Source organism: Bufo bufo, chromosome 2 (genome assembly GCF_905171765.1).
Source record: "Bufo bufo chromosome 2, aBufBuf1.1, whole genome shotgun sequence".
NCBI classification, from domain to species: Eukaryota; Metazoa; Chordata; class Amphibia; order Anura; family Bufonidae; genus Bufo; species Bufo bufo.
The window spans coordinates 441499556-441643734 of NC_053390.1; the positions used below are offsets into that span (position 1 = coordinate 441499556).

The 144179-nt window shown below is 43.9% G+C and overlaps 1 protein-coding gene across 1 annotated transcript; it reads left to right on the forward strand.

Moving 5' to 3' along the window:
- The first annotated feature begins 41309 nt into the window (after positions 1-41309).
- MAP1S (microtubule associated protein 1S) lies at positions 41310-99333 on the forward strand. The gene is made up of 7 exons (XM_040417488.1): positions 41310-41501; positions 60236-60337; positions 69423-69505; positions 70554-70697; positions 70790-73868; positions 95589-95824; positions 97046-99333. The coding sequence occupies exons 1-7, from the start codon at positions 41387-41389 to the stop codon at positions 97199-97201; spliced, it is 3915 nt and encodes a 1304-aa protein (XP_040273422.1). The 5' UTR covers positions 41310-41386; the 3' UTR covers positions 97202-99333.
- The last annotated feature ends 44846 nt before the right edge of the window (positions 99334-144179 follow it).

Here is a 144179-nt window from a genome sequence, read left to right on the forward strand (position 1 = left end):
CACAAACAGCAGTTGAGCCCATAGTTCCATTGACTTTATTCCAAACTAACTAGCATCTCGATCTTCTGTCTGAACAATGGAATGTCAAAATCCACACGACCAGTAAATGAAGATTCTTTGGGCTGAAAACCATAATTACAGAAGAATGAAGTAAAATTTGTGGATGTATGACACAAATTATTGTAAGAAAACTTTTCCCATAGCAGAAACTAAGAACAATCATCATGTATTAAAACATAGTAGAAGGAGTAAATGAGAAGATTGAGCAGCTCTCACCTGCTGCACCTGTAGTGAGCACGGTACCAGCCTGGACACGGCCGTAACAGCAAATCAACAAAAAGAGAAAATCCAGCTCTTGAACAACAGGAGACACTTTATTTAGTGGTAAAACTTCCAGTCCTCATAGGCAGGGTATAGTCAACATGTTTCGGACCTTCGTATATCAGTCCTTAATCATGATTAAGGACTGATATACGAAGGTCCGAAACATGTTGACTATACAGTGCCTATGAAAATTGGAAGTTTTACCGCTAAATAAAGTGTCTCCTGTTGTTCAAGAGCTGGATTTTCTTTTCTTGTTGATGTATTAAAACATAACACCAGAAATATTGCTCTAACGTCTGGTTCACTCTCTGAGCCTGAACATTATTCTGTGGAAGATAGGCAATGATAAAACTCAAAACAATTCCTAATTTAACACAGAAAACGTTCCAAAACCGTAAATTGTTGTTATTTTGGATATAATTGTTTGAAGTCTATTCTGGCTCTTTAACCACTTGGATATCGTATTTTTTTTTTTTGTTTTGGCGTTTTAATTTTTCTTCCCTGTCTTTCCCGAGTCATAATTTTATTTTATTTATTTATTTTTCAGTTCATACAGCCGTATGAGTGCTTATTTATTGCGGGACAAGTTGTACTTTCTAATGCCATAATTTATTATTGCATAGTATGTAATGGGAAGCGGGAAAGAAAAATTTAAATGGGGTGGAATTGGGTAAAAAAATGCAATTCCACAGCAGTTTTACCGTTTTTTTTTATGGCGTTCACTATATGGTAAAACTGACTTATGGTCTTCATTCTCCAGGTCAGTATGAATCCGGCGATACCACATATGTATAGTTTTTCTTATGTTTTTAATACTGAAAAAAAATAAAAACTTTGAAAATATATATATATATATATTTTTTTTATATTGCCATATTCGAACCCACCATAGCATATTTATAATTATGTCTACTGAGCTGTGTGGTTCATTTTTTGCGGGACGATCTGTAGTTTTTATTGATATAATTTTGGAGTGTGTGTGACTTTTTGATCACAGTTTGTTTAATTTTTGTGTAAGTGACGAAAAAATGGTTAACTGGGCATTTTGATAATTTTTTTGTTACGCCGCATGGGATAAATATTTTTATATTTTAATAGTATGGGAATTTTGGGATGCAACGATAACCATAATGTTTATATTCTTTATTGTTCATGTATTTTTTGGGGAGAAAGGTAGGTGATTTAATGTATTTTTATTTTTTATTCTTTATATTTTTTCCCCTTTCCCCCCCCCCTTTTTTTTGCAGTCCCTCTAGGAGGCTACAATGCGCAATACTCAGATTTCTTACAGCTTATACTGTATTTCCATAGAAGTAAAGTATAAGCTCCAATTGCTGTTATCCTATGTTGGCCTACTGGCCAACATAGGAACTGCAGCTCAAATACACTGGGTCTCTTTAGAGTGACTCAGCGTATTAATATTAAAAACAGGCTTCCCCAATTGCTGCACAGGGTAGCCGGACTTTGGGTACTTTCACACTTGAGTTAGAGGATTCTGGCAGGCAGTTCCGTTGCCGAAACTGCCTGCCGGATCCGGAAATCCGTATGCAAACGTATAGCATTTGTTTCTGTATCCGGATCCGGCTGACAAATGCATTGAAATACCGGATCTGTCTCTCCGGTGTCATCTGGAAAAACAGATTCTGTAATTTATTTTTTTTGCATTTTTAAAGGTATGCTCATGCGCAGACCGGGAAACCGGATCCGTTTTTCCGAAACACTTGGTATCGGATCCGGCATTAATAACTTTCAATGGAAATTAATGCGGGATCCGGCATGCCGGCAGGTGTTCCAGAATTTTGGCCGGAGAGAATACCACAGCATGCTGCAGTATTTTCTCCGGCCAAATACCGTAAGAAAATAGTGGCCAAAGGATAGAGAAAGGCGCTCATAGGGCGAGTATGTTTATTGTTGGTCTTTTTGTGTGTTGCTCTTTTCTCTGCCATTTGTGTTTAGGCCTGAGGGAGACTCCTGTTCGTCCTACCGCTTGGAACTTTGATTAGGGTTTCTCTAGGAGGTGACCTGCTCCTTTCCCTAGTTTCCAGGCCTTTTCCGCTCACCCCTTTCCCTCCTACGTTCGTGTGGGGGGCAGCGTGTTTCTCACGTTATAATACAGTACAGTCTCTAGCAAAATACTAGTAGGAGACACTAGATACATTGTACCTATATTAATACTGGCAGCGCGCAGCCAGAAAGGCAACAATGTATTTTCCTAGATAGGAGATACTAATAGGAAATATCAGCCATTAATCACGAATTCAGAGACGAACTGGCAATTTTAAAAGTATCCTCAAGTTATCTATTAGAATATTTATTGATTAAAGGTTAAATTTTAGGATTAAGGAGGTGCAGGATTAAAAGGTGTAAATTGGTCCAAGGGACATTAGTAGATTATATTTATATAGTTAAAACACTGCATCCTGACACCATAAGGGAAAATTTAGACGGATACTGAGTGGAACGATCCGGCTCTCCGTAGTCAGTTCTGTCAGAGATTATCAGAGAGGCTGAATGACGCTTTGGCCTTTCATGTGTCTGGTAATGGCCACACCCCTTGCCTTTATAGCTCCAGTCTTGTTGTGGATTGCTGGTGTTTGGATCTCGGCAGAGTTCCTGTGCTTCCATAACCATTTGAATTTAAGTGTCTCCTTCCCCTGTTTATTGTTGGGGTTTTCTCGTGTTGCTCTTTTCCCTGCCATTTGTGTTTAGGCCTGAGGGAGACTCCTGTTCGTCCTACCATTTGGAGGAACAGGTTGTCTCTTTTCCTGACATTAGTACCAGGGTAATACAGGTTGAGTTGGGACTTTAGGTTCCTGTGTATGAACTCACCTACCTCTGGGGTCAGTTCATACTTGCAGTCAGTCAGGACTTTGATTAGGGTTTCTCTAGGAAGTGACCTGCTCCTTTCCCTAGTTTCCAGGCCTTTCCCCCTCACCTCTTTCCCTCCTACGTTCGGTGTGGGTTTCCCTCCCACACTGAAGCGTGACACATATGTATGGATCATTTTGCAGGAAATCCATCCTGTTTATGAGGTACATGGATGTCAAATATTGGGAAGTGGTTAAAAACACCAGAGAGAATATGTAGGAAAGAGAACAAGTCAGTTGGCACATGGGCCGCTCACCATTAGGGATGAGCGAATCAACTTCGGATGAAACATCCGAAGTCGATTCACATAAAACTTCGTTCTAATACTGTATGGAGCAGGAGCTCTGTAAAGTATTAGAATGTATTGGCTCCGATGAGCCGAAGTTATTGCTTCGCGAAGTCTCGCGAGACTTCACGCAATAACTTCATAAATTAATTTGTACTGTAAAAAACCATTTCCCGAACTCGAGTTCGGTTCCAAGGTACATAACTTCGGCTCATCGGCAATAACTTCGGCTCATCTGAAGTCGATTGGCTCATCCCTACTCAACATCTTCAGCCAAGATTCAGACAAGGACACACATGGATATATGCACATACAGTAAAACCCTGGGACAAGACTGGTGGAAAATTCCCAGTGGGCCAATGCCCAGGGGGCCACCTGATTCCCTCCTCATAGCCGATGGCCGGGTACATATTGACCTGACACTCCCCACCTGCAGGTTCTCTCCTAAATTCAACTGTATCATCATGCTCAGGACAACTAAATATTGCTGTGTTCACAATCAGGCTACTAGTCATCATAAAGCCTTTGAGGCAGTGTAAGAACTGTGCAGTTGGTCACTAAGTGATGATATAATTGTGACTGCCTGCCCTAGAAAGCTGATGGCACAATGACAACATTGCCAGAAGAGGCCTGTAGCTTGCACTGCAGATGGTGGCATGGTGAGAGTTTTTTTTTTTTACTTGGCCACATGGGGAGCATTACTGGGAGCACTATTAGGAGCATTACTGAGGGCATTTACTGGTGATACTACTGGGGGCATTTTTAATACTAAGAGCAGTAAAAAAAGGGATTTTTGAGAGCACTTGCTGGTGGTACTACTGGGGGCATTTTTTATATTGGGAGCACTATAGGGGGCATTACTGAGAGCACTTACTAAGGTCACTACTGGGCACATTTTTATTACTAAAGCATTATGGGGAAATTACTGAGGACACTTACTGGGTGCAGTTCTGGAGACATTTTTAATACGGGGGAACTATGTGAACATTATTGGGTGCACTACAAGGGGCATTTCTATGAATACTAATGGGGGTATTTACATTTTTTATACTGGAGCACTGTGGGGCACTTACTGAGGGTATTTTACTGGGGCTCCTACAGGCGATTTTTAATACTGGGAGAACTATTGAGCTATTAATGCACACGGGCTCATGCACACGGCCATGCAGATTCCGCAGACGGATCCAGACACATTCAACTTGAACATGTTCTATTTTTTGCAGTGCGGAGGCACGGAGAGAAACCCCACAGAAGCACTCCATAGTGCTTCCGTGGGGTTCCATGCCTCTATTTTGCACTGTACCTTCCGGATTGCGGACCCATTCAAGTGATGCGGTGCAAAAACGGCTGGGTCCCATATATTGCAGACCCGCTGTTTGCGGGCCGCAATACGGGCACGGCAGGCCAACAGCTGTGTGCATGAGTCCTAATACTGTGGCATTAATTGTGTGACTATACAGGGCATTTTTAATACTGGTGGCACTGTAGGGGCAATATGGTGGACATTATTATTACTGGGGGGGCACAATCGGAGGGCAATATTATTGTTGGAGGCACTATGGGGCATTATTAATACTGTGAACACTATAGAGGCATTTCTGGGGTCAGTGTAGGGGGGCATTATTATCACTGGCACTATAGAGAGCTTTTTCTTTTTTTTTCTTTTTACTCCTGGGGGCACTACAGGGGGGCTTTATTTCTAATAGAGCCATTCTTGAGAAGCATATTACTACTGAGGTCACTATAGGGAGGTAGTATTACTCCTGGGGCACTATAACTGTTAAAGGGGTATTCCCATCTAGGACATTGATAGCATATTGCTAGGATATGCGATCAATGTCAGGTAGGAGCTGGTCCAGCTTCTGACTCCCGAAACGAAGGATGAGCAGTCATGCGCATATGGCCCCCCTCCATTCATTGTTATTTGAGTTCCAAAAACAGTGGAATGCCGGCTTGGCTATTTCCAGCAGTCCCATAGCAGGTGGCTGCTCTTGCGTGGCTTGCTCTCCATTCACCGCTATGGGACTTCCGAAAATAGCTGAATGTACTCAGCTATTCTTGGAAATCCCATTGCAGTAAATGGAGAACAAGCCATGCATGTGCAGTATAGTATTTGTGGGTATTCGGGAGTACAGTGGGCACTGAATTGGGGATGGCATCAGGATGGGGAGTTTGTGTTGAGAAGGTGGGGAGGATGAGGAAAAGTAAGGAATCTAAGATGCTTGTGTTACAAACTCTGTAGAGAAAGATACAGTATGTCTGAAAGAAGTTGTCTGGTCGTAATGGAGAAGATGAGGAAAGAGAAAGTCTACAGTCATAGATTTTGTTGAGAAATCTACAGTAAGTAGATTTAAACATGCCTGGATCCTAATATAAATAAAAAATAATATAAGGGCAGATGGCACACTAGTAGCAGTCCTATTCGAATGACCAGGGAAGTCAGAGAAGTCAGCAAACAGGGTCAAAACCAGGAGAGTCCAACACGGTCCATGTAGTAAGCAAGGGATTTATCCAGAGACAAGCTAAGGTCAGTTTATCACGAGAATCAGTATAAGCAGGAACAGCAGACAAAGCAGAAATCAAGCCAGCAGTCAGTTCTCAGGAGGATCAATATAAGCAGGAACAAACGACACAGGGTAAATCAAGAAACAAGCCAGTAGTCAGTTTACCAGGAGAGTCAATATATAGGAATAGGATATCGCACAGTATAGAACCAAGATACAATAAAATCATAGGCAAGTCAATTAGGAATCATCATGCCTAACTCTGGAATTGGACACAGGGCCAAGAACTTGATTGGCTCAACTTCCAGTCACACTGACAGGTTAACCAGCCAGGACTTGGCTAGTTGACATGGCAACCCTCCCAATACAGTCCTGCACAGTGATTTGGCTGGGTGAACATCTGACAGGCAGCTTCTGGGGCAGTATTTTGTACTGCACCGTGGTATTTGGCTCTGCTGGGGCGTTATTTTGTGCTGCACTATGGTATTATTGGTTATTGTTATAGAACGGGTTAGTTAAAGGTGGGGCCATTTCAACACACGTGTGAAAAGATTGCACCCTGACAAGAGAGGGTATATGATAATAGCAGTGCAAACTGTCCTGCGCAGATCCTGAATGAAGAGCAGTGGAGCCAACCCTCACAGGACACGTCCCCTCAAGCATACCAGTCAATCCTTACCACACTGGTTCAGGCTTAGTTCCCTATAGGAGTGATGCGGCTGTTCTGTCATGATGACACATGCAGCAGATGCTCTCCTGCTCCAAGTTGGCAGCTGTCTTTGTGTTCACAGGACACAAAGACAGTTGACAACTGCACATTTGTTTTTGACTATTATAATGATTTAAAAACAAATTTTCCATCTACTGCGCACTGTGGGGGGTTAGCTCTTCTCCGGGGGCGATTCACACAAATATCGTCGCCAGACACCAAGTTTCTGGTCCAAACATCACTTTATTTGGCTCCTCAGCAATCCAAACATAAATGGTACAAAATAAACACCTGCCCGGCTGGGCTCTAACTAAACATATGATATCCTGACTCACCTAAAGTCACAGTTCACACCCTGTGAACACATGCGGCTTTGTCAGCCAATGTCCCACAGCCTCCTGGCTGTACAGAGCACAGTACGCCCACTGTCTCCAGTTCAGTATTTCTTGTGGGGGATTGGGGCTCAGTAGTCTGCCTGACTATGGCCCTGCGACCCTCCCAGGCGTCGCTGCGTCCCCCAACTCCAGGCTATCTCCCAGCCTTGTGGTCCCTCAGCCTTGCCCAGCTGAGACCACACAGACAGAGCCTCCAGGCCTCTGGCCACAGGTAACACACTACCCCCTTTCTGACACTCTGGGAGGTGCCTTATGCTAGGCTGATTACCTCCAGCTTGTCTCACCTGAGGTGGAACAGGGGTGTGGACCACACTATCCACCCCTTCCATGCCTCTAACCTGAGTGAGACCTGTCACTGTCTCACAGCACATACATTGGAAATTATTCAAATGGATATTGCTGTGCGAAAACCATACATAAGACAGGAATATTGCTGTTGAATAATGTCATAGAGCCTGCAACTGGTGTGTGTCTCTATGGCTGGATAGACAGTAGAAAAGAGGAAAACGATCCAGCACTTTATAAAATTTTCATGCGCTTCCTTACAAAAAATCATGATCGTAATACATGTTATGCCCCAGTCGATGCCGATTGGCGCCCTCTGCTCCAGCGCTCGCAGACCCTCATCTATCCCAGATTATGGCAACCTTCATATGTGTTTATAAGGTATATTACCCCATGGTAAGGTGCCTGAGCAACATTTTACCTAGTTTGCTTGTTCCCTGAAAAGGTGTGCGAGGGGCTTCACACCTGGATGAACTGTCCATCTCTGCATATGCTCAGCTTCCTAAAGATACAGCACCTGCTCCTCCACCACTGTCTGCTCCACCCTATTCTGGCATCGGAATGCATCTTCCTCTGCCACTATACTATGATGGTGACCTTAGGACCTCATTTTGAACTGCAGACCCACCAGTACACCACCAACCAGAGGATAGGTCATCAGTTTAAACAAACTGCAGAACCCCTTTAAGGATGAATTTGCAGGTGGGAACCTGCCTGCTACCCTGGACAATTTACTGATTCTGGTTATACTCACTGACCTGCGGTTTAGAGAACGTCTAAGGCCTCATGCACATGGCTGTTGTTTGGGTCCGCATCCGAGCCGCCGTTTTGGGGCCGCAAAAGATGCGGACAGCACTCTGTGTGCTGTCCGCATCCGTTGCTCCGTTCCGTGGCCCTCTAAAAAAATATAACATGTCCTATTCTTGTCCGCGCTTTGCGGACAAGAATAGGGATTTATATTGAAGGCTGTCCGTGCCGTTTCGTAAATTGGGGACCGCAAAACACACCACGGTCGTGTGCATGAAGCCTAAGGGAAAGCAAAGTCTGACACTATCCTTCAAGAGGCCTAAGCACCCCTCATCATCTGTTACTAAAGCAGAACCAATGCAGCTGGATACTGTCAAGCTGTCCATGGAGGAATGCCGGTACAGACACAGCAATATATTTTTTTAAATCAATGGCCCATCTGTGTCCCTGCACCGCTACTTCTATTAGGAATATTATTCATTGATCTACTACTACTCCCATTTTTACCATAAACACCACTCTCCACATTTTTCTGTGTGCAGTTGCACATTTGCTTCTAATTGTTAATCAGCGTCTTCTATAAATCCTGGTCTGTCTTCTCATTCCTTGCCTGAGCATAGGTCCCTAGTTTACTACAGTAGTTTAACAAGTGAAGGTGTGCTATTCTGATTATCTGTGTACTGAACTTCTTCCTCTTAACCGACTGATACTCTGGTGCCTGCCCTTAGCCTGTCTACCATACTGACCCCTTGCTGTCTGCCCTCCCCTCGGATTAGTTTCACGGAATTGCACGAACTCTGCCTGCCCTCTGCCTGTTTACTGGCTATGAGTATTGCTTTGCACCATTATCTCTGACCACTTTGGGCCAGCTGCCAACTACACTGGGACTATTCCAAGAGGTAGCAACCTGGTGGATCACATGCAGCGAAGGTCAGATCCCTTTACAGGGGTTAAAGGGTGAAAACCAAGGGATCGCTAGGGTAACGCCTTTAGGCCTAACCCAAAGTCAAGTCAGTTAGTACAGAGGATCCACACCCACTGCCTGTTACAACTTTATGTCTGTACTGGGGAGCAAGGACGACTGAAAAGCTGTCCTCTCCAACCGGGAAACTCCAGTGCTTAGGGTCATTAGGAGAGGTGACTGTCGGTGACAATATCTACTCGCCAAATAAAATGATTCCAATTACCCTGTCCTGTGATTCCATCTGGTTAACAGAACAGGCCTTTCTGGACTCAGCTGGCAACTTCACATATCAAATCTTAGTGACCCAGTACCACATACCCACATTGTCCCTGGACAAGTCCACGGTGGTGATCACTTTCAGAGTCTATCCAGTATACTATGTCCTCATGTACCTCCAGGAAGGGGCCTTGCATATGGAGACCATTTGATGTCACTTTGGATGCATGTATGCATGACAATAAAATGTCTGCATGAGAATAGGCTCTGTGCCAAGTTTGAGAAATGCATCTGGGAAAATATCTCTCCCTTTTCTAGGCTATGCTGTTTCTGACTGTGGTCTTCAGAAGGACCCTGAGAAGTTGCCTGCAGTACTTTGCGGTATTTTGCCTTGTCCTTAAGGCCTGAGAGCCAACCAGAGATTTCACAAATTACTACAGGCAATTTACACTTCATTCTTCTCTGTTCAATGTGCCTATCTCTGCTGTCAACAAAAAGGGGATCAATGTGAAGAAATTGACTCCTTAGGACAAAGTCTCATTCCAGTCACTTAAGTAAGCTTTCTCCACTCCATCTTGCATCGCCTAGTTAGTTACCAAACAGTTCTTCTGAGATGTGGATGCTCCTTCTTTGGAGAGCAGAGAAGTATTAAATCAGAATCATTCATGGCCACCAAGACACTCTCCAGTGTCCTGTGCCCCCCTTCCCCTTCTGTGCCTTCCTGGTGATCCAGCCTCCACCCAGGTCCCTTCTGGGCCTTTACTTTCTACCTACAGACCCTCCCCTACGATACATGCACTTCTCGTGGCCTTCTAAAGGACACACATGTGCATGTCCCCAGTCTTTTGCAGCCTTTCTATGGGTATTAGACACCTTCCACATGAGAAAATGCCTGAGCAATAGGTTGTCTAGCTTGCTAGCATCCTGCAAAGGTGCGCCATAGCTGCATTTGTTTGCCAGTGAACCAATCCTTGCCTCTTTTATGGATTTGACCCTTTATCAGATTGCTTGAGTGTTTATCAGATTGCTTGAATGCTGCCATTTCCGTCAATGCTCTGCACCATAGTCTCTTGATCCCCATGGCTCAGCAGTCACTGATCAGAGAATACTCCAGGAGGTAGCGCCCTGGTGTTTTCCATGTTGACCAGATCCCTGTATAGGGGTGAAAAGGTGAAGATCAGGGAACCACTAGGATAATGCTCATAGGAGTAAAGACCTCCCAAGTGTCCCTCTTTTGGAGGGACAGTCCCTATTTCTAACCCAAGTCCCTCTGTCCCTCTTTCACCTTATATGTCCCTCTTTTTCATCTGAGGTATAGATTTCCATTATTACTTTTACAATATTGATCCAGAAAGTGTTTGTCTGGTTCCTCTCTGTATATTAAAGCCTGCCTTGTATTGTATTTCATTATTTAATGCAATTTGGATTTTAGAGATTTCTATATTCAGATAATTTTTGTGCTACTATGTGCTAAGAAAACGATTAAGGCTACTTTCACACTAGTATTTTAGTTTTCTGGTATTGAGATCCGTTATAGGGGCTCAATACTGGAAAAAAAACGCCTCAGTTTCATCCCCATTCATTGTCAATGTGGACAAAACTGAACTGAACAGAACGGAATGCTCCAAAATGCATTCTGTTCTGTTTAGTTGCATTCCCATACCGCATGGCAAACCGCAACATGTTGTAGTTTGCTTTCCGTCCTGGGATGCGGAGCAAGATGGATCCAGCAAGAGCCCCAATGCAAGTCAATGGGAACGGATCCGTTTTCTCTGCCAAAATCTGCCACAATAGAAAACGGATCCGTCCTCCATTGACTTTCAATGGAGTTCTTGACGTATCCGTCTTGGGTATGTTAAAGATAATACAACCCGATCCGTTCATAATGGATGCAGATGGTTGTATTATCAGTAATGGAAGCGTTTTTGCTGAGCACTGCCGGATCCAGCAAAAAATGCAAGTGTGAAAGTAGCCTAAAGTGTATAAATATACATGGAAAATGGATCTTTCACACAATGAAACAAAAGTGTCCCTCTTTGACCGTCCAAAAAGTTGGGAGGTATGGGAGTAGCTTAAAGTGAAATCTGTTCAGTGACAAAATGGATCCACGTCTGCTCTCATTACAACACATTCATTTTATTTTGGCACTTTTCCTCAAACATACCTAATTTATTTGACTTTTTAAGACATTCACTCTAGTATGTACATGTTATAAACAACAGAGAATTCCTTGCTGCTTCATCCTCGCTTGTGTTCCTAACATTGTTTGAGGCAGTTGCTAGTCAACCGTCTTAGGCTACGTCTACACAACGACATTTGTCGCGCGACATTTTGTTGCACTAATGTCGCGCGACAATTTTTATAATGGCAGTCTATGGTGTCGAGATGGATTTTTCTGCGACTGTTGCGTCGCAGTCGCAGCATGTAGTATGTTGCAGTGCGACACCATAGACTGCCATTATAAAAATTGTCGCGCGACATTAGTGCAACAAAATGTTGCGCTACAAATGTTGCAGTGTAGTTGTGCCCTATCTGTCAATCTGACAATAAGTCGCGCGACAAATGTCGTCGTGTAGACGTAGCCTTACACTGGTTCATTTTATGACCTTAATTAGATTGGTTAATTTACGGAAGAGTTTTTGATTGATTAGTCTTGTTTTAAATCTGCAGAGTCTATGTGCTTCTTTGCCAGGCACAGCAAAAGCTCTGTGCATTTGTTTGCAGATTCTTTTATCATAGTCTAGTTTATTGGTATTGTATCCGTGTATCCTGGGACCTGTGGTTCTACTGTCTTTCATTGCTGCCAGCAGGGGCGTTGCTAGGGTCTCAAAAGATCCGGTGCCCAAGTCCCAATGCATGTGGCCCAATTCTCCAATTCTCTAAGTCGACCAACCGCCCCCCCCCCCGCTAAGTTGCCCTAAAGCCCCCCAATATTTATTTTCCTCCGTTTACTGTGCTCAGAAATTATAATTCCTCTGCCCCTCCACCATACTGTCCCATGAAAATAACATTATTTCCCTCCTCCGCCATAGAGTCCCATGTAAATACCATCAAACCATCTCTCCAGCCCCCTCCAAAATACAGTCCCATGTAAATAACTTCGCCCCCTCAACATTCAGTCCCATGTAAATAACATCACTCCCTCCCCCAGTCGCCTTCAACATACAGTCCCATGTAAATAACATCACCCTGCCCCAGCCCCCTCCAACATTCAGTTCCATGTAAATAACATCACTACCTCCCACAGCCGCCATCAACATACAGTCCCATGCAAATAACATCACTTCCTCCCACAGCCGCCTTCAACATATAGTCCCAACTTCCTTGTAAATAACATCACCCACTCAACTTTCCGTCCCATGTAAATAACATCACTCCCTTCAGCCCTAACATACAGTCCCAGTTAAATAAATATAACTCTCAACATTGCTCTGCCTCTCACACTGAGTAATCTACCCCTTCACTTACCTCTCCTCATGTAGCAGACCTCACCACAGCTTCTTCCCAGGACTTCTCTTCACTGCTGTGCCTTCCTCTCCTACACTGGTCACATGATGGTAACATCATCTCAGGTCCTTTTCAGCTACTGCATTTAGAACTGATCACATGGACTGTGATGTCATCACAGGTCCTTCAGCTCTCGCAGGGCATTAGATTCAATTGCATTGCCATCCTGAGGACAGTTCAGCTTTGTCTTTATTTCTACTCACTCCTCCATTCCTCTCTACCTGAATCTAGAGTGGCCACTGGCTTCACCCAAGAAAGCCGGACCTCACCGGTCACGCCCCCAAACTGATACACCACGCCCACCTCAGTAAAGTCATGCCCCCGTCTTGTGAAGCCACGACCCCACTGCCGACCGGGGGGAAAAAACAGGGGAGGAGCAGGAAGAAGTTTCTGAATGGAAGGTGAGCTGGGGGCAGCCCAGGGTGCTTCTCTCCCCCTCAGTCAGCCATAGGGAGTCATGTCTGCAGCTCTAGTGACTGACTGGAGTTGAGAGACGCCTCAGTCAGTTGCTGCAGCTCACACTCAGACAGCGCAATGCTGCTGTCTGAGAGTGAGCTACTGAAAAGGAAGACATCCCTGTGTCCGTCCAGGCCCTGCGCCGGACGGAGGACAGGGAGCCAGAAATCCGGACTGTCCGGCCTAAAACTGGACGTCTGGCCACCCTACCTGAATCCCATTACTCCCATACTGCTCAATTGGAGGACTTCCACCTGATTCATCCATTGCTATACTAAATCGGTTCCTGACATCTATTTGTTGCCTGACAGTGTTGATACATGATTATACGTATATATATATATATATATACAGTACAGACCAAAAGTTTGGACACACCTTCTCATTCAAAGAGTTTTCTTTATTTTCATGACTATGAAGGCATCAAAACTAGGAATTAACACATGTGGAATTATATACATAACAAACAAGTGTGAAACAACTGAAAATATGTTATATTCTAGGTTTATTTAAAGTAGCCACCTTTTGCTTTGATTACTGCTTTGCACACTCTTGGCATTCTCTTGATGAGCTTCAAGAGGTAGTCCCCTGAAATGGTCTTCCAACAGTCCTGAAGGAGTTCCCAGAGATGCTTAGCACTTGTTGGCCCTTTTGCCTTCACTCTGCGGTCCAGCTCACCCCAAACCAGCTCGATTGGGTTCAGGTCCAGTGACTGTGGAGGCCAGGTCATCTGGCGCAGCACCCCATCACTCTCCTTCATGGTCAAATAGCCCTTACTTTCAAAGTTTTCCCAATTTTTCGGCTGACTGACTGACCTTCATTTCTTAAAGTAATGATGGCCACTCGTTTTTCTTTACTTAGCTGCTTTTTTCTTGCCATAATACAAATTCTAACAGTCTATTCAGTAGGACTTTCAGCTGTGTATCCACCTGACTTCTCCTCAACGCAACTAATGGTCCCAACCCCATTTATAAGGCAAGAAATCCCACTTATTAAACCTGACAGGGCACACCTGTGAAGTGAAAACCATTTCAGGGGACTACCTCTTGAAGCTCATCAAGAGAATGCCAAGAGTGTGCAAAGCAGTAATCAAAGCAAAAGGTGGCTACTTTGAAGAACCTAGAATATGACATATTTTCAGTTGTTTCACACTTGTTTGTTATGTATATAATTCCACATGTGTTAATTCATAGTTTTGATGCCTTCAGTGTGAATCTACAATTTTCATAGTCATGAAAATAAAGAAAACTCTTCGAATGAGAAGGTGTGTCCAAACTTTTGGTCTGTACTGTATATATTATAATCAGCTGTTCAGTTGTTATGCAGTTCTACCTTAGTGTAAGTTTTGGGGGTACCTTAGTACCAGGAGACATTGTTAATACTTTGGAAAAGTGACTGCTAAAGGTAATGTCCAGTTCTGCAGTCTTGTGAACAGATGTCGTTGTATGTTGTAAGCACTTCTGTGGACAAGCACCAATGTTGGCACATTCACTCTGTACAACGCTGTGGAATATGTTAGTATTACATAAGGAGTGTGTCATGTATAATTGCAACTACCGTAATTAGTAGTAAGGTACCGTACTATGGTAGTTACACTAAAATGCGATATTATAAACTGCCATTTATCAAAAAAACATTATTTAAAATGTACACATAATTTATTTTCTAGGTCTCAAATTCTGTGTTGATTAAACTCTTATAAAACGGTTAAATATCCAAATTCAAATCACCTGCTTTATTATACAGCCGCACAGTCGGGAGAAGTCTGTCAGCAATTTTAAGAATCTTTCTGGAGCACATCACTACAGGCAGCCAACAGAACTTCAGCAATAGGGTCACTTGTGAAACTTCACTTTCTCAGTCATGTTGCTAATAAAACCATTCACCTTGACATTTTTTAAACAGGTTATTTGGTCTCCTCCTAACTAGTGCTGTCAACAGTTTTGCCGAGTCAAAACTGCTGACAGACTCATGCATTACAATACAACCTTTCTATTTTACCATATATAAAATGTGAGTGCATGGTCATAAATATGTCCCTTCACTTTCAGTTGGGAGAGATTTACCAAACACTCTGGAGGAGATGTATCAAAACTGGTGTAAATAGAACTGGCTTAGTTGCCCATAGCAACCATTCAGATTTTACCTTTCATTTTCTAAAGGAGCTCTGAAAAACTAAAGGTGGAATCTGATTGGTTGCTATGGGTAACTAAGCCAGTTTTACTTTACACCAGTTTTAATAAATCTCCCCCTATGTCTTTTAGAGGTGAAAATTTAGCAGCACCAACTAAGGCCTCATGCACACGACCGTTGTGTGCATCCGTGTCCGTTCCGTCATTTTTCACAGTTTAGCGGAGGTCCCATTCATTTCTATGGAGCTGTGAAAAAAAACTGATAGTCCTCCATTTTTTCTCCGCGTCCGTGATCCGTGATTCCAGTCCGTCAAAAAAATATAACCTGTCCTATTCTTGTCAGTGGAAAACGGAGGACGGACCCATTCAAGTCAATGGGTCCGTAAAAAAAAAAACGATGCACAACTGGTATGTCATCCGTGTCCGCGTCCGCGTCCGTTTTTTTTCTACAAGACCTTGAATTTTATGATATTTTGTGAGTAGAATAAAACCTGCTGATTGCGGAACTACCTGGTGGAACTTCACTATTTGTACTATAACTTCCCTCTAGGGTGCAGGTGTACGTGAGTGCACCAGCCTCTGGTAACCGATTGTTTGGCTACAAGGTGGATTAACCTGAACATTGGAAAGAATGGTCTGAGATTGGAACTCTAGACTCATAAGGCAGCGCGATCAACATTTTCTGGAACTTTGACTGTGAAGCGAACTTTACCCACGACGCTTGGTGGATCTGCAGCGCCGATAAGTAACCACAAAGACTAGAGACTGCTTGTTTTTTATATTTAATCGGCCCAGATGGGAAGTGATTAAGGTAGAAATTGCAAAAAATAATGAAGTTATAGTCTAATATACAGGTAGAAACCATACAGATAGTTTAATGAGGAGAAATTTAATACATTTATTAATTCTCATTAAAAGAGGGACAATTAAGGATCAAAGAGGGACAGAAGGACTTGGGTCAAAAAGAGGGACTGTCCCTTCAAAAGAGGGACACTTAGGAGGCATGGTCATAGGCAGGGGGTGGATTGGCAATTCACCTCTCCGGGAAGATTTCCGGTGGGCCGATTGCCTTCACTATGCAGTGGGCCGCCAGCACCCTCTCTCCCTTCACACGTGTGGCTTCTGCATTATAATGATAATGACAGCGCAGCCTTCTGCAATACACATCGCAGGCCGCTATCACACATATTATAATGAGCGCACAGCAGGGCTGCCTAGGATGTGTATTGCGCTGTAATTATCATGATAATGCCGGAGTCGTCTCCACATGTTCAACGACCGGACCGCAGGGCAAGGGGGAGCACTGGGGCATGAAATGCACCGATGCTAACATCAGGGGGGCTGCCTGGGTGAAATTATGGGTATGTCTGGGTTCAGCTCTGAACCCGGACAACCCCTTTAACAGCAAGAAAGGAGTGAACAGACTTACAATAAATCAATAGTGAGACCCGGAGTTCATGTGTGAAGGGAGGATAGCTTCCTCATGCCTATGCTGGGGGCTGTAGCAATACAAAAGTAAAACATGAGTGCTGGTGTAACATCCCAGAGTTATGTTACGAAACTCTTTTACCCCGCTACAATCTGTTGGTAACATCTGCATTGTCATTTTGTGTAATTTCACATAATGTTCCTCACAATTGTGCATTCTAAGCCTTGTAAATGTATATTGTTGTCATTTTCCATGTTCACCAGCAGATGGCAGCAATGTGTTCAGCAAGGACTAAGCCAGTTTAGTGTTTCTGAACTGGAATAGTATATTCCAGTTCAGCTCGCCCCCTCTGTGAGCAGAGTGGATTATTCCATATCCTGCCTCATGGGTGGGGAAGGAAGTTAGAGTTAGTGTGTAACCCACCCCTGCTAGGGGTAGGGTGTGCGAGTAGGAGCTCCCAGATATAGGGATCCAAGCCAGGATCTTGTCTCGGCTGAGACAATTGATCATCATCCCCAGCCTGAGCCTTGCAGCCTCAGCTGGTAGAAGAAAGCAGCCACCTCCAGTATTCCAGGAAGAAGCATACCCTGTGAAGTTAACTGTGAGTACAGTCCAGAGACCCCAGAAGAAGCCAAATTCCTCCTCAGCAAGTCAGTTCCCAAGACAGCAGAAGATACATAGTGCAGAAGATAAATTCCTGCCACATTACAGAGCTACTAAGCAGACGTACCTTTCCTGCAAAAGCTCCAGGCACATGATAGAGCAGAAGATAGATTCCTGCCACACATTGCCAATACTTGCTGGGACTTCAGACTAATGCTATTTCTCACTTGGATGTAAGCTGCATCTAGTAAAGACAAGTTTCAACTTTACCAAAGGTCTGGATCTCAATTACTGCTACCAAATTCCTCAATTACTCCTACTAGCACAACACTCATTTTATTGCAAGTGAGCCAGGATCCAGGAGTCCAGCCGTACCCAGGTAGGAGACACCGTTGACACAATTACTACCACCATACAGAGACATTACACCACTCTGGCATTCCTAACCTGTTACTTGAGTTACAACACCTTAAAGGGCCCTGTGTTAGTACCCTGCGCACGCTGCAATTGGCGTCACGAACAAAACTATAAACTATCATTTACACCTGACCCTGCCATTGCATATTATTGGCGTCAGAGTGCATAACCCCAATCCGGCTCTACTGCATTTTTGGCGTCACGAACAGGATACGAACCGCATTGTGTGCCAACAGAACCGGATCCAATTGTGTGCCTTAACTGGATCAAATTGCATGTTTTACAGTACTGCAAGATCTGAGAATTGTGCAAAAACCCTGAAAATCTACTTTGTTGCTGTGCCAGAAAGCGCTAAAACGTGCGCTCCAGCACTCAAAGGGTTAATTCGCCATATTCGCAAAATGGCGCTGCTTCTTCATGCCCAGAAGAGGGAAAAGACAAGAACGCCCTCTCAAGAGCACGGAGATGCCGAATATGCCCCCCTAGAAGCGGGAAATCTAAAGCCTGCCCACCAAGAACTCTGCAATGCGAGCCAAGGGAGTGCAGACTCCTCCCTCTGGGCTCCACCCTCATGCTCTGCGCTGAGTGAGAAGGGAGACGCAAGCATTATGGCGCTCCCTCCACCTAAATGGGATCAGATGGCGATCCAGGGAGAACTCGTCTACGAACCCACTGTACCTGAGATCTGCGTTTCCCAGCTCGTCAAGAGAGCTGGCCCCTGTGCATTCGGAGTGTCCCCAGAGCCTGCGCATGCCGCAACCAGGGAAGAGACAGTCGCCGCTGACCCAGCTGAGAAGACTGCTGTTTCCGAACTAGGGTTGGGGCGATATCAAAAATATTCAGACGATAAAGATATTAAAAAATTTATCGCGATAAATACCCGTTTTAAAGAAAAAAACACAAGGAGACGTTATACCGTATGGGGGGACCACAAGGAGACGTTATACTGTATGGGGGCAGCCACAAAGAGACGTTATACTGTATGGGGGCAGCCACAAGGAGACGTTATACTGTATGGGCGCCACAAGGAGACGTTATACTGTATGGGGGGCCACAAGGAGTTATTATACCGTATGGGGGGCCACAAGGAGACGCTACACTGTATGGGAACCACAAGGATATGTTACACTGTAGGGGGCGGGGGCCACAAGGAGATGTTATAATAAAGTCTTGTGGCCACAGGCCACCATACATACAATAATACTTTACGATATACTTTTCCCGCGGCTGCCTCGCTTGTGTGCTCCGATTCTGACATCAGATGTCGGTCGGCGGAGATTTGAATATGGGAGCAATATATCGAGATAAATACCCGTTTAAAAGAAAAAAACACAAGGAGACGTTATACTGTATGGGGGGACCACAAAGAGACGTTATACTGTATGGGGGCAGCCCCAAGGAAACGTTATACTGTATGGGGGCCACAAGGAGACGTTATACTGTATGGGGGCAGCCACAAGGAGACGTTATACTGTATGGGGGCAGCCACAAGGAGACGTTATACTGTATGGGGGCAGCCACAAGGAGACGTTATACTGTATGGGGGCAGCCACAAGGAGACGTTATACTGTATGGGGGCAGCCACAAGGAGACGTTATACTGTATGGGGGCAGCCACAAGGAGACGTTATACTGTATGGGGGCAGCCACAAGGAGACGTTATACTGTATGGGGGCAGCCACAAGGAGACATTATACTGTATGGAGGGCCACAAGGAGACATTACACTGTATGGGGGCCACAAGGAGACGTTACACGGTATGGGGCCACAAGGAGATGTTACAATTGTATGGGGGCCACAAGGAGATGTTATACTGTAGGGGGGCACCAAGGAAACATTATACTGTATGGGGGGCCACAAGGAGACATTATACTGTATGGGGGGCCACAAGGAGACGTTATACTGTATGGGGGCCACAAGGAGATATACTGTATGGGGGCCACAAGGAGAGGTTATACTGTATGGGGGGCCACAAGGAAATATACTGTATGGGGGCCACAAGGAGATATACTGTATGGGGGCCCACAAGGAGAGGTTATACCGTATGGGGGCCACAAGGAGACGTTACACTGTATGGGGGCCACAAGGAGATGTTACACTGAAGGGGGCGGGGGCCACAAGGAGATGTTATAATAAAGTCTTGTGGCCACAGGCCACCATACATACAATAATACTTTACGATATACTTTTCCAGCGGCTGCCTCGCTTTTGTGCTCTAATTCTGACATCAGATTTCGGTGGGCGGAGATTTGAATATGGGAGCAAGGAGGAGGGAGAGCCGGAGGCTGCGGGAAGTAATAAGTTTGTAATTTTGTCATCAGAGCACACTAGCGAGGCAGCTGCAGGAAAAGTCTCTCCAGAGACACCCAGTACTCACACAGAGTTCGCCACATATACAATAGAACCGGCACGGGTGGGTGACGGACGTTGATGTCAGATGGTGGGTGGAGTCTGGAGACTTGACTAAGGGAGGTGGAGCAAGAAGAAGCCAGGAGCGAGTGGAAGTAATGTTTGTACTCAGGACTATGCAAGGTGCAGAGGGGCGGGCGGACGCAGATTTGGAAGCGGTCAGCGCACATGACCGCTTTGATGACGTCACTAAATACTGCGGTAATTGGGAAACAGCGATATCGCCATATCGCTGTTTTTTTAATTCCGCGGTATATCGTGATACCGGTATATCGCCCAACCCTATTCCGAACCCGCTCCCGCGGAAAAGGACATCGCGACTACAGTCCGGTCCTCGGAGGCAGTGGATCCCTCCGCCACTGTCGACTCAGCAAACCAGACTGCTGCCAGTGCCGATGATCAGACATCCCCAAGATGGCCGCTGATGCTAAGCCTGCTCCCGCGGAAGATGCCGCTGACACAGTCGCCCGGGCCTTGGACCAGCCTGCACCGCAGATGGCAACTGAACCCTGCGATGATCACCAGGAGGCACCGGAACCGGCCGCCCGGCCGCGACATCAGATAGGAGCAGACGCGCTCCCTGAGGCCCAGGCCCGGTCCGTAGCTGCCCCTGCACCACTCCCTGTGGGTCCCGATACCCCAAATAGGCCCAAATCAGCTCCGCTAAGGACACCTACTGGTGCGGGGGAGGCGACCGGAACTTCCACTCTGCCGCCCAGCGCTACTACTGCCCGAGCGGGATGCCTTAACCCCGAAGTCCCATGTGAGATCACTACTCATACCCAGACGGCCTGGGAATACAAATCAGCCGTTGAAGAGTGGGTGAAACAAGTGATAGATGACCCCCAACCAGGAGACCCTAAATTGACCAGATGCACTGGGACTGTGCTCTGGTTCTCTGTTGAAAGAGGAGTGGGATTCCTCCAGGACAGCCCTTCTGGGTCAGAAATATTTGTGGGCCGCCGCTCTGTAAAGCGTCACTACTTGCCCCAGGCCCGTCACAACCTGTATGCAGGGGATCAGGTGGAATACACCCCCATACGCTCCATACAAGGTCCATTGGCTGCCGGAGTGACCCTGCTGGCCAAACCTTTAACCCCTGCAGTTACCCCAGAGGCCTGGCAGGAAGACCCAGGCTCTGCAGGGAAAGTGAGATGCCTTCAAGAGACTCAGGATGGCAGATTGCGTTTTAAGGAACAGCCCCAGCCAGAACCTGAGCCCCTCATCCCTGACCTGGCCGCACCACCAACACTGCGGGTGGGCCAGATAAACAACTCTGTTCTAACTTTTAACCCCCAGGGTGCAGCCATATGTGCTACCATGGAAGCAGCCCCAGGCACCCTCTGTTTGCCTACCAGAACCCCTTCAGCCGGAGGTTTCAACCGCCTCTGCACCGGCTAGGGATCCCGGTTTGCAGCATGTCACAGCTGCATTCTCCAGGCTGTCTGCACAGTCACCACCAAAGGACACCACTAGAGGGCAGTGGCGCACCACTACTGCTGCAACCCTGGGCTACCAGAGGCAAGAGCGCCCCCCTGATGCGCTTTAGTAACTCTAGCAGCGAGGAGGACATGGACGTCCTTCTCTAAAGTCATCCTCTTCAAAAGATAAGGAACTATTTGGGAGCCACGTCGTGGACTATTCCTGACGGGTGAAGACCCGTTGGCATTGTGTTTTAATGTTTCTTTTTCAGGTTGCCCTATTTTGTCCTCACCCTGATGGTCATGCACTGTAAGGACTCCGCCCATCATCATTTAACCCCTTACATCCAAGTTCTCACTGTTTTACCCCCTTTCTCAGGTTACTTGATAGCCTTGTGGAACTACAGTTCTAAAATATGCTGCTATTTTAAGTGCTTTTACATAACATTTTATACCTTCCATTGGATTACAATTAACTCTATCATTCCTGTGGATTACAATTGACTTTTTACAGTTTCCAGAGGATTCAACATTAAGCACTTCAAGTCAAAGGACTCAAGCTATATTTGAGCACATTATTGCATTAATAAAATTGCACTATTTTGCAAAAAATTGTTTACTGCAACGTAAAAAGCTTGCACCCAAAGAAAAGACTCAAACGATTACCTGAGTTCTTTGTGATTCCTATTTAATACTATTGCACTCATTTTTCCAGTTTACAAGTTATGTAACGTTCAAGTATAACATGCCCATTGTGTGTATTCTCTTTTAGGTGCCGCAATGTGACCTTCCTGCACTATTTGTGACAATTGCACTTAACATTGCACTTAACCAAAAATGTAGCAACTAACTTCAGTATGCCTTATTTGACAGCTCATGTTCTCTCCTCTCTATATATGGACTGCCTTTATGCGGACGCTTAATACTAATGGCCTACATCTGGAGTCATATATTCCGGGTACCCAGGTAGGACCATCTGGTAAGTCCTGGCAGGTCCAGTAACTACACGGGTAACCCCGCTGCTTCGGGAATGGTTAAAGGGGTTTTTGACCCCTCCTTCCAATTTGTTATATGTTCAGGATTGCTCCCATCCTGAGGTGTTTCTTCCAGGAGTTCCATGGGATTATAATACCCTCCTCCTGTGACATTGCCAGAAGTGCATGGAGACGCTAAATACCTCCCCTTCTGAGCCTTTGCCTAAGGTATGGCGCCTCAAACCTTAGAGCCACAATTTAGCTATCCTTAGTCACCATAGTGATCGTGCTATAAGCCATATTTTTCAGACTTTGGTGCAGGGAAGGGAATACAGGATGCGGGCATTCCATTACATAATGGTGGGATTACGGAGTAAAGACACCCCCATGCTTTCTTTGGTGTCTAGAGGCCAGGACACTACAAAGTCAGTCAGTAATGTTTGCTTAGTGCAGTACTTCGTTCACTGGTTATACTGAGAGAGGGAAACTGTCAATTAGGACACCCTACTCATGCGGGCAGGAACCTTGGGATAGCCGTTACATGTTTGTCTATGTATGTCTTTATATGTAATACATGCAGCACTTTGTACTTAATTGGGTACCCCAGAGCTGGTTCCTCTCCCTCCTAAGCATAAGCCGAGGGCGGCTTAACTCGAAGTAAGGGGGAATGTAACATCCCAGAGTTAGTTTACGAAACTCTTTTACCCCGCTGCAATCTGTTGGTAACATCTGCATTGTAATTTTGTGTAATTTCACATACTGTTCCTCACAATTGTGCATTCTAAGCCTTGTAAATGTATATTGTTGTCATTTTCCATGTTCACCAGCAGGTGGCAGCAATGTGTTCAGCAAGGACTAAGCCAGTTTAGTGTTTCTGAATTGGAATAGTATATTCCAGCTCAGCTCCCCCCTCTGGGAGCAGAGTGGATTATGCCATATCCTGCCTCATGGGTGGGGAAGGAAGTTAGAGTTAGTGTGTAACCCACCCCTGCTAGGGGTAGGGTGTGTGAGTAAGAGCTCCCAGATATAGGGATCCAAACCAGGATCTTGTCTCGGCTGAGACAATTGATCATCATTCCCAGTCTGAGCCTTGCAGCCTCAGCTGGTAGAAGCAAGCAGCCACCTCCAGTATTCCAGGAAGAAGCATACCCTGTGAAGTTAACTGTGGGTACCGTCCAGAGACCCCAGGAGAAGCCAAATTCCTCCTCAACAAGTCAGTTCCCAAGACAGCAGAAGATACATAGTGCAGAAGATAAATTCCTGACACATTACAGAGCTACTAAGCAGACGTCCCTTTCCTGCAAAAGCTCCAGGCACAAGATAGATTCCTGCCACACATTGCCAATACCTGCTGGGACTTCAGACTAATGCTGTATCTCACTTGGATGAAAGCTGCATCTAGTAAAGACAAGTTTGAACTTTACCAAAGGTCTGGATCTCAATTACTGCTACCAAATTCCTCAATTACTCCTACTAGCACAACACTCATTTTATTGCAAGTGAGCCAGGATCCAGGAGTCCAGCCGTACCCAGGTAGGAGACACTGTTGACACAATTACTACCACCATACAGAGACATTACACGACTCTGGCATTCCTAACCTGGTACTTGAGTAACAACACCTTAAAGGGCCCTGTGTTAGTACCCTGCGCATGCTGCAATTGGCGTCACGAACAAAACTATAAACTATCATTTACACCTGGCTGACCCTGCCATTGCATATTATTGGCGTCAGAGTGCATAACCCCAATCCGGCTCTACTGCACTGGTGCTGTGTATAAGCAGTTCTACTACACAGTGCTGCTGGTTGTGATCCATGCTAAATTCTTAGGCCCCTTTCAGACAAGCGAGTTTTCAGCGTGGGTTGGGTGCGATGCGTGATGCGAACGCATTGCACCCGCACTGGATCCGGACCCATTCATTTCAATGGGTCTGTGTCCATGAGCGTTGTTCAATATTCTGCATTTTTCACGCAACGCTGGCTCCATAGAAGTGAATGGGGCTTCATGAAAAACGCATCGCATCCGCAAGCAAGTGCGGATGCGATGCGTTTTTCACTGATGGTTGCTAAGAGATGCTGTTCAGATTGGGGGGGGGGAGGACCGCTCCATCCTGTCTTTGGACGCCGCTAAGGCGTTCGATCGGGTGGAGTGGTCCTTCCTCTGGCGGGTTATGCATAGGATGAACTTGGGCCAAAAATTTGTCGGCTGGGTTAAACTGTTATATAACGAACCAACGGCCAGAATTAATATTAACGGGGTTATTACCCCTGCTATCTCCCTACAGCGTGGGACACGACAGGGATGCCCACTCTCTCCACTCCTCTTTTCAATCTTTATGGAACCTCTCGCTTGTAGGATACGGGCAGAGCCTAGCATTGTGGGATTCGGTGGGAGGGGGAGGGACGACAAGATTTGTTTGTACGCGGACGATGTATTGCTCTATCTAAATGATGGGTGGAGAAGCGTCCCACGCGTTATGCAAATAATAGAGGAGTTCGGCAGTGTCGCCGGATATGAGATAAATTGGGCAAAGTCTGTCCTTTTCCCCCTCAATCGGGCACCTCCCCAAAATGATCTAAAAGTCAGAATTATTGCCCCAACGGATCATATAGAATACCTAGGGATAAAAATTGGTAGCACCATTAGGGATTACAATATGCTAAATATCACCCCCCTAGTTGATAAAATAAGGGAGAAGATTAGGGTTTGGCAGAAACTTCCGCTTTCTCAGGTTAATAGAATCGCACTGATCAAAATGATTCTGTTGCCCTGGATATTGTACACGGTTAGCTCTTGCCCTGCCTGGATCGAAGACAGCGTTTTCAATCTGATTGATCGACTGATTAACGATTTGATATGGGGCAGGAAAAGGGTCCGCATTAAGTTGCAATATTTGCGACTGGCTGGAAGTAATGGTGGCCTCGGCCTCCCCCATTTTCAAAGCTATTATTTATGTTCACAGCTACAGTGGTGTATCAACACGGGGGATGGGTTATTAATATCCCACATCTTAGGACAACACCAACAGTCTACACACAATATATTTAGCATATTGGAATCCGGACTCCTGGAGCGTGTGGACTACTCTTGTCCCATTGGCTCATCGCTACAGAAGGTTTGGAATAAAACTAAGGAACTCATCCAGGCTCCTCATGCTCTGGAGTTCACCCCGCTATGGGACAACCCCTCGCTAACGGAGTTCCTGGCCCTTAACGAAAATGACTACTGGACTCGGAGAGGCATTACGTTATTCTCACACATATGCACGAAAGGGAAAATTAAACCAATAGGGGAAATGCTTCAGCAGACCCCAATCACCGCAGTAGAACACTATAGATATCTGCAAGTACAACATGCATTAGCATACACGCTTAAAAAAGCACCTTTGACAATAGGCACTCAGCGATTTCTATTATTTTGTTATAATTCATTAGGAAATAAAGTTAGGGTTGCACTAATCTATAGGAGATTAATAGAGGAACTTAGCACGGTCACTAAATTCAAAAGTGTAGACAAATGGAAAGCGGATATAGGGGAATGTAACCCTCTACAATGGCAGGAAATATATCAAAATATCAAGAAGGCCTCCCTTTCAAGACAGCACCGTTTGACTCAATCTAAAATAATACACCGGTTATATGTTACCCCGAGTCTTCTAGCTAAAATGTATGGTAACAAGGGAAAATAATTCCGTTGCTTGAAATGCTCTTTTGTAGCTGCAGGGTATGTTCATATGCTATGGGGCTGCCCAGTCATTAAGACCTTTTGGGATAGTATATTTCAGGAACTGGCGGGATTAACTGGGAACAACCCCCCCCCTAACTATTCAAGTAGCTGTGCTTGGACTCCTCCCCCCCGAGTATAAAAACAAAATAACCAAAAGCGAGCAGGTCCGTTGGCTGAAGGGACTCCTATTGGCCAAGGTAATAATCCTTAGACATTGGGTGAAGGATAGATCACCCACAATACACGAATGGCAAAGTTTAATGGCAAGAGTAACAGACTTTGAGTGCATGAAACGTCGTGGCGAGAAATAAACAATAGAAATAGGTGTACAGCTGCGGAGAAATGACTAAAACAGATGTATCACCGGGCTGGAACTGATGACCGACCATTTTCCGAATATAACCTCTATATAAATAACTTCCAATAACCTTTAAATAAATAAAACAAACCACTACCGCTAGTCCAAACTAAACAGTAATCTGCCCTAAGATGGTCTGGGAGACACCCAGAAGGAGGGCGCGAGCCGCCTGCCGCCCCTCGTGGCGGCCGTACCAGGCCAGGTACAGTGGGGGGGGGATGGGGGGGGTGGTTGGGGGGGGGGGGGGTGGCCCTGTTTTGACATGAGTGACAGAGAATTGGCACTAATTTGAGGTGTTTTTGGTCTCGATGTTTGTGTGTCTATATATGCGTGGCTCGACACCATGGGAAATATTGTATAAATGTACCTGTCGTGTCCATTCTCTGTGATCAGATACCTTTTATATTGTTTTGCCCTAAGAAAAAAAAAAATTAAAAATTAAAAAAAAAAAAAAAAGAGATGCTGTTTGTAAACCTTCAGTTTTTTCATCACGCGTGTGAAAAATGCCTCAATGCGCATTTCACCCGCTCAAAAAAAAGCGGAACAACTGAACGCATTCAAGACGAAACTTATTTTGAGAGCAAAATGCCGCATTTTTAACTGAACGCATCCGGAACGACTCTGTCACGCTCGTATGAAAGGGGCCTTACAGTGAGCTGCTGCTCTTTGCAATATGTGTGACCTAATATACAGGGTGGGCCATTTATATGGATACACCTTAATAAAATGGGAATGGTTGGTGATATTAACTTCCTGTTTGTGGCACATTAGTATATGTGAGGGGGGAAACTTTTCAAAATGGGTGGTGACCATGGCGGCCATTTTGAAGTCGGACATTTTGAATCCATCTTTTGTTTTTTCAATAGGAAGAGGGTCATGTGACACATCAAACGTATTGGGAATTTCACACGAAAAACAATGATGTGCTTGGTTTTAATGTAACTTTATTCTTTCATGAGTTATTTACAAGTTTCTCTTTGTTTACAGCCATTGACATGTCGCAGAGGTTAACACGTGAGAAGTGGATAGAAATTGTGTTGATGTCTGGTGAATGCAGTAACCGGGTCATTGCAGCAGATTTCAATGCAAGACACCCTACGAGACCACCCATCTCCCATGCTACAGTTAGCAAACTGCTTGCTAAGTTTTGTGAAACTGGTTCAGTGTTGGATTTGCCAAAATGTGGACGCATGAAATCTGTCTCTAATGAAGAAACATCAGTGGCTGTCCTAGCTTCATTCAGCAAGAGCCCACAGCGTAGCACTCGCCGCATGTCACTGGAGAGTGGCATTAGTCGAACATCCCTTCGGCGGATATTAGCTACTCACAAATGGCACCCTTACAAACTCCAGCTACTGCAGCATCTCAACGAGGATGACCCAGATCGGCGCACTGAATTTGCAGAATGGGCAAAACAAAAATTGGAACAGGACCCTCAGTTTACGCAGAAGATTTTGTTCAGTGATGAGGCAAACTTTTATGTGAATGGTGAAGTTAACAAACAAAACCACCGCTATTGGTCTGACACTAACCCACATTGGATAGATCCCTCCAAGACTGTTGGAACAAAAAAATTGATGGTATGGTGTGGTATATGGGGTACAAAGATAGTGGGGCCATTCTTCATCAATGGAAACCTCAAGGCCACTGGATATTCGAAATTGCTACATGATGATGTGTTTCCCTCTTTATGCACTGAAGCTGGCACGTTCTCTGAGTTTTTCCAGCAAGATGGTGCACCACCACATTATGGGTGTCAGGTCCGAGCATTCCTAGATGAACAGTTTCCTGGAAAGTGGATTGGTCGTCGTGGGCCAGTTGAATGGCCCCCAAGGTCTCCCGATCTGACCCCCTTAGACTTTTATCTTTGGGGTCATCTGAAGGCAATTGTCTATGCTGTGAAGATACGAGATGTGCAGCACCTGAAACTATGGATACTGGAGGCCTGTGCTAGCATTTCTCCTGCGGTGTTGCTATCAGTGTGTGAAGAGTGGGAGAAGAGGGTTGCATTGACAATCCAACACAATGGGCAGCACATTGAACACATTTTATAAGTGTTCAGAAACTTGTAAATAACTCATGAAAGAATAAAGTTACGTTAAAACCAAGCACACCATTGTTTTTTTTTGTGAAATTCCCAATAAGTTTGATGTGTCACATGACCTTCTTCCTATTGAAAAAACAAAAGTTGGATTCAAAATGGCCGACTTCAAAATGGCCGCCATGGTCACCACCCATCTTGAAAAGTTTCCCCCCTCACATATACTAATGTGCCACAAACAGGAAGTTAATATCACCAACCATTCCCATTTTATTAAGGTGTATCCATATAAATGGCCCACCCTGTATATCCATCATCCAGAGCAACCCCAAATGTAACAGAGGATATCACTGTGAGGTCATAGTGTAGCCTGTTTCTCCACCAGATCATCAGCATTGTGGCTTCAGTTCAGACTTTAATCCTTTCTACCCCAGGCCAGTTTTCACCTTCCTGCCCAGGCCATTTTTTGCAAATCTGACATGTGTCACTTTATGTGGTAATAACTTTGGAACGCTTTTACTTATCCAAGCCATTCAGAGATTGTTTTCTCGTGACACATTGTACTTCATGATAGTCATAAATTTGAATCAATAAAGTTCACCATTATTTATGAAAAAATCCCAAATTTACCAAAAATTTGGAAAAATTAGCAATTTTCTAAATTTCTATTTCTCTGCTTTTAAAACAGAAAGTGATATCTCTTAAAATATTTATTACTTAACATTCCCCATATGTCTACTTTATGTTGGCATCATTTTGTCATCATAATGTCGTTGGCATCATTATTATGTTGGCATCATTTTGCATCATAATGTCATTTTATTTTTTGGGGACGTTAGAAGGCTTAGAATTTTAGAAGCAATTCTAAGAATTTTTACAAAAATTTCCAAAACCCACTTTTTAAAGACCAGTTCAGGTCTGAAGTCACTTTGTGGGGCTTACATAATAGAAACCCCCCATATATGACCCCATTGTAGAAACTACACCCCTCAAGTTACTCAAAACTGATTTTACTAACTTTATTAACCCTTTAGGTGTTCCACAAGAATTAAAGGAAAATGGAGATGACATTTCTAAATTTCACTTTTTTGCAGATTTTCCATTTTAATCCATTTTTTTCTTTAACACGTCGAGGGTTAACAGCCAGACAAAACTCAACATTTATTACCCTGATTCTGAGGTTCACAAAAACACCCCACATGTAGTCGTAAACTGGTGTAAGGGCACACGGCAGAGCGCAGAAGGAAAGGACTGCTGCATGGTTTTTGAAAGGCAGATTTAGCTGGACTGGTTTTTAGACACCATGTCCCATTTGAAGCCACCCTGATGTACCCCTACAGTAGAAACTTCCAAAAGTGACCCCATTTTGGATAAGATGACAGTTTTATTGGTACTACGGTATTTTGGGATACATATGATTTTTAATCGCTCTATATTAAGTTTTTTGTGAGGCAAGGTAACAAAAAATTGCTGTTTTGGCACTGTTTTTATTTTTTACAACGTTCATCTGACAGGTTAGATCATGTGCTATTTTTATAGAGCAGGTTGTTACGGATGCGGTGATATCAAATTTGTCTACTTTGTTTGTTTGCTTCAGTTTTACATAATAAAGCATTTTTGAAAAAAAAATATGTCTCCATTTTCTGAACGCCATATTGTTTTTAATTTTTCTGCCAATCGTCTTGTACAGGAGCTCATTTTTTGCAGTAAGAGTTGACATTTTTATTGGTACCATTTTTGGGTACATATGATTTTTTGATCATTCATTATTACACTTTATGAGGCAAGGTGACCAAAAAAATTGGTTGTTTTGGCACAGTTTTTATTTATTTATTTTTACAGCGTTCACCTGAGGGGTTAGGTCATGTGATATTTTTATAGAGCAGGTCGTTACAGGTGTGGAAATGCCTAATATGCATGCTTTATCTTATTTAAGTTTTACACAATAATAACATTTTCGAAACAAAAAAAAATTATGTTTTAGTGTCTCCATAGTCTGAGAGCCATAGCTTTTTTATTTTTTGACCGATTGTCTTAGGTAGGGGCTCATTTTTTGCGGGATGAGATGACGGTTTAATTGGTTCTATTTTGGGGGGCATACGCCTTTTTGATCGCTTGGTGTTTAACTTTAAATCATGTTAGGTGACAAAAAATAGCTTTTTTGGCACTGTTTTTATTTTATTATTTTACGGTGTTCACCTGAGAAGTTAGGTCATCTGATACTTTTATAGAGCAGGTTGTTACGGACACGGCGATATCTAACAGATCTACTTTTTTTTATTTATTTCACTTTAACACAATAATAGCATTTTGAAGCAAAAAAAATTATATTTTAGTGTCTCCATTGTCTGAGAGGCGATTGTTTTAGGTAGGATATCATTTTTTGCGGGATAAGGTGACGGTTTGATTGGTACTATTTTGGGGGCATACACTTTTTTGATCGCTTGGTGTTGCAATTTATTGTGATATAAGGTGACAAAAAATTGCCTTTTTGGCATTGTTTTTATATTTTTTTTTACTGTGTTCACCTGAGGGGTTAATTTGTGTGATATTTTTATATAGATGGTTGTTATGGACGCGACGATATCTAATATGTATACTTTTATTTATTTATTTTACTTTAACACAATAATTGCATTTTTGAAACCAAAAAAATGATGTTTTACTGTCTGCATGTTCTGAGAGCTATAGCTTTTTTAATTTTTTGGGCGATTGTCTTAGGTAGGGGCTATATTTTTGCGGGATGAGGTGACGGTTTGATTGGTACGATTTTGGGGCGCATACACCTTTTTGATCGCTTGGTGTTGCACTTTTTTTGATGTAAGGTGACAAAAATGGCTTTTTTTAAAGTTTTTTTTTTTACAGTGTTTATCAGACGAGGTGGATCATGTGATATATTTATAAAGCGGCGATACCTAATATGTGTGTGTGTTTTCTTTTTTTTATATAAAATCAGGGGAAAGGGGCGTTTTTTTTTCTTTTTTTACTTGAAACGTAATTTTTTTTAATTAAAAACCCTTTTTTGACATTTTTTCTTTTTTAAACTTTATTTCTGTCCCACTCTGGGACTTCACTTTGGGGGTCTGATCCCCTCTGCAATGCATTACAATACATCTATATTGTAATGCATTGCCTGTTAGTGTATGACACAGAGTAATACACTAACAGGTTGCCTAGGAGATGAGCCTGAGGCTGGATCTCTTGGGCACCTGTAGAAAGCAGGCCCCGATGCCGTGCAGGGCATTGGGCAGCCTCTGCACGGCATCGGGCTGCCTTCTCACCCATCGGGTCCCCGTCACAGCAGCGCGGGGACTTGATGGGCTCCCTTACCCGCCTCAAATCCCTTCTATGTCGTGGTCAGCACTGATCGCGGCATAGAAGGGGTTAATCTGCCAGCATCGGCTTGTACAGCGATGCCGGCGGATACAGCAGGGGCCCGTCTACCAGGGACTGCTGGACCCCTGCAGTGATCGGTCGCGCACCTCTCCGGTGCCCGCCCAATCACCATGATGTAATAGTACGAAAAAAGGCAGGAACGCACCTGCCGCCATGAGGTACAATTACGTCATATGTCGGGAAGGGGTTAACCATCAAATTATAAAATATTTACTCAGTACGGTGAACACTATAATAGAAAAAAATCTAAATGGTTGATTTGACATTTTTTGTTGATTCACCTGATCAAAAAGTCACACATGCTCCAAAATGATATTCATAAAAACTACACATCACTCCACAAAAAAATAGCCCTCACATATCTCTGTAAAAGTTATGGGGGTCAGAATATGTCGGTGCAAAGAAAAAAAAAATTTACAAAGTTTTTTGGTCACAATTAGCTGCATTTACATTACATAATTTACATTAATATTACTGGGGACACTATAGGCAGCATTATTACTGGGGCACTGTAAAGAGCATTATTATTACTGGGGACACTATAGAGGGCATTATAATTACTCAAGGCAAAAAAAATAATCTTTATTATAGTATTTGGAGGCTTTGGAGAGTACAGTATAGGAGTGGCAGCAGTATAAAGAGCTTGTGTTGTGAAGGCGGGGAGAATTGAGGAATCTAAATGTCTGTGTGGCAAACTCTGCAGAGATGAGAGTGAAAGATGTTGTCATAGTTGTCTTTCCCAAATGGAGAAGATGAGGAAAGAGATCATCTATATCAGAGGATCCCTGGATGTAAAAGATATGTGGTGCTGTATTCTCCTCTATGACCAGGCAGCATGCTGAAGTTAGGGCTGGCGTGCTGCTTTGGCCTGCGTCAAATCTCCTTAGACCCTAACTCCAGATCTTAGAGGAGGAGGACAGAACGTGGCAACTGGCACTGGCCACCACAGAGGGGCAACTTCTGGGGATATATTTTGTGCTGCTAGAGCAGTATATTGTGCTGCACTTTGGTATATGGTTCTGTAGCGTCCCAAATACTAATGAGCAGCGCAATATACTGCCTCAGCAGCACCAAATATCACAGCACAAAACCATAATGCAGAAGAAATTACTACTCCAGCAGAAATAAATACCACAGTGCAGCAAACTCTCTGCTGAGACAGTATAGAATGCTGCACTGTGATATTTGGAGTGCTGGGGCAGTATATTGTGCTGCACTGTGGTATTTGGTTCTGCTGGGGCAGTATATTGTGCTGCACTGTGATATTTGGTTCTGCTGAGACAGTATATTGTGCTGCACTATGGTACTTGCTTCTGCTGGAACAGTATATTATGCTGCACTGTGGTATCTGGTTCTGCTGGGGCAGTATATTGTGCTGCACTGTGGTATTTGGTTCTGCTAGGGCAGTATATTGTGCCACACTGTGGTATTTGGTTCTGATGGGGCAGTATATTGTGCTGCACCGTGGTATTTGGTTCTGCTGGGGCAGTATATTGTGCTGTACTGTGGTATTTGGTTCTGCTGGGGCAGTATATTGTGCTGCTCTGTGGTATGGTTCTGCTGGGGCAGTATATTGTACTGCACCGTGGTATTTGGTTCTGCTGGGGCAGTATATTGTGCAGCACTGTGGTATTTGGTTCTGCTGGGGCACTATATTGTGCTGCACTGTGGTATCTGGTTCTGCTGGGGCAGTATATTGTGCTGCACTGTGATATCTGGTTCTGCTGAGGCAGTATATTGTGCTGCACTGTGGTATTTGGCTCTGCTGGGGCAGTATATTGTGCTGCACCGTGGTATCTGGTTCTGCTGGGGCAGTATATTGTGCTGCACTGTGGTATTTGGTTCTGCTGGGGCAGTATATTGTGCCACACTGTGGAATTTGGTTCTGATGGGACAGTATATTGTGCTGCACCGTGGTATTTGGTTCTGCTGGGGCAGTATATTGTGCTGCACTGTGGTATTTGGTTCTGCTGGGGCAGTATATTGTGCTGCTCTGTGGTATGGTTCTGCTGGGGCAGTATATTGTGCTGCACTGTGGTATCTGATTCTGCTGGGGCAGTATATTGTGCTGCACTGTGGTATTTGGTTCTGCTGGGGCACTATATTGTGCTGCACTGTGGTATCTGGTTCTGTGCTGGGGCACTATATTGTGCTGCACTGTGATATCTGGTTCTGCTGAGGCAGTATTTTGTGCTGCACTGTGGTATTTGGCTCTGCTGGGGCAGTATATTGTGCTGCACCGTGGTATCTGGTTCTGCTGGGGCAGTATATTGTGCTGCACTGTGGTATTTGGTTCTGCTGGGGCAGTATATTGTGCTGCACTGTGGTATTTGGTTCTGCTGGGGCAGTATATTGTGCTGCACTGTGGTATTTGGCTCTGCTGGGGCAGTATATTGTGCTGCACTGTGGTATTTGGTTCTGCTGGGGCAGTATATTGTGCTGCACTGTGGTATTTGGTTATGCTGGGGCAGTATATTGTGCTGCACTATGGTATTTGGTTCTGCTGGGGCAGTATATTGTGCTGCACTGTGGTATTTGGTGCTGCTGGGGCAGTATATTGTGCTGCACTGTGGTATTTGGTTCTGCTGGGGCAGTATATTGTGCTGCACTGTGGTATTTGGTGCTGCTGGGGCAGTATATTGTGCTGCACTGTGGTATTTGGTTCTGCTGGGGCAGTATATTGTGCTGCACTGTGGTATTTGGTGCTGCTGGGGCAGTATATTGTGCTGCACTGTGGTATTTGGTGCTGCTGGGGCAGTATATTGTGCTGCACTGTGGTATTTAGTTCTGCTGGGGCAGTATATTGTGCTGCACTCTGGTATTTGGTTCTGCTGGGGCATTATATTGTGCTGCACTGTGGTATTTGGTGCTGCTGGGGCAGTATATTGTGCTGCACTGTGGTATTTGGTTCTGCTGGGGCAGTATATTGTGCTGCACTGTGGTATTTGGCTCTGCTGGGGCAGTATATTGTGCTGCACTGTGGTATTTGGTTCTGCTGGGGCAGTATATTGTGCTGCTCTGTGGTATGGTTCTGCTGAGGCAGTATATTGTGCTGCACCGTGGTATCTGATTCTGCTGGGGCAGTATATTGTGCTGCACTGTGGTATTTGGTTCTGCTGGGGCACTATATTGTGCTGCACTGTGGTATCTGGTTCTGCTGGGGCAGTATATTGTGCTGCACTGTGATATCTGGTTCTGCTGAGGCAGTATATTGTGCTGCACTGTGGTATTTGGCTCTGCTGGGGCAGTATATTGTGCTGCACCGTGGTATCTGGTTCTGCTGGGGCAGTATATTGTGCTGCACTGTGGTATTTGGTTCTGCTGGGCAGTATATTGTGCTGCACTGTGGTATTTGGTTCTGCTGGGGCAGTATATTGTGCTGCACTGTGGTATTTGGCTCTGCTGGGGCAGTATATTGTGCTGCACTGTGGTATTTGGTTCTGCTGGGGCAGTATATTGTGCTGCACTGTGGTATTTGGTTCTGCTGGGGCAGTATATTGTGCTGCACTGTGGTATTTGGTTCTGCTGGGGCAGTATATTGTGCTGCACTATGGTATTTGGTTCTGCTGGGGCAGTATATTGTGCTGCACTGTGGTATTTGGTGCTGCTGGGGCAGTATATTGTGCTGCACTGTGGTATTTGGTTCTGCTGGGGCAGTATATTGTGCTGCACTGTGGTATTTGGTGCTGCTGGGGCAGTATATTGTGCTGCACTGTGGTATTTGGTGCTGCTGGGGCAGTATATTGTGCTGCACTGTGGTATTTGGTTCTGTTTGGGCAGTATATTGTGCTGCACTGTGGTATCTGGTTCTGCTGGGGCAGTATATTGTGCTGCACTGTGGTATTTGGCTCTGCTGGGGCAGTATATTGTGCTGCACTGTGGTATTTGGCTCTGCTGGGGCAGTATATTGTGCTGCACTGTGGTATTTGGTTCTGCTGGGGCAGTATATTGTGCTGCACTGTGGTATTTGGTTCTGCTGGGGCAGTATATTGTGCTGCACGGTGGTATTTGGCTCTGTTGGGGCAGTATATTGTGCAGCACTGTGGTATTTGGTTCTGCTGGGGCAGTATATTGTGCTGCACTATGGTATTTGGTTCTGCTGGGGCAGTATATTGTGCTGCACTGTGGTATTTGGTGCTGCTGGGGCAGTATATTGTGCTGCACTGTGGTATTTGGTGCTGCTGGGGCAGTATATTGTGCTGCACTGTGGTATTTGGCTCTGGTGGGGCAGTATATTGTGCTGCACTGTGGTATTTGGTTCTGCTGGGGCAGTATATTGTGCTGCACTATGGTATTTGGTTCTGCTGGGGCAGTATATTGTGCTGCACTGTGGTATTTGGTGCTGCTGGGGCAGTATATTGTGCTGCACTGTGGTATCTGGTTCTGCTGGGGCAGTATATTGTGCTGCACTGTGGTATTTGGTGCTGCTGGGGCAGTATATTGTGCTGCACTGTGGTATTTGGTGCTGCTGGGGCAGTATATTGTGCTGCACTGTGGTATTTGGTTCTGTTTGGGGAGTATATTGTGCTGCACTGTGGTATCTGGTTCTGCTGGGGCAGTATATTGTGCTGCACTGTGGTATTTGGCTCTGCTGGGGAAGTATATTGTGCTGCACTGTGGTATTTGGTTCTGCTGGGGCAGTATATTGTGCTGCACGGTGGTATTTGGCTCTGCTGGGGCAGTATATTGTGCAACACTGTGGTATTTGGTTCTGCTGGGGCAGTATATTGTGCTGCACTATGGTATTTGGTTCTGCTGGGGCAGTATATTGTGCTGCACTGTGGTATTTGGTGCTGCTGGGGCAGTATATTGTGCTGCACTGTGGTATTTGGTTCTGCTGGGGCAGTATATTGTGCTGCACTGTGGTATTTGGTGCTGCTGGGGCAGTATATTGTGCTGCACTGTGGTATTTGGTGCTGTTGGGGCAGTATATTGTGCTGCACTGTGGTATTTGGTTCTGTTTGGGCAGTATATTGTGCTGCCCTGTGGTATCTGGTTCTGCTGGGGCAGTATATTGTGCTGCACTGTGGTATTTGGTGCTGCTGGGGCAGTATATTGTGCTGCACTGTGGTATTTGGCTCTGCTGGGGCAGTATATTGTGCTGCACTGTGGTATTTGGCTCTGCTGGGGCAGTATATTGTGCTGCACTGTGGTATTTGGTTCTGCTGGGGCAGTATATTGTGCTGCACTGTGGTATTTGGTTCTGCTGGGGCAGTATATTGTGCTGCACGGTGGTATTTGGCTCTGTTGGGGCAGTATATTGTGCAGCACTGTGGTATTTGGTTCTGCTGGGGCAGTATATTGTGCTGCACTATGGTATTTGGTTCTGCTGGGGCAGTATATTGTGCTGCACTGTGGTATTTGGTGCTGCTGGGGCAGTATATTGTGCTGCACTGTGGTATTTGGTGCTGCTGGGGCAGTATATTGTGCTGCACTGTGGTATTTGGCTCTGGTGGGGCAGTATATTGTGCTGCACTGTGGTATTTGGTTCTGCTGGGGCAGTATATTGTGCTGCACTATGGTATTTGGTTCTGCTGGGGCAGTATATTGTGCTGCACTGTGGTATTTGGTGCTGCTGGGGCAGTATATTGTGCTGCACTGTGGTATCTGGTTCTGCTGGGGCAGTATATTGTGCTGCACTGTGGTATTTGGTGCTGCTGGGGCAGTATATTGTGCTGCACTGTGGTATTTGGTGCTGCTGGGGCAGTATATTGTGCTGCACTGTGGTATTTGGTTCTGTTTGGGGAGTATATTGTGCTGCACTGTGGTATCTGGTTCTGCTGGGGCAGTATATTGTGCTGCACTGTGGTATTTGGCTCTGCTGGGGAAGTATATTGTGCTGCACTGTGGTATTTGGTTCTGCTGGGGCAGTATATTGTGCTGCACGGTGGTATTTGGCTCTGCTGGGGCAGTATATTGTGCAACACTGTGGTATTTGGTTCTGCTGGGGCAGTATATTGTGCTGCACTATGGTATTTGGTTCTGCTGGGGCAGTATATTGTGCTGCACTGTGGTATTTGGTGCTGCTGGGGCAGTATATTGTGCTGCACTGTGGTATTTGGTTCTGCTGGGGCAGTATATTGTGCTGCACTGTGGTATTTGGTGCTGCTGGGGCAGTATATTGTGCTGCACTGTGGTATTTGGTGCTGTTGGGGCAGTATATTGTGCTGCACTGTGGTATTTGGTTCTGTTTGGGCAGTATATTGTGCTGCACTGTGGTATCTGGTTCTGCTGGGGCAGTATATTGTGCTGCACTGTGGTATTTGGCTCTGCTGGGGCAGTATATTGTGCTGCACTGTGGTATTTGGCTCTGCTGGGGCAGTATATTGTGCTGCACTGTGGTATTTGGTTCTGCTGGGGCAGTATATTGTGCTGCACTGTGGTATTTGGTTCTGCTGGGGCAGTATATTGTGCTGCACGGTGGTATTTGGCTCTGTTGGGGCAGTATATTGTGCAGCACTGTGGTATTTGGTTCTGCTGGGGCAGTATATTGTGCTGCACTATGGTATTTGGTTCTGCTGGGGCAGTATATTGTGCTGCACTGTGGTATTTGGTGCTGCTGGGGCAGTATATTGTGCTGCACTGTGGTATTTGGTTCTGCTGGGGCAGTATATTGTGCTGCACTGTGGTATTTGGTGCTGCTGGGGCAGTATATTGTGCTGCACTGTGGTATTTGGTGCTGCTGGGGCAGTATATTGTGCTGCACTGTGGTATTTGGTTCTGTTTGGGCAGTATATTGTGCTGCACTGTGGTATCTGGTTCTGCTGGGGCAGTATATTGTGCTGCACTGTGGTATTTGGCTCTGCTGGGGAAGTATATTGTGCTGCACTGTGGTATTTGGTTCTGCTGGGGCAGTATATTGTGCTGCACTGTGGTATTTGGTTCTGCTGGGGCAGTATATTGTGCTGCACTGTGGTATTTGGCTCTGCTGGGGCAGTATATTGTGCTGCACTGTGGTATCTGGCTCTGCTGGGGCAGTATATTGTGCTGCACTGTGGTATCTGGCTCTGCTGAGGCAGTATATTGTGCTGCACTGTGGTATATGGTTCTGCTGGGGCAGTATATTGTGCTGCACTGTGGTATTTGGCTCTGCTGGGGCAGTATATTGTGCCACACTGTGGTATTTGGTTCTGATGGGGCAGTATATTGTGCTGCACTGTGGTATCTGGTTCTGCTGGGGCAGTATATTGTGATGCACTGTGGTATCTGGTTCTGCTGGGGCAGTATATTGTGCTGCACTGTGGTATCTGGTTCTGCTGAGGCAGTATATTGTGCTGCACTGTGGTATTTGGTTCTGCTGGGGCAGTATATTGTGCTGCACTGTGATATTTGGTTCTGCTGAGGCAGTATATTGTGCTGCACTGTGGTATTTGGTTCTGCTGGGGCAGTATATTGTGCTGCACTGTGGTATTTGGCTCTGCTGGGGCAGTATATTGTGCTGCACTGTGGTATCTGGCTCTGCTGGGGCAGTATATTGTGCTGCACTGTGGTATTTGGCTCTGCTTGGGCAGTATATTGTGCTGCACTGAGGTATCTGGCTCTGCTGGGGCAGTATATTGTGCTGCACTGTGGTATTTGGTTCTGCTGGGGCAGTATATTGTGCTGCACTGTGGTATCTGGCTCTGCTGGGGCAGTATATTGTGCTGCACTGTGGTATCTGGTTCTGCTGGGGCAGTATATTGTGCTGCACTGTGGTATCTGGTTCTGCTGGGGCAGTATATTGTGCTGCACTGTGGTATCTGGTTCTGCTGGGGTAGTATATTGTGCTGCACGGTGGTATTTGGCTCTGCTAGGTCAGTATATTGTGCTGCACTGTGGTATTTGGTTCTGCTGGGGCAGTATATTGTGCTGCATGGTGGTATCTGGTTCTGCTGGGGCAGTATATTGTGCTGCACTGTGGTATCTGGTTCTGCTGGGGCAGTATATTGTGCTGCACTGTGGTATCTGGTTCTGCTGGGGCAGTATATTGTGCTGCACTGTGGTATCTGGTTCTGCTGGGGCAGTATATTGTGCTGCACGGTGGTATTTGGCTCTGCTGGGGCAGTATATTGTGCTGCACTGTGGTATTTGGTTCTGCTGGGGCGGTATATTGTGCTGCATGGTGGTATCTGGTTCTGCTGGGGCGGTTTCTTGTGCTGCACTGTGGTATTTGGTTCTGCTGGGGCAGTATATTGTGCTGCACTGCGGTATCTGGTTCTGCTGGGGCAGTATATTGTGCTGCACTGAGGTATCTGGTTCTGCTGGGGCAGTATATTGTGCTGCACTGTGGTATCTGGTTCTGCTGGGGCAGTATATTGTGCTGCACGGTGGTATTTGGCTCTGCTGGGGCAGTATATTGTGCTGCACTGTGGTATTTGGCTCTGCTGGGGCAGTATATTGTGCTGCACTGTGGTATCTGGTTCTGCTGGGGCAGTATATTGTGCTGCACGGTGGTATTTGGCTCTGCTGGGGCAGTATATTGTGCTGCACTGTGGTATTTGGCTCTGCTGGGGCAGTATATTGTGCTGCACTGTGGTATCTGGTTCTGCTGGGGCGGTATCTTGTGCTGCACTGTGATATCTGGTTCTGCTGGGGCAGTATATTGTGCTGCACTGTGGTATCTGGTTCTGCTGGGGAAGTATATTGTGCTGCACTGTGGTATCTTGTTCTGCTGGGGCAGTATATTGTGCTGCACTGTGGTATCTGGTTCTGCTATGTATTTTGACCCCGACTACTCATGTTGACCCCACCTTCTATCAGTTTAGCCTGTACAACATGGGGCCACTTTTATCTTTTTTTCCAGGGCCCCTTTAAATTCCCAGTCCGCCCCTGGTCATAGGCAACTCTATGGAATACATATAGTATGTAGGATAGCAGTAGTCATCTGATATACACCACACCAAGCAATGGGAATCTGGTTTTCATTTTCAAGGACCGCGTTTGAAAATAAAACAAATGATATGATTGGTTACTACAAACACTTTGCATACAAAGCGCGTATGAAAAAAGTTCCCCGCTAACTCCAGTCACAAGCTCCTGCTGGCTCATCCAGTCACGTGCTGAAGGCAGCCTCAGTGTAGGACTCCTGGCAAACCGTTACCGTGTGACTGCCAGCGGATTGAGGGCTTGTGTGTCAGTGTGCAGGGGGCGTAACCGGGACCTCAGTGGGCGTGTCCCGCTCCCCGGCAGCCGCTGACTTCATTCTCCGTGCAGCTTTGCGTGTTGATGTCACATGCAAGATGGCGGCTACTCGGGCGGGTCCCGGGCATTCGTGCTGCTCCTGTCTGGTACTTTGCGGGGAGATGTGCCGGGGACCCGGCCTGGTAAAGCGGGCAGTGGGCGAGCTGAAGAGAGGTGAGATCCCGGGGGACTGGCGGTGATGTCTGGAGCGCACCCTCGCCCTGGTGCGGGAGCCGGGATGCTGTGTGGCCCCTGCCCCATGCTCCTGTGGTTGTACCCTGCGGCTTCCGTCTTCCTCCTGTCAGTCCTGGAGTGCAGAGGGCAGGCTGTGCCAGGGCTTCAGGCGTCAACCAGCCCTCCACTCCATGGTGGCAGTGCCACTCAAACCCTTTGGGCACAGCGCAGAGACTTCTGCCATAGATATTTGCTGAGTTTTGTTTAAAGGGGTCATCCAGCAAAAAGCGTGATCAAATCAGCCATAGAGCACGGTCCTAAGCCCCTTCTGATGGAGTTTTGGTGATTTCTGCAATTTCGATGTGTACAAATAAGGATACTTTCACACTGGCGTTCAGGCTTTCTGTTTGTGAGACTCGTTCAGGGCTCTCACAAGCGCTCCAAAACGGATCAGTTTTGCCCTAATGCATTCTGAATGGATAAGGATCCACTCAGAATCATCAGCTTGCCTCCGTTCCGCTTTGGAGGCGGTCACCATAATGCTGCTTGCAGAGTTTTGATGTCCGTTTGACGAAACTGAGCCAAACGGATCCGTCCTGACACACAATGTAAGTCAATGGGGACGGATCCGTTTTCCATGACGCAATCTGGCACAATAGAAAACGGATCCGTCCTCCAGTGACTTTCAATAGTGTTCAAGACGGATCCGTCTTGGCTATTTTACAGATAATACAAACGGATCCGTCCATGACGTATCCGCACAGAACGCGAGTGTGAAAGTAGCCTAATAAAAACAAGCATACTAGAGATGAGTGAAGCGAATTCGGATGCTACATCGCTAAAAAATGAGTTATAATACTGTACGGAGAGTTGTCTCCAAAGAAAAATTGGGGGTCAGTCAGCACATCCAGTGCGCGTTGCCATGGCTGAAAGCACAAAGGCAAAAAAATATAGACTGCAACAGCACTCTGCAAACCAAATCCAGTGCAATAATGCCCAAATAATAGAAAGTATTCTGTGCAAATGCTACGCTAATAAATCTGAGATGCTTGGCAAATCATTTTGTACAAAATTATTTGGGCCCATCCGCCAAACGTCAAGGCGATCTCAGAGTTGTCGCCGTACCGTATTAGAATGTATGGGCTCCAATGAGCAGCAGTAAGTTATTCACGAAGTCGCGCGAGACTTTGTTGAATAACTTCGGTAATTGATTATTACAGTGAAAAACCTTGGAACCGAACTCTGCTTCAGCTCTAAGCTACCACTCGGAGACGAAGCAGAGTTCGGTTCCAAGTTTTGAAGTGGTTTTTAACTGTAATTAATTACCAAAGTTATTCAGTGAAGTCTTGCGCGGCTTTGTGAATGACTAATTTCGGTTCATCAAAGCCCATACATTCTAATACAGTACGGAGATGGATTTCCGTACAGCATTATAGTGACATTTTTAGCGAATCGGCTTTGGATGTAGCATCTGAAGCTCGCTTCGCTCACCTCTAGATCATACTAACCCACAATACTCATATTTTCTGAAAGTAGACACCCGGCACATTGTCAAAATGTCTTTTTTTATTTTTATTATTTTTATATATACAGTACAGACCAAAAGTTTGGACACACCTTCTCATTCAGAGTTTTCTTTATTTCCATGACTATGAAGGCATCAAAACTATGAATTAACACATATGGAATTATATACATAACAAACAAGTGTGAAACAACTGAAAATATGTCATAGTCTAGGTTCTTCAAAGTAGCCACCTTTTGCTTTGATTACTGTTATGCACACTCTTGGCATTCTCTTGATGAGCTTCAAGAGGTAGTCCCCTGAAATGGTCTTCCAACAGTCTTGAAGGAGTTCCCAGAGATGCTTAGCACTTGTTGGCCCTTTTGTCTTCACTCTGCGGTCCAGCTCACCCCAAACCATCTCGATTGGGTTCAGGTCCGGTGACTGTGGAGGCCAGGTCATCTGGCACAGCACCCCATCACTCTCCTTCATGGTCAAATAGCCCTTACTTTCAAAGTTTTCCCAATTTCTCGGCTGACTGACTGACTGACCTTCATTTCTTAAAGTAATGATGGCCACTCGTATTTCTTTACTTAGCTGCTTTTTTCTTGCCATAATACAAATTCTAACAGTCTATTCAGTAGGACTATCAGCTGTGTATCCACCTGACTTCTCCTCAACGCCACTGATGGTCCCAACCCCATTTACAAGGCAAGAAATCCCACTTATTAAACCTGACAGGGCACACCTGTGAAGTGAAAACCATTTCAGGGGACTACCTCTTGAAGCTCATCAAGAGAATGCCAAGAGTGTGCAAAGCAGTAATCAAAGCAAAAGGTGGCTACTTTGAAGAACCTAGAATATGACATATTTTCAGTTGTTTCACACTTGTTTGTTATGAATATAATTCCACATGTGTTAATTCATAGTTTTGATGCCTTCATAGTCATGAAAATAAAGAAGTGTGAGGTGTGTCCAAACTTTTGGTCTGTACTGTGTGTGTGTATATATATATATATATATATATCTATCATGTATATGTGTGTGTGTTAGTGAGAAAAAGTGTGACCAAGCAGAAAGCTATATACAGCACACCTCCTAAAAATAAAAGTTCACTCATACCTCTCAGGCCTAAATTTACATGTAGATATCGTCATAAAATCACCAGAACTGGAAAGACCAAAAATCTGGTTTTAAGCGGGGAGTTTTCTAAAAGTAACCACCTAAAAAGTAAGCGCACCCCCAAAACCAAAGTATATGATTTCAGTTGCCTTGATGAACTGCTGACAGCCATGTCCACCTTCATGTAACTTTGTGACGAACAGGAATTAAAAAAAATAAATAAATAATAATGCATCTAAAACTAACATCCGAGCAGAAGTTTTCACCTAATGTAAAAATAATATATTGAAATGTGCAAAAAACATATATTCCAGAAGTGTACTCACCCACAAAACATTGGACAGAGGCCACGTAATATATGACCATCATCCACGTGGCAGACCACTTCTAGATCACCAAAATCTATCATTTCTGAGAGCGCATAGCATGCCGTGTATAAAAATATAACCCAATAATACACACAACCACCTTCATGCAACAGTGGTTATTAGCACATACTGGACACAAATGTAACTAAAATACATACTATAGGCGACAAAAAACTGTAAGATGCGAGGCGTTGATACATCCCACACGTCTACACTTAAAGGGGTTGTCCGGGTTGAGAGCTGAACCCGGTCATCCCTCCATTTTCCCCCCGGCAGCCCCCCTGACATGAGCATCAGAGCAGTTCATTCTCCGATGCTCTCCTTTGCCCTGCGCTACATCGGTGACGTACAGGGCTCTCCATGGGGCTGCCAGGAAGCCCGGTGACGTCACCGGCACTGATGGGGCGGGATTTAGCGCTGCCCTAGCCAGTTAAATGGCTAGCGCAGCGCTAAAGCCCGCCCATTAGAGCCAGTGACGTCACCGAACGCACTACCGGGCGGAAGTTTCCGCCCGGCAGTGTGTTATTGAAAACAAAAGAGCCTGTGCGATTTAGCGCAGGGCAAGGGAGCGCATCGGAGCATGAGATGCTCCGATGCTAGCCCCAGGGGGGCTGTCTGGGTGAAAATAAGGGTATGTCCGGGTTCAGCTCTGAACCCGGACAACCCCTTTAATGCTGTACGTGTTTAAAAAAATAAATAAAATAAAAGCATTTTCATGAAATATTGGGAATTATGTATTATAGAATTCCCATCCCCCTATACAAACTGTAATCCTAATAATTAACAATGATAAATACCTAAACCTAATGTAATGCACTAAGAACTGATGCACACGACCCTATACGTTCTGCGGTCTGCAAATCGCGGATCCTGGCCGTGTGCATGCTGACAGTTTCTTTTTCACGTCAATAGAAATGTTCTATCCTTGTCCACAAAATAGACAAGAATGGGACGTGTCTTTTTTGTGGGGCAGGACATATGGATGTGGACAGCACACGGAGGGGGGGAATTTATCATGAGAAGAATATTTGAAGTCTGTTTTGCTTCCGTCTGCGTCGGAGTACTTTGTGCCACATTTATCAAATGTCTCATGTTACTTGATAAATTTTGTCTTGTCTATAAACCTAATACCTTTGTCTAGAGAAGCTCCTCCACTTTTCCTTCTCCACCCTCCTACTTGAGTGAGACTGCGACTATTTCGCGACTTTTAAAAAAAAGTCTCAATGATAAATCTGGAGTGAAACTCATTAATGTAGCTAACCACACCCACTTTTCCACCCATATTACAAAACTGGAGTGAGTGGTGTACACATGCAAAATTTTGCACAAGTGAGTGCGCAAAAATGTGCAACTTTTTACAATCGCATAAATTTTGTGCAAGGGAGTGCAAAAAAGTAGCAAAAGCCCTATTTTGTGACTTTTTGATGCCAGAATTCTGGAGAGAAGGTATGATAAATCAGGGCCACAGTCTTTTGCAGCCCCGTTGAAATGAATAGGTCCAAAAATGGGGATCGGATGTGGACCAAACATGTGGTCGTGTGCAGAACTGTGAGAGGTCTATGTTATACCGCCATAATATGGGCACAAGAAAAGCCCCTTTGTTTCACCTGTCTGAAAGGTCTGAATACTGTTTTTGGTTATTGAAAACAGTCAGTAAGGCCTCTTTCACACTTGCGTTGTTGGGATCCGGCATGCACTTCCGTTGCCGGAGGTGCCTGCCGGATCCGTAACAACGCAAGTGTACTGAAAGCATTTGAAGACGGAACCGTCTTCCAAATGCTTTCAGTGTTACTATGGCACCCAGGACGCTATTAAAGTCCTGGTTGCCATAGTAGGAGCGGGGAGCAGGGGAGCGGTATACTTACAGTCCGTGCGGCTCCCCGGGCGCTCCAGAATGACGTCAGAGCGCCCCATGCGCATGGATGACGTGATCCATGTGATCACGTGATCCATGCGCTTGGGGCGCCCTGACGTCACTCTGGAGCGCCCGGGGAGCCGCACGGACGGTAAGTACACTGCTCCTCCGCTCCCCGCTACACTTACCATGGCTGTCAGGACTTTAGCGTCCCGGCAGCCATGGTAACTATTCAGAAAAAGCTAAACGTCGGGTCCGGCAATGCGCCGAAACGACGTTTAGCTTAAGGCCGGATCCGGATCAATGCCTTTCAATGGGCATTGATCCCGGATCCGGCCTTGCGGCAAGTCTTCAGGATTTTTGGCCGGAGCAAAAAGCGCAGCATGCTGCGGTATTTTCTCCGGCCAAAAAACGTTCCGTACCGGAACTGAAGACATCCTGATGCATCCTGAACGGATTACTCTCCATTCAGAATGCATTAGGATAATCCTGATCAGTATTCTTCCGGCATAGAGTCCCGACGACGGAACTCTATGCCGGAAGACAAGAACGCAGGTGTGAAAGAGCCCTAATAGAAATGTCTTTCCTGAAAATCTATTACCGCAGCATGTTATGGGTATCGCTAGAGAATCAGTCTGTGTATTTTATTCTACAGATCGGGTGATAGGACAGGGGCAGTTTAAAATGTAAACTTTATTGGTGTGTTTTGTGCTAAGTATTTGGCATGGTGATTCAGAAGCTGGTAAACGTAATGGTCATGACACCAATGAACGGGGTGATTAGAAAGCAAAGACCCCCATTATGTGAGAATCAGATGCAAGTATGCTCTCTGATGAGGGGGATTGATAACATGAACAGAAATACATGTTACCCTCCTTCTAGGGTCATTTACTGTTTGAGAAGGAGAGAGAAGGATCTAGTACTGGCTTCCTCCCCCTGCAGCCTGTACAGCGATTACAGTTGTCTTGGGTATGATGCCACAAAGTTGCATCATGGATTTGAGATTTTCGGCCATTCTTCTTTGCAGATCCTCTGTCAGGTTGGATAGGGACCATCAGTGGTCAGCCATTTTCGGGTCTCTCCAGAGATTTTCAATTGGGTTCAGCGCTCTGGCTGGTCCACTCAAGGACATTTACAGACTTGTCCCTAAGCCACTCCTGTCTTGTTTGTGTGCTTAGGGTCATCGTCTTGTTGGAAGGTAAACTTTTGGCCCAGTCTGAGGACCAGAGCACTCTGAATCAGGTTTTCATTAAGAATATCTCAGTACTTTTGCTCATTGAGTTTTCCTTCAACCCTGACCAGTTTCTCTGTCCCAGCCACTGAAACATGCCACCACCATGCTTCATTGTAGGAATGGTATGGCAGTGCTTGGTTTCATCCAGACATGATGCTTAGCGTTGAGGGCAAAAGGTTCAATCTTGGTTTCATCAAACCAGATCTTGTTTTTTTACAGTCTGAAAGTCTTTTAGATGCTTCCATGTGTCTTTTACTGAGGAAAGGCTTCTCTCTGGCTACTCAGCCATAAAGCTCTGATTGGTGGAGTACTCCAGCGATAGTTAACCTTCTGGAAGTTTCTCCAATCTGCACACAGGATCATTGGAGTTGAGCTAGAGTGACCATTGGGTTCTTAGTCACTCCTATAACCAAGGTCCTTTTCCCTGCCGCATGTGAAGGCACCCATAGTTTTTTTCTTTTTTTCATAAATTTGTAAACATTTCGAAAATTCTGTTTTCACTTTCTCATTATGGGGTATTGAGTGCAAATTGATGGAGAAATTGATGGAAATCTTTTTTCAGCACAAGGCCTCAACATAAAATATGAAAAAAGTGAAAGGGTCTGAAGACTTTCTGAGTGCACTGCAGGTGCTGAACCTGACGTAGGGCTTATGCACACAGCTGTAAGTGTTTTGAGGTCCGCAAAACACGGATTCCATCTGAGAGCATGCCACCATTTATCTTTGGCTCCTGAAGAAATGTCCTATCCTTGTCTGCGAAACGGACAATAATAGGACATGTTCTATTTTTTTTGTGGAACGGCCATGTGGACATACGTACATGGAAAGCACACTTCATTTCCGTTTTTTTTCACGGCCCTATTGAAATAAATGGTTCCGCATACGGGGTGGATAAAAACGGAATGGACACAGACAAAAAATACTTTTGTATGCATGATCCCATAAAGGGGTTGTCCCGGATTCAAAAAGCACGGCTGCTTTTTTCCGAAAATAGCGCTACACCTATCTGTGTGTGGTGTGTGGTATTGCAATTTAGCTGCATTTACCTTAAGCGGGTTATCCAGGTATACATTTTTTCCTTTCCTTGTGCTTCCCCTGCCACACCCTGCAACTTACCAATGTGCTTGCGCTACCTTTTCTGTCTCACTCTGGAGAACGGGAGAGTGGTCACGTGACTGCACCCTCTGTGGAGACTGTTTCCTCTGACATCACAACCAGGCCTCCCATGATCACCTCAGAATCCCTGCCCAAATGATAGTGATGTTCCACACAAGCCCCTTAAAGGGGTTGTCTCATCACAGACAATGGAGGCATATCGCTAGGAACGGAGTCCCGCAAGGTGGTGGCTGGGGGACTCTGGTTCAGCCACCCCATAGAAGAGAATAGAACGCAACGCGCATGACCGGACACTGCCGGCTATTTTCGATGGCCCCATAGAAAATAAATGGAGGGCTGCTGCGCATGCGCAGTGCGCCCTCCATGACTTTCGGTGCTCCGTTCTCAATATAGGTGCAGGTCCCAGCGGTGAGACCCACACCTATTAGACAATGGGGGCATATCATAGCTATATGCCCCCATTGTCTGTGATGAGACAACCCCTTTAATGCAGCTGAACTGCAATACTAGACACAAACTATGGACAGGTGTGTTGCTGTTTTCGGAAGAAAGCAACCATGTTTTTCTGACCTTGGGCAATCCTTTTCAGAGCTATGATGAATTTAAAAAGTCTGAAACTAGGACTGCTTATAAGTGGGTCTGAACTAAGGTTTAATCTTCATTCCTTTGTTAATTTTCAATTTATTTTTAACGCTAGATTACCACTATCTATTAAAAAATTTTTTTTTTTTCCATGTGAAAGGTATCCAAAGCCTTTAACCACTTCAGCCCCCAGTGCTTAAACACCCTGAAAGACCAGGCCACTTTTTACACTTCTGACCTACACTACTTTCACGGTTTATTGCTCGGTCATACAACTTACCACCCAAATGAATTTTACCTCCTTTTCTTCTCACTAATAGAGCTTTCATTTGGTGGTATTTCATTGCTGCTGACATTTTTACTTTTTTTGTTAATCGAAATTTAACGATTTTTTTGCAAAAAAATGACATTTTTCACTTTCAGTTGTAAAATTTTGCAAAAAAAACGACATCCATATAGAAATTTTGCTCTAAATTTATAGTTCTACATGTCTTTGATAAAAAAAAAATGGTTTGGGTAAAAGTTATAGCGTTTACAAACTATGGTACAAAAATGTGAATTTCCGCTTTTTGAAGCAGCTCTGACTTTCTGAGCACCTGTCATGTTTCCTGAGGTTCTACAATGCCCAGACAGTACAAACACCCCACAAATGACCCCATTTCTGAAAGTACACACCCTAAGGTATTCGCTGATGGGCATAGTGAGTTCATAGAACTTTTTATTTTTTGTCACAAGTTAGCGGAAAATTATGTTTTTTTTTTTTTTTTTTTTCTTACAAAGTCTCATATTCCACTAACTTGTGACAAAAAATAAAAAGTTCTATGAACTCACTATGCCCATCAGCGAATACCTTGGGGTCTCTTCTTTCCAAAATGGGGTCACTTGTGGGGTAGTTATACTGCCCTGGCATTCTAGGGGCCCAAATGTGTGGTAAGGAGTTTGAAATCAAATTCTGTAAAAAATGACCTGTGAAATCCGAAAGGTGCTCTTTGGAATATGGGCCCCTTTGCCCACCTAGGCTGCAAAAAAGTGTCACACATCTGGTATCTCCGTACTCAGGAGAAGGTGGGGAATGTGTTTTGGGGTGTCATTTTATATATACCCATGCTGGGTGAGAGAAATATCTTGGCAAAAGACAACTTTTCCCATTTTTTTATACAAAGTTGTCATTTGACCAATATATTTATCTCACCCAGCATGGGTATATGTAAAAAGACACCCCAAAACACATTCCTCAACTTCTCCTGAGTACGGGGATACCAGATGTGTGACACTTTTTTGCAGCCTAGGTGGGCAAAGGGGCCCATATTCCAAAGAGCACCTTTCGGATTTCACTCCTCATTTTTTCCTGAATTTGATTTCAAACTCCTTACCACACATTTGGGCCCCTAGAATACCAGGGCAGTATAACTACCCCACAAGTGACCCCATTTTGGAAAGAAGACACCCCAAGGTATTCCGTGAGGGGCATGGGGAGTTCCTAGAATTTTTTATTTTTTGTCACAAGTTAGTGGAAAATGATGATTTTTTTTTTTATTTTTTTTTTTCATACAAAGTCTCATATTCCACAAACTTGTGACGAAAAATAAAAACTTCCATGAACTCACTATGCCCATCAGCGAATACCTTGGGGTCTCTTCTTTCCAAAATGGGGTCACTTGTGGGGTAGTTATACTGCCCTGGCATTCTAGGGGCCCAAATGTGTGGTAAGTAGGTAAATGACCTGTGAAATCCGAAAGGTGCTCTTTGGAATGTGGGCCCCTTTGCCCACCTAGGCTGCAAAAAAGTGTCACACATCTGGTATCTCTGTATTCAGGAGAAGTTGAGGAATGTGTTTTGGGGTGTCTTTTTACATATACCCATGCTGGGTGAGATAAATATCTTGGTCAAATGCCAACTTTTTATAAAAAAATGGGAAAAGTTGTCTTTTGCCAAGATATTTCTCTCACCCAGCATGGGTATATGTAAAATGACACCCCAAAACACATTCCCCAACTTCTCCCGATTACGGAGATACCAGATGTGTGACACTTTTTTGCAGCCTAGGTGGGCAAAGGGGCCCATATTCAAAAGAGCACCTTTCGGATTTCACAGGTCATTTTTTACAGAATTTGATTTCAAACTCCTTACCACACATTTGGGCCCCTAGAATGCCAGGGCAGTATAACTACCCCACAAGTGACCCCATTTTGGAAAGAAGAGACCCCAAGGTATTCGCTGATGGGCATAGTGAGTTCATGGAACTTTTTATTTTTTGTCACAAGTTAGTGGAATATGAGACTTTGTATGAAAAAAAAAAAAAAAAAAAAAAAATAAGCATTTTCCACTAACTTGTGACAAAAAATAAAAAATTCTAGGAACTCGCCATGCCCCTCACGGAATACCTTGGGGTGTCTTCTTTCCAAAATGGGGTCACTTGTGGGGTAGTTATACTGCCCTGGCATTTTCCAGGGGCCCTAATGTGTGGTAAGTAGGTAAATGACCTGTGAAATCCTAAAGGTGCTCTTTGGAATATGGGCCCCTTTGCCCACCTAGGCTGCAAAAAAGTGTCACACATGTGGTATCGCCGTATTCAGGAGAAGTTGGGGAATGTGTTTTGGGGTGTCATTTTACATATACCCATGCTGGGTGAGAGAAATATCTTGGCAAAAGACAACTTTTCCCATTTTTTTATACAAAGTTGGCATTTGACCAAGATATTTCTCTCACCCAGCATGGGTATATGTAAAATGACACCCCAAAACACATTCCCCAACTTCTCCTGAGTACGGCGATACCAGATGTGTGACACTTTTTTGCAGCCTAGATGCGCAAAGGTGCCCAAATTCCTTTTAGGAGGGCATTTTTAGACATTTGGATACCAGACTTCTTCTCACGCTTTGGGGCCCCTAGAATGCCAGGGCAGTATAAATACCCCACATGTGACCCCATTTTGGAAAGAAGACACCCCAAGGTATTCAATGAGGGGCATGGCGAGTTCATAGAAATTTTTTTTTTTTGGCACAAGTTAGCGGAAATTGATATTTTTAATTTTTTTCTCACAAAGTCTCCCGTTCCGCTAACTTGGGACAAAAATTTCAATCTTTCATGGACTCAATATGCCCCTCACGGAATACCTGGGGGTGTCTTCTTTCCGAAATGGGGTCACATGTGGGGTATTTATACTGCCCTGGCATTCTAGGGGCCCTAAAGCGTGAGAAGAAGTCTGGAATATAAATGTCTAAAAAATTTTACGCATTTGGATTCCGTGAGGGGTATGGTGAGTTCATGTGAGATTTTATTTTTTGACACAAGTTAGTGGAATATGAGACTTTGTAAGAAAAAAAAAAAAAAATTCTGCTAACTTGGGCCAAAAAAATATCTGAATGGAGCCTTACGGGGGGTTGATCAATGACAGGGGGGTTGATCAATGACAGGGGGGTTGATCAATGACAGGGGGGTTGATCAATGACAGGGGGGTTGATCAGGGAGTCTATATGGGGTGATAACCACAGTCATTGATCACGCCCCTGTAAGGCTTTATTCAGACGTCCGGATGCGTTTTGCGGATCCGATCCATCTATCAGTGGATCCGTAAAAATCATGCGGACGTCTGAATGGAGCTTTACAGGGGGGTAATCAATGACAGGGGGGTAATCAATGACAGGGGGGTTGATCAATGACAGGGGGGTTGATCAATGACAGGGGGGTTGATCAATGACAGGGGGGTTGATCAATGACAGGGGGGTTGATCAATGACAGGGGGGTTGATCAATGACAGGGGGGTTGATCAGGGAGTCTATATGGGGTGATCACCACAGTCATTGATCATGCCCCTGTAAGGCTTCATTCAGACGTCCGGATGCGTTTTGCGGATCGGATCCATCTATCAGTGCATCCGTAAAAATCATGCGGACATCTGAATGGAGCTTTACAGGGGGGTGATCAGGGAGTCTATATGGGGTGATCACCACAGTCATTGATCATGCCCCTGTAAGGCTTCATTCAGACGTCCGGATGCGTTTTGCGGATCCGATCCATCTATCAGTGCATCCGTAAAAATCATGCGGACATCTGAATGGAGCTTTACAGGGGGGTGATCAGGGAGTCTATATGGGGTGATCACCACAGTCATTGATCATGCCCCTGTAAGGCTTCATTCAGACGTCCGGATGCGTTTTGCGGATCGGATCCATCTATCAGTGCATCCGTAAAAATCATGCGGACATCTGAATGGAGCTTTACAGGGGGCTGATCAATGACAGGGGGGTGATCAGGGAGTCTATATGGGGTGATCACCACAGTCATTGATCATGCCCCTGTAAGGCTTCATTCAGACGTCCGGATGCGTTTTGCGGATCGGATCCATCTATCAGTGCATCCGTAAAAATCATGCGGACATCTGAATGGAGCTTTACAGGGGGGTGATCAATGACAGGGGGGTGATCAGGGAGTCTATATGGGGTGATCACCACAGTCATTGATCATGCCCCTGTAAGGCTTCATTCAGACGTCCGGATGCGTTTTGCGGATCCGATCTATCTATCAGTGGATCCGTAAAAATCATGCGGACGTCTGAATGGAGCTTTACAGGGGGTTGATCAATGACAGGGGTGTAATCAATGACAGGGGGGGTGATCAGGGAGTCTATATGGGGTGATAACCACAGTCATTGATCACACCCCTGTAAGGCTTCATTCAGACGTCCGGATGCGTTTTGCGGATCCGATCCATCTATCAGTGGATCCGTAAAAATCATGCGGACATCTGAATGGAGCTTTACAGGGGGGTAATCAATGACAGGGGGGTGATCAGGGAGTCTATATGGGGTGATCAGGGGCTAATAAGGGGTTAATAAGTGACGGGGGGGGGGGGGGGGTGTAGTGTAGTGTAGTGGTGCTTGGTGGGACTTTACTGAGCTACCTGTGTCCTCTGGTGGTCGATCCAAACAAATGGGACCACCAGAGGACCAGGTAGCAGGTATATTAGACGCTGTTATCAAAACAGCGTCTAATATACCTGTTAGGGGTTAAAAAAAATCACATCTCCAGCCTGCCAGCGAACGATCGCCGCTGGCAGGCTGGAGATCAACTCTCTTACCTTCCGTTCCTGTGAGCGCGCGCGCCTGTGTGCGCGCGTTCACAGGAAATCTCGGCCATCGCGAGATGACGCATATATGCGTGACTCTGCGCAGGGCTGCCGCCTCCGGAACGCGATCCTGCGTTAGGCGGTCCGGAGGTGGTTAAGCACAATGGGGGTTATATATCAAACTAGTGTAAAGTAGAACTGGCTTAGTTGCCCATAGCAACCAGATTCCACCTTTCGTTTTCCGAAGGAGCTGTCCAAAATGAAAGGTGGAATCTATTTGCTATGGGCAACTAAGCCAGTTCTAGTTTACACCAGTTTGATAAATGACCCCAATGTTTTCTTGTATCTGACCCTTCATTTTCATGTTGTGGTGTCAGAGTATGCAGTTTTGGTCAGGTCAGGAGAATGATCATATGTTACCTTTTACTCTTCTGTGGTGCCCATTCAGACTCTCCCTTTGAGTCTATACATAAACTGCATTACATGTGAATGGAATTTCCAAAACCCAGATCAGATATGGCAGATTTTGGCACCAAGGGTACTTTCACACTTGCGTTGTTCTTTTCCGGCATCGAGCTCCGTCCTAGAGGCTCTATACCGGAAAAGAACTGATCAGTTTTATCCTAATGCATTCTGAATGGAGAGCAATCCGTTCAGGATGTCTTCAGTTCAGTGGTTTTGACTGATCAGGCAAAAGATAAAACCGCAGCATGCTACGGTTTTATCTCCAGCGAAAAAAGACTGAAGACTTACTGAATTTCCGTCCTTCCTGAAAAAAAAGGTGAAGAAAATAAATGCCGGATGACACCGGAAAGATGGATCCGGCATTTCAATGCATTTTTCTGACTGATCAGGCATTTTTAAGACTGATCGGTCTTACAAATGCCATCAGTTGGCATACGTCTTGCTGGATCACTCTGCCGCAAGTCTGAAAGTAGCCTAAATGAGATGACGAAACCAAGGTTTAGGAGCACAGATCTCATTCTCCTTCCTTTTTTTTTAATTCTTTTTTTATTTTATAGCCGTACGTTTTAACTTGTGAACTGGTGTTATAAGCATGCACTGAGAAATGAAACCTTATGGCCGTACATAAGTAATTGATTACTAAGAGTTTCCACCATCTGTCTCACTGCATGCCTGCTCTGCCCAGTGAGATTTTTCTATCTGGCATGTTGCCTTGGTAAAATTACTTGCGTTCATGGATGGCCTTTGTTTTGGTTGCTAGTGACTGTTATTTTATAATGCTTTGTGCAGAGCACAATCAAAGATGAAATAACCGCAGAACTCCAACGATTCAATATCCTCTGGAATTTATTTACACTGAATGCAGCAACGTTTCGATCACGCTGGTCTTTATCAAGCTCACACATATTGTACTATAGTTGTGCAGAGCACATCATAGGTGTTATTTGTGTCTCGGTGTTGGCACGCTCAATATTGTTGAGACCAGTATGATGGTAAGACGGGCTCTTCATCAGGGATGCTGGTAAATTTTGGAATTCTTCCCGACATCCTATAGTTGGACTATGGATGCTAGCAGGCTGGCACTGCAGGTTAAGTAGTAGTGAGTAATGATCGGTGGTTGACTTGTTTAGGCAGTCAGCTATGCAGTCTACAATGGAAGATACAGTTCACACCTGTATTGGAGCTTCCTTTAGTGGCCTTTATCACTGAGTTCATTAAAAATAGCAGGCAAAATAATGTTTTGTCTGGTAAAATAATGGACACTATGGCGAAACCCAATAGACCCCATTTTATAGTCACTGGATCCATTAGGAACATTTAGTGTCAGTAAATAGTCAGTATGAACAGTGTGATTCTGGTGGCATGGTGCATTGGAAGCTAGGATGTATTTCTTCACCAGGGAAGGGGTTAAGAAATGACGCTAAGCGCAGAGCACATTCTAAGATTAAAAAAAAATAAAGACATTGCTTAAAGGCTTTGTACAACTTCGGTGGCAATTTTTGTTTGCATTTTACTCATTGTTGGCTAAAAATATTATTTTCAATTGCCCTTTATTAAAAATATTGAGGCGTTCTGTCACAAAGGGTTAACTGTTCTAGCTGTGTGACTGGTACTTTCACTTTGTCCTGGTCATCTAATAACCTCATCTCTAAACTACTAAAAAGCCATAAACACGTACTTCAGCCACATTATTATTAGTAAGGCTACTTTCACACAGACGGATCCGCACCGATAATACAACCGCATGCATCCGTTCAGAACGGATCCGCTTGTGTTATCGTTAACATTGCCAAAACTGACCCGTCTTGAACACCATTGAAAGTCAATGGGGGACGGATCCGTTTTCTATTGTCAGAGAAAACGGATCCGTCCCCATTGACTTACATTGTGTGTCAGAACAGATCCGTTTGGCTCAGTTTCGTCAGATGGACACCCAAACGCTGCAATCAGCGTTTTGGTGTTCGCCTCCAAAGCGGAACGGAGGCAAACTGATGCATTCTGAGCAGATCCTTATCCATTCAGAATGTATTAGGACAAAACTGATCCGTTTTGGAGCGCTTGTGAGAGCCCTGAAACGGATCTCGCAAACGGAAAGCCAAAGTGCAAGTGTGAAAGTAGCCTAAGGCTACTTTCACACTAGCGTTTTTTGCGGATCCATCATGGATCTGCAAAAACGCTTCCATTACAATAATACAACCGCATGCATCCGTCATGAACTGATCCAGTTGTATTATGTCTTATATAGCATGACATTGAAAAAATGTCGGGCGATGTAATGAAGAGGACGTAACACTCACATGGAGTGCCGCCTCCTCATCAAACAGTTGATCAGTGCTGGTGTTGGATCTCCACCAATCGGATATTGATGACCTATCCTGAGGTTAGGTCATCAATATACAACCCCTTTAAGTATTATCTGCAGCTCGAACACTGCTATTCTGATTGGTCCTGGCAGCTTTCTGCATTTTTCTGCAGTGGTGTACATCCGAATGACCTTTGCAGCCCAAATCCCTTGCCCAGGTGGTCCCATGCCATATATGACACTGAGGCTAGTGATTGGCTGCCGTGGTCATGTGGAGGTATTGCAGTGTAATAATATAAACAAAAAAGCCTTTGCCCTGTGCGATACAGTGCAGGACAAGGGAGATAATCTGAGCATGAAATGCCCCGAAGCACATGTTAGGGGGGCCGGAGGGGTGAAGATGGGGATATGCTGAACCCGGGCAACCTCTTTAAATGCTGGGAATTATTAAATGGGTATCCCTGGATAAGGATATTGATGGGCTATCCTCAGGTTAGGCCATCAGTCCCAGATAGGTGGGATTTTCAGCACCTCTGAACGGGCTGTGGCCTCCTCATTATTTATATAGCGCAGTCTACTTGCACATGACAAAGCTGCCATAACACTCAGCACTGTCATTAGTAGACGGTGTGATATAAACAATCAAGAGGTCACGGCATTTGCAAAAGAGCTGCGGCCTCCTCAAACAGCTGATTGTCAGGGGTGCTGAGAATCACCCACCGCTGATCTGATATTGATGATCAGACCATCAGTATTCTGAAAAGGGTTCATTCACACATCTGTGTGTTTTGCGGATCCGCAAAACACGGACAGCGGCAATGTGCGTTCCGCATTTTGCGGACCGCACATTGCCGGCACTAAGGGAATATGCCTATTCTTGTCGGCTATTGCGGACAAGAATAGGACATGTTCTATTTTTTTCAGGATCGGAATTGCGGACCCGGAAGTGCGGGTCTGCAATTCCGTATCGGGGCCGCACAACGTGCGGCCCCATAGAAATGTATGGGTTCGCAATTCCGTTCCGCAAAATGCAGAATGGAATTGCGGATGTGTGAATGGAGCCTAAAGAGAATATCCTGTTTAGTTGTATCCAGACACTAATCATTTGTCTTGTGAGGACTCATGCCACATTATGTTGGAGAGTTGCCTTGTTAATCCTATCATAAGATGTCTGGTCACGGCAAATAACAATTTTAGTTTTTAGGCATTTTGATACTTTTCCAGAGTGGAAAATAGCTTTCTGTCTGTAACTTTCAGTCATAAGCTTATTTCTTGTAATTTAACTGCTGAAAGCTGGTTACCTAGTATATGAAGTGCACACCTATCTACATCAAATAGCTATAAAGAACCATATAGGACCCAACCATCAGTAAATACACCTACAAAAAGACTATATGGCAAACAAAAATATACGGTAATCAAAATATATACTTATATACAATAGTGACTGCGGCATCTGAGAGGTTAGACTGAGGGAGGGCGCACCCTCTGATTGGAGCCCCCCGCACAAAATCGCAGACTCCCAGGCCTGTCGTGGCAAACTGTCTGCAAATTCGTGCCCAAGGCACGGCGTGACAAGCAGCCTGTAAAAATCCCATAAACCACAATACTGTTCTATTGCAGTCTGTTATAACCAATCAGGTCACATATTCAAGTTCCCTAAGGGCACTAAAAATGACAGTGATGAATTTTTTTTTTTTATTTATTGTTTTAAGAAAAAAAAAACATAAAAATTTAAATCGCTCCATTCCCCAGTTTTTTGTTTTTTTCAATGTAAAAATAAACAATAGGTATTGGTGCCCCTAAAAATAAACTATTCAAATATAAAAATATTTTCCTGAGCGACGAAATATACATTCTCCCCCAACACACGCACACATTCTTCTCCATAATGACTATGTAGGGGATAGTTTTATTTATGTGACTTGGGATTGTGATCTAATAAACAATGTATTTTATATATTTTGTGTGTTGTACGGTCTTTTGTAGGTGTACTTGGTGTGTATATATAAGTAAAACCAATATATTATATTTGTCTGTCCCTAGGGAGCCTGTGTGATAGCCATTGTGCTATGACCACTCTATCTAGGCTTGTTGCCAGTTTTCCAGAGTGTGAAATGGCAAACCTGCCAAGATATGCATTGATACATTTCTGATTTTAGTATTACTACACAACTAGCATATTCATGTTCATTATTTTGAGTAATAGGCAATTTTGACTAAAAATCTCTGTGATCCTGGCCAAAAATTGCCACTCCTAGAAACTTGAGAAAACGAAGGCTTATTTATTATGAAGGATGTCTAAGGCTAGTTTCACACCTTCGGTGTGAGTTCCGGTAGAGAACAGCCTGCCGGATGCAGATGGAATGTCCGCCTGCCCCTTTAAAGGGATTGTCTCATCATGGACAATAGGGGCATATTGCTAGGATATGCCCCCATTAACTTATAGGTGCAGGTCCCACCGCTGGGACCCGCACCTATATCGAGAACGGAGCCCCGCTAGTGAAGGAGGGCACGCTGTGCATGCGCAACCGTCCTTCATTCATTTTGTATGGAGCCGGCAAAAATAACCGAGCGCTGGCTCAGCTATTTCCGTCGGCCACCATAAAAATGAATGGGAGCGGTACGCTCCCATTCACTTCTATGGGGAGCCGGCTTAGTGGTGGCCGGACCGGAGTCCTCCAGCCACCACCTTGCGGGGCTCCTTTCCCGATATAGGTGCGGGCCCCAGCGGTGAGACCCGCACCTATAAGACAATGGGCGCATATCCTAACGATATGCCCACATTGTCTATGATGAGACAACCCCTTTAAGTATAATGGGGTCCTGCGGAGATCTGGCTGCATTCAAGCAGAGAAAGCTAGATGCTGCGGTTTGTGTCAGGCCGATTCCCGGCATGGTCTGCTGGACCAGGCCGACGGATTTCACACTGGAGGTGTGCAACTAGCCTAAAGAAAGAAGTCCGTCATCAGCAACTTTTCCCTTTCTCAAGTTTTGAGAACTTTCCAATGTGCGGTACTACTAATGTGAATTTCAAAGAATGTATAATTGTTTCAGTGCAGGGTGAACTTTGACCTGTAATGAACCAGATTTGGCTTTTTTTTTTTTTTTTTTTTTAGGTTTCTGTTCCTGGGATATAGATCCATCAATCTGTAACTTGGACGATCAGCTGAAATTATTTGTCTCTCGTCATTCGGCCACTTTCTCCCCAAAGCTTAAAGGTATGGTTGTGTCTATACCGTTCTTTTGTTTGTCACACTATGAGTGAGTGTACTCCAGTTTTCTGGCGTACAAAGTTGCAGATTTTGCCGTTTTGCGCCTGCTCTAGCGCTTTTTCAAAATGACAAGGACGGTGGGTGCATGGAGGGGCGTGCACTCCTGCTGACCACCAGATTTGCCAAAACGTCTGCCAGAAATTGACATGGATTGCACAGGCATAGGTTTGCTCTTCTGGCACACAGACACAGAATTCTGTCCTCAGGATAGGCCATCAGTGTCTGACACCCTGCACCCCGTCGATAAGCTGATGCTGGAGTACACCGCTCTGTCTATTGTGTAGTGGACGCAACTGGTTACTGCAGCACTGCTCCCTTTAATATGATGGACCCCTTAAAAAAAAAAAACACTAAACATGTAACCGTTCGTGCTGACAAGACAGCAGAAAATGCAATATCAATAATCCACGTCTGGCGTGGTAACATTGCTTATAATTATGTGGGTGTTATAATTACAGGCTTGCTTGCATACATTAGTGTTGTGTGCAGAGACCGTAGTTCGCGGTGTTTGTATGGTAGACCGTACTTGGCGGTAGTGTTTTATGGTAGGAGTTCACATTATGCATTTGTTTTATTGAGGCGGTGCATTTCTGATCCGTGACTGGGAACTGCTGCTACTTACAGCTGTTCTATCGTTGGGTGTGTTCTTTTCCACTGGAATTTATGCCCTCAACGTTTAGATATTTTATTTTCTCTTAATTTTACAGTGGTGAAAGAAACATTTGTTAGAATCAAAATAAAAGCAGCTGCAAATATTAGAAAAAAATAAATAAAAATCTCCAGTAGTCGTCCTGATCATTTCTTACAAGCTTGCCAGCATGTGACAGCTGAAGCCAGTCAGTGGCCACAGCAATCAGGTGCTGCATTACTGGCATCATAGCTGCCATGGTTGAGTGGTGTCACCAGTAATACAGTATGTGATTGGTACAGTGGTCACATGCTGGCCGCTAGTAAGCAGAGACTGGGAGAAGAGGCAAGTAGTGCTTAATTTCTTTTTTTTGTCTTCTAAAATTTTCAGCTGTTTTTATTTTTTATTTTCCTCACAATCTGGATACAGGGCTCCAGATGGCGACCAAAATGGTCGCCAATGCGACTTAGAATTTACAAATGGCGACAAGACTTTTAAGGCTACTTTCACACTAGCGTTTGGGTGTCCGCTTGTGAGCTCCGTTTGAAGGCTTTCACAAGCGGCCCCAAACGGATCCGTCCAGTCCTAATGCATTCTGAGTGGAGGCGGATCCGCTCAGAATGCATCAGTCTGGCAGCGTTTGTCCTCCGGAGCGCTCAGCAGACGGACACCTGAACGCTGCTTGCAGCGTTCGGGTGTCCGCCTGGTCGTGCGGAGGCAAACGGATCCGTCCAGACTTACAATGTAAGTCAATGGGGACGGATCCGTTTGAATTTGACACAGTATGGCTCAATTTTCAAACGGATCCGTCCCCCATTGACTTTCAATGTAAAGTCAAAACGGATCCGTTTGCATTATCATTAACAAAAAAAAAAAAATTTTTTTTTTTTTTTTGTTCATGGTAATGCAAACGGATCCGTTCTGAACGGATCTAAGCGTTTGCATTATATGAGCGGATCCGTCTGTGCAGATACCAGACGGATCCGCTCTGAACGCAAGTGTGAAAGTAGCCTTAGTCTTGTCGCCATTTGCGACTAGACCCGCCGCCGCAGCTCTGCTCAATACAGCGGCAGGGCACAGGAGCTGATGTTCTCAGCAGCGCAGGAGGAGTCTCTCCCTCCCCCCTGTGCTGCTGCTGCCGCCGCCTCTGCCAATAAGAAGAGGCAGGAGGAGGAGGGGCTGTGGCCACTGCGCCACCAATGAAGAAAACTGACCTGTAATACAAATACAGGAGGCGGGTGCTGGAATCAAATAGCCGACACCCGACCTCTATGACAGGGAGCTGCGATAAGCTGCAGTTGAGTTAACCCTTCAGGTGCGGTACCTGAGGGGTTAATTGTAGCTGATCGCAGCCCCCTGTCACAAAGGTCGGGTGCCGGCTATTTGATTCCGGCACCCGCCTCCTGTATTTGTATAAGAAACATTGGTGGCACAGTGCGGCCCCCCCAGTATAATAAACATTGGTGGCTCAGTGGGAAGTGCCAATGAGGGTTAAAAATAATAAAAGAAAATTAACTCACCTCCTCCAGTTGATCGCATAGCTGCCGGTCTCCTGTACTTCTTTCTTTAGGACCTGTGGTGACGTCACTGAGCTCATCACCATGGTAATGGATCATGTGATGAGCACAGTGACGTCACCACAGGTCCTGAAGAAAGAAGTAAGTACAGGAGACCGGCAGCTATGCGATCAACTGGAGGAGGTGAGTTAATTTTCTTTTATTATTTTTAACCCTCATTGGCACTTCCCACTGAGGCACCAATGTTTATTATACTTGGGGGGGGGGGGGGGGGGGGGGCGCGCACTGTGCCACCAACGTTTCTTATACAAATACAGGAGGCGGGTTAGGGTTGAGTAAATTATTTTTTTATTTTTTAACCCTCATTGGCACTGCCCACTGCGCCACCAATGTTTATTATATTGGGGGGGGGGGCACACTGCGCCACCAATGTTTATTATTTTGAGGGGGGGCACACTGCGCCACCAATGTTTATTATTTTGAGGGGGGGCACACTGCGCCACCAATGTTTATTATATTGGGGTGATGGGGGGGCGCACTGCGCCACCAATGTTTATTATACTGGGGTGTTGGGGGGCGCACTGTGCCACCAACGTTTCTTATACAAATACAGGAGGCGGGTTAGGGTTGAGTAAATTTTTTTTTTATTTTTTAACCCTCATTGGCACTGCCCACTGCGCCACCAATGTTTATTATATTGGGGGGGGGGGCACACTGCGCCACCAATGTTTATTATACTGGGGTGATGGGGAGCGCACTGCGCCACCAATGTTTATTATACTGGGGTGATGGGGGGCGCACTGCGCCACCAATGTTTATTGTATTGGGGTGATGGGGGGGCGCACTGTGCCACTAATGTTTATTATACTGGGGTGATGAGGGGCGCACTGCGCCACCAATGTTTATTATACTGGGGTGATGAGGGGCGCACTGCGCCACCAATGTTTATTATATTGGGGTGATGGGGGGGCGCACTGCGCCACCAATGTTTATTGTATTGACCTTCTACTATGCATTCTGTATTCAGAATGCTATTATTTTCCCTTATAACCATGTTATAAAGGGAAAATAATACAGTGAATAGACTTTCATCCTAGGAACCATGCGTAAAAATCGCGCCGCATCCGCACTTGCTTGCGATTTTCACGCAGCCCCATTAACTTCTATGGGGCCTGCGTTGCGTGAAAAACGCACAACAGAGCATGCTGCAATTTTCACGCAACGCACAAGTGATGTGTGAAAATCACCGCTCGTGTGCACAGCCCCATAGAAGTGAATGGGTCCGGATTTAGTGCGGGTGCATTCCGGTATTTTGAATGCCGGATCTGGCACTAATACATTCCTATGGGGAAAAATGCTGGATCCGGCATTCAGGCAAATCTTCATTTTTTTTTCGCCGGAGATAAAACGGTAGCATGCTGCGGTTTTCTCTTTTGCCTGATCAGTCAAAATGACTGAACTGAAGACATCCTGATGCATCCTGAACGGATTGCTCTCCATTCAGAATGCATGGGGATAAAACTGATCAGTTCTTTTCCGGTATAGAGCCCCTAGGACGGAACTCTATGCCGGAAAAGAATAACGCTAGTGTGAAAGTACCCTAAAATATTAAGTTTAAATCCCCCCTTTCCCAATTTTACATATAAAATATATAAACAATAAATAAATAAACATATTACATAGCGCTGTCCAAACTATTAAATTATTCAAAAATATCTCCTATGCGGTGAGCATTCGCCATTTTTTAGTCAACTTGTCACCCCAAAAAATAGGATAGGACGGTTCTATTATGGGCCGATTGTTTCATAAAATGCGAAATGCACGCGGCTTTTTTTTTTTTTTTGCGCGGTATTGAGTATCGCAATACTTTTTTATGGTGACGAAAGCGAATCAAAATTTTGGTTTCAAAACAACCCTACGCCGATCTGATCGGCATAGCGTTGTCACTATACCAAAATTTTGATTCAGTTTCGATTTGGCGACTAAAAATTTGATTTGGCTCCTAAATTTTTCAGTTCAGGAGCCAATGGCTACTAGGTATTTTTTTTAGGCTGGAGCACTGGGATATCCTCTTTAAATGTTCAATTTGGCCTCTGGTTTGTATTCTAGGGCCTAGTTCCTTAGGAAGCTGCTTTGACTGCAACCTCCCAGAGCAAAAACTTGTCCAGCTATATTCAGACCTCGTTATTTCTGTACGTTCAGTGTACTTGGAAAACTGCCAACGCATACTCTGAACATATCAATAGGGCCCCATGGATACAATGTATGCCAAAAGAGTGGCCCGCTTTGTTTTAGCGAGTGATTGCAGTGGAAAAAAAATCAAACAAACCTATACCACGTAGTACAGTATGTCCATACAGTAAAGAGGTATATTGTATATACCGGTGTCTCCAACAAAAGGTGAAAAGCAGGTGAGTCTTAAAGGGGTTGTCCCATCTCAACATTTATGGCATATCGATAAGACCTAAATGTCTGACCGGTGCGGGTCCCACCGAGAGAGCGGCAGACACAGTGGGGGAGATTTATCAAACTGGTGTAAAAGAAAACTGGCTTAGTTGCCAGTAGCAACCAATCAGATTCCACCTTTCATTTCCAGAGGAGCTGTGAAAAATAAAAGTTGGAATCTGACTGGTTGCTATTGACAACTAAGCCAGTTTTCTTTACACCAGTTTGATAAATCTACCCCAGCATCTTGCCACCATAGCAGTAAATGGAAAGAATGCTTTGCATGTGCTACCACCCCTACATTTGAAACTTTGGGACTTTTGAAGATGGCTCAGCAAGAGCATAGCTATTTTGGGAAGTCCCATAGCGGTGACTGCATGCACCACTTGCTCTCCATATACTTCTGGACCCCATTCTTGAGATAGGAGGTGGGACCCGCATCATCCTATCCCTATGCCAGAAATGTCCAGATGGGTATACCCCCTTTAAGGTGGCCATACACATTAGATAAATAAGGGTTGACTGGTGTACGATTGTTTTGCAGACACAGCCATGTTCATTTTAGTCCATATTGGCCATTTCAGTCCTTCAAGCTGGCCATACATGTTCAATGAAACCAGGCAATCAAACCGTTTTTCTGCAAGCGTTCTTTAAAAGAACAATCTCTTGTCCATGGACGATCTTCACTTGAACAGCTCTTTTTTTGCAACTGTTAAATGAAAATTTCAAACCTGGCCCAATTGTCTTTTGGTAAATTTCACCTGATGATAAACTGTCTATTTTTATCAACTTTAATCTAACGTCTTTTGGTATCTTTGGACTGGAATGCAGGAGAAGTCTGCTGTTATCAACAAAATATGTCTGCATCTGATATCACTTGCTAATATTTTCCAGTTATTGTGAAATTGTCCATCTTGGCCTTTAGGCTAGGTTCACACCTGAGCGTTTTACAGCGCGTTCTTACGCGCTGTAAAACGCTCAACAGGCAAAAACCAATGTTTCCCTATGGGCATGGCTCTCACCTGAGCGTTTTACAGCGCGTACGAACGCGCTGTAAAACTCCCTACGCCCCAAGAAGTACAGGAGCTTATTTGGGGCGTATTGTCGCGCGTAACACCTCTGTTTTTCATTGTACGCCTCTGTGGTCAATAGCCAGAACACGCGTACGACGCGCGTTTCCAAAATACAAAAACGCCTCAAACGCCCAATAAAAACGCCTGTAAACAGCGCTTATCGAATACGCTCAGGTGTGAACCCAGCCTCAGGGTATCTATCGCCAGTTTTATGGTGTCCTAACTAAGGGCAACATAAACTAGTGACAGATCCCTTTAGCAAAATGCTGGGTCACTTTCTAAAACAGTGTATTAAACAGCTCGAGCGCATGTCGAACGAGTCCCCATATTCATGACCCCATGGCTCTCCCCGCCCACCTGCTGCTGATTCATACGGAAAAGAACTGTCAATCAGAGACAGGTGGGCTGGGAGAGCCGTGAGCTCATGAATATGGGGACTCATTGGCATGTGCTGGAGCTGTTAGAACCTAGAAGCATAAAACTGCTGACAGATTCCCCTTAAAATAGTTAGTATGGGAGTTGGAATATTGTGTTAACCACTACAGGACCGCCGTACGCAGGATTGCGTCTTTGCGGCGGCCCTGTTATTCCTCCTGGACGCGCCAGCGTGTCCTCTCGCGAGACGCGAGATTTCCTGTGAACGCGCGCACACAGGCGCGCGCGTTCATAGGAACCGGAGGTAAACTAGCTGATCTACAGCCTGCTAGCGGCGATCGTTCGCTGGCAGGCTGTAGATGCGTTTTTTTTTTTTTTTGTTTTTTTTTTTAACCCCTAAAAGGTATATTAGACGCTGTTTTGATAACAGCGTCTAATATACCTGCTTCCTGGTCCTCTGGTGGTCCCTTTTGCTTGGATCGACCACCAGAGGACACAGGCAGCTCTGTAATAAGTAGCACCAAAAACCACTACACTCCCCCCCCCCCCCCCTGTCACTTATTAACCCCTGATCACCCCATATTAGACTCCCTGATCAGCCCCCTGTCATTGATCACCCCCCTGTAAGGCTCCATTTAGACGTCCGTATGTGTTTTGCGGATCCGATCCGCGGATCCGCAAAACACATACGGACCTCTGAATGGAGCCTTACAGGGGGGTGATCAATGACAGGGTGGTGATCACCCCATATAGACTCCCTGATCACCCCCCTGTCATTGATCACCCCACTGTAAGGCTCCATTCAGACATTTGTTTTTGGCACAAGTTAGCGGAAATTGATATTTTTTTTATTTATTTTTTCTTACAAAGTGTCATATTCCACTAACTTGTGACAAAAAATAAAATCTCACATGAACTCACCATACCCCTCACAGAATCCAAATGCGTAAAAATTTTTAGACATTTATATTCCAGACTTCTTCTCACGCTTTAGGGCCCCTAAAATGCCAGGGCAGTATAAATACCCCACATGTGACCCCATTTTGGAAAGAAGACACCTCAAGGTATTTTGTGAGAGGCATGGCGAGTTCATGTAAAATTTTATTTTTTGTCACAAGTTAGCAGAAAGGGAGACTTTGTGAGAAAAAACAAAAAAAGAAATCAATTTCCGCTAACTTGTGCCAAAAAAAAAAAAAATTCTATGAACTCGCCATGCCCCTCACGGAATTCCTTGGGGTGTCTTCTTTTCAAAATGGGGTCACATGTGGGGTATTTATACTGCCCTGGCATTTTAGGGGCCCTAAAGCGTGAGAAGAAGTCTGGAATCCAAATGCCCTCCTAAAAGATACTCATTGGAATTTGGGCCCCTTTTGCGCACCTAGGCTGCAAAGAAGTGTCACACATGTGGTATCGCTGTACTCAGGAGAAGTTGGGCAATGTGTTTTGGGGTGTCTTTTTACATATACCCATGCTGGGTGAGAGAAATATCTCTCTATAATGACAACTTTGTATAAAAAAATGGGAAAAGTTTGTCTTTTACAGAGATATTTCTCTCACCCATGCTGGTATATGCGGGTATATGTAAAAATACACCCCAAAACACATTGCCCTACTTCTCCTGAGTACGGCGATACCAGATGTGTGACAATTTTTTGCAGCCTAGGTGGGCAAAGGGGCCCAAATTCCAATGAGTACTTTTAGGATTTTACAGGACATTTTTTATCCATTTGGATTCCAGACTTCTTCTCACGAATTAGGGCCCCTAGAATGCCAGGGCTGTATAACTACCCCACAAGTGACCCCATTTTGGAAAGAAGACACCCCAAGGTATTTCGTGATTGGCATAGTGAGTTCATGGAAGTTTTTATTTTTTGTCACAAGTTAGTGGAATATGAGACTTTGTAAGAAAAAAAAAAAAGAATCCGCTAACTTGTGACAAAAAATAAAAAGTTCTATGAACTCACTATGCCAATCAGTGAATACCTTAGGGTGTCTACTTTCCGAAATGGGGTCATTTGTGGGGTGTTTGTACTGTCTGGCCATTGTAGAACCTCAGGAAACATGACAGGTGCTCAGAAAGTCAGAGTTGCTTCAAAATGCGGAAATTAAAATTTTTGTACCATACTTTGTAAACGCTATAACTTTTACCCAAACCATTTTTTTTTTTTAATCAAAGACATGTAGAACGATAAATTTAGAGAAAAATTTATAGAAATATAGTTTATTTCTTGAAAAATTTTACAACTGAACCACAGAAAAAAAATAAGTGAACTGTCCATTCTTTACGTGTAATCCGCGCCCCGAATTCCAGTTGTCTATGGGCAGGATGAAAAACTGCATAAAAAAAAGTGGCATAAACCACATAATTGGGGACGGGGGCGACACTTGGAGTCCAGAAGCAGATTCAGCTTCTTTTTTTATTTATTTATTTTTTTCAGCCTACAAAACACTCATAATGAAAATACCCTCACAATATGCACAGAAGAAAGGCATCCACTTATGTGAAGGGATTGTCTGTCCAGGTAGTAGACAACTTCACTGATTAAAAAAAACCAAAAACTCTTAGGTCTGCGGTCCTGCAGTTCCCACTCTGGTGCCCCTTTCCCGACCACTCCCAGTTCGTAGACCGGAAATGGCTTGGTCCTCTGACCACTTCAGCCAATAGCTAGCCTCACCATCATGTGCTGAAACTCTTGGAAACAGAAAATCCATTGGATTTGTTGGCTTCTAGGCCAGACAGCCCCTTTAATGGGCTTGTGCACCTTGGGGAGGGGGGGGCTGAGGCCATGAAGCAATGTTGCTGCAGCCTGTGTCCGAGAAGCGGGTAAATATGCTGTCCCAACCCCTTTGAATGTTTTTGAAAAGTGATGGGCAAAATGGGTGCTACCATAGCATGTTAGAAGGAGGCAGCTGCTTATTGAGTTTTACCTTAAGATGAAGATCTATTGCTGCAAGTATTGATTATGAATGATAATTTTTGGTTTTGATTGCAGGCCAAAGAAGTCTCCATCATGCTGGTGACACATTAGAGACTTTGGTTCTGATTAACCCTTCAAAGATATCAGTATGCGATGAGGTATGTTGAAGTTTTGTAACTGCTGTAGCCAATCTGTACCCCCAGAAGACCACAGAAATCAATATCTGCTGCTTCATTTTGTTTCCTTAGCCCCGTGTCTATCTGCTTTAATGCCTGCAGTATAAATTTCATCTGCTTGGATGTTTTGAGCTCATTTACAAATCCCACATATCAACAAAAGGCCAGGGAGCATGCCTGATGCATTGATATTATACACAGGAGACTGTGGGGATTATTTTATGAAATAGAACACAGGCCCATTCATTTCTATGGGTCCGCAAAAAAAAGACGGCACACTGTATCTACGTGTACGTTACACAAATTATAGAACATGTCCCATTCATGTCTGTATTGATATTTGTTTCTAGTGATGGGAGTGATTAAAAATGTGAAATATATTGAAGGCCTCTCTATTTTCAGGATCCACAGACATGGTCATGTGTATGAGGCCTTAGAATGTGTTTTCATAAAGTGAAACTTTGTTGTGGAGATTCAGGCATCTTAAAGGAATTCTGGCTTTAAGATGTGATCTGATCTGCAGTACACCTGCACAGTCATTACACTTAATCCACTGTTTTGTTTACGGCCCTGGTGGCTGCCTGAAACCGCTGATCGGTGGGGGTCGCTGAGTTCCAGTCCTCCACCATTCTGATATTGATGGACTATCCAGAGGACACTTCATCAATAGCAAAAGGCTGGAATATCCCTTTAAGGCGTTGGTATTGAAAAAAATAAAGAGTAAGTCAATTTTTGCTGAGATTGAGTTTGACACTTACGACTGTTTTTTGCAGATCGGAATGTCTGGCCTCTAATAGAACAGTCCTGTCCGTGTCTGTTATTGCGGACAATAATAGGACATGTTCTACTTTTTTGAGGAACGGATACAGAATACACACGTCATTTCTGTTTTTTGAGACCCCATTTAAGTGAATGGTTCTGCATACGGGCCGCAAAAATAACCAGAATGGACCAAAAATACATTTGCATGCATGAGCCTTTATTGAGCAAATAATCATATGTAAATTCTTGCTTTTTTTTTGTCCCTTAGATCCGCAAATTGATCTGCCACTCCTCGCAACATAAACTATTAATATTTTCCGGCCCCTTCCTTGAAGACACGTGGGAAATGCTCTTGCAAGGTGGAGAAAGTTTCTCAATTGATGACTTTATTCATATTTTTACAGACAAAGAGGTAATTCCTCTTATTAATGCTAAAATGTAAGCATAGATATGGTAACAAATGTCAGTTGTTAAAAACTTACAAAAGTCTCTTTCTCTTCTTAGATTGGTGAAACTTTAGGCTCGTCTGACCCAACAGCTCGTGTATGTTTAACAGTTTCTTGCCCTCCTAATTGGGATTTATCACAGATTGATAAATGCAGCCTACAAGATTTTATTGAATTGCAGTTCAACAAGGACCAACATTTTCCAGAAACTGAGGGCTTGCTAGAGTTGTCGGAGTACCTCTCTGAGTCCTTAGAGCCACCATCTCCATTTGAACTGCTGGAATCCCCCACCACTGTTGGTTTCTTGAAATTATCTAAACCATGCTGTTACGTTTTCCCTGGTGGTAGGGGAGACTCTGCTTTCTTTGCTGTAAATGGGTTTAACATGTTAGTGAATGGTGGCTCTGATGCTCGATCTCCGTTTTGGAAATTAATACGCCATTTGGATAGGGTGGACTCAATTCTTCTTACTCACATGGGTCTAGACAATTTGCCTGGCATCAATAGCTTGCTGCAAAGAAAGATAGCAGAGGTAGAAGAGGATGTTTCTCAAGCTAACAACGAATGGTTAAAGAATTTAGTCTCACCAGAGCTTGGAGTTGTATTTTTGAACACTGCAGAAAAGCTGATTTCTGAAGAAAATTCCAGTGTGGTTAGGGTTAGAGAAGAAGCCTTGCTCACAGTGCAGTGTTTAGCAAAACTCAATATTCATCCAGAACCACTGTACAGAAGTGCAAATACTGTGGAGCCAACTATACTGTTTCAAAAGATGGGTGTCGGCAGGTTAGACATGTACATCCTGAACCCTGTAAAGGGCAGCAAAGATCTTGAAGCCTTCAAAAAGTGGCTTGGAAATGAGGAAAGTAGTACGACTGAATGGCCTGTAACCTCTCTGACTTCTGCCTGTGCTTTACTTGTTTGGCATCCTTCTTCACCCTCTGAGAGAATTGTTAGGGTTCTTTTCCCAGGCTGCACTCCTCAAAACAAAATTTTTGAAGGTCTTGAAAAATTAAAACACTTGGACTTCTTGAAAGACCCAGTTATAACTCGGAAAGATCTGGACATGATAGGATGTAGTCGCTTGGAAAGGATTGGTGCAAAGCCAAGCCGTACTGAGAGCAAAGAGTCTCTGGGTTCTGGATCAGGGCGACTTAGTGTTGAACCAAAGCTTGGGTCAGGAAAAGAAAAGCCTATGAGATTGCAAAAGAAGGAGATTCGTCCAGATGGAAAAGACAGAACTAAAACTTTTGCAGAAATCAGCAAGGAATCGGGAACAGAGGGTGAAAAACAGAAAGACGGCAGGAGTAAAATAGAAACTGCATCTGAAAAACTAAAGTCGTCTGATTCAAGACTAAAAGCCACGAAAGAAAAGATGTTGGTAAAGAAAGAACAGACAAAGGATGAAAGGAAATCTTTTAAAAAGGATGAAATTCAAGCAGATAAAAAAAGGGATGTAGCAAAACCAGAAGCTAAGAGAGATTTTCGCCCTTCTCTTAATGATGCCAAAACAGACTCTCGAATAGGGGTGAAAGATGTAAAGAAAATATCAGTTACACCTGCTGATTCCAGGAGACCCATTTCCAAAATAGGATCACTGAAAAAGGAGCTGGGAGGAGTAAAAAAGGATGTGGTAGCAAGTGCCAAGAACGCAGTAAAGGGTAAACTCCCCAAAAAAGAGCTGGTTAAAGAAACAAAAAGTCAGCCAACTCAAAAGGATGTAGCCACAGGTAGTAGCAATCCAGTTTCTTGTGAAGTAATTATTAGTTCTCAAGAGTCTTGTAAAAGTATGGAGTCTGCTTGTGCTGAGGTTGGCAACAATATTGGCCATGAAAATGGACTTGGTGTAAGTACAGAGAACGGCTTGTGTGCAGTTGAGCCAGAGAGCCCAAATGGATTCCGTTACTTGGAGACAAGTCCTCTTAAGTGTCTAGCACCCGTTTCTCCTTTAGTTAAAACACCCAAAAGTGAAATTAGTGTGAATTTTGACATTACTCCTACAAATCTAACAATCCAAGAAAAAAACAAAACTGGTCATCATGGGCAAGACTGGCTGGATGATCCTTGTGGAAGCTCTGAAGAAAAGACTTTGGAAATTACCTCACCTGTTAGTTCAGAGCATCATTCGCCAGCAGTGGCACAGCAGAGTAATGGGCAGGTTCTTTCTTCTGGAGATGCAAAAAATCTTAACTCTTTTAAGGTTCCGCCAAAATCTTCTCAAGAGAACTCAAATTCCTCACAAGGAAAGCAAACAAGTTGCTTGTCTTTGAGTCCATTTCGGGAGGACCTACCTGATGTATCTCCTACAATCACCACACCTTCTTTGCCTGCTGAGGTAGGCTCTCCCCATTCCACAGAAGTGGATGAATCTCTATCAATTTCTTCCTTTGAGCAAACACTCCCTCCAGTTAGTGAGTCTCCTAGAGATGTCTCACCAGAGATCCATGCTGCAAGTAGGGCAGGTCTGTGCTTACCTGTGCGCCCTTCACATTCTAGTGAACCTGAAGGCCAATCTGAAAGGTCAGCTTCTCCCCATGATGTTGATCTGTGCTTGGTTTCACCATGTGAGTTTGAGCATCCTAAATCAGATGCTGTAGCAAGTCCACGAGACAGTGACAGTGATCCTTCTCAAGAACTACCTAGGCCTCCATGTGACCCTGGAAAAAAAATTCCAAATGGGCCTGAAACGCCACCTACTTCAGTAAGTGAGTCTTTGCCAACAATCTCTGATTCCGGGCCTGAGGAAGGTTCTTCGATTGCCATTGACGGAGCATCTGATTCTGAGGGGGAAAATACACCAAGACTTTTGGATCCTATTCCTCCAGTCTTGAAAGATCCACATCCCACACCACCTCAACCTGGAACCTGCATGGTTGATCCTGAGGCCCTGTCTATAGACCTTGGTGACAAAAAAAGTCAAACCCACTTATCATCTTCCAACTTTCGTAGTAGCAGCAAAATATCGGGCGCATCTGGAAAAGTTAGGGCAATTGGAGAAAGAACAAGCAAAACTACTCCAGTGAGGGCTGATATTTCTGAGAGGACCCGATCAGGGGTGGAATCCAAACAGCTTGTTTCAAAACGCAGTGTTGTGAATACAATCAGGGCAACTCCTTCAGGAAACCGTTTATCTTCAGCAGGTAGGTGTTACCAATAAAATAACAGTTCAAATAACGTTTTATACTGCTAATCTATATGTCTGTTTACTGACCAGGCATAAAAGGCCCTTTGGCTGCTTTTGCATAAACTCTTTATAGTGATAGGTTGTGGTGGCTCACTAGCAAGTAGTTGAGGTATGGTGCTGCAAGCTCATATAGAGGGAATCACCCCACCCTCTCTTAAAGGCAAATGTAGTAATAGAGTAATGAGCGAGCACTCATACACTTGGCATCCAAATTGACATGTGCAGAAAATATTTATTATATCCCCATAAAATACAAGTAATAAAATTTATAAGAACAATGTAGCAATAATATACAACATTACAATCACATATATTGTGGTAGATATGATCAGCACTATATTCATATGACTCAATAGTGTCGATAAATTCAATGATATATATCACACCAAGAAACTTCAAGTATATGCTGTTATTTGGGAAAGAGGGGGTATTATCTTCTAGCGCTCTATCCCAATTTGGGAAACTGAATGTCACTGAAAATGTTGTAGGTGTATTCACTGGGAGCGCAACATGTTCATAAAGTGTCCACAGGAATCCTGATAATATGAAAAGTCTCTTATAGCATATCCTTTTATGGTCGATATGAGCTTTGGATTGAAGAAAACTTTAAATCGATATTTGGCTTACCGTCTAGCGTCTGCTGTCTCCCTATTGCTTCAATGGAGCTTTAAATATTTGCCGGCTTATTCAGTCGCTCCATACAGCAAGCTGGTTTAAATTTCGCGGGAGTTCCAAAGATCGCAGGAGTTGCCACTCTGTTCCGCAATTTCCTTTGGTGCAGCTTTCGACGATAAGAATAGTTAATCCTTTACTGTAGAGATTTTCTTCTGTATGGCCATACAGTATTATCGGAGGCTTTTCTTTAGCTTTTCATTCTTCTGCTCCGTTTTAGGAGCAGAAGAGCGAAAATAACAGAAGTGCCGCATTCGGTACTTAACAGAAGTGAACAGAGCCTACAGACCCCATTGACTAGAAAGGGATTCGTTAGGTTTCCGTTCAGCAGAAGGTTTTTGTAGCAGAGACAAGTGCTGATGTGAAAGAAGCCTTAAAGAGGACCTTTCATGTTTTTTTTTTTATTAATTGAGATAAATGCCTTTTACTTGAGGGGTACCCCCCCCCCCCCCTGATGATGCAGATGTATTTTTTTTTAAATATCACTCCTGTTCCCCCACCCCGGAAGTATGCTAATACTGAGCATCGGTACAGGGTGGAGGAGACCCCAGGGTTTCTCAATGGGAGTCCCTTTCTCCCTGGCTGTGCTGCGATCCAATCACAGCGGAGAGCGTCACAGCCAGGGAGAAGGTGAATTTTTATTTTTATTTTTTTTCTCTCCCCTGCTACTGGACCGCGCTACAGCCAGGGAGAATAAGATGCCCATTGAGAAATAGGGCAGTCTCCTCCTCCCTGTACCGATGCTCAGTATTGGCATACTGAGTGCGAAAACTGTGGGGGGAACACAGCGGGGCGCAGGAGCGATATTTAAAAAAAAAAATCAGCCATGGTGGCAGCATCAGCCCCCACAAGTACCCCCACAAGTAAAGGTATTTATCTCAGTTATTACAAAACCATGAAATGATTGGCAACTTTTCAAAAAAAAATATTTCATTGACCTGGCTATATGAGACTTTTGTTTATGATGGAAGAATTGTATTATTTTTGGCGCTGCTTGGTGCTAATTTATATAATTTTATTTTTGCTGTGCAAATGTAGGGGGGGGGGGGGGAAACTATCATCATTGTTTTTTTTTTGTTTTGTTTTTTTTTTTTGTTTCGTTTTATACCATTCACGCTTAATGGCCTGTTTTGCAGCCATGAAAAATGCCACTCAGTATTAGGCCTCATGCACATGAATGTAGTTTTGGTCCACATACAATCCGCATTTTTTTGCGGCTCGTATTTGGACCCATTAATTTCTGTGCATCTGGAAAAAATGCGGACTGCAAGCGGATGTCATCCGTGTGGCCGTTCTGCAAATTATAAAACATGTTCTATTTTTGTTAGTTTTGTAGACAAGAATAGGCATTTCTCTCTGTATTTTGCGGTTGTCCATTAATGTGACCCTGCCTCAAAATATACCCTGCAGCAGAACCCAAAATAAAGAGTGCACCAACTTGGTTGTGTGATTATTGAACGAGCACCACTAGCAGTTTATTCACTCTTTGATAAAAAAAAAAAAAACAAGAAGAAGGAATTGAATGAAACTTTGAGTGAATGTAACGACGATATACAGTATGTAAGTGATTACTATATTAGAGAGTGAAAGGGTAAGTTTTTCGGGGAACATTGTACAATTGAAAGGAGGCTCTATAACCCTGTTGGGCTGTCTCTAGCATGGATACAAGGTGATATACGGTTGGGCATGGAGGCATACAGGTTCCTTATGGTATCCTGCTGCACATTTGGCCTCAGATGGGCCTGTAGATCCTGCACATTTGCTGAAGACAATATGGTTCCAGTCTGTAGCAGTCCAGTTTTCTCCTTCACGACACCATTGCAAACAAAGGAGATAATGGTTGGCTGCGAGTGGCATGCAACGTAATGGGCCTAGTGATGCCACATATTTGCTACGCTCCTGTAAATAGTCCCAGCAGAGACATGAGTGTGTAATGATGGTGGATTATAAAACCATGGGAATTGCTTGTGCTTGTTGTCCAGATCAATCATCAGACCATCCTCTCTATTGGCAGTCTGTCTGTGCTGTCCGCAACCTGTGTGCCCTCACATAGCTATTACGATATGTTGGGCGTAATGGTTGAGTCAGATCGTTCTTGATAGCTGACAGTTAATCAAAACGACCATCCTGCTTATCTCAGTCCCACGTTGTGCCCCCCTCTAAAAGTCTGTCAACTGGAAAAATGTCTGAGTGTGTGGTAGAGACATGTCTAGCAGTCGGTGATCTCTCACCAAGAGATACACTACCCAAGAGTAGCCTCTGAGAGCCTTTTTGTAGGGCATCGGGGGAAGCACTTTTAAAGGGGTATTCTCATCTTGCAATTTCATCCTCACCTGCTGCCAGCTAGCTGTTCACTTCCTGGTTTTCTGCTGCTAAGGCTGGGCGGGCTTAGGCAGCTAGAGTGAAGGTCGGCCACACCTCCTTATGACATCACACTGAGAGCGGAGTCCTGCATGCTAGTTCATGTGAAGAGTATGACTCATCAGTCTGGCAGCCTGCAGTGTCTGTGAGTCACCTCCCCCCTGCTGTGGAATCCTGACTCAGAGAGCTGTGATAAGTGAGCTCAGTGTACAACACGTGGCTGTTCTGCACAGTTTTTGGGTCCATTCACACGTCCGTGGTGTGTTGCGTATCCGCAACACACCAGGCCGGCACCCCCTATAGAAATGCCTATTCTTATCCGCAGCTGCGGACAAGAATAGGACATGTTCTATCTTTTGCAGTGCTGCGGACTGGAAGATCGGGGCCGCGCTCCGCAAATGCGGATGCGGATAGCACACTGTGTGCTGTTCGCATCCATTCCGTACTCATAGAGAATGAATGGGTCCGCACCCGTTCCGCAAAATTGCAGAACGGATGCGGACCCATTTGCGGACGTGTGAATGGACCCTTACACACACAATCTCTGTCTGATCTCTTACAAACCCATTTTGTTTATCAAAAAATATAGTTCCATATTACATTAGCTCAAAAGCTTGTCAGCTAGTAAACGTATAATCTGTTCTTTTGTCTACCATAAAACATGACCATCCCCCACCCCCCCAGCACTGATGCAGATATTTTTCCATTACAGCTGTACTCCAGTTGTGTATAAACCTTACACTATGTATCTGTATAGATGCATATACAGCTCAGCTACATGTGTCTGTTAATCTCTTCAACCAGCACTGTGGCTGAACAGTCTCATATACAGCTCTGCTACATCTGTTTTTCTCTTCCATCATCATTGATGCTGACCCACCACATATACAGCTCTGCTACTTCTGTTTATTCCCTTCCCCATTAGTACTGTGGCTGAACAGCAGCTTATTCAGCCCTGCTACATCAGTTTCTCTCTTCCACCAGCATTGATACTGACCCGCCACATATACAGCTCTGCTACATCTGTCTATTCCCTTCCCCACTAGAACTATGGCTGAACAGCAGCATATTCAGCTCTGCTACATCCATCAGCCAGCCCCCATAGTGCCTCAAACAGCCCCCATAGTGCCTCAAACAAGGGTGCGATCCCTACGCCACTTTCACTTAGCCTGGTCAGGCTCCTGCCTTTTAGCTGACAGCAGCGCAGCGCCCGATGGTGGGTTCCGCTCGGCCATCCTGAAATCGAAAGAAGGGGGGGGGGGGGGGGGACAGTTATACACAGCAGCGCAGCCCCGATCTCCTCACCATTCACTGAGAAGAACCGGGCTGCGCTGCTGAACTCTCAAAGACCGGACAGCTCCCCTCCTCCTCCGCTGATCTATAATTATTTGTGCCGCGTTTTGAATGGAATAGAATGTTTGTTTCAGTCGCGGCACAAAGGAATATAGATCTGTGCATGCGCGGCCACCCGGAGCCGTGCTCGTTCTCGCTGGATGCCGGAGTTCTTCTGCGCAAGCGGGGCCTATGGATGCGGCCGGCGAGCAGTGGCCGTATCCATGGGCAGCGCAGATCAACAATGAATTTTAATAAGAAGAATTTAAAGAAAACATTTTTTATTTATTTTTTTTTAATTTTTATGAAATATATTTAAAAAGCTCACTGGGGGGTATATAATTTTATTAAAATAGGATCAATAAGATGAGAATACTCCTTTAAGCTGTCTTGTGACAAAAACATAGGAATGTATTAGTGTCGGATCCGGCATTCAAAATGCCGGATCTGTCCTTCCGGTAAAAATTTGAAAAAAGATACAAGACGGATCCGTCTGTCCGCATGACAAGCAGAGAGACGGATCCGTTCTTGCAATGCATTTGTGAGACGAATCCGCATCAGGATGCGTCTCACAAATGCTTTCAGTCACATCCAGATCGGCGAATCCGGCAGGCAGTTCCGACGACGGAACTGCGTGCCGGATCACACTGCCGCAAGTGTGAAAGTAGCCTAATGCCACCATTAATTGTGGCATACAATGTAGTAGGAAGCAGGAAAAAGAATTCAAAATGGGGTGAAAATGAAAAATAAATAAAATAACACACAATTCCTCCACCGTTTTGCGGGTTTTGTTCCCACGGCGTTCCCTTTGCAGCAAAACTGACCTGTGCCCTTCATTCTCTGGGTCAGTATGATTACAATAATACCACATATGTATATGTGTCCAATATACATGTAAAAATGTATATTATTATTATTATTTTTTTTAACACCATATTCTGACCCCCATAACTTTTTTATAGTTATATCTACTGAGCTGTGTGGGGGTTAATTTTTTGCAGGACGATCTTTAGTTTTTTTTATTAATACTATTTTGTGTGGGAGAGACTTTTTGATCAAATTTTACTAAATTTTTTTGGGGGTAAGAGAAGCGATGGGGAAAAAAAATTGCAATTTGGCCGTTTTGACCTTTTTTTTCCGTTAGGCCAATCGCTGTATTGGAAAAATATTTTTATATTTTAATAGTATGGGTGTTTTTGGCATGCAGTGATGCCTATGATGTTTGTTTTTTATTCATGTATTTATTTTATTTTTTTATTCTACGGAAAGGATATAGATATATATATTTTACACTTTTTTACTTTATTCATGATACTAGAATTGCTTATTTCTTATGTTGGCCTGCCACCTGCTCGCCAAAATAAGACTTGCAGCTCCAATACCCTGGGTCTTTTCAGATAGACCCAGCGTATTGAAACCAATTACCGGCATCCTCATTGGCCGCAGAGAATTTTGTTAAGAAGCCTTCATTTTTTTTTTTTTTATATTCTGTGATCACACATGTAAGTGTGTATATAGAGATAGCTGTCAGTCACTGATAGTTGTACACGGGGAGGCATTGTCAGTGATGGCATTCTCTGTGTAAGGCCCCTTTCACACGGGCGAGTATTCCGTGCAGATGCGATGCGTGAGTTAAACGCATTGCACCCGCACTGAATACCGACCCATTCATTTCTATGGGGCTGTTCACATGAGCGGTGATTTTCAGGCATCACTTGTGCGTTGCGTGAAAATCGCAGCATGCTCTATATTGTGGGTTTTTCACGCAACGCAGGCCCCATAGAAGTGAATGGGGTTGTGTGAAAATCGCAAGCATCCGCAAGCAAGTGGAGACCCGATCATTATTATTTTCCCTTATAACATGGTTATAAGGGAAAATAATAGCATTCTGAATACAGAATGCATAGTAAAATAGCGCTGGAGGGGTAAAATAAAAACATTTAACTCTCCTTAGTCCACTTGATCGCAATGCCGGCATCTCCTTCTGTCTCCTTTGCTGAACAGGACCTGTGGTGAGCATTCATTACAGGTAAAGGACCTGTGGTGACGTCACTCCGGTCATCACATGATCCATCACATGATCTTTTACCATGGTGATGGATCATGTGATGACCGGAGTGACGTCACCACAGGTCCTTTACCTGTAATGAACGCAGAATATAGAACATGCTGCGATTTTCACGCAGTGCAGAAGTTATGCATGAAAAACCCTTGTACACAGACCCATTGAAATGAATGGGTCAGGATTCAGTGTGGGTGCAATGCGTTCATGTCACGTATTGCACCCGCACGGAAAACTCACTTGTGTGAAAGCCTTACTGATAGTTGTACAAGGGGAGACACCTCGGCTTTAAAAACTTGCGGTACACAGAAAAACAAGTTTTCTGTGTACCGCAAGTTTTTAAAGCCGCTGGAATAAAGTTTATACCTTGAACATTTGAGCTGCACTTGGCAAGTTTTTTTTCTAAGGTGTTACCTATAGTGCAAACCAGCTATGTCCGTGCTCGTGGCAAGAAGACACAGGTGAGAGCTGCCTTTTCCTGTTTTGTACAAGGGGAGGTATTAGTGTAAATGTATACACATAGATAGCTGTCAGTCACTGCTGTACACGGGGGATGTGTTATCAGTGATTTGATAGCATTCTCTGTGTATACATAGATAGCTGTCAGTCACTGATAGTTGTACACAGGGGAGGTGTTATCAGTGATTGATAGCATTCTCTGTGTACGGCCTCTTGCACACAAACGTTTTTATTTTTTTTTTCCGTTTAAGTTCCGTTTTTTTGCGTCCTGTATACAGACCCATTCATTTCAATGAATCCGCAAAAAAAATTTGAAGGTACCCCGTATGCCTTCCATTTCCGTTGTTCCGTTCAAAGATAGAACATGTCCTATTAGGGTTCATTTAGACGTCCGTAGTGCATTGCGAATCCGCAATACACCCGGTTGGCACCCCAATAGAACTGCCTATTCTTGTCCACAATTGCGGACAAGAATAGGACATGTTCTATTTTTTTACGGAGCAGCGGGACCGGAAGATCGGGGGCGCGCTCCGGAAATGCGGAGAGCACATATTGTGCTCTCCATATCCATTCCGTCCCCATAGAGAATGAATGGGTCTGCACCCCTTCCACAATTTGCGGAACGAATGTGGACCTATTATACGGACGTGTGAATGGAGCCTAATTGTCCGCATAACGGACAAGGATAGTACTGTTCTATCAGGGGCCAGCTGTTCCGTTCCACAATGCACACGGACGTCATCTGTATTTTTTTGTGGATCTGTTTTTTGCAGACCGCAAAATAATGAAAAAGCCATACGGTCGTGTGCAAGAGGCCGAAGTGTGTATACGTTTAGTTCCTATAGCTACATGTTCAGCCATGGCAGATAAGTTGAGGAAGTTTCTCAACAATGTACAGTACATATAGATGGTTTTCAAAACCTCAGTTATGCAGAGTTAAAATGATCAGCTTGGCTAATGTTGTTTTTTCATTTCCACATTGCTGAAGACATAACTACTTTTTGACAATAAAAATATTTTTCAAAGTTTTTGTGTCACTGTATTCCCAATACTTATCTTTCTATCCACAGCTATGTAAGTTTCTTTTTTTGTAAGACAAGCTGTCATTTTCAAAGGTTTCTTCATAAATCGGTGCTGATTTTGAGAGGCGGATTTTCAAAATCCAGATTCGGTCCTTTAAGCCACATATATTGGGTCTGCAGGAGACTCATCTCACCCCGGAAACGGGTAATAGGCTAAAAAAGCCCTCGGCCCAACATCTATTTAATGCCTATGGCAGCTCCCATTCCAGAGGAGTTGCCCTGCTGTTTCATAGAAGCCTTAGGTGCGAGGTTCATCTTTCAGTCGTGGACCCAGAGGGACAGTACATCTTTATTTATGCTCATATTGATTGTGTCCCCTATGCGATAATCAATTTGTATAATCCACCCCCTGCATCTCTCTCCCTGCTGCAGGCAGTTGTGGGCTTCATGGCCAATTATCCTACTGCCCGCTTCTTATGTATGGGGGACTTCAATCAAGTGGTGAGCGAGGACCTAGACAGGTTTAGCTGCAGGGATGACAGAGGGGGGTCAGGAGGGGAGAACACTGTTCTTGCTAGGATTTCCCAAGAGATGGGATGGATAGATATGTGGAGAGCCAGGAATCCACACACTAGGGAATACTCCTGTTTTACCCCCTCCAGAGGAGCTCTGTCTAGAATAGACTATCTATTCGGTAACTCCTTAGCATATACTGACCTGATGGATATTCACCTTGGACCTCAGGCACCATCTCATCATGCCCCAGTGTTGGCGGAATTGGCTATCCCTGATTCTATTAGCACGGGCAGTAAAATGCGCATACACCCTTTTTGGCTCACCCTGTTCGGGCGAGCATGTTTTTTTGAGGTCCAGAGTGATTCTACTGATGCCCTATTGTTGTGGGAGACACTAAAGGCGTACCTCAGAGGGTGTCTTAAGTCTTCCATATCGTATGTTAAGAGGGACGCGCAGCGCAAGGAGAATGATTTATATGCCAGCTGCAGGGAGGCTGAGAAGGCTTTCACAGAGTCTCCCACTGAGGAGCGCAGATTGGAGTGGATGTCTAGGGGTAGGCAGTACATGTTATGCTTGGAAGAAAAGAGGAAACTTTTTTTTTCTTAAGCAACAGGTGTTTAAAACAGGCAATCAGACAGGGAAGCTGCTTGCGCATATCGCACGTACCGACACTATGGCTCCACCAGTACTCCGCATACGAGAGGTTGATGGACGTATAGTGGCGACGGTGCTGGATATATTGAAATGCTTCCACAACTTTTATAAGGACTTATACAAGTCGGCGGTTAACTACTCAGGGCAGGAGCTAGAAACGTACCTCAGTGAAGTCTCCTATCCTTGGCTGAGCGACTTAGAGGTATTATGGAGGAGGATATCACTCTGGAAGTGGTGGAGAGAGCTATCAAGGACTTGCCGTCAGGGAAGGCCCCTGGCCCGGATGGCATCCCGGTGGAGGTGTATTCTAGATATGGGGGGAGTTTAGGCCCACAACTGTTGAAAGTGTACAGAGCAGCACACTCCGGCGGCTCACTGCCGGATTCCATGTATGATGCATCCATTGTAGTGATTTTGAAGTCCGGCAAGGACGCGTTGGATTGTGAATCTTATCGTCCAATTTCTCTTTTGAACTTTGACTATAAAATCCTGACTAGGATTCTTGCCAATAGATTGAACAAGGTGATCACGTCTGTGATTCACTCTGACCAATCTGGCTTTATGCCTGGGAGATCCACTTCAGACAACATTAGGAGAGCTCAAGTGATTGCACAGGTGGGGGTTGCCGAAAAAACGAGGTGGGCATTAGCCTCCCTAGATACGGCCAAAGCTTTCGATTCTCTGGAATGGCCCTTCTTAACAGCTGTTCTGAGGAGCTTTGGCTTTGGTCCTAATTTCGTTAAATGGATTGACATTCTATATAGTACTCCCTCTGCACGTGTTCAGCTTAATGGCTCGTACTCTGACGGGCTCTCTCTACTTAGGGGCACAAGACAGGGATGCCCGCTCTCGCCCCTGTTTGCAATAGCAATAGAACACTTGGCCATCAGACTTAGACAGGATCCAATCTACGCAGGGGTGTGTGTGGGAGGCAGAGAGGATAGAATAGGATTATATGCGGATGACCTGATCCTGTTTATGTCTGATCCGGAAGTGTCTCTTCTGAGAGCGATTGAACTCTTAGAGCGCTTTGGGCAATACTCTGGGTTACACATAAATTGGGGCAAGTCTGCCATAATGCCCCTATGGACACATGACTGGCCGGATTGTCACCACAACTTGCCTGTAGTTGATAGGTTCAAGTATCTAGGGGTGATGATCACCAAGGAATCACAGCTCTCCTACGTATTGAATATTGAACCCCTTGAATCCATGTTTCATGATAAGTTAAAAACATGGGAGTCCCTTCCACTGTCAGTTATGGGAAGATTAAACCTGGTGAAGATGGTGCTGCTGCCCAAAGGTCTATACCTGCTGTCCCACGCGTGCACCCCGGTTCCCCGAGACTTTTTTAAGCGCATTCACGCTCTGATTGCGGCCTTTGTTTGGGGCAAGTCCAGAAGAAAGCTTTCACTCCCGGTTCTTCAGAGATCGAAGCTGCAGGGGGTTGCTGCCCTTCCAGACTTTTTCCTTTACTTTATAGCAAGCCAGCTGAGATTTCTGAGGTACTGGGTCACTGAGGCTCCACGGCCTAACGCAGAATCCTACTTACATGACTATCTGCAGGTATCTATGTTGTGGCCTGTCCTGGAGGGCTCTCGCCATTTACAACTGGGTACTCTTCCAATACACAAGCTAGCCCACCAGGTATGGCAGGCGTCCATGCTGAATACCTACAAGGACTTACCCAGTGAAATCCCCATATGGGATAATTGTATGTTCCCTCACCTGGTACGGTTGGAAGGGGTTTCTGAGTGGAAGAGGCACGGGATACTAATGTTGGGGGATTTATAGGAGGGTGGGCAGTTGATTTCATTCTCCCAGATACAGGATCGTTTTCTGGTGCCGCGTACTCTTTTCTACAGGTACCTTCAGCTGCGACATGCGCTTCAAGCCCAGTTCCGAAGTGGGAATAGGAGCATATCAAGTCACCCATCATTGGAGTTCTAAAATCTCAGGGCCCTAGAGGGATAGTGTCAGCCTTATACACACACTTGCTTGACTGTCGTATGCTGGTGACCCCGTTGGCTGTCGAGGGCAGGTGGAAGTTGCTTATACCTTCTTTATCTTCTGATGATTGGGAGGAGGCCTTAATTGCCCCTACCAGAGTTTCACCCTCTATAAATAACAGGATGATTCAGCTTTTTTATCCTTCACTGCAGCTATCTTACTCCTACTAGACTTCAAAAGATGGATAGGATTGATCACTCCAGGTGTCATAGGTGCGGTGCGGAGGGTGCCAACTTCTGGCACATGATATGGGCCTGCCCAATCATTCATCTGTATTGGGTCTCGGTACTGGAGGTTCTTAAGACCATGGTCCCTCCGACACTGCAACTTTTTCCCCCAAGATGTGTATCCTGGGTATTGTAGACGAGGAATCGTGGACACACTATCACAGAATCTTTTTAGAAGAAACCTTGTTCTTAGCCAGGAAGGCGATTGCCCTACGATGGATGGGAGATTCCCCCCCTCAAAGGGACAATGGCTCTCTCTTGTGAACAATGCAGTCTACATGGAGAACATAGTCTATAAACACAGAGGGTGCCCTCAAAAATTTGATAAGGTATGGGGAGCTTGGTGTGCATGTCCACTCACTTTGCATACTTCGCACCTGCACTCGACAGCTGATGGCCTTTAGGGATCCTTCATCCCATGAGATGATCTTTTGTGGGATGGTGATATATCCCCTAATGCTTAGCTCTCTGTGTATGCCCTATGCCTGTACTGTTTAGAATGTGTGTGACTTTCCAGTCACTGCCATGTATCTCTTATATATGCGACTCCGGCTAATTGTCAGTATAACTGTGAAGGTGCTGTACCTGCATTTCTAATTGGCCCCTGCGCTGGTCGTCATGATGTCATGTGTATGCCATGCTTGTCTTATTCTTCTTTAATAAAACGAGTTTAAAAAAAAAAAAAAGTATAAAGCGGGTTAAATAAATAATTTAGTCAGTTAGCTTATGAGTTTAAAATGGAATGCAGGCGAGGAGGAACATTTCAGGATATTGACCATGTGTCATATTCCTGCCATCCCCACCATGAAAGAGGAGCAGAAACCGGAGAGCCTTCAGGACTCACATACTCCCTTAGGAGTGCAGTGCTCTCCGTATGTTGTCCTCCACAAATATGTTCCTTGCTTGGGCGGAATATCACTTATGTTTTTTGTTATGTACAGTCGAGGCCAAAAGTTTTGAGAATTACATAAATATTGGAAAAGTTGCTGCTTAAGTTTTTATAATAGCAATTTGCATATACTCCAGAATGTTATGAAGAGTGATCAGATGAATTGCATAGTCCTTCTTTGCCATGAAAATTAACTTAATCCCAAAAAAACCTTTCCACTGCATTTCATTGCTGTCATTAAAGGACCTGCTGACATTTCAGTAATCATCTTGTTAACTCAGGTGAGAATGTTGACGAGCACAAGGCTGGAGATTATTATGTCAGGCTGATTGGGTTAAAATGGCAGACTTGACATATTAAAAGGAGGGTGATGCTTGAAATCATTGTTCTTCCATTGATAACCATGGTGACCTGCAAAGAAACGCGTGCAGCCATCATTGCGTTGCATAAAAATGGCTTCACAGGCAAGGATATTGTGGCTACTAAGATTGCACCTCAATCAACAATTTATAGGATCATCAAGAACTTCAAGGAAAGAGGTTGAATTCTTGTTAAGAAGGCTTCAGGGCGTCCAAGAAAGTCCAGCAAGCGCCAGGATCGTCTCCTAAAGAGGATTCAGATGCGGGATCGGAGTGCCACCAGTGCAGAGCTTGCTCAGGAATGGCAGCAGGCAGGTGTGAGCGCATCTGCACGCACAGTGAGTCGAAGACTTTTGGAAGATGGCCTGGTGTCAAGAAGGGCAGCAAAGAAGCCACTTCTCTCCAAAAAAAAACATCGGGGACAGATTGATCTTCTGCAGAAAGTATGGTGAATGGACTGCTGAGGACTGGGGCAAAGTCATATTCTCCGATGAAGCCTCTTTCCGATTGTTTGGGGCATCTGGAAAAAGGCTTGTCCGGAGAAGAAAAGGTGAGCGCTACCATCAGTTCTGTGTCATGCCAACAGTAAAGCATCCTGAGACCATTCATGTGTGGGTTTGCTTCTCATTGAAGGGACTGGGCTCACTCACAATTTTGCATCAGTCAGGAATTGGCCCAGAAGTTGATTGAGAGCATGCCCAGTCGAATTGCAGAGGTCCTGAAAAAGAAGGGCCAACACTGCAAATACTGCATAAATGTCATGTATTAGTCGATAAAAGCCTTTGAAACGTATGAAGTGCGTGTAATTTTATATTTCACTACATCACAGAAACAACTAAAACAAAGATTAAAAGCAGCTTAGCAGCAAACTTTGTGAAAAACTAATATTTGTGTCATTCTCAAAACTTTTGGCCATGACTGTATGGTTATACTTATTGTATATGTCTTGTCTTTGTTTGTTTGGAGGCAGGGAATGGAGGCGAGAGTTCTATTATGTCACACACATGTGCGGATCTTAATTATGGCTAATATTAAGGTATCATCACTAAATGTGAGGGGTATGAACACTCCACAAAAGAGGTCTCAGGTGCTGAGTTTGTGCAGGAAGAGCAAGGTGGGGATTTGTTTTTTTCCAAGAGACTCACTTTAAAACGGGCAGAATACCAAAATGACTGCATTCCACTTTAGTAGTTGGTACCATAGCACTCATAGTGCATCTAGAGGCGTCCGCATTGCCATTGCAAAATCTGTCCCATTTACACACTTGGACTCATATGTTGAGCCAGAAGGTCGCTACCTCTTTGTTAAAGAGACAATAGGCTCAGTGAAGGTATCGCTAGCAAACGTATACGCACCAAACAAAAAGCAAATCCCATGGCTGATTAACGTTTTTCAAGCATATGCAGACAGGGATACGGGTTTTTAGTGGAGACATTAATGTGTCTATGGACCCCGAATTAGACTCCTCCGCTGGCAAATCTGTACATACACAGGGGGCACTGAGTCGCCTTCATAGGGCTTTTTAAGACCCGAGACTGGTTGACACTTGGAGGCTACTGAATCCATCTTCCAAAGATTACACTTACTTTTCAGCAGTACATAACACTTTTCACTGCATTGATTTATATATTTATCTCTGACCACCATGTAGACATGGTGCAGGGGACAGACATAGGTCCAACTACAATATCAGACTACTCTTCTCTAGTTTACCAGAGAAGCAGTGAGCATGGAGATTGAATGAGACTTTGCTAGATAAAGAGGCAGACTTTTTAGCTATCCAAAATAAACTTTCTCTCTCTTTCAAAGAAAATTGATACGGCTGAGATATCTCCTACCATATTGTGGGAATCCCATAAAGCAGTAATTAGGGGAGAGTTCATTGCTTTTGGAAGTAGAATTAAGAAAGACGCAGAAACTCGCACAATCCCTAATGGCACAGATAGCAGCATTGGAAAGGATACATAAGAGATTAAAAGCTAAACAGATACATGGGGACTTGGTCAAGTTACAACTCAAAGACCATCTTAATGTTCAATATGCTAAAACCTATCAATATGCGAAGTTTAGGTACTATGCCCAGGGTGATAGAGGTAATTGAATGATGTCATACCCAATGAAAAAAAGGAGATAACAGACCTATGTGACTTCCATCTCAAAGGAAGGGAAGGGTACAGTGTCTACAGCTAAAGAAATTGCTAGTGCTTTCAAAAACTTTTACTCTGCACTTTACAACTTAGAGGACAGCCAAAAAGAGAAGACACGAGGGACTAATCCAGAGTTAAGGTCCTTTCTGCAATTACTTAACCTACCCAAACTATCTGAGGAAATTATAGGGCTCATAAGATCCCTCCCACTGGGAAAAAGCCCGGGACCAGATGGTCTACCTGCGTGTTATTATAAGAGGCTTATAGAAACCTTACTACCATACCTTACTAGATGGTACACAGCATTGTTCCAAGGTACACCTCTGCCGAGACAAGCTTTGGAGGCAATTATTACCATCTTACCTAAAGAAGGGAAAGATCTGAAACAATGTAGGAGTTATCGTCCCATTTTTTTTTTAATTGAATGTGGACTTAAAAATATGGGCCAAATTATTGGCGAATAGATTATCCCCACTACTCCCTAAATTGATTCATCCGGAGCAAACAGGCTTTGTTGCTGGGAGGGAGGGAAACGCAATTCACTATGCTAGAGAAAACAAAATACCATTAGTCCTACTCGGCACAGATGCCGAAAAAGCCTTTGATAGAATTAATTGGTTGTCTTTTATGCAAGCTGTTTTGGAACATTTTGGCTTTCCCCCCTCTTCAGTAAAGTGATTGTCTCTATATAGCTGTCCCAGTGCAAAAATAAGGGTAAAGGGTATTCTGTCTGATTCATTTGGATATACATAACGGCGCTAGACAAGGCTGCCCTCTGTCCCCTTCTCTTTTCATCCTGGAGATGGAAACACTCGTACAGGCTATTAGGAACCACACTGATTTTGAAGGTTTGAGGATTGGTGACCAGATACATACTTCAGCGGCATTCAAAGATGATTTGTTATTACTGATCACCAACCCCTCCAGGGCGTTCCGACACATACATACTTTTATTTGAGACATTTGGGAAACTTTCAAATTTTAAAGTGTACTATACAAAATCAGAGGCCCTAAATATCTCTGTTTCCAGTAAAGTGGTGGCCTCCCTGAAAAGTAAGTTTCTATTTAAATGGTCCACTTCCCAACTGACATATTTAGTTATACAGCTCACAAAAGACCAGAGTAAGCTGCATCAAGCAAACTTTGTTCCCCTATTACAAAAAGTTAAAGCGCAACTAAACACACTAAGTATCCCCTATGTTTCCTGGATAGGGAAGAAGAATCTGCTGAAGGCATTTATTATGCCCAAGTTTCTATAACTCATGCAGATGGCCCCCATTGATCTCCCTAAGACCTTTTTCACGCAAGTTAAATCAATGTTCTCAGCCTTTCTATGGCAAAGAAAGAAACCGCGTATTTCTTATGGTAGACTAAAACTGAGAAGGGAAATGGTTGGTTTTGGCCTTCCAGACATACTAACTTATTACAGAGCAGTCCAACTGCGATGCTGGATATACATATGCAATGCTAAAAACCACATTCTGGGCAAAGACATAGAACAGAGATTGTTGAAGGGACAGCAGTTAGCTAGTCTATGGGGATTAACGTAGGTGAAGAACATAACAAACTGCCTTTCCAGAGGAGTAGCAAAGACAATCCAGGCCCTAAACCCTGACTTAGGTTTGATAGCCAAGCCACCCCATATTCTTCCAGCTTCTTAGATTCCTTTATTGCTCAGACCAGAGTCTAGTAGTTGTGCTGAGATTTGGATGAGGTTAGGTGACCGATCACTGTTTTCAGTCTGGCAGGCACTGAGGGATGCAGGGTGGAGTGACGAAATTCTGCGCTGATCTCTGTCCTCCGGGTAGTTTTCTGGGGCTTGTGGATTTGTCCTCTACTTCTATCTGTGCTAATGTCAAGATACAGTCCTGATCAAAAGTTTAAGACCACTTGAAAAATGGCAAAAAATCATTTAGCATGGCTGAATCTTAACAAGGTTCCAAGTAGAGCTTCAACATGCAACAAGAAGAAATGGGAGTGAGACAAAACATTTTTTGAGCATTCAATTTAATGAAAACAACGAATAAACTAAAACAGGCTGTTTTTCAGCTGATCCAAAGTTTAGGACCACACCTCCAAAAAAAAACTAAACCCCCCCCCAAAACAGAAATCAAACTTCTAAACATGAACTCAGCTCCGCCGTTATTGTTTCACTACCAAAATTCGTTTCGGCATGCTTGATGCAAGCGGTTCCATGAGGTGAGTGGGAACATTTCTCCAAGTGGTGAAGACTGCCGCACGAAGGCCATCTACTGTCTGGAACTGTTGTCCATTTTTGTAAACTTCCCTTGCCATCCATCCCCAAAGGTTCTCAATTGGATTTAGATTAGGGGAACACGCAGGATGGGCCAAAAGAGTGATGTTATTCTCCTGGAAGAAGTCCCTTGTCCTGCGAGCTTTGTGTACTGTAGCGTTGTCCTGTTGAAACCCCAGTCGTTACCACACAAACGAGGGCCCTCAGTCATGAGGAATGCTCTCTGCAACATCTGGACATAGCCAGCGGCCGTTTGACGCTCCTGCACTTCCTGAAGCTCCATTGTTCCACTGAAGGAAAAAGCACCCCAGACCATTATGACGCCCCCTCCACTGTGGCGCATAGAAAACATCTCAGGTGGGATCTGCTTGTCATGCCAGTAACGTTGGAAACCATCAGGACCATCAAGGTTACATTTTTTTTCTCATCAGAGAATAAAACTTTCTTCCACCTTTTGAATGTCCCATGTTTGGTGCTCTCTTGCAAAGTCCAAACGAGCAGTTCTGTGGCGTTCAAGGAGACGAGGTCTTTGTAGACGGTTTTTGTTTTTGAATCCCTTTAGTCTCAGATGCCGTCTGATGGTTATGGGGCTGCAGTCAGCACCAGTAAGGGCCTTAATTTGGGCCGAGGATCGTCCAGTGTCTTGACGGACAGCCAATTGGATCCTCCGGCTCAGTGCTGATGACATTTTTTTGGGTCTTCCACTTGACTTTTTTGTTCCATAACCCTCAGGATCATTTAAGAAATTCCAAATGTCTTACTGTGTCCCACCTCAGCAGCGATGGCGCTCTGTGAGAGACCCTGCTTATGCAGTTCAACAACCCGACCACGTTCAAAAAGGGAGAGTTTTTTTGCCTTTGCCATCACAACGTGTGACTACCTGACAGAAAATGACAATGAATCCACATCTTTGCACAGATTTGGCCTTTTAAAGGCATGTGGTCCTAAACTTTGGATCAGCTGAAAAACAGCCTGTTTCAGTTTATTCGTTGTTTTCATTAAATATAATGCTCAAAAAATGTTTTGTCTCACTCCCATTTCTTCTTGTTGCATGTTGAAGCTCTACTTGGAACCTTGTTAAGATCCAGCCATGCTAAATATGATTTTTTGCCATTTTTCAAGTGGTCTTAAACTTTTGATCAGGACTGTATCGTCTTGCCCCCTAGCACTTGGTTAGAGAAACTACTTCAGACTCCCTCACCTCCTCAAAGGCTGATCTCTAGATTATATAATAATCTGTTAACCGAAGGGAAACAAGCGGTGCCAGCATACATGGGAGAGAGAGCTTGATCGATCCTTCAATGAGAGAGAGAGTGTGGATGCATAGTAAATCGCATGGATTCTCAAGATGCGTAAGAATACAAGAACATTCATACAAGACTATATAGTAGAGTCAGCTATATAGTAGAGGACTGAGGGACTCTGACACCTTTTGGAGATGTGGAGTGGAGGAACGGACTTTGAGCCATATTTTCTGGCTATGCTCAGTCATCCAAAAGTTCTGGAGGGACATCGGAGATTCAATAAATTTTATCAGTACCACAAACATAACCTTTAGTCTTGAATCTGTACTGTTATGGCTTCCTAGTGCCTCTTGGCACCCCTCCAAAAAAGACTTACCCATACTGCTCATACAAGCAGCCAGATTGCTTATACCATTGAAATGGCTAAGTAAATATCCACCCACAATACAAATGTGGATAGTGAAAGTAGATTTAATATGTAGACTGGGAACAAAGAACACACCAACTTTATTCCATATTGTGGAAACCTTGGAAAAAGTACAGGTTAAATAATTAACGTAGGTCGATAGTAAAAATGACAAGTAATATAGATGATTCTAGAGCTAGAATTGGATCTAAACATCAATTATAGCTGTAAAGTGCTCTCGCCTTTTGTCTGGAATCACCATGACGTTTATCAGTTTTGTTTATAATTGTATTTGCTGTATTGCACCAGAGGTCAGAGAAATTAGCTTGCAATTCAAATCTTTTCTTGCGAACTAAGTGTACAGTTTCTTGATAATTGGCGCCTCTGATGCAACACTGTCTTTTGGCAATGTCATGCTCTTTATTATTAATGTTATTGTACAACATATTGGAGAGTACATGTACATTTGCTATGTATGTATTTTTGATTGTTTAATAGAAACAGTTATACACAAAGATATTACAACCAAATCTGTTCATAACGGATGCAGATGGTTGTATTATCAGTAACTGAAGAGTTTTTGCTGATCCCTGCCAGATCCGGCAAAAACGCTAGTGTGAAAGTAGCTTAAATCCACCTTTTAGTCTTTGAACCAGCTTGGCTTTTAGAGGGGTTGTTTGGTCAGAGTGAGTATTGCAGGTTTCATGAGCACTGGGGTGTAAACAGGAGTACGGTACTGTATCTACTTGTTTAGTCATATGTCATGGAGAGGAAACCAGGCGAATGGAGGGCTTACCAGTGTCATTTTTGTTGTGCTGAGGCTAACATAACCTCAATTGTCTATAAGGTCGTGGCAGTAGGAGCTCAGGAAGCAGCCAGAGATGGAAGGAAGGTCTGTGTGGTTCCGGGAGGCCTGCTCTGGTTCCGAAAACATTTGCACAATATATTTTTCAATCAGTATGAAAAAACAAACAAAAAAAAAACGGACACTTCCATAATTAGAAAAAAAGTCACTCCATGTGTTCTACTTTTTGTCTTTGCTTTTAAATGTCCTCTTTGTTTGTTTGGACTTTTAGCACTGCAAACTACCTTGCCCAGCTTTTTGATTCAGACCATAATTGTGGCCAGAGACTCAATTAGAGCACCTCAGGTTACACTATTTAAAGCAATGTCCTTCTGTGGGCATCTTTTTGTTCTTAATCTAATCAAGAACAAAAAAGCTGTTACTGTTATTCTATTTCTACTCCTACGATTATCATGAGGATTACCACCCAGATGAGATCTTCCCCTCACAGCAGCACTACACTGACAATGGGTTACACATATAATATATATAATGTACACATACATACACACACCCTTTTCACTTTAGTGATCTTTTGAGTTATTGTGGTAAAAAGGATTTTTAATGCATTTGTAGATGAGCAGTAAAGTGCACACTTACTCCTCCTGCTTCCTCTACCAGGACCTCTATCGCCTTGATTGACAGGGCTAGGTTACTGCGAAGTCATCTCGCCTGGCCCTGCCAATCATAAAGGAAAGGGAAGGCTAGCAGAGGAAGCAGGAGTTGCAAGGGTGCACAGAGTGACTTGAGCCCTTCCGTTGTGCAATTAACTGCTTTATTTGCATACAAATTAAAAGACTAATTCCTCTAGAATGAAGCAGATCACTAAGTTACAGGTATCATTGCATTCAGCTGAGCTAGCTCTACAAGACATTATACCAGGTTTGAAGGTAAATTTCCTGATGGCAGACTGCCTTTAAAGGGGTTATCTTAGACTTTTATACTGAGGTCCTGTGTATAGGTTATCCTATATCTGATTGGTGGGGGACCGACACCCAGCACCCCCACCGTTCATCTGTTTGAGAAGGCACTGGTGCTCCTGTGAGTGCTGCGTCCTTCTCACAGCTTTCCCTAGGCCAGTGACGACACGTTAATTTGTCACGTGGCCTAGGAGCAGTGAATGGGGTGAGCTGCAATTTCAAGCACTGCCGCTATACACTGTACAACGCTATGAGAAGGCTGCAGCTCTCACAGGAGCCATCAGATACTGATGACCAATCCAGAGACTAGGCCATCAGTTATAAAATCTTAGAAAACCCTTATTATTTTCAATGGCATATACTGCCAAAATGCAAAAGAAACTCAAAAATTCCTAAATGTTTTTTATGTATAGAGGTTTTTTTTTTTTTTCTCTTAAATAACCATTTCCCTTTTAATTTAAATAAAATGCATGGTGACTCTCTTTCTCCCCCCCCCCCCCCCCCCCCCCCCCCAATGACAGAGCCATTATACAAAGCCCTCAAACAGTCTTTGTCAGGCCTTCTTCACACATCCATGACAAAACAGTCAGTGTTTCATCCATGATGTGGTCCATATGTCAACTTCTTGCCCTCTGTTTTTCATCTGTATTCCACATGAACTGCTAGGCTGAAAAGGGATTTCCACAGCATCACCTACCAAAAGCCCATGAAAACCACTGACCATCCATGTCCATAGACTTCAGTGGGTGTGTTGTTCCAAATCATGGACCAAAGTAGTGCTGGTCATTGTTTTTTCATTGATCCATGGCCCATTGAAAAACAAGGATGTGTGAATAAACAGATTAAAGTCGAGGGATATGTGTGAAGTCTGTGGAGAACATGGGCTACACACATCTGTGATTTACTAATGTGTGAAGAAGTCCTAATGATGCATTGTTTTGTGAACAGAGCCTTTACAGATCATTTCCGTAAATCTCCAGCAGTAACTTTTTTGTTCTCTAGTCATTGCCAGGGTCTTCTCACATGTGATAGTCTTGCTAGAAATTCGTCATTTACTGGTACATTTGTAAGACTTTGTTTTTTTTTTTTTTTTTTTTAAACTTTCAATTTTTATTGATTTTTCAACATAAGAAAATCAAACAGTAAATATGTCATTTGCATAGGCCAGAACAATGTTAAGATTTGCAAGTACAACTTTGACATTTATATTGTGATGTTACATATTTAAGCCAACAAAAGAATACCAGCTAATAAATGTCACTTGTGACTTTGGTTTTTTTTTTCCCCCTACCCTTCAGCTTCCAGCAGAACCCCAAAGCCAGTCTCCTCTTCAACCCCTGCAACACCAGTTTATGTAGACCTTGCTTACCTACCTGGTGGACCTGCTGCCCAGACGGTGGATGAAGAGTTTTTCAAGCGGCTATGTTCTTCTTGTTATGTTGTTAGTGGAGATGATCCTGTGAAAGAAAAGATTACCCGTAAAATTCTGGACTCTCTTCTTGCTGAAAAAAGTAATTGGCCTCAAGATATGCCGGTACGTTATTTACTACTAATTCTTCAATGTCATTCTGCAGGGTAGATTACAACCTCTTCTTGAAGTAACTGTGGATTTACGTGTCCAGAAAATCGGGCAGATTAATGGGAATACCCCTTTTAAAATTAGAAGTAAGGTCATGCTCCCTTTTTACATACCTCACCAAACCAGTGCCTACGGTCAGGCCGCTGCTCCCACCACAATGGACAGGTTCGGGTGACACATGACTGAATAGTTTTCGAGTTGCAGTCATGGATTTTCATGCAGCAACTCCACATCATTGTACAGTACCAAAGGGGAAGGGGGATGAGATTTTAAGAAATCTCTTCCACACGCTGTGTACAAAAACCGCAGCCTAAATTGACCTGCAGTGTGGATTTGAAATCTGCAGTAGGTCAATTTATACTGCAGATTTCCCTTTGCAGCGGAAAGCGTAACGTCCACTGCCTTTTACGCGGCAAAACCACGTAATGCATAGGGATTTCATTGCCACAATACAGCTGATTTTTACACTATATTTTCAGTCACATGTGGACTTAGGATAAATTCACAATGTTCAATTAATTTTATTGCATTTGCTTTTGGTGGTAAGATTGATTTCTGCAAACCCCATTCAGATGAATGGGACAGTTGCAGAGATTTCTACAACATCTACCACATGTGAATTCATGTAAAACCAAATCCCCCAGCTTTGCATTTACCCTCATGTGTATGCTTTTAGGCTACTTTCACACTGGCGTTTTGGTTTCAGTTTGTGAGATCCGTTTCAGGGCTCTCACAAGCGGTCCAAAACGGATCAGTTTTGCCCTAATGCATTCTGAATGGATAAGGATCCGCTCAGAATGCATCAGTTTGCCTCCATTCCGCTCTGGAGGCGGTCACCAAAATGCTGCTTGCAGCGTTTTGGTGTCTGCCTGACGATGCGGAGCCAAACAGATTCCCCCTGACACACAATGTAAGTCAATGGGAACGGATCCGTTTTCACTAACATAATATGGCGCAATAGAAAACTGCTCCGTCCCCCATTGACTTTCAATGGTGTTCAAGACGGATCTGTCTTGGCTATGGTAAAGATAATACAAACGGATCCGTTCTGAATGGATGTATGCGGTTGTATTATCGGTGCGCATGCCATGACTGATCCGCACCAAACGTGAGTGTGAAAGTAGCATTAGTTGTATTCCTTTGTGGTGTTTTAATTACTGCTTTCTCCATTCACAGGTTACCCTGATTCCTACTTTTGAGTCGCCAACAGTTCATGCCTGGTATGAGGAAACGCACGCCCTTCAGCAGTCGCTTGGCATTACTGTGTTGGGCAGCACCAGCAGTGTATCGATGCAGGGGGAAACATTCCCTGCTTGCAAAGTAGAGTTCTAAACCTTTCCTATCCTGCGGCGTACTTACCCAATGGGAGTTATTTTAGGACATTGTCATTTGGGGGTGCTTTCTGGATTTTGTTGCACATGCTTTTTTTTTTTTATCAGTGGATGCAGCACTTCACACTGGAGTGAAGACATTCCTACCCACTGGTCACACAAGAACATTCTTTTATTTGGGCTGCCGTGGAATCCTAGATTTTTTTGGGAAGTGGGAAAGCTTGTGCACAATTGAAGAGCACTCAATGGCATGAATAAAAGTTCCTCACTTCCCAGATTTTTGGCATGGAATCTTGTACCTGCAAACAGTAGACCTTCCTTCCACCTGGACTGAAGACTTGCTTTCCACATCACATTCAGATGTTTGCAGTTGAATTGTCTTTTGCGTGGTCTTAGAAGCTATTGCAGTTGTTGTTGCCGAAGGTAACCTGTATCGGCTCCATCACCTTACCTGTATATGTATGTGGGTAACTGCCTCTGTCCTACCATAGTGAAAATATTGTTCCCTGTAAATGTGATGGATGTAATGAATGTGGACTCGAGCCGCTGAAGCTATGTGCACCTGAAATATCAGTGCGAAGAGTCCTGCATGTTCTGCTATGATTATCTGCTACCTTTGCCATAACGAGACGGCAAAACATGTCCTCGGCAAAGCAAGGTACTTATTCTTAAGATGACCACACAATCCAATTCTCTTTCATTGGATCAAACATGGTCTCGGAACACTTCAATACTAAATTATGGACAATATACTATGTTTCTTTAAATATCTGCCTCTGTTGTATCCATCTGCAGACACAGTTTTCCAGCATTGTTGAAGAGGGGTGTGCAACCTCTGGCACTCCAGCTGTTGTAAAACTACAACTCTCAACATGCACAGCTGCTGAGCTGTCCCCTAAACACCTGTACAAGTGAATGGAGCTTGTTGGGAGTTGTAGTTTCACAACTGGAGTGACGGAGGTTGCTGACCCCTGGTTGGTTGCTTGCTAGCTAATGTTCAGATTGCATTTCACGCACAAGCACTTACTGCACAAACTTAAAAGATGCAAGAATTCGTTTTAGCGGTAATTGGAGTAAAAGCACGTTCACATGGTGGATTTTCCATGCATATTCCAAACTGACATCTGCATAGAATCTGCCCAAAATCCACCTCCTAAAGTTCACATGGGATGGATAAGAAATCAAAGTTCACATAAAACCACTGCAGGTGGCCACAAGCAGATATAGACCCAGTAACGGGGCTACATCCACATGTGGAGCGACCCTTAGGCATCATGGCTCCTCGGTCTGTGTTGCATACTGTCCATTTTTCTCAAGCAGCCGATTTTCAGAATAAGGTAATTGTGATAGAATGACTGTTTCTAGAAATATTTCACCTTTGTAGCGTTACAGCACAAGAATTTGATCTCTGGCAGGTATGTGGCAATTTTCACACACATACTGTATGCTTTTTGTTGTACTTGGCATACTAGAGTTTGCTAGATTACAATAAAAAGCCAGTGGTGCATTTTTGGGTACTGTTTAGTTTCTGACACTCCAACAAAAGAAAATGTGTGCTTCCTATATAAGCTGAGGCATGAATAGTGAGGTTTTGAGTTTACATTCTCAGTTGTGTATTAGAATGAAAAATCTTTTTTTCTAATGCTCTTATTTAAGATAATGTTTTAAAAAATAAAACTTGCTGAGAGAAGTAAGCCCAAGAAGAAGAAACCAGTTTAGCGGCAATATCTCTGCACTGTCACTTGTATTTTCAGCTGTTCTGTAAAGTGTACTATGTCTAAAACACTAAATACACCATTTTCTTCCTGTGGCGCAAAGTTCTGCTAGCTAGTTATGTTTTTTAATTGTATAATAGTATGCTGTACTAAATGAAGGATTATTACCTCCTGCTGTCTTCACGAACGTATGTGGAGAATAGTTACTTAGACATGCCAACATGTCACGTTAAAAGTGCCAGTCAGCCCCAAGAAGGAGATAAATGGGGCTTTAATCGCCATGTCCTTGTCTGTGAAATGAGTGTGCATCCAACCAGACAACGATGGGGTGGGCGGCATAGATCATGTACCACTAATTTGTATTGTGAATTCACACAGCTTTGAGTAGACAAGCAAATTAAAATTTGAAGTAAACAAGCGTTTGTGGCTTCTTGTGTCCTTATTCCAAGTCATTCTGTGGTGATGTGTCGACACATGTCCGACTTTCCTATTTGGTATAAAAGAAGGAAGGTTTCTGCCTCGGCGCAAAGTCACTGGAGAAGACAATCTTAGTGCAAGAGTAATTCTTGGTTTAATAGAAACAACGCGTTTCGGGGATTACAAACTCCCCTTCATCAGGTTTGATAATGATACAATGGATATAACAAAAGGGTAGACATTTGTAGATAAAACATATAAAAAAAGACGCACCTGGATGACGCCCCCTAAGGGGAGGGGCCACCCCAGGTGTCATCAGATGTGCAGCTTCAGTTTTTGAAAAGAAAACAGAAATGTGGGTATATAACTGTTTTTAGAGGTTAGGACTAAAATCGCTAGTAAGTTTATACAGTGAACTTTATTTTAAGTTGGTTTATTTATACCATTATTCAAGAAACTCCCTGTCATGTGATCGCAAATACAAGCGGTCACATGACCTGGGAGACCGGAAGAGAGAGCATCCTCTAGTGATCGTATTCCTCTCCCATAGCTAGGGGGAAAAAAGCTCCCAGCTCTCGATACATAGTAAGTTGCGCATGCGCAGGAGTTGTTTCGGGACGGCCACTGAACTTTGTGACGTCGGGTGTCACATGATCGCTTGTTCCCTGGTCACCTGATTCTTTTGCCGGTACTAGGTTTTTACACAGTGATCCTGACCATAGAGTATAGGCACAAGGTTGGTGTATATTTTATACAGGCTGTCGCTATTCATCTGGACTCTGGTAGATTTTATAATACCAAATGGCTCATAGTAGGATGCATATAGTGAATGATATAGATAAAAATTGAAATAAAAAGAAATCGAATAAAAGACAATGATAAAAAATAAATAAATGAATAGTATTCAGATAAAATTCTGGAAGAATAAATAAATAATTAAATGATGGCGTGCTCTGCATATTATCTCTACAGGGCTAGCCAATGATATATCATTAGATATAGCATTCTAATGAAAAAATAGGTCTGTCTCTATGTGATCAGATATTTAATCAAGGTACTAGATTTATGAAATACAGCTGATAGACGAGTGACTTTTTTTTTTATATATATGTGTATAGTATGAAGGTTTTATAGATTGATTTCAAAGGCCTCATTTAGCCCATAGGGATTCAGGCTATTAAGTTTAAAAATCCAGTACATCTCACGACGTCTGAGGTATTGGACATCTTTTTGGAGGTGAATTGGAATAAATTCAATAGGTGTTACAGTGAACCCAACACTGGTACCATCGTGGTGTTCAGCCGCGTGTCTGGACACGCTATGCTTCATAAATTTTTTCTTTATATTTGAACGATGCTTATTGAAACGGTTCCGTAAAGTTTGTATGGTGCGGCCTACATATTGTAGATGGCATGGACATTCAAGTACATAGATTACATAGCTGGAGTTACAAGTTAAATGGTGTTTTATTGGAAAAGAGTCTCCAGTGATACGGCTATGGAAGGATGATCTTTGAAGGATACTATTACAGCATAAGCATCTTTGGTGGCCGCATTTAAAACTGCCTTTCTGGGCCCTAGTATCCATGTCCTGATCATTATTAGGCTGTGTAGTTGGTCTTAGTTTGCTAGGAGCCAGAAGGTTTTTCAGGGTTTTTGCTCTTCTATATGTAAACCGAGGGGTATCTGGAATGATCTGACTTAGTATGGGGTCCCTTTTCAAAATATACCAATATTTCCCCAAAGTTGCCTTTATGGCAGTATGTTTCTGGTTATAGGTTGTCACAAAATTATAGCAGTATAGCCCAAGGTCAGTATTCTCCCTTCTTTTCTTTGCTGGAGCCAGGCATTCTAATTGTGTTAGAGTTTTAGCTCTATCTTTGGCGCCCATAATGATCTTATTTGGGTATCCTTTTTGCTTGAACCTGGAGGTGAGAATATTACTTTGTGTGTTGAAATCTGTATCCAGGGTACAGTTGCGCCGAATGCGTTTAAATTGGCTAAATGGGATATTTGCCTTCCATTTCCTGTAGTGTATGCTGTCGAAGTTGAGATAGCTGTTGCTATCTACCTTTTTGAAAAAGGTACAGGTTTTTATTTCATTATTTGAGATAAAGATCTCTAGGTCTAAAAATTCTATTTTCTTCCTATCTGATGTGCCTATAAACGAGATGCCCCAGTTGTTGGCATTGAGGTGAAGTATGAAATCCTCAATTGTACATTTCTCACCATCCCAAATAAAAATAAGATCGTCAATATATCTTTTGAAAAAGACTATTTGGCCAGAATTTACTTTGGTATATGAAAGTTTCTTCAAACATTCCCATAAAAAGGTTCGCTAGGCTAGGCGCGAAACGCGTCCCCATCGCGGTCCCCCTTGTTTGTTTGTAGATCTGGTCTTGGAAGGTGAATGTGTTATGAGGTAAGAATGAATTCTATACCATTTGTAATGAAGGTTTTTTGTTCCGTAGGCATTTCGGAATCGTTGCTTAAAAAAGCGGAAACACATTCTAATCCCAGTTTATAAGATATGTTAGTGTATAAGGCTGAAACGTCTAGGGTCAACCAATGGAAGCTCTCTCTCTCCATTCTAAATCTTTTATGGATGTTATAAGGGATGTAGAGTCTTTTAGATATGATTTTAGGGTTAAAACATATTTCTGGATGTGAACGTCAATATAGTGAGAGAGATTACGGGTGAGTGGGGTCACTCCGGATATAATGGGTCTGCCTGGGGGATTTATTGCATCTTTGTGAATTTTTGGAAGATGGTAAAAGGTCGCAAGAGTGGATTCTTTTACTAGGATGTACTCTTTTTCTCTTTTTTATCAAGCACTTTAACTGCTGATTTAATTAGTCCCTCAAAATCCTCTCTATCTTTGACAGACGGATCATTAGAGAGTGGTTCATAATAGTTGGTGTTTGAGAGTATGTTATGGGCTTCTTTTAAGTACTCCTCTGTTTTGAATTACAATTCCACCTCCTTTGTCAGCGTTCCTTATTACTATTTCTGTGTTGGACTGTAAATTTTTGAGGGCTATTCTCTCACATGGTTTGAGGTTATGTTTCTTATGGGGGTCTGGTATCGTTCTGGGAATAAAACGTGTCCAAGAAGTTGCCCTTATGGTGTATGGGATAGAAGCTGGACGGTGGTTTGAGACCTGATGGAATGGCTTTCACTTCATCTCCCTCAGATATTGAAATGATATCAGTTATTGTTTTTTTTTTTTTGTTTTTTTTGTGTTCTCTAGTATTTTAAAATGTCGTTTCAGAGTGAGTTTTTTAATAAACCGGTTTAGGGCTAAAAACAGATCGAATTCATTGATTTTATTTGTTGGGCAAAAAGACAGGCCTTTGGATAATACTGCAATTTCTGCATTTTTTAGAACATATGATGACAAATTGAAGATACCCATTGGATTTTCGATGTTATTTGGATTTCGGTTCTCAATCAAGTTTTCCTTTTTTATTTTTGTTTTTGTTCTTTCCTGCTCGGCATCCTCTTCTGCGTTTTTTTTCTTTTTGTTGGTTTTCGGCCTGGTGGGTGAAAAAAATGTGTAATATTGATTTGTTTTGGGACTTTCCATGAGGGGGTAAGCTGCCGTGGGGTGTATGAGGGGTGGTAGAGCCATAAAGGAGGGGCCTGCTATAGATAGATCTTCTATAGATTCGTGGTCGGGATGATTAATGTTGGTATGTGTATTGCAGGGGTACTCAACTAGTTTTATTAAAGGTCCACATACCAGGGTCTGCAGTCAGGTGAAGGTCCGAGCTGAACGCCAACAGTAAAGATGCCATGCGATCATGTGATACATGCGCGTGGGGCGCTCTGACGTTATAGTGGAGCGCCCCGGGTAAGTCCCAGAATTAGTAATGGCCACATTAGTGCCCCAGTAAGATTAATGTCCCCATTAGTGCCCCCAGTAAGAGTATTGCCCCCCTTCTCTGCTTTTGCAAAAAAAAAAATAATAATTTGCATTCACCTGGCTGCGGTGAACATTCGCTGCTGACTGCAAGCTCAGGACCGGTGCTCTAACGTGATGGCGTCTTGTAGGTCCTGTCCTGAGCTTCTAGTCAGCAGGGAGTGTTCTCCACAGCGTGAGCAAATGGAGGTGGAGGTACCGTAATACAGTGTTTCCCAACCAGTGTGCCTCCAGCTGTTGCAAAACTACAACTCCCAGCATGCCCGCACAGCCAAAGGCATTCTGGGAGTTGTAGTTTTGCAACAGCTGGAGGCACACTGGTTGGGAAACACTGCCGTAATATATATTTTTTTTTACTAGCACAAGTAGCGGTGGAGGTAAAGGCTGTACTAATGGGCATTCCATGATGGAAGCGCTCATTAGTAAGGGTACTTTCACACTTGCAGCAGGATGGATCCGACAGGCTGCTCACCCTGTCAGATCCATCTTGCCACTACTTCGCCGTGCCGCTGCTCTGTGCCCATCGACTATAATGGGGATGGGGGCAGAGTTACGGCGCAGCACGGTGAGAGGCCGCCAGACTAAAAGTACTACATGTCCGACTTTTTCGTCTGGCGCCCCCCTCAATATAATAAACATTGGTGGCGCAGTGCGCCCCCCCTCAAAATAATAAACATTGGTGGCGCAGTGCACCCCCCCATCACAATAAACATTGGTGGCGCAGTGCGCCCCCCCTCAATATAATAAACATTGGTGGCGCAGTGCGCCCCCCCCATCACCCCAGTATAATAAACATTGGTGGCGCAGTGTGCCCCCCCATCACCCCAGTATAATAAACATTGGTGGCGCAGTGCGCCCCCCTCAATATAATAAACATTGGTGGCACAGTGTGCCCCCCAATATAATAATCATTGGTGGCGCAGTGTGCCCCCCAATATAATAAACATTGGTGGCGCAGTGCGCCCCCCCTCAAAATAATAAACATTGGTGGCGCAGTGCGCCCCCCCATCACCCCAGTATAATAAACATTGGTGGCGCAGTGCACCCCCCCATCACAATAAACATTGGTGGCGCAGTGCGCCCCCCCTCAATATAATAAACATTGGTGGAGCAGTGCGCCCCCCCATCACCCCAGTATAATAAACATTGGTGGCGCAGTGTGCCCCCCATCACCCCAGTATAATAAACATTGGTGGCGCAGTGCGCCCCCCCTCAAAATAATAAACATTGGTGGCGCAGTGTGCCCCCCAATATAATAAACATTGGTGGCGCAGTGCGCCCCCCCTCAAAATAATAAACATTGGTGGTGCAGTGTGCCCCCCCCATCACCCCAGTATAATAAACATTGGTGGCGCAGCATGGAATTTCTGGTCGCTCAACATGGAATTGCCCAATAAATTCTACCATGTGCATGCCATAAGTAAAAGAGTGGGGAGATTGTGGAGAATTTAGAGTAGACAGCTTAAGTTATTTTACTATTGGGGAACACAAACTGGGCACTTTCCATCATGGCACATGACGCTGCTACCAGTGTTTTTTTTTTTTTTTTTGTTTTGTGTGTGTGTGTATTTTCACCTCTTTCCGAGTACCATAATTTTTCCATCAGCATAGCTATATGAGGAATCTATGTTTTGTATCAAACACTAGCAGAAGGACCCGACTTTGCACGGGTATATTTCATTTAATGTTTGTGTGTGTGGTTAAGATATTGACAGTATCCTCCATAACAGTGACCTCTATAGCACCCCGCCCCTTAACAGTGAACTCCATAGTCACCCACAGTGCCCCACCACTTTAAAATAGGGCCTCCACAGCAGCCCATCCCCTTAACTTTGACCTTCACAGCAGCCCGCCCCTTTAACAGTGAGTTTCACAGCACCCCACTCCCTTGACTATGACGTCCTCAGTCGCCTGCCCCCTTAACAGTGACCTCCACAGTACCCCGCTACCTTAACAGTGATCTCACAGTACCCTGCTGCCTTAACAGTGACCTCCACAGCAGTTGCCCCTTTTAATAGTGGCCTCTGCCCCCTTAACAGTGACCTCCACACTGTCCGCCCCTTTAACATTGACGTTCACAGCGCCCTGCCCCTTTAATGCTTGGGCTACAAGACGACATGTGTCACGCGGCATTTTGTCTCAACAATTTTGATAATGATAGGCTATGGTGTCGCATTGCGACATGTGACATGATGCGACACAACAGTTTCAAAAAATCCATCCAAGATGGATCTTTCTGCGACTGTCGTGTCTCGGTAGCAGCATGTCGCAGTGCAACACCATAGACTATGATTATAAAAATTGTCACTTGACATCAATGTCGCACGACACATGTAGCAGTGTAGTTGTGCCCTATGTCATGTAGCCCCAGCCTAAAGCTAATCTACAGCAGTGAAGAAAAATGGCTGGGTTGCTATGGAAATCTGGAGTAAAACTGTATATGTGGAGACAAAGGGCCTGCAAGCTTCTATTGGCTGATAAGGGACATGTGACCGTGTGTATGGCAGTTGGGATACGAAGAGAGAGGCTTGTATTGGCTAATGCAGGTCATTTTTGGGGAATATCTCAGGAACGGTACAGCCTAGAGAGCTGTGACCCCCCCCCCCCCCCCCCCCCACAAGATTTCTTTCCATGTAGCAAGGGATGTGTATACCAAGTTTCGTTAAAATCGACGGTTGTGTTTTTGAGTGATCGCGGAAAATATATATATATATATATATATATACACACTCACCTAAAGAATTATTAGGAACACCTGTTCTATTTCTCATTAATGCAATTATCCAGTCAACCAATCACATGGCAGTTGCTTCAATGCATTTAGGGGTGTGGTCCTGGTCAAGACAATCTCCTGAACTCCAAACTGAATGTCAGAATGGAAAAGAAAGGTGATTTAAGCAATTTTTAGCGTGGCATGGTTGTTGGTGCCAGACGGGCCAGTCTGAGTATTTCACAATCTGCTCAGTTACTGGGATTTTCACGCACAACCATTTCTAGGGTTTACAAAGAATGGTGTGAAAAGGGAAAAACATCCAGTATGAGGCAGTCCTGTGGGCAAAAATGCCTTGTGGATGCTAGAGGTCAGAGGAGAATGGGCCGACTGATTCAAGCTGATAGAAGAGCAACGTTGACTGAAATAACCACTCGTTACAACCGAGGTATGCAGCAAAGCATTTGTGAAGCCACAACACGCACAACCTTGAGGTGGATGGGCTACAACAGCAGAAGACCCCACCGAGTACCACTCATCTCCACTCACTATAAATAGGAAAAAAAAGGCTACAATTTGCACGAGCTCACCAAAATTGGACTGTTGAAGACTGGAAAAATGTTGCCTGGTCTGATGAGTCTCGATTTCTGTTGAGACATTCAAATGGTGGAGTCCGAATTTGGCGTAAACAGAATGAGAACATGTATCCATCCTCTGATGGCTACTTCCAGCAGGATAATGCACCATGTCACAAAGCTCAAATCATTTCAAATTGGTTTCTTGAACATGACAATGAGTTCACTGTACTAAAATGGCCCCCACAGTCACCAGATCTCAACCCAATAGAGCAGGGATGCTCAACCTGTGGCCCTCCAGCTGTTGTAAAACTACAACTTCCACCATGCCCTGCTGCAGGCTGATAACTGTAGACTGTCTTAGAATGCTGGGAGTTGTAGTTTTGCAACAGCTAGAGGGCCGCAGGTTGAGCATGCCTGCAATAGAGCATCCCTCAAATCTCCATCAACTGCAAGATGCTATCCTATCAATATGGGCCAACATTTCTAAAGAATGCTATCAGCACCTTGTTGAATCAATGCCACGTAGAATTAAGGCAGTTCTGAAGGCAAAAGGGGGTCCAACACCGTATTAGTATGGTGTTCCTAATAATTCTTTAGGTGAGTGTACAGTCGTGGCCAAAAGTTTTGAGAATTACATAAATATTGAAAATTGGAAAAGTTGCTGCTTAAGTTTTTATAATAGCAATTTGCATATACTCCAGAATGTTATGAAGAGTGATCAGATGAATTGCATAGTCCTCCTTTGCCATGAAAATTAACTTAATCCCCCAAAAAACTTTCCACTGCATTTCATTGCTGTCATTAAAGGACCTGCTGAGATCATTTCAGTAATCGTCTTGTTAACTCAGGTGAGAATGTTGACGAGCACAAGGCTGGAGATCATTATGTCAGGCTGATTGGGTTAAAATGGCAGACTTGACTTGTTAAAAGGAGGGTGATGCTTGAAATCATTGTTCTTCCATTGTTAACCATGGTGACCTGCAAAGAAACGCGTGCAGCCATCATTGCGTTGCATAAAAATGGCTTCACAGGCAAGGATATTGTGGCTACTAAGATTGCACCTCAATCAACAATTTATAGGATCATCAAGAACTTCAAGGAAAGAGGTTCAATTCTTGTTAAGAAGGCTTCAGGGCGTCCAAGAAAGTCCAGCAAGCGCCAGGATCGTCTCCTAAAGAGGATTCAGCTGCGGGGTCGGAGTGCCACCAGTGCAGAGCTTGCTCAGGAATGGCAGCAGGCAGGTGTGAGCGCATCTGCACGCACAGTGAGGCGAAGACTTTTGGAAGATGGACTGGTGTCAAGAAGGGCAGCAAAGAAGCCACTTCTCTCCAAAAAAAACATCAGGGACAGATTGATCTTCTGCAGAAAGAATGGTGAATGGACTGCTGAGGACTGGGGCAAAGTCATATTCTCCGATAAAGCCTCTTTCCGATTGTTTGGGGCATCTGGAAAAAGGCTTGTCCGGAGAAGAAAAGGTGAGCGCTACCATCAGTCGTGTGTCATGCCAACAGTAAAGCATCCTGAGACCATTCATGTGTGGGGTTGCTTCTCATCCAAGGGAGTGGGCTCACTCACAATTTTGCCCAAAATCACAGCCATGAATAAAGAATGGTACCCTCCAACAGCAATTTCTTCCAACAATCCAACAACAGTTTGGTGAAGAACAATGCATTTTCCAGTGCGATGGAGCACCGTGCCATAAGGCAAAAGTGATAACTAAGTAAATATATTGGAAATAGCTCACTAGTCCCACAACCATAAGAGGTGCACAATCTGATGAATTCACCCTTCAAATTGTATAACTGTCAATGTAGGATTGGCACACTCAAAACATGCGGAGCCCCACGGATCGGGTGGCGAGACGTCTGTCTCTGACACGTTCAGGGATTTGGAAAATCTAATGCAAAAACAGCTGAGACAGTTCTGGGAAATACGCTCCTTGAAACAGTATTTGGCATTCAATAAGATCCCAAAGGGTTTGCAATTAACCAAATCACCAGCACAGGATTTATCAGGAGAGGCATTTAACAAAGAGTGGGAAGAATTTTTATCCACACAGTCACGTGTATTAGTCGAATTGATTATTAAACGTAGATCTGAGATTTTGGATAACCTGTCAGAACAGATTACAAAACTGAAAAATAAAATAGACCAGTTTCCAAAAGATCAGATCTTCGAAATTTGGCAAGAAAGACTGTGTAAAAGTTTAGATAAAACAGAGCAAGAAATAATTACCAAAAAAATGAAAAAGCACAAATATATATCAAAAGTAAAACCAAACGAAATAAGATCAACAAATGAAGTGCCGAAAACAAAAAGCAATGTACAGATGTTAGGAGAATATGAGGACCATAACAGATATAGCGTACCAACCCAAAATAGATTTGAAACCTTGGCGCAGAATTCTTTTTTAGACCAAACCCCGCCTCACCACCCACCCAGAATCAGACGCAGACGATCACAATCACCAGATCACGAAAAACAAACACCAATACCTTACAGACCACCATACAATCTGAGGCACAGAACTCCACCATTGGAACAGAAGAAATCGATATACCAGAGGACACATGCAGAGAAACAGGACTCACGCTCACACAATGTTCAAGACAATTATTTAACAGACAGTCAGAGACACTATCACAGGGAATATCCCATAAAATTAAGAAAACACGACGAGGTAAGAGGAAAACCAGAGCACAAGAGACACTACTAAATACAGACCAGAGTAATATTGTTAATCTGAGTCAAATAATTCTCACACCTGCACAAATCACCTTATTAAATAAGGGATTAAAATTTGCCCCCACAAAAAAACTAAACAAATTTGATACCTACATAGGTATTCAAAAATTTATCCGGAAATTGTGTTTGAAAAAATATTTTTTGAAGAATCCAATTAGCACAGACACGGAGAAGGTAGATCCCTTCACACACACTCACTTAAAGATCAAATCAAAAAAGTTTCCGAGAGCAGAGATCAGTCCAGAGATATCTGCCTTTCAAAAAAACATTGAAATAGGTCTGAATAAGATCAAACCAAAAAGATCTGATAGGAACAATCTAACCAACGCCGAGATTAAGGCCATAAGAGAATTGCAGGAAGAACAGAACATTGTAATTCGCCCGGCCGATAAGGGGGGCGCTATTGTTATTTGGGGTAAAGACAAATATAATGAAGAATGCCTGTCTCAGCTGTCTGACCAATCCACTTATAAAAAAATAAAGAAGGATCCAACAAGCGAATTCAAGTTGGTTTTGACCAATTATTGTGATAAAGGTTTTCAACAAAACATTCTGACTGCACAGGAATATAATTACATTACGGGAACATTAGGTAGACTTCCAATTTTCTACTGCCTGCCGAAGATCCATAAGGATATTGAAAACCCTCCGGGGCGCCCAATTATATCAGGGATAGGGTCCTTAACAGCGAATCTATCGCAATATATCGACATCCTGCTGCAGCCATTGGTAAAAACTACCAAGTCCTATATCAAGGACACAACCCAAATTATTGGGATATTGGAGGGACTGGATGTCCAACCGGAGTGGATTATTAACACACTGGACATACAGTCCCTCTACACGATAATAGACCATACACAGGGGGTTTTGGCCCTAAAGGAACAACTGAATTCCAATGGGACTATGCAGCGGGAACAGATAGATTTTATAATAGAGGGTGTGGATCATATCCTTCACCATAATTATTTTTTCTTCAACGATGAATATTATTTACAGTTGAGGGGCACCGCCATGGGTACCAGGTTCGCCCCCAGCTACGCTAATTTATTTTTGGCCCAGTGGGAACATGAGTTTATAGACCCCAAGCTTGGGGGCGACCTGGTCCTATGGCGGCGCTACATCGACGATGTCGTTTTCATTTGGAGAAATGGTGAGGATGGACTACAACAGTTTATGCAAGACTTAAATAAGAATATATACAACTTACGTTTTACGGCAGGCATGAACAAAGAAAAGGTAGACTTCCTAGACATACAAATAACAAAAAAAGATAATAAATACCTGTGTAACACTTATCACAAACCAACATCTAAAAATGGGTTTATTCTTTTCTCTAGCTGCCATTTGCCAAGATGGCTCACAAATGTCCCCCTCGGGCAGTTCCGCCGTATTAGACGTAACTGTACTGAAAATAAAATTTTTGAGGAAGAAGCCATAACAATGAATTTGCAGTTTAGAGAAAGGAATTACCCGGCTAAAATACTTGAAGAAGCTTTGGGAAAGGTAAGACAGCTGAACAGAGAGTCCTTCTTTGAGACCAAATCCCCACAGAACTTTGATAAAAGTTCTGAGTTCAGAATAATCCTGCCTTACAATGCTCAATCGAAACAAATCTCACAACTGATCAAACAACATTGGCACCATGTGCTATATGATAAAATAATTGGCCCTATTTTACCAGCTCAACCACTCATTACCTATACTAAAGCTCCTAACTTGGGTATACAAATAGCCCCCTCAATAAAAGACAAAAAGAAGAAAACAAACACATCAGGCTGGCTGAATGCTAAAGGTTTCTTTAGATGTGGAACATGCATAGGATGTAGGAAAACTAAATTTCCCAAAAAAATGACAGAAATTTCCTCAACCCAAAATGCCTTCTCGATGACAGTGAAACAACCTCTGACATGCAATTCCTCCAGTGTGGTCTACCTAATCCAGTGCCCTTGTCCTAAACAGTATATTGGCCGCACTAAAAGACAGCTGAAAGTGAGAATATCGGAACATCTCAACAATATCACAAAAGGATGCGAAAATAATCCACTATCTAAACACTTTAAAGAGACACATAACAAAAGCTGTACAGGCCTGACATTTATGGCGCTGGAGAAGATAGACACACACTGGAGGGGGGGCAATCACATAGAGAAAATGTCGAGAGCGGAATCGAGACGTATTTACGACTTTGGGAGCATGATGCCAAGGGGACTAAACTCAGAGCTTGAAATATTTGGCTTTTTATAAGACGGAGGGTCGCCCGCCCGTGAGTCCACAGAGAGTCGCATGTTTGGCTGTTTATCAGCACTGTGACTCTCTCTGGGCCACAGGCGTGCGCCCCCTAACTCTTCCCTGAACGTGTCGGATGTATCGCCATCCGACCCAATTCGAGGTCATTTTTAAGCTGCAAAAATTGCCCTACAATTTTAAATATCAATGTTATTTTAATGCAACATGGGGTATAGTACATTTCGAAGTAAAAACACAACAAATTTTCAAAAAACGCAACAAATGGCTCAAAAAATGCAACAAATGGTGAAAAAACGCAATCTTAAAAAAACGCACAATAACCGTAACCAAAAACCGCATGTATGAAAAGCAACAATATCGTATGACTTATGAACTTTGAACTATCTATGAATGTTATTCTGAGAAAATATGGTTTACAGCAGATTCAAGAGTAAAGAATATATAAAAAAAAAAAAAAAAACGCATGCAAAAACCGCATGCAAAAAAACGCATGCAAAAAACGCATGCATAAAAATATTTTGAAAATTATGAAAATCATATCATTTATTAATCCTTGAATGATCATGGATGAATAAGATTGAAAAAGATTGAAAAATAAATATGGTAGGGGAAGACTTATGTTGGGAGAATCCATACTCCTTCTTTTCCAGAATACCATTTTCCCATGATCCCTTTCTTTTCCCATGATCCTTTTCCACACAAGACCATGAGGGATATAAAAACCCACCATTCACTTATAGGGGTGATGCCACTGAGGAAGGGGAGAGTGTCCCCGAAACGCGTCTGGCGAGAGTTTCACCCCTGAAGGATTTGAACCCCGAAATAACAGTGCACTGTTAAAAACCAGAGGATATCTAGGATTCAAACAAGACGCTCTATATTAACCTGCCTGCAACCAGCTGAAAGTCATCACTGGGGAATACTAAGCCGCTGACACAGCAAAGACCGGGACGCCGGCCTAAAGTCGGAAGCGACAATCACCCAGAAAAAAACAGCTGAATAAAAAGGCCAGGTAAGCCCACAAGTGTGGGTTATCGTTACAAACCTACATTTATAATGAAACAACAATATAGCGTTCATATGTGAATATTGCAATCGGGACTTTGTGTGGAATAACCTCTTTGAGGATCCTCTTGAATAGAATTCTTGAGAAAAATACAAATATAAATGCATGCAGAAAATTCTTATGAAAAACTCCTATAACAACCTTGGAATGCATGGATTGCAGAAACTGTAGATATACAGAGATAGGAATATAGTGCCTGCATAGGAAATCACTGTATGCGCTTTTCTGCATGTAGAGTCTCTCAGTGCGTTTTTCTTGCATATGAATATAACCGGAGTTTGATGCAACCTCCTGGAATTCAAACAGTCCTTCTGAATATTTTGTGACTTGTATACATATGGACTGTAGTGACCTAGAGTGCGTTTTATTTGCAAGACAACACCCTGTTGTTAGGATCTGCAGTTAAGCATCCATTGTGTGTCATTGCAGACCCATCCACTATTGAGAACATCTAGGATACTTTGTCTGCAATAAGTTGATTTGAATATTACAAAACTACTACCATTGTTTAATTTATTTTATGTATTTTATTGTATTTTATCATATTTTATCAAACGTAGTTATAATAAATTGTTTCAACTCCGTGGGGCTCCGCATGTTTTGAGTGTGCCAATCCTACATTGACAAAAGTGATAACTAAGTGGCTCGGGGACCAAAACGTTGACATTTTGGGTCCATGGCCTGGAAACTCCCCAGATCTTAATCCCATTGAGAACTTGTGGTCAATCCTCAAGAGGCGGGTGGACAAACAAAAACCCACTAATTCTGACAAACTCCAAGAAGTGATTATGAAAGAATGGGTTGCTATCAGTCAGGAATTGGCCCAGAAGTTGATTGAGAGCATGCCCAGTCGACTTGCAGAGATCCTGAAAAAGAAAAGCCAACACTGCAAATACTGACTCTTTGCATAAATGTCATGTAATTGTCGATAAAAGCCCTTGAAACGTATGAAGTGCGTGTAATTATACACTGCTCAAAAAAATAAAGGGAACACAAAAATAACACATCCTAGATCTGAATTAATTAAATATTCTTCTGAAATACTTTGTTCTTTACATAGTTGAATGTGCTGACAACAAAATCACACAAAAATTTAAAAATGGAAATCAAATTTTTCAACCCATGGAGATCTGGATTTGGAGTCACACTCAAAATTAAAGTGGAAAAACACACTACAGGCTGATCCAACTTTGATGTAATGTCCTTAAAACAAGTCAAAATGAGGCTCAGTAGGGTGTGTGGCCTCCACGTGCCTGTATGACCTCCCTACAACGCCTGTGCATGCTCCTGATGAGGTGGCGGACGGTCTCCTGAGGGATCTCCTCCCAGACCTGGACTAAAGCATCTGCCAACTCCTGGACAGTCTGTGGTGCAACGTGACGTTGGTGGATAGAGCGAGACATGATGTCCCAGATGTGCTCAATTGGATTCAGGTCTGGGGAACGGGCGGGCCAGTTCATAGCATCAATGCCTTCGTCTTGCAGGAACTGCTGACACACTCCAGCCACATGAGGTCTAGCATTGTCTTGCATTAGGAGGAACCAAGGGCCAACCGCACCAGCATATGGTCTCACAAGGGGTCTGAGGATCTCATCTCGGTACCTAATGGCAGTCAGGCTACCTCTGGCGAGCACATGGAGGGCTGTGCGGCCCTCCAAAGAAATGCCACCCCACACCATTACTGACCCAATGCCAAACCGGTCATGCTGGAGGATGTTGCAGGCAGCAGAATGTTCTCCACCGCGTCTCCAGACTCTGTCACGTCTGTCACATGTGCTCAGTGTGAACCTGCTTTCATCTGTGAAGAGCACAGGGCGCCAGTGGCGAATTTGCCAATCTTGGTGCTCTCTGGCAAATGCCAAACGTCCTGCACGGTGTTGGGCTGTAAGCACAACCCCCACCTGGTAGCGCCTTCATGCTCTGGACACTACGCTGACAGACACAGCAAACCTTCTTGCCACAGCTCGCATTGATGTGCCATCCTGGATAAGCTGCACTACCTGAGCCACTTGTGTGGGTTGTAGACTCCGTCTCATGCTACCACTAGAGTGAAAGCACCGCCAGCATTCAAAAGTGACCAAAACATCAGCCAGGAAGCATAGGAACTGAGAAGAGGTCTGTGGTCACCACCTGCAGAACCACTCCTTTATTGGGGGTGTCTTGCTAATTGCCTATAATTTCCACCTGTTGTCTATCCCATTTGCACAACAGCATGTGAAATTGATTGTCACTCAGTGTTGCTTCCTAAGTGGACAGTTTGATTTCACAGAAGTGTGATTGACTTGGAGTTACATTGTGTTGTTTAAGTGTTCCCTTTATTTTTTTGAGCAGTGTATTTCACTACATCACAGAAACAACTGAAACAAAGATCTAAAAGCAGTTTAGCAGCAAACTTTATAAAAACTAATATTTGTGTCATTCTCAAAACTTTTGGCCACGACTGTATATATATATTAAATTATGTGGAGAAAAGTATTAGGGGACACCTCTTAATCATTGAGCTCGTGATTCATTTAGTCCCATTGCCACAGGTGTATAAAATCCACCCCCTAGCCATGCAGTCTGCCTTTAGAACAAGTCATTCTTTCACAAGTGTTTGTAAAGAGCTTGCTAAATTCCAGTCTGGTACTATAATAGGATACCATTGATGTAATAAGTCGGTTTGTGACATTTCTTCCTTCCTACATATTCCACCATCAGCTGTGAGTTGTATTATTGTAAAGTGAAAGAAACCACAGCAACTCGGCCATGAATTGACAGACTGTACAGTTGTAGAGCGGTTACCGAGTGCTGAGGTGCGTAGTGCATAAAAGGCACCAATGCTCTGCTGTCTCTCCTGCAGAGTTCCAAACCTGCTCTGACATTACGAATAATGATACATTTCAGTGGCTCAACTGTCGCATAAGCATGGAATAGGTGCACTCTCCCAAGGCAACACCCAATGCCAAACAGAATGAATCCAGAGATAAATTAAGTAGTATGGAGGGCACTCAAATATCCACCTTAAAATAGTTAAATATTCTGGGGATTTATTCATATATTACTAAAAACAACTTATCCTGCCTCGTACATATACAGTTACAAGAAAAAGTATGTGAAGCTTTGGAATGATATGAATTTCTGCACAAATTGATCATAAAATGTGATCTGATCTTCATCTAAGTCACAACAATAGACAATCGCAGTCTGCTTAAACTAATAACACTCAAAGAATTCAATGTTACCATGTGTTTTTTGAACACACCATGTAAACATTCACAGTGCAGGTGGAAAAAGTATGTGAACCCTTGGATTTAATAACTGGTTGAACCTCCTTTGGCAGCAATAACTTCAACCAAACGTTTCCTGTAGTTGCAGATGAGAGGTGCACAATGGTCAGGAGTAATTCTTGACCATTCCTCTTTACAGAACTGTTTCAGTTCAGCAATATTCTTGGGATGTCTGGTGTGAATCGCTTTCTTGAGGTCATGCCACAGCATCTCAATAGGGTTGAGGTCAGGACTCTGAATGGGCCACTCCAGAAGGCGTATTTTCTTCTGTTTAAGCCATTCAGTTGTTGATTTACTTCTATGCTTTGGGTCGTTGTCCTGTTGCAACACCCATCTTCTGTTGAGCTTCAGCTGGTGGACAGATGGCCTTAAGTTCTCCTGCAAAATGTCTTCATAAACTTGGGAATTAATTTTTCCTTCTATGATAGCAATCCGTCCAGGCCCTGAAGCAGCAAAGCAGCCCCAAACCATGATGCCCCCACCACCATACTTCACAGTTGGGATGAGGTTTTGATGTTGGTGTGCTGTGCCTCTTTTTTTCTACACATAGTGTTGTGTGTTTCTTCTAAACAACTCAACTTTGGTTTTATCTGTCCACAGAATATTTTGCCAGTACTGCTGTGGAACATCCCGGTGCTTGTGCAAACTGTAAACTTGCAGCAATGTTTTTTTTGGACAGCAGTGGCTTCCTCTGTGGTTTCCTCCCATGAAATCCATTCTTGTTTAGTATTTTACATATCGTAGATTCGCTAACAGGGATGTTAGCATATGCCAGAGACTTTTGTAAGTCTTTAGCTGACACTCTAGGATTCTTCTTCACCTCATTGAGCAGTCTGCGCTGTGCTCTTGCAGTCATCTTTACAGGATGGCAACTCCTAGGGAGAGTAGCAGCAGTGCTGAACTTTCTCCATTTATAGACAATTTGTCTTACCGTGGACTGATGAACAGCAAGGCTTTTGGAGATACTTTTATAACCCTTTCCAGCTTTATGCAAGTCAACAATTCTTAATCGTAGGTCTTCTGAGAGCTCTTTTGTGCGAGGCATCATTCACATCAGGCAATGCTTCTTGTGAAAATCAAACCCAGAACTGGTGTGTGTTTTTTATAGGGCAGGGCAGCTGTAACCAACACCTCCAATCTCATCTCATTGATTGGACTCCAGTTGGCTGACACCTCACTCCAATTAGCTCTTGGAGATGTCATTAGTCTAGGGGTTCACATACTTTTTCCACTGTGCATTGTGAATGTTTACAGGGTGTGTCCAATAAAAACATGGTAACATTTAATTCTTTGTGTGTTATTAGTTTAAGCAGACTGTGATTGTCTATTGTTGTGACTTAGATGAAGATCAGATTACATTTTATGACCAATTTGTGCAGAAATCCATATAATTCCAAAGGGTTCACATACTTTTTCTTGCAACTGTATCTCATAACATGTCCATCAATTTAAAAAATCGATTACATATGAATATTAAAAAAAAAAAAAAGTATCAGAATCGATGGAGATAAAAATAAAATAAATAGTCATAAGATGGGCTTCAAAATCCAATCCCAATGGGTTCTTATTTATGTGTGCGTCCACTGTAGTATGTTATACCCCCTGTATAATGATGTCAGATTTACACTTGCTGATGTTCAGCAATGGGGAATAGGGTTATGCTTTCCAGTGTCTATATATTCGCCTATTATGTTCCACAGCAAGCTGACTTCGTACTTATGTCAGTATTTTTGTTACTTATGAGGCATAAAATGTTTTCTTTGTTGATATCATAAAAATGCTTAGCAATTCCACATGAGGATACTTAGTAATTCCACATCCGTCACTGTATATAGTTTGCTTGATATTAGCATGTGATATCAAAGTGCCACCGTTGTAGTATTGACACACAACTTAGATGAGCATTCTACGTTACCAGTCTTGAAGCGCAGAGCAGCTTGTGAGGTGATCTTTGCAGGTTCTGAAACGCGAGGATGCTAGTGAGGCGGTCTTTGTAGGCTCTATGCTCTCAGTTTGGTCCGCTTGTACGGCGTCCCACGGGACCGCCGCCACTTACTGGATGTATTGGATCAGCTGATCGTTATCCGTTCCGATGCGCTTCAATTTCTATAAAGTTATTCCATAATTGACGTGGAAGTCCTCCCTCACACTGTCTCTTTACACCAAACGTGTTTCGGAACAAAACTCGTTCCTTCATCAGTGGTAGACAGTGTGGTATCATGGGCTCCCTTTTTATGAGTAATCCTTTAATTAGAGGTGGGGCTGCTCCAGGAGACAAATAACATATGGGATGGATTTTGTGATATTCTTCTCAGATGGTAATATGTATCATATAATGGCCGATATACAACTCCATTAAGATATAAACATGCAGTATATAAAATTTTACTCAAAAGCACAATTGCGTTATCAATATAATAATAGTGCGGCTCTAGACCACAAATTCCGTCTAGCAATTTGTCATAGGGGATTACCCTTGAATTAGGTAAACTTAAACTATAAGGCTGTCCTGTTGAGGGAGAATAGGGCTTGGCATAGAGATTTCAAAAAACGCATAAGTACCAAATAACGCAATTGCGTTTTCAATGCGGCAATGATGCAGTATTAAATCCAGACATTCCATTCTTGATGGATATAGAGCTCAGAGAACTCAAATTGATAGGAGAAATTCCTTTTGTATTTCTATGTGTGGAGATGCGACCCTTGCCTACTTCAAAACAAAGTATTGACATAATTGAATGTGCCGGCGGTCCCGTGTCACGTGGGACGCCGTACAAGCAGACGAAACCGAGAGCATAGAGCCTACAAAGACCGCCTCACTAGCATCCTCGCGTTCCAGAGCCTGCAAAGATCACCTCACAAGCTGCTCTGTGCTTCAAGACTGGTAACGTAGAATGCTCATCTAAGTTGTGTGTCAATACTACAACGGTGGCACTTTGATATCACATGCTAATATCTAGCAAACTATATACAGTGACGGATGTGGAATTACTAAGTATCCTCATGTGGGATTGCTAAGCATTTTTATGATATCAACAAAGAAAACATTTTATGCCTCATAAGTAACAAAAATACTGACATAAGTATGAAGTCAGCTTGCTGTGGAACATAATAGGCGAATATATAGACACTGGAAAGCATAACCCTATCCCCCATTGCTGAAAATCATTATACAGGGGGTATAACATACTACAGTGGACGCACACATAAATAAGAACCCATTGGGATTGGATTTTGAAGCACATCTTATGACTATTTATTTTTATTTTTATCTCCATGAATTCAGATTTATTTTTATTTTTTAAATGTGCATATGTAATAGATTTTTAACTTGATGGACATGTTATGCGATATATGTACTGGGCAGGATAATTTGTTTTAGTAATATATGAATAAATCCCCAGAATATCTAATTCTTTTAAGGTGGAGTTTCTATGCAAACAACCAGATAGTTAGTGCCATCCATACTACTTAATTCTCCTCCTCCTCTGTGCCGAGAGCTTTATGACATGGGTTTCTGTTGCCGGGCAGCACCATGCAAGACTTACATGACCAAACTTAATGCCAAGTGTCAAATTGAGTGACGACACCTCTCTATCAGGCCATGTAATGGTATGAGTCTGGGTTGGGCGAATTACTTAGCTGCCAGTCCTGATGCCAACTTCCATCAATGGAGCTAAACCAAACAGCTAATCAGTAGGGTGTGGGACCCTCGCTGATCAGCTAGTGATTACCTATCCTGAGGATAGGCCATCACTTAGTAAAGGTTGGACATTTCCCTTTTAGAGATGATACCAATTATTTTATTTTTATTACGTGGTGAATGGCAAAGTTGGTCTTTTGAACTTATACGTTTTTTTTAGTTTTTTTTATATTCTTAAATGTATAAAGTTTTGTACTTCTACATTGCAATGTACAGGGCCTATCTGGGTCAGCCTATTAAGTTTCTGACAATGCCTAATCTAACATACATTGTAGGTTTGTCGGCCATTGTTATGTCCCAAGCTGTCATGACAACTGCTCGGCAACCTACAATTTCATTGCAAGTGGATGGATTGGGTGGTCTGTGGGAGCCCCCTTTCTCTGTCTGACCAATTAGATGTTGCTGTTGACCATTACATCAAATGAGTTTTGGAAACGTGATCAGAATTCTCAGATCTCATCTACTGCATACAGGTGCAATATGAAATATATGTACAACAGTTGTCACAAAGGGGTTAAAACGTTTCTCCTTCATACTTTTCCTAAGAAAATCCCTGAGGTATGTTTATACTGATTTCCTGGTCACTTGTTTAGCACCTGGTCAAAACAGATCCCATTTAAAGTGAACATTCCACTATATCCGTTTTGATGTTTAGGTTAAAAGTTCTCTGCCGATTCATTTCATACTATATGTTGAGAGGCCAAAGTGATTCGATCGACTTAAAGGGACAGAAGGGCCGACTTAAACAGTTATCAAAGAAGAATTTGTTCTCAATAATTATATTAGATTTAGCGGCTCATCCCTTTGTTGCTATGGATAAAGGTGCTCTGACTTATTACTCACCCTGTCAATCTTGAAAATCTTACACTCTAAATGTAGACAGGCACCCTTCACTTACAATATGTCTATCGCAGTTATCTATATTCACATTTATCAATAAAAATATATAAACATTTATTTACATTTAGAATGTCTGTCTTGCAGTTATCTGTATTTTTATAGATTTTACATACATGCTGTATTTTTATAGATTTTTTATATATATTTTTATTGATAAATGTGAATATAGATAACTGTGATAGACATATTCTAAGTGAAGTGTGCCTGTCTACATTTAGAGTGTTCTCAATAATTGCCTATGGTTACGCCAAGGGCAGAGCTGCATTTAGATGTGGTGATCCTCTTCCCTGCATCGGGACCAGTGATTGCTACTTCAATCTCCTAATAAGGAATCATTGTTTGCTGGCAGCAGATTCCCATTTACTCAAGACGCAGGGATGCTCAACCTGCGGCCCTCCAGCTGTTGTAAAACTACAACTCCCACCATGCCCTTCTGTAGGCTGTCCGAGAATGATGGGAGTTGTAGTTTTGCAACAGCTGGAGGGCCGCAGGTTGAGCATGCCTGCTCAAGAGCATCTGTTGCAAGCAAATGATTTAGGCTAGGTCTACACGACGACATTTGTCGCGCGACATTTTGTTGCACCAATGTTGCGCGACAATTTTTATAATGGCAGTCTATGGTGTCGCACTGCGACATGCTGCGACGCAAAAGTTGCAGAAAATCCATTTGAGATGGATTTTTCTGCGACTGTCGTGTCGCAGTTGCAGCATGTCACATGTTGCAGTGCAACACCTTAGACTGCCATTATAAAAATTTTGCGCGACATTGGTGCAACAAAATGTTGTGCGACAAATGTTGCAGTGTAGTTGTTCCCTATCTGTCGAGCGACTTATTGTCGCGCAATACATGTCGTTGTGCAGACCTAGCCTTAATCTGCCACAGGAAAGATGCTATCACACGATTGCTTGTCCATTGGGTGATCAGTAAGACATTTACACAAGGCGATTATCGGGAATGAGCATTTCTAGAAATGATGGTTCCCGATAATTGCTCTGATTGTTGCAAAAGGGCCTTAAGACCAGCCTCAGACGAGCAAGTTGTCTGCAGGAAATACACACCGTATGGGAGCGGATGGGATCTCATGACATTATAATGTTTTGTAATGATGTGTGTCCCTGCCAGATGTCGGATCTCCTGAATTGTACTGACTGCATTATGTCAGTACAATTTATTACAGCTGATGTCAGGCATTGCACAAATCATTATAATGCCTTGAGATCCCATCACAAGGGCAGAGTACAGGACTGGAAATCGCGCTCCCACACCTTGCATATTTCCTGCAGACAATGCGCTCACCTGAAACTGGCCTAAGTCTGGCCATATATATGATTTTTTTGAATTCATTGGACTCAATAATATGCCTATATAGGCTACAGACAAGCTTGAAAGTATCACAGACACAAATTATAGGGACAGGGAGATAATAGATATTATACAGTTTTATCAGATCTAAAAAAATAGCTGTTGTGGAACTACAATTCTCAGCATGCTCCATGCATTTCTAAAAGTTCCTAGAAGAGTAGAGGAAGTATGCATGCTGGGAGTTGTAGTTTCACAACAGCTGGAGTGCTGGAGGTTGCCTACCCCTGACCTACAGCATAGAAATTATACATAATTATTATTTTTTTTTACATAAAATACTAACCTGGCTGGCAAAGAACATTTAACTCCAAATTTAAAATAATAATGACATCACAAAAGGAATATCGATCACTCACATCAATTCCTGAAATCATGTTAGAGTTTTCTCACAGATACAAATGTTGCAGATTTCTCAGCACTATTTTTGAAGTTTGGAAAAAATGCATAATAACTGCAATGTCTTAATAAGGCCTCTTTCACACTTGCGTTGTCCGGATCTGGCGTGTACTCCACTTGCCGGAATTACACGCCGGATCCGGAAAAACGCAAGTGTACTGAAAGCATTTGAAGACTGAGCCGTCTTCAAATTGCGTTCAGTGTTACTATGGCAGCCAGGACTATTAAAGTCCTGGTTGCCATAGTAGGAGCGGGGAGCGGGGGAGCAGTATACTTACAGTCCGTGCGGCTCCCAGGGCGCTCCAGAATGACGTCAGAGCGCCCCATGCGCATGGATGACGTGATCCATGCGATCACGTGATCCATGCGCTTGGGGCGCCCTGATGTCACTCTGGAGCGCCCTGGGAGCCGCACGGACGGTAAGTATGCTGTTCCCCCGCTCCCCACTACACTTTACCATGGCTGCCAGGACTTTAGCGTCCCGGCAGCCATGGTAACCATTCAGAAAAAGCTAAATGTCGGGTCCGGCAATGCGCCGAAACGACGTTTAGCTTAACCACTTAAGGACCACAGGTTTATACCCCCCTAAAGACCAGGCCCTTTTTTACAAATCGGCACTCCACAACTTTAGCTGTTTATTGCTCGGTCATGCAACTTACCACCCAAATGAATTTTACCTCCTTTTCTTCTCACTAATAGAGCTTTCATTTGGTGGTATTTCATTGCTGCTGACATTTTTACTTTTTTTGTTATTAATCGAAATTTAACGATTTTTTGGCAAAAAAATGACATTTTTCACTTTCAGTTGTAAAATTTTGCAAAAAAAAACGACATCCATATATAAATTTTGCTCTAAATTTATTGTTCTTCATGTCTTTGATAAAAAAAAAATGTTTGGGTAAAAAAAAAATGGTTTGGGTAAAAGTTATAGCGTTTACAAACTATGGTACAAAAATGTGAATTTCCGCTTTTTGAAGCAGCTCTGACTTTCTGAGCACCTGTCATATTTCCTGAGGTTCTACAATGCCCAGACAGTACAAACACCCCACAAATGACCCCATTTCGGAAAGTAGACACCCTAAGGTATTCGCTGATGGGCATAGTGAGTTCATAGAACTTTTTATTTTTTGTCACAAGTTAGCGGAAAATTATGATTTTTTTTTTTTTTTCTTAAAAAGTCTCATATTCCACTAACTTGTGACAAAAAATAAAAGCTTCCATGAACTCACTATGCCCATCAGCGAATACCTTGGGATGTCTTCTTTCCAAAATGGGGTCACTTGTGGGGTAGTTATACTGCCCTGGCATTCTAGGGGCCCAAATGTGTGGTAAGGAGTTTGAAATCAAATTCTGTAAAAAATGACCAGTGAAATCCGAAAGGTGCTCTTTGGAATATGGGCCCCTTTGCCCACCTAGGCTGCAAAAAAGTGTCACACATGTGGTATCTCCGTATTCAGGAGAAGTTGGGGAATGTGTTTTGGGGTGTCATTTTACATATACCCATGCTGGGTGAGAGAAATATCTTGGCAAAAGACAACTTTGTATAAAAAAATGGTAAAAGTTGTCTTTTGCCAAGATATTTCTCTCACCCAGCATGGGAATATGTAAAATGACACCCCAAAACACATTCCCCAACTTCTCCTGAATACGGAGATACCACATGTGTGACACTTTTTTGCAGCCTAGGTGGGCAAAGGGGCCCATATTCCAAAAAGCACCTTTCGGATTTCACTGGTCATTTTTTACAGAATTTGATTTCAAACTCCTTACCACACATTTGGGCCCCTAGAATGCCAGGGCAGTATAACTACCCCACAAGTGACCTCATTTTGGAAAGAAGACACCCCAAGGTATTCGCTGATGGGCATAGTGAGTTCATGGAAGTTTTTATTTTTTGTCACAAGTTAGTGGAATATGAGACTTTGTAAGAAAAAAAATAAAAAAATAAAAATCATCATTTTCCACTAACTTGTGACAAAAAATACAAACTTCCATGAACTCACTATGCCCATCAGCGAATACCTTGGGATGTCTTCTTTCCAAAATGGGGTCACTTGTGGGGTAGTTATACTGCCCTGGCATTCTAGGGGCCCAAATGTGTGGTAAGGAGTTTGAAATCTAATTCTGTAAAAAATGGCCAGTGAAATCCGAAAGGTGCTCTTTGGAATATGGGCCCCTTTGCCCACCTAGGCTGCAAAAAAGTGTCACACATCTGGTATTGCCGTACTCAGGAGAAGTTGGGGAATGTGTTTTGGGGTGTCATTTTACATATACCCATGCTGGGTGAGAGAAATATCTTGGTCAAATGCCAACTTTGTATAAAAAAATGGGAAAAGTTGTCTTTTGCCAAGATATTTCTCTCACCCAGCATGGGTATATGTAAAATGACACCCCAAAACACATTCCCCAACTTCTCCTGAATACGGAGATACCACATGTGTGACACTTTTTTGCAGCCTAGGTGGGCAAAGGGGCCCATATTCCAAAGAGCACCTTTCGGATTTCACTGGTCATTTTTTACAGAATTTGATTTCAAACTCCTTACCACACATTTGTGCCCCTAGAATGCCAGGGCAGTATAACTACCCCACAAGTGACCCCATTTTGGAAAGAAGACACCCCAAGGTATTCGCTGATGGGCATAGTGAGTTCATGGAAGTTTTTATTTTTTGTCACAAGTTAGTGGAATATAAGACTTTGTAAGAAAGAAAAAAAAAAAAAAAAATCATCATTTTCCACTAACTTGTGACAAAAAATATAAAATTCTAGGAACTCGCCATGCCCCTCATGGAATACCTTGGGGTGTCTCCTTTCCAAAATGGGGTCACTTGTGGGGTAGTTATACTGCCCTGGCATTTTCCAGGGGCCCTAATGTGTGGTAAGTAGGTAAATGACCTGTGAAATCCGAAAGGTGCTCTTTGGAATATGGGCCCCTTTGCCCACCTAGGCTGCAAAAAAGTGTCACACATGTGGTATCGCCGTATTCAGGAGAAGTTGGGGAATGTGTTTTGGGGTGTCATTTTACATATACCCATGCTGGGTGAGAGAAATATCTTGGCAAAAGACAACTTTTCCCATTTGTTTATACAAAGTTGGCATTTGACCAAGATATTTCTCTCACCCAGCATGGGTATATGTAAAATGACACCCCAAAACACATTCCCCAACTTCTCCTTAGTACGGCGATACCAGATGTGTGACACTTTTTTTGCAGCCTAGATGCGCAAAGGTGCCCAAATTCCTTTTAGGAGGGCATTTTTAGACATTTGGATACCAGACTTCTTCTCACGCTTTGGGGCCCCTAGAATGCCAGGGCAGTATAAATACCCCACATGTGACCCCATTTTGGAAAGAAGACACCCCAAGGTATTCAATGAGGGGCATGGCGAGTTCATAGAATTATTTTTTTTTTGGCACAAGTTAGCGGAAATTGATATTTTTTATTTTTTTCTCACAAAGTCTCCCTTTCCGCTAACTTGGGACAAAAATTTCAATCTTTCATGGACTCAATATGCCCCTCACGGAATACCTGGGGGTGTCTTCTTTCCGAAATGGGGTCACATGTGGGGTATTTATACTGCCCTGGCATTCTAGGGGCCCTAAAGCGTGAGAAGAAGTCTGGAATATAAATGTCTAAAAAATTTTACGCATTTGGATTCCGTGAGGGGTATGGTGAGTTCATGTGAGATTTAATTTTTTGACACAAGTTAGTGGAATACGAGACTTTGTAAGAAAAAAATAATAATTTCCGCTAACTTGGGCCAAAAAAATGTCTGAATGGAGCCTGACAGGGGGGTGATCAATGACAGGGGGGTGATCAATGACAGGGGGGTGATCAGGGAGTCTATATGGGGTGATCACCCCCCTGTCATTGATCACCCCCCTATAAGGCTCCATTCAGATGTCCGTATGTGTTTTGCGGATCCGATCCATGTATCCGTGGATCCGTAAAAATCATACGGACATCTGAATGCAGCCTGACAGGGGGGGGTGATCAATGACAGGGGCGGTGATCAATGACAGGGGGGTGATCAGGGAGTCTATATGGGGTGATCACCCCCCCTGGAAGGCTCCAGGGAGACGCCTGTATGCGTTTTGCGGATCCGATCCATCTATCAGTGGATCCGTAAAAATCATGCGGACGTCTGAATGGAGCTTTACAGGGGGGTGATCAATGACAGGGGGGTAATCAATGACAGGGGGGTGATCAGGGAGTCTATATGGGGTGATCACCACAGTCATTGATCACGCCCCTGTAAGGCTCCATTCAGACGTCCGTGTGCGTTTTGCGGATCCGATCCATCTATCAGTGGATCCGTAAAAATCATGCGGACGTCTGAATGGAGCTTTACAGGGGTGTGATCAATGACAGGGGGGTGATGAGGGAGTCTATATGGGGTGATCAACACAGTCATTGATCACGCCCCTGTAAGGCTCCATTCAGACGTCCGTGTGCGTTTTGCGGATCCGATCCATCTATCAGTGGATCCGTAAAAATCATGCGGACGTCTGAATGGAGCTTTACAGGGGTGTGATCAATGACAGGGGGGTAATCAATGACAGGGGGGTGATCAGGGAGTCTATATGGGGTGATCACCACAGTCATTGATCACGCCCCTGTAAGGCTCCATTCAGACGTCCGTGTGCGTTTTGCGGATCCGATCCATCTATCAGTGGATCCGTAAAAATCATGCGGACGTCTGAATGGAGCTTTACAGGGGTGTGATCAATGACAGGGGGGTGATGAGGGAGTCTATATGGTGTGATCAACACAGTCATTGATCACGCCCCTGTAAGGCTCCATTCAGACGTCCGTGTGCGTTTTGCGGATCCGATCCATCTATCAGTGGATCCGTAAAAATCATGCGGACATCTGAATGGAGCTTTACAGGGGTGTGATCAATGACAGGGGGGTAATCAATGACAGGGGGGTGATCAGGGAGTCTATATGGGGTGATCAGGGGCTAATAAGGGGTTAATAAGTGACGGGGGGGGGTGTAGTGTAGTGTAGTGGTGCTTGGTGCTACTTTACTGAGCTACCTGTGTCCTCTGGTGGTCGATCCAAACAAAGGGGACCACCAGAGGACCAGGTAGCAGGTATATTAGACGCTGTTATCATAACAGCGTCTAATATACCTGTTAGGGGTTAAAAAAAATCACATCTCCAGCCTGCCAGCGAACGATCGCCGCTGGCAGGCTGGAGATCCACTCTCTTACCTTCCGTTCCTGTGAGCGCGCGCGCCTGTGTGCGCGCGTTCACAGGAAATCTCGGCTCACGCGAGATGACGCCAATCGGCGTTAGTGTGACCTGGGAGCGCCGCAGAAATGACGCCTTTCGGCGTTAGTGTGACGGTAAGTGGTTAAAGGGTTTCTGTCACCCCGCAAAACTCTTTTTTTTTTTTTTTGGATAGTTAGATTCCTCATAGTGCGATATAGGAGAATATAATGCTCTTACTTACTTTCATGCGGCCGATTCTTTATAAAACGAACTTTTATAATATGTAAATCCGGTCTCTACCAGCAAGTAGGGCGTCTACTTGCTGCTAGCTGCTGCAGAAATCCGCCCCCTCGCCGTGTTGATTGACAGGGCCAGCCGTGATCTCATCCTCCAGCCGGCCCTGTCAGTAATTCAAAAATCGCGCGCCTCGCGTCATTCGGCGCAGGCGCTCTGAGATGAGGAGGCTCGTATCCTCAGCACTCCCTCAGTGCGCCTGCGCCGATGACGTCTTCTCTTTCGGTGATGTCATCGGCGCAGGCGCACTGAGGGAGTGCTGAGGATACGAGCCTCCTCATCTCAGAGCGCCTGCGCCGAATGACGCGAGGCGCGCGATTTTTGAATTACTGACAGGGCCGGCCGGAGGAGGAGATCACGGCTGGCCCTGTCAATCAACACGGCGAGGGGGCGGATTTCTGCAGCAGCTAGCAGCAAGTAGACGCCCTACTTGCTGGTAGAGCCCTCATTTACATATTATAAAAGTTCGTTTTATAAAGAATCGGCCGCATGAAAGTAAGTAAGACTATTATATTCTCCTATATCGCACTATGAGGAATCTAACTATCCAAAAAAAAAAAAATTTGTTTTGCGGGGTGACAGAAACCCTTTAAGGCCGGATCCGGATCAATGCCTTTCAATGGGCATTAATTCCGGATCCGGCCTTGCAGCAAGTGTACAGGATTTTTGGCCGGAGCAAAAAGCGCAGCATGCTGCGGTATTTTCTCCGGCCAAAAAATGTTCCGTTCTGGAACTGAAGACATCCTGATGCATCCTGAACGGATTTCTCTCCATTCAGAATGCATTAGGATAAAACTGATCAGGATTCTTCCGGCATAGAGCCCCGACGACGGAACTCTATGCCGGAAGAAAAGAACGCAGGTGTGAAAGAGCCCTAACCCTGTTTAAAATAAGGACCTGCTGGTGATCTGCTGATCAGTGTAAGTTTGACAGCCAAAACCTCGGGTTACTGGCGTTATCACTAGGGAAAGCTTCAGGTATTACATGACTGCTGTGATTAGATGCCACCTATGCAAATGAATGTGGCTCTTTCTAATAAAGGAGGTCCATCCAAAAGGCCCCTTGCAGACGGGCATCATGGATTTTGTCCGGATGCGTGGCGGCAAACCCAACCGAGTAGGCACGCAATTTCAGTCAGTTTTGTCTGCGATTGCGTTCCGTTGCTCAGTTTTTTCCGCGCGAGTGCAATGGGTTTTGCACACGCGTGATAAAAAACTGACTGTGGTACCCAGACCCGAACCCGGACTTCTTCACTGAAGTTCAGCTTTGGGTTAGGTGTTCTGTATATTTTATTATTTTCCCTTCTAACATGGTTATAATGGAAAATAATAGCATTCTTAATACAGAATGCTAACTAAAATCTCCATTGAGGGGTTAAAAAAATAAAAAAAATAAACTCCCTTGATCGCGCAGCTGGTATCGTCTTCTTTCTTCTTCCTGCAGGACCTGCAAAAGGACCTGTGCTGACGTCATCGCGCTCAGCACGTGTTGAGCGCGATGATGTCAGCGCAGGTCCTGCAGGAAGAAGAAAGAAGAAGATCTCGGCTGTGCGATCAAGTGGATAAGGTGAGTTTTATTTATTTTTATTTTTTTAACCCCTCATTTAGTTAGCATTCTGTATTGAGAATGCTATTATTTTCCCTTATAACCATGTCAGAAGGGAAAATAATACAGTGAATTGACTTTAATGGGGTCCGGGGTTGCTCATCCCTATTTACTAACATTATTTCCTAGCAACCATGCGTGAAAATCGCACCGCATCTGCACTTGCTTGCGGATGCTATGTGATTTTAACGCAGCCCCATTCATTTCTATGTGGCCTACGTTGCGTGAAAAAAACCCAATATAGAGCGTGCTGTGATTTTTGATGTGAAAAACAACGCTCATGTACACAGCCCCATTGAAATAAATGGATCAGGATTTAGTGTGGGTGCAATGCATTCACGTCACGCATTGCACCCGCGCGGAATACTCGCCTGTGTGAAAGGGGCCAAAGGGTTATGGACAGGCTTCAGCGTATGAGTTTGAGTTTTTTATTTTTCCAAACCATTTTTATTGGCTTTTAAGTGCAACAGGCGACTGCATTCTGCCAAAAACCTCTAGGAGGGGGGTAAATATGAACAAAGGTATATAATGTAAAAGCATACTGTAAGTAAACAAATGGAAGAGTAGAAATAAAAGCATAGTAATAGGATTTATACAGGCATTTTCCACAAGGGCCAATACTACAGCATGAAGAAGCATAGTAGTATTACAACCATACATAATAGTTGGGTACATTGGACATGTGAAATCCTGAGGGTCTATATCTTTTCAAAATGCACAACCCAATCTAAGCAAATAACTGTTATTTTATCTCTGAGCACCATTTTAATCACTGTAGCAACTACCAGCTTAAACATGGGTTTAGCTTTCTCCATTTTTACTCTACATGAATACGAGCTGCCAGAGTAATATACTGCATGAGTTTAAATGCTGCATTCGTAATTCTAGGGGTTTTGTCGGGAAGACTAGAAGGCGAACAAGTAATGGTTGCAATAAGCTGGCTTAGCTTACACCAAAATGTCTTAATTAGGCACAGGCACCAAATATGTAGGTGAGTGCCACCATTAGTACACCCCATTAAACGTAAATCTAAAACATCCGAATGTATTGTATGCAGTCTCACTTGTACCATATTTAAAGGGGTTATCCCATAATTAATGTAAAAAATGAAAATCAGATATCATATAGTACATTACAACTAACAAACCTAGAACCAGCCCTCTAACTCACATGGATCCAGAGATCTCCACATGTGTCTTTTCTGCTGCAGCTAAGGGGGCGTGTCTTTTCTGCTGCAGCTAAGGGGGCGTGTCCATGCTCTCCCTATCACAGCTCAGGCGGTAGTTGAAGGATGAAACTGAGCATGTGCGACCTTCTCAGTGAACCGGGCAAAGAAAGAAGAAAAATACCGAGCAGGTGGCGCTATACAGATACATTTTATTGAATAACTCAATGGCTGTACGACATTTTTAATAACACGCAATTACAAAAGTGTTCAGATCCAGGTGCTGGTTTGAAAACGGTAGAATATTTTTCGTGGGACAACCCCTTTAAGTGATGTCTCAGTGACACCTGGCAACTATTTTTACTCAGGATTGTACAGCACATGCTGCAATGATGCCAGTGCTAAAAAAAAATTGGTGAAAATAATATCAGATTACAAGTGTAACATAAATGGGTGTTTATCATTATGTTTAACCCTGTTAAATGGAGTTTATTAAAAGCAATCTGTCAGCACACGTAAGACTATCTGCATACTGCACTGACAAGACCTGCTAATTTCAGCGTTATATATTATATGTGAAGCTCTCTCCAGCCTCCAGCAACTTATTAATAGGGAGAGAGCTTATCAATCAGCTGCAGGGGGCCCTGCAGCTCATGAACATATTAGAATCCTAGGTCACAGTACACTGCAACTATTAACGTGTGACTTTAACTGCTTGCCGACCGCCTGTTGACTATATACATCCGGGCGGTTGTACTTATTGCTGCAGGGATGTTTCTGAACATCCTTGCAAAGATGACAGCTGCATCAGTGACATAGACAAAGCAGGAATAGTTTTTTTTACCGTCCTTGCCTTCCCCATCACTATATGCACAGCACTCAGTTTTTAAGTAAGGGCTCATTCACACGGCCGTTGTTCAGCCGTTCTGTGCATGGGGGGCCGCAATTTGCGGTCCCCAATGCACGGGCACCATCCATGCGGCTGCCACGATGAATCCAGACCCATTCAACTTGAATGGGTCCGTGATCCTTCCACACCACAAGAAAATAGTTCTGTTCTATTTTTTTGCGATGCTGAGGCACGGGGAGAAACCCACACCGAAGCACTCCCTAGTGCTTCCATGGGGCTCCGTGCCTCTGTTCCGCACTGACCTTCCGGAATGTGGACCCATTCAAGTGAATAGGTCTGCATCCGTGATGCGGGGTGCACATGGCCGGTGCCCGCATATTTTGGACCCGCTATTTGCGGGCCGCAATACGGGCACAGCCCGGGAAGCGGCCGTATGCATGAGCCCTAAGGCTAGAACCTCTCTAGGAGCTGTATTTCCCCTGTAATTGGGCGTAATATGTCAGCCCCAGTTACAGGAAAAAACAGCAAGAAGTAATGCTAAATGAGCCCTAAATATCTTCTAGGACCTTATGAGGGTGCACAAATGTAAAATACAAAAATAATAAAAAAAAAAAGCTACTGGCCCCTCCTCTGCGACTATAACCCCATACATTTGCTATATTAAAACAACCGATATTATTTTTTTTAAAAATTATTTTAGTTGTACATTTTTCTATAAACATAAATAATGGGGAAACTATTTTTTTCCCTTTTTTAAATTAACAAAACTACAGCATATTTATATATAGAGGATACCGTGCTAAAATCATAGTGTCTGTATGTCTGTCACTGCCTTCAGATGAGGCATGCAGAAACATGGTGAAAGACTTTAAAGAGGTTGTTCACCCCTGGGGACTTTTTCTGCAGAGCCCAAAAGGATTATTGGACCCGCAGTGGGCATCATACTTACCTGATTACCGTTGCTGGGTTCCCACTTCTTCTTACCCCTTGCTCTCCCATAGCTCCTGGGTCTGCCCATATCAACACACGTTTTGACGTGGGTCATGTGTCATTAATTTTGTGGTACTAATTGGGGATCTGCCGATTATCGGATTTACCAATTTTTTCGTCCGATATTCCTGATTTTCAAAGTTATCGGCATGTAACCTTGCCGATACGCCGATAATGCGTCCAGCGCTGCTCGCCTTTGAGAAAACATGGTGCTTGGTGCACGCCGCCATGTTCAGTGGCCAGAGTCAGTGGAGAAGGAGGGAGGGAGCTACGGAGGGAGGAAATTCCTCCCTCCTATGACGCGGCCGCCGCAGAGTCCAATAAAATGAGCAGGCTCTCAAGCTGCCCGCACCACTACCACCAATGACTATCTGGCTAATATTAAAGCAGGGAAAGGGAAGGGTTTACCGCTGTGCCATCTCAGCTAGTGTGCTCGGCGAATGGCAGCAGCCTCCTCCTCCTCAGTGTCCTCCCCAGAGTCAAGCAGCCAGCATAGCAGGTACCTGGCTACTGTGCCACCAATGATAATTTTAATACAAATACAGGAGGAGAGGAGGAGAGTGCCGGCTATACCTGCCTCCTGTATCTGCATTAAAGGTCAATTATCATTGGTGGTGCAGTGCACCAACCCCCCAGTATTAAAGTCCTTGGTGGCAGTGGCCACAGGGTCCCCCTCCAACCTAAGTAATTTCATAAGTGGCAGTGGCAGTTCTGATCAGAACCTCAGCAGTGTAATCGCGGGGCTCCGATCGGTTACCATGGTGGCCAGGACGCTACTGAAGCCATGGCTGCCATGGTGAGCTCCCTGCTGCTGTGTGTACTATGCACAGGGCAGCAGGGACAGTGTAAGATCCTATTCACCCTAATAGAGCTCTATTAGGGTGAATAGAGAATATCGGTATAAGTTCACAGGTTATCGGTATCAGCTCTGAAAAATCAATATCGGTCGATCTTTACCTAGTACTAATAAAAACCTTAGTTTTAGATACAGTATTTGTAACTTTTGGTGTGCTCCATTTTGCATGTGTACTTTTGTTGTGAGTTATTACTGAGTTGTTGATCAGCTGCTTCAAGACCCCGTGGCCTCTTTCTACGCCTGTGATGTCATGTTCATGTCACATGGCCTAGGCACAACTCAGTCCCATTCAAGTGAATGGGGCTGAGCTGCAATACCAAGCACAGCCGCTATACAATGTACGGCGCTGTGCTTGGTGAGCTGTGAGGAGGCCACAAAGCTCACCAGCGCACTGTGGCCTCTTGAAACAACTAATTGTCAGACCCCCACCAATTAGTTATTTCTGACCTATCCTGAAGATAGGTAATTAAAAATGAACGCCCAGAAAACACTTTATATTAGTAAATACAGGTATATGCATCTTATACGAAGTAATCTTACCATCACATAATGCATAATGTAAACTGGCAAGAGTAAACACAATTATTGTGGCTGAAACTTGTGAATTGTAGCCAAAGTCCCTGCCACTGCCACAGGACGTGTTTCGGCCTGTCCAGCCTCCTTCAACTGATCAGTTAATAAAGGCTGGATGGGTCTAAATGCGTCCTGTGTATGTTTCTTGCATGATATAATAAAAGCATAAACCTTTGAAGCATTCAGCGTTTGCCGGGATTCTTCTCTACATGATTATTGGGGACTGCCCCTTCCTGCTGCAGCGCTTCCATGGACTGAGTGCTGACCAGATTACTATTATCACTTTAAAGATGGCGCCTGCTCGCAAGTGCAGTGGGCACCATAGCCACCAGGTTTTTTGCTGTTTCAAATAGCAGAGGCCCGGGGGCTAATGTCTGCCATCAGCTATAAGGCCAATCACACACATTTAAAGGCTATGTACAACTTTTTTATGATTGCGTTTTACTCATTTTAGAATAAAAAAATTATTTTTAATTGGTCTTTATAAAAAATATTGAGCAGTTCTGTCACAAAGGTTTAACTGTTTTTCTAGCTGTGTGGATCTTGATTTCACTTTCACTTTGTGCCAGTCATCTACTAACCTTTATCTCTAAATTACTAAGAGGTCATAAACACTTATTTAAGGGCCCTTTACACGGGCCAAGAATTCAACAGATTATCGCTAACGAGCGTTCATAGTAACGCTCGTTAGCGATGGTTGGGCGGTGAAAATGTACCGCTGATTACCCGATGAATGAATGAAACGCTCGTTCATCTGGTAATTGGATAATTTGTGTGAACACAAATATCCTCGTTTCCCGGTGGCAGATTGTGCTGTGTAAACATGATCTGCTGCTGGGAAACAACGAGTCAGTATGGGGAAGAGCGATGGCATTAGTGATCACTCCTCCCCATCTCTGAAGGAGATCGCTGCCTGTAAATGCAGTGGTCTCCTCCACCAGCGATCAGCAGATTGTCGGGAAGGAATGCTTCCTTTCTGTAATATCGTCCTGTGTAAAGTAAGATAAGAATTGAGGGATAATGAGTGTTTATAAGGTTGGAGAACAGAGATAAGGTGATCAGGTGAGCTGGCTAATGGGGCAATATGAAAATTTAGATCTTGCTTCTAGAGCATCTTAGCTCTGTACAGAAAAAAAGGTTCCATATTTTTAATAAAGACCATTTAAAAATTTACCTCCAAAGGTGTAAATAGCCTTTACCCCCTCAGATGCCGTGGTCAAATGTGACTACGGCAAGTAAGCGGCGAAGATGCTGGAGCCATGTGCTCCCGCGCCCATAACAGCCTTCTACGGATGAGATAAGGGAAGCTGTTATGTTACAGTGATAGCCCAGAGCCTCAAGCAGGTGGCAGCACTGTATCCTGGAATACAGTGAATGTTGTGTTCTGTGATGGATAAATAACCATCACAGAATACAATTGGCAATGTAATGATTGCTAGTTATAGTCACCTGGGGTAACGAATAAAAAAAAAAGGGTTTTAAAAATATAGAAAAAATATATAAAAGTTCAAATCACCCTCCTTTCACCAAAATTAAATTAAAAAAATAAATAAATCATAGGCATTTCCGTGTCACTTTACTTCTCCAAAACAATTGAATAAAAGATTATCAAAAAGTCACACACACTCCAAATAGTATCACTGAAAAGTACAGATTGCCCCACAAAATATGAGCCCTCACACAGCTCCATAAACATAAATCTAAAAAAGTTATAGGGGTTAGAATATAGCATTATATTTTGAAATTTGAGTTCGGGTTCGGGTTGTGGTATAATCTGAATTGCGTTATGGATTCCGTTACCACGGACCATAACACAATTCCATGTGTGACACAGTGAGGGGTTGTGTCTGGCAAGGCAGGTATTTTCCTCCCAGCATGTGCGGCTGGGCTGGTTTCCAGCCAGGTGAGGTCAAATACCGGACCAGAGTTTCAGGTTTTGGCAGCACCTGGCTGTCCTTAAATAGGCAGCTGGGCTCAGCAGAGATGTCTCTGTTTTTGGGATCTGAGGCTTTATGCCGTGCTGCAGGGCTGAGAGCCACATGCTGGGGAAACAGGCCCCTTAAAGCCTGCTATGGACTACTGGAGGCAGAACTGCCAGCAAGGTGACTTGTGTTATGTGAACTTTCCATTGTGTGTGAATTAACACCAAGACTGCAAAGTTACGTGCTGTTTTGTGCAATTGCCTCAAGTGTGAGTAAACACTGACGTTTTGAGTTAAGAACTTGTATTTTGCCTCTGTACTGCGCCCGCTTACCCTATCTACCAGAGCGAAACCCCACAATTGGTGGAGGATGCGGGCAAGAGCAGTGAGGTTGGCTTTAACGCCAATATTTTTGGTTTCTGCATTTTTCAGGCACGGTTGTATGTTGTACATTAAACCAGCTGTGTTACAACCAGTGCCCCATGACAAAATGGAGGCTGTTGTGAAGGTCCTCATGGAGGCTAATCTGCAGCAGCGAGAGACAAACCTGCATCAACGCGAGGCTAATAAGCAGCAGCAGGAGACTAACCAGTTGCTACTACAACACGTGATGGCTTTGCAGACAGCAGGAGCAACCCCGAGCATCCACGATGCACCGAAAGCAGTCCGTGCCGCGATTCCTAAGATGACCTCCGCAGACGACATCGAAACCTACCTGGCGATGTACGAGAAAGTGGCCATCAGGGAAAAGCTACCCCGTGACCAGTGGGCTGAGGTCGTCGTTCCATTCCTGACATCCAATTCCCAGCGGGGGTATTTCGAGTTGCCGGACGATCAAGCGGCCGACTACCAAAAAGTAAAAGGTAAGATTTTGGCAAGACTGGGGGTGAATGTGTTGGTCCGGGCCCAGCGGGTACATCAGTGGGGATTTTAGCCGGCTGAGGCTGCGAGGACACAGTATTATGACCTACTTCACCTCTTGCAAAAGTGGCTACAGCCTGATGTGCTGAGACCTACGGCTATGCTGGATAGACTATTGGCTGATATGTTCTGGAGGGCTCTGCCACCTCCTCTCCAGCACTGGATCGGCCAGGTGTCTCCTGGCAACGCCCTAGAAATGGTGGACCTGGTGGAGCGCTACGAGGCTACTAAGACTGTTACAGGGGGTTCTTTTGAGAGGGGGGCAGTCAAACCCCGTAAATCTTCATCCCAGACCCGGCGACTTGTACCAACCAAACCCACCCGGGGTGTACCCTCTACGGACCTGGCTCCGATAGTGTGCTGGTGGTGTCAGGAGCTGGGCCATGTAAGAGCTGACTGTCCCCATCAGGTAGAACCCATGGATACTAACTATGGCTACCGTCAGTCGCTATATGCCAGGAAGCTGTGTGCAGCAGGTACCCCAAAAATTCTAAACCACCTGTGCCAGGTGGAGGTAGGAGACACTCCAGCGGAGTCTCTGCTGGACTCAGGGAGTCTGGTTTCCCTAGTTAGGGCTCCCCTGGTACGGTCAGCGGAGTGTACTGGCCGGAAAGTCGGGGTCATGTGCATCCATGGAGACTTAAAAGACTATCCCACCGCCCTGGTGTCTCTAACCACAGGGGCTGGCAGATGGACTCACGAAGTGGCAATTGCCCCAAATTTACACTACGAACTTATAATAGGGAGAGACTTCCCGGGCTTCCCGGCACTGTGGCCTGCTATGAGAGTGACTGATACCCATGAGGTCAGAGACGTAGGGAAAAAAGAGAGGGTTAGTCACTCTGCTGCCGTGATGGGTAGCTCTGGACTAATATAGCAAGGCGCCAAAGGTTGGAGTGGTGGAGAAAAGAGGAAGAAGACACTGTAAGATAAGAACACAGAGGCTGCCAGTGGTAAAATTTCCGGCTGGAGAAACCAGGCGGAAAGGACAGTGTACAAATTAGAAAAGGACAAAAGAGTTTTTACCACTCAGAGGGCGCCACCTGAGTAAGAAATTAAACTGGTGGTGAACTAAAAATCTGGTGAAAGTCAGATTTTACTTACTTCACCCAGGAGGAGAGAAGAGGGATAAGCAAATAACACCCTCTTCAGCTACCTCCTGCGCCTGGTTCGCTTGGAAGATTTTCCTGGAAAAACAGCAATCCAAAGTCTGGAGATCTTGAATTTCCAAAGTGCTTTATTCAACATGGGGTGATGGTGAAGAAAGAGCCCAACGCGTTTCGGGGATTATCATCTAGGAATCCCCTTTTTCAAGAGCCATAGTATACATAAATAGTACAGATAAATTTATACATAAAAAAGAGCGGTAAAAGACAATTGGATGACATCACTTCCGGTCGCCGGGTGCGCTCCAACGTGGAACGCAAACGGAACCGGAAGTCAAATCCCGGAAGTAATACATTCGGTCACTCTGTGCGCTCCATTGTGGCACGCACCAGAGAAAACTAGGCGTCTCAAGTGAGACAGTGACAATTGGGCGGACCCACCAGTGCGGCCAGGGCGCCCCTGTGTAAACTATAGGACTCAAAATGATTAAACTTGGATATGGACAAAAGGGAGTGAGATGACTACAGGAAGCTCAATGCGTTCCACGGTGGAACGCACCGGAGATGACGCTCAGTCAGTGTGTTGTAACAGAATGTCAATATATAGCAGATATTTTTTTTGTTTTATTTGTTCTATTTGTTTTATCTGCTATATATTGACACGTTGGAGCGCACCCGGCGACCGGAAGTGATGTCATCCAATTGTCTTTTACCGCTCTTTTTTATGTATAAATTTATCTGTACTATTTATGTATACTATGGCTCTTGAAAAAGGGGATTCCTAGATGATAATCCCCGAAACGCGTTGGGCTCTTTCTTCACCATCACCCCATGTTGAATAAAGCACTTTGGAAATTCAAGATCTCCAGACTTTGGATTGCTGTTTTTCCAGGAAAATCTTCCAAGCGAACCAGGCGCAGGAGGTAGCTGAAGAGGGTGTTATTTGCTTATCCCTCTTCTCTCCTCCTGGGTGAAGTAAGTAAAATCTGACTTTCACCAGATTTTTAGTTCACCACCAGTTTAATTTCTTACTCAGGTGGCGCCCTCTGAGTGGTAAAAACTCTTTTGTCCTTTTCTAATTTGTACACTGATACCCATGAGACAGGGGTAACCCTAGCAGAGTGGCCTGGCTCAGAAGGGGAGACCAGAACCCTAGATTGGTGTAATCTAGAATCTGTATGAATTTGGGGGCTAATCTTGGGTGTAGTCTGGGGTCTTTATAAATTTGAGGTCTGGTCTGGGGTTTATATGAATTTGGGGTGTAATCTGTGTAAATTTGGGAGCTGATTTGGTTTCTGTATGAATTTGACGGGTGATTGGTGTAAACTAATCTTTTTATTTATTTGGGGTGTAATCTGGTGTCTGTATAAATTTGTGGGCTGTTTTGGGGGTCTAACTAAGGGTGTCTGGTCTGGAAGTCTATTAATTTTTGGGTCTGCATTAATAAGGTTGTCCAGCCATGTGAAATTTATTTTTGAAAACTGATAAGAATGCCACAAAAAAGTAGTAAAAACTCTGTTAACGCTGCAACACTGTTCTCACCACTAGGGGAGCCCTTGGTGTCATTCCTGGGTGTAGCCAGCTGAGGTGAAGCTCAGGGACAGTGACTGTCACACAGATGTATTATGTCGTATTTGAAATGCACGAGACCCGTCAACTGGAAATTTTTTCTTTGTGCAGACCAGATATCTGCCTGAGTTTGAGACCCCTAGTCTAAGTGGTAGATAAAGTTACCACCATTCTTGGTATACATTGTATTTACACTATTGTCTAATATAGACAGTTGGGGAATTAAAAATAAAAACTATGCTCAGCACCTTGGCTCTACAGTAATGATTTTCCGTTATGCAGGGGAGGACTCCAGCAGGGGCGTAGCTAAAAGGTCATGGGCCCTGGTGCAAGAGTTCCTCCTGGGCACCCTTCCCTCAGTGCTTTGTGGCCAGGGGGAGGGAAGAACATAGCCTTCCTGCTGCCTGAGGCAAAAATTGAAACGGCACCCCTCCCCTTGCCAAATTCTTGACCAAACCCATTTTCTCCAGCCAGAGGTGTAACTTGACCAGCATGCACTTTCTATAATACCGGTGTCTTCTTATGTGGCACAAGGGTCTTTGGGGCCCCCTCAGGCTCCTGGGCCCGGTAGCGACTGCTACCTCTGCACCCCCTATAGCTACGCCCCTGGACTCCAGCATAGGTCTTATGGGCACGATAATGATGCCTGTCTACTGCCTGACTACCTTGCAAGTGGTGTTATTTTGTGAAATGGATACAGAAATTCTTTTGTACTCTATTTTGGGTTCCCATCTTGTGGATTATGAGCAAAGAAGAAAGAGGCGGGCTTTGAAGGGACGCACTTGGGTACATCCTCTAAACTATCAAGCTATATTAGCTGAAGGGCATTTTGAGTTGATATTTAGTGATTTACGCCGTTATCCACAGAAATTTCTAAATTATTATCGTATGCACATTACACCCTTTGATTATTTGCTGGATATTCTCCGTGTTCATTTGACATGGCAAGAGACTAATATGAGGCTGTCTATTTCTCCTCAGGAAAGAATCAGTATTACTTTGAGGTCATTTTTATTATTTCAGTTTATTTATGCATTCCAATTCAGAAATATGATAGTGTTTTTTTCAACCAACAGGTATTTAGCTACTGGAATGAGTTTCTCTTCATTACATTTTAAGTATCTCTGTGGCAAATCCACAATTCGATTTATTGTAAAGGAAACGTGTGAGGCTATATGGCAGAACTTGAAAGATGTTGTTATGCCCGAGCCCCCTGAAGCAATGTGGTTGGAAAAAGCTGCTGGATTTTAGTCAACAACAAATTTTTCAAATTGTCTGGGGGCCTTAGATGGGAAACACATTAGACTTCAAAAACTGCCTTTAAGTGGTTCTCGATTCTATAATTTGAAAAAAGTATTTTTCAATTGTTCTTCTGGCCCTGGTGGACAGCAACTACTGTTTTACAGTGATAGAAGTTGGGGAATATAGCAGCAGTAGCGACTCTAATCTTCCGAGTCTATCTGCATTTGGAAGTCGCCTCCAGGAAGGTTCCCTTAACATTCCGCCAAATGCTGCTCTACCAGGGACTTTGGGGCCACTAATGCCTTTTTTTTTTGTTGGGGATGAGGCGTTTGCATTATCCGAACATACACTGCTCAAAAAAATAAAGGGAACACTTAAACAACACAATGTAACTCCAAGTCAATCACACTTCTGTGAAATCAAACTGTCCACTTAGGAAGCAACACTGAGTGACAATCAATTTCACATGCTGTTGTGCAAATGGGATAGACAACAGGTGGAAATTATAGGCAATTAGCAAGACACCCCCAATAAAGGAGTGGTTCTGCAGGCGGTGACAACAGACCATTTCTCAGTTCCTATGCTTCCTGGCTGATGTTTTGGTAACTTTTGAATGCTGGCGGTGCTTTCACTCTAGTGGTAGCATGAGACGGAGTCTACAACCCACACAAGTGGCTCAGGTAGTGCAGCTTATCCAGGATGGCACATCAATGCGAGCTGTGGCAAGAAGGTTTGCTGTGTCTGTCAGCGTAGTGTCCAGAGCATGAATGCGCTACCAGGAGACAGGCCAGTACATCAGGAGACGTGGAGGAGGCCGTAGGAGGGCAACAACCCAGCAGCAGGACCGCTACCTCCGCCTTTGTGCAAGGAGGAACAGGAGGAGCACTGCCAGAGCCCTGCAAAATGACCTCCAGCAGGCCACAAATGTGCATGTGTCTGCTCAAACAGTCAGTGTCCAGAGCATGGAGGCGCTACCAGGAGACAGGCCAGTACATCAGGAGACGTGGAGGAGGCCACATAAATTCCCACCCACCTATTCTAGATGACGGAATTATGCTAACCTACTCTCCTAGATTCTAACACCCCAATATTTTCTATCACAATCGCTGCCACCACCTATACTATAAGGCAATAGGGGCCTGTACTCATATATTTTATCAACCCAAAATGAACACAGTAGCACAGGTTATCTATATGGAAACACTACAGATAACGTTATTCCCTTTGAAAGAGAGAGTTCTATAAGACCACAAGGAAGGGACTTATTAATGTTTACATTTAATACACAATAGTGCAGTGCAATACAAAAGAAAGTGTCAGATAAAAGATAAAAACTAAATATGCATACAATAACAATGCAGTGAACAGATAAAATAAAAGGGATAAAATACAGAATATTGGCTTACTGAGATGCAGCAGTTGTATTCCGGCTGTGGGGACAGCTGAAGAAATGGGCAGTCACTCCAAACGATGTGGATCCCCAAAATGGCTGACACCTAACTGTTCGCTACCTCCCATTTTTATCCCCCCTCTGCCGAGGGGTAGGCTGTGATGGAACCTCCCTCCTTTTGGTCCGGCCTTTTGGGATGTCTGAGATTATTCAGGTTTTTGCCCCCACCTTCCCAAACGGCTGACCGATATGGCAATATAAATCACATTGATTCCTCGCCGTATGACAGGGACTGCGGGTACAGGTAAGATCCCATAATCTGAGTCGCCCCGTCCCGGTCATACAGACACCAAATATGATCGGGCTATGATTTCCAGGCCAGACCTGAATGCTGAGAAATGCCTCATGTCCAGTACGGGGTGTCTGGATTCTCCCCGAAGCCCATGTCAGGCTGAACACAATTACCAGGGTTCTGAGGATGTGGGTGTTATGAGGTCGGAGTTATGGCTTCTGATATTATTTCATCCACCTACTGAATGGTTTGACTACCTGCTGGGTCAGCAGTCACCATGTCTGGAGTTTGTTCTGCATTTTAAGTGGCCCCTTCCAGGTCTTCATTAGTATGCCCATAGGGCTTGTAAGTCACAGGCCAGTGCTAAACGACGTTTTCTCTGAGAATGTGGAGTTTCTTCACCTTTTGCAGACAGGTTGGCACCCACAGGCACAATCTGCATAAGTCCTTAATAGAGCAAAGACATTGACATACAATCAGCTATTGATAATGCAAGTTTAGGAAAATCTAAAATCTATCTATCTATTTATCTATCTCAGATTTTATTACAAACATCTATTCTAATGGCTCTACGTTGTGCCATTCCTATATTATTCCTACTAGAAGTTACGAGTGACTTGGCAGCAATCTATAAAAAGGATACAGAGGGGTGGTAACCAGTTGGGGGTTTCCCTGCACAGTCTGTCAATGGCAGCACTGATTGGATAGAGTGAGTCTGTGCAGGTACACACCCCAACTGGTTACCACCCCTCAGTACCCTTACTGCAGACAGCTAGCAATTCATTCATTACTTCTAGTTAAAATAATAAAGGAATGGTGCAACATAGAGCCATAACACTAGATACTCCAGAGTTATTACAAGGGGAATGCACAAAGCTATTAAAACAGGCATGTCAGGAGAGGGGAGAGGTCTTCTTTAAGTACTCTATGTGTGAGATTGGGATCGTATGTACAGGATTTGCCGGTGTGCTATGTGCCTCTCTAGGACCATATTCTCTGAGATTGGTACCGACAGCAAGCTGTCAGTGTGAATCTTGGGCAAAAAGGTTTTACAAAGGCAACTACCCTTATCAATTATGAAAATGGCCAGTGCATTAGTAAGTACACAATGCATGATCCCTTTTACACACTGAGCATGATTTCTGCATGGCCCACACTGGTGTGAAACCACACTTCTGAGTTCATTAATCAAACTAATGTAAAGTAGAACTGGCTTAGTTGCCCACAGCTCCTTTGGCAAAAGAAAGGTGGAATCAGATTGTTTAACTAAGCCAGTTCTATTGTACACCCTTTTGATAAATTACCCAATTAGTCTGTGGTAACTTGTACTAGATCCCACAGTTATGTTTAGGCGAAAATGTCAACATTTCTCTAGAATATTATTACAAGAAGGTTCTGTAAGCCGTGTATCGGGGTGGGCTCCCCAGGATACAGTGAAGTCACGAACGAGGAAAGCAACACCAACACCAGCTTTTGCCAAAACAGAATTTTACTTAAATGTGGCAATAAACACAACCACAAATGCTGGGAACATACAATCAATTTATATACACCCAGCCCGAAGGCTGAGACCCTTGTGCTGCACAGTACGGCGCCCTCCGATGGATGAAGGAGAAAAGTGAAGTTTATTTACCTGCTGGCGGGCACAACTAAACTGCCACACCTTACCTGTTATTACCCTAAAAGGACAAGAATCACTGTATGGGTGTGTGGTACGGGCTAGCCTGCGGTGCAGCACAACAGCTTACAATCTTACCAAGTTCTACAGTATTTCCCCTCCCATAACTGGTCCTGTAGCATGTGCCTGAGTGTTCCTTCTGAGCCAAACGCCAGCCTGGCTTGGGTTTGTGGGGATTTGTCAGCTCTCCAAGGTGAAATGTCCCTTTAAGTTATGGAGTCATTGCAATGAACAGTATCAACACTTGTGGCCTGACACAAACAGAAACCCTAACT

What these genes read in the sequence shown, in the direction of transcription:
- MAP1S (XM_040417488.1), top strand. Translation starts at nt 41,387, where the DNA reads ATGGCGGCTACTCGGGCGGGTCCCGGGCATTCGTGCTGCTCCTGTCTG. An exon ending in AGATATCAGTATGCGATGAG is followed by an intron (nt 69,506 to 70,553) that starts GTATGTTGAAGT and finishes TTTGTCCCTTAG; the next exon opens with ATCCGCAAATTGATCTGCCA. An exon ending in AAACCGTTTATCTTCAGCAG is followed by an intron (nt 73,869 to 95,588) that starts GTAGGTGTTACC and finishes CCTACCCTTCAG; the next exon opens with CTTCCAGCAGAACCCCAAAG.